The sequence below is a fragment of the Phalangium opilio genome, unplaced genomic scaffold, assembly GCF_054372755.1.
Source record: "Phalangium opilio isolate 3A_F unplaced genomic scaffold, DU_Popi_V2 ptg000009l_1, whole genome shotgun sequence".
Lineage (NCBI taxonomy): Eukaryota > Metazoa > Arthropoda > Arachnida > Opiliones > Phalangiidae > Phalangium > Phalangium opilio.
The window spans coordinates 4380744-4482394 of NW_028324146.1; the positions used below are offsets into that span (position 1 = coordinate 4380744).

Consider the following 101651-nt stretch of genomic DNA (forward strand, 5'->3'; position numbering starts at 1 on the left):
TATTTGTGAGGTGATGCGTAACGAGATTATAAAGAAACCAGAATCCCACGATATTTCAAAAATACTGAAATTGAAAACATTATTCTTAACCGTGGATAATCCAAAGGTTCTTCGTTAAGCCTTGCATTTTAGTTCCTACAATTTCTTTTAAGGCACGCGCAAAGTTAGAATTCTTAAAAACAATAATGGTCCAACTAGGGCTTAATTTTTATCCAGTGAGGTCATTGACTTTGGTATAACTTGGAATCGATGGCCTAAAAAGGAGTCGATTACATGACAGGTGTTTACTGACATGTTTATCTCGGCAGAAGTAATTATTGGTTCGCATTTTAAATTTTAGAATAACGATTCTGCGTATTCAGCTTTATGGAAAAAAGAAGGGGGAACATTTCAATTCCTTAATGATCCGAATGTTATGAAAGGATTGGCGTATGGCAAAGGTGTTATTATTGATCAAACCCAAATGTTTTGGGACTCAGGTCAAGGACATTTGTTTCAACTAAAGAAACTACTGGATGATCAACAAAGACGGATTTATGTGGGAAAGAAAACCTACGAGCCTACTTTCGGCCATATGTTTTTCAACCAAAATATTCCTCGAGAAATATTGGAAAATATCGACTACACGTAAGTCTTCTGAAGAAATCTCTCCTTTTCGTAAAACGTCGCTTTTCGATGAAACTTTACTTCATAGTAGGGCATTTAAGTTCGCAGTTTTTTAATATGTATAAACTCTTTTTAGCGCTTTACATTACGGAACATTGTTCAAAACATACTTAATCTCTTATCAAGACCATTCGTTAAAGTCTCAATGTTTTAACTTGGTATTTAGTTTATCCGAGTTTCCGAAAAGTTCAGTAATATAATCGTGATAGCAAGAGGGTATCATCTTAGGTTAAAGTAGTTCAATTAACCTCTTATTTTTTCGATATTGGCTTGCGCATTCCAATCAAAATAACTTAATTATGGATCTTTTTTATATCACTTTTACGACTCAATAGTGAGCCTCAGTAGCCCAGAACTATAGTGCAACGATAATTTAAGATTTTACTTGTTAGAAGTTAATATTTTGAGGTGAATACGCTTAATTTTTTGAGAATCCTTAAATTACACGTTACACATTAAAGCAGCGATGGTTAGCTTAGGTAGTATTATTCTTAGAGTAATTTGTCCTAAACCACTCGATTAATTTTATTATTTAATTTTTTTTTTGCTCACAGTATCGAAAGAATATTTGAAACTAGTCTACTTTCCACACATTTATTTGATGCTAAATTCAAAGCTCAAAATTACCTGCTCGAGTCTGACAGTTTGATATTGGACGAACCCATGGACTTGTTCTTTCTCTGTTCCGTGTTTCTAGTCCTTGCTGTTGGAAACACTTTGGCTGCGTTGGTTTTCATCTTTGAAGTGGTACTGCAAGTAGTGAAAAATTGCAAGAACCGATCAAAAATAGGTGCCTAGCTAATTAAATCTTATTTAAATTTAGAGTTTTAAAGGGAATAAAGATAGCATTTTTATCTCTACTACAGGCTCATAAACTGCGGAAGAAATTTTGCGTGAAATCACCAATATCAAACTTTGAAACTTTTTCTGGATTCTCAAGATAGACTCTCGCTTAATGATATTCCGCTTTGATAGAATTAAAAAAATTGCGTTGAATTATCGAAAATTAGGCTCCTCTATTTATGGTAACATAAGCCTATTAGTTTTCGACAACATAATGCCTCGCCTAAATTCTGAGCTGCAATTAAATTAACCGTTAAATGTTAATTTACATATTTATTTTCTTTTAAAACCACTATAAAATATAAATTGACACATTATGTAATATTCTATCTCTCTTACGCTGTATAAAAATGTTTGGTGCATTCTTACACCATATGTGCTCTCTGTTTCGAATGGACTGTTTAGAACTATTATCACGCTTCGTTACTTGGTTGGCTTTGACATCCTACTTGTATCTTCATATTTTTAATGAGTATTTTCAATATTTAGTCGTAAACCCGGTCAATTTTAATCATAAATTTGCCAATACTGTTTAGTATAAGTACGCCACATACTATCAAGCAACTTCTACGATGATGCTATTAGTTTTTAACGGGGCCTTCGTCATACTAGTAGTGCCACATTAGCGACTTTGATTACAATACAAAAGCATAAATGGCTTCTATAAAATAGTTCGTATGATATCACGCAAATATTCATTGATAGCAATAACAAATTAACTGGGAAATTAGAATTAGTTCGAATTTCCGAAACTTTGGAAACAATACAGATTGGTTTGAAACCTACAAGCATTTGTTGTCCAATACCGTAGATTACCCTTTGTAATCGATAAGTTTCATTTATACTTATCGTCAGAACAGCAAAGCAAATAAAATGGGTCAAGAAGAGTTAATCAATGTTGCTTTTATGTGATTCACAACCACTGTTGTTCGCGTAATACTGTTGTAGGTATTTTAGATAATCAGATTCATTGAAAAGTTAAATTCAGGACGCAAGAATTTGAAACCCTCTGGAAGTTCAATAGCATTTGGAATTTTTGGAGGCAGCAGCTTGTGGTTGTTCAGAGATTCGTCTAGTCGACGGTGAAATTCTGTTCTATGATGGCATAGTTTAGCTCGCTCTCGGGCTAAAATTTCATTATGTCTGGGCCTATCGGTCCCATGAACTCGAAAACAAGTTTATCTTCGAGAAATTCCATTTCGTTTCGTGGCGTATTCAATTTTCCATCTTAGAAGTTAATTAGTAAAAGATTATTTCGGTTATGGCAAAGGCAACCGCTCCCGAAAACAGCATGAGAAGAAAGTAGAAAGAATATTCCCGACGCTACACAGGTCCAAATCAGCCGCGCTTTTCAACTGTTTCTTCCACTTGATAAATTCAATTGAGTAACGGACCTTAAGTTCCAAAAAATTTAAAACTTTTGTTTCGAATTAAATTTTACGATAAAATTCTTCCCGACCTCAGTTGGACGGACTCGTGAACTTGGAGACTGCTTCTCGCCCAAGAAGTGTTGAACATGGTATGAAAATAATCGAAGGCAACTTCTTGTTGCGAAAAATAAAATCCTCATTTTCTCTTGATGACCTTGTCAAAATTGTCTCTGCCCTGGCCCATCCTTATTAATGGCAACAAGGTACGTTGAATATGAAAATATTTAGTACGGAAGAGAACACTTTTCTTAGGTTAAAATTTACCCTTTCTAAGACTGAATTCTGCTAAAGAGAGGCTATACCATTTAGATACCTCTTCCGAATGATTTTAAAACTCAGTTTAGTTTGAAATCTCATGAATGATTAGAAATTAGCTCCTCTGACCAATCGCGTAACGCCCTGCCTTTGAAATTTAGAGCGATATTTGATAACAAGTTGGGAAACCAAAAATAAACCTCTCCGAGTCGAGACGCAATTAAGAGGTTTTGTTAAATAATTTATTGAATATAATAATTGATATTAATTATTTTATTTGTCATTAATTTACATTAATTCTGGTTAAAACGTTAAAAGAAACTTTATTCCTCAAATCATTTTAAACATAGCTATTAATGACGTTTGTAAGTAATAACCTCAAAAACGAATTTCATAGCTATACTATCTTTGAAAAATTTAGATTATATTTTATTTTAAGAACAGCATATCCATTGAAGGTTATATAGCAATATTTATGCTATCGATCGACCTTCAATTATAAGTTTATGCTTCTATGGTGGGAAAATTGGAGCTACATGATTTGCCAAGGCATCCCTCTCAAATGGCCAATATTGGAGTATACGGTGTCTACAATCTTAAGGAAATTATTAAAAACTGGCATTGTAGACAACGACGGGAAAATGTAAAAGATAAGTGTAGAAAATGAATTGCCTGAAGTAACAGATAATAAAACTTTCACTTTTGAAGACATGATCATAAAACATCGATTATTTGAAAAAATTCTTATCTTAGTTTTTTTCACCAAATTTACACTAGTATTTTGCTCTATATAGCAGTTCCAGAAAAAAATGGTATCTTCAAGTTTTTTTAAGGGATACTGGCTTGATACTAGGTTTTACTTTTGACTACCGTTCAAATACTCCAATTTTTATATTTAAAATTGAAAATATTGCCAAGCAGAAAATTACAAAGGCCGTTAGACTATGATGTAGTTATTAGTGTGCAAAAGATCTTTAGATTGATAGTGATATTTTGGGAGCTATAGATCAATAATTTTGATACTATTTTTCAACCATTTTCTATTTTATTCTCCTTATACGACCGAATACTCAAAACCAATTGTGAATTTTTGATATAAAATAAAATGTACACGCGTACTACCTTTAAAATGAAGCACATGTTTCATGACAAAATATTTTGACTAAAGTAATTTTGGTGAAAAATCTAAGATAAGAATTTTTTAAAATAATCTATGTTTTATGATCATGTCTTCAAAAGTGAAAATTTTAATATCTGTTACTTCAGGCAATTCATTTTCTACACTTATCTTTTACATTTTCCCGTCTTTGTCTACAATGCCAGTTTTTATTAATATCTTTTACTTCAGCGTCTTAATATTAATAGATATTGTTCAGAAACCGTAGGAGAGTAAAAGTATTAGGGCATTGTGCAGACATTAGTTAACGCGTTTAAACTATCCATCTATTATAAAACTGTCATTCCTGTCAATAAATCTTTGCTCGTAAATATACTTAATTTAGTAAAAATGGTATATATTTGGCTTTAAAAACATTTTCAAAAATCAACACTATTATCTGTGCCTATTGCACTCATAATTTGAAAACTTTTAATAAAATTTTAAAGATATTTAAAAGAATCTTATTTGCCAACCCTTTAATAACTCTGGTGAGAATGTGTTTAATTTTTTTAATTTTTTGTAACATATTCGAAGCAGTCAAATTAAAAAGGGGGTTTAGTTAACTGTTAAAAACAAGTGCTTTTCGATCTGAAACGGTTGACCAATACGCACTTTATATTGAGTGTTCTTCAAACTGTATCACGTGTGAATTTTATAAATCCTGCAAACGAGACTAGTGCGGTAAATAAAAGTTTAATCGTGATAGCTTAAATAGAAGAAATATTGATGTGAAATAAATTGGTAATTGAAGTTACAATACAAGAATCTCAACAATATTGGGGAAAATATACAGGTTAATTAAACGTAATAAATGCAACGCCTAATTTTCAAGCAAAGTGGTTAATTTTTACCTCATCTGAAAATGCAAAAGTCAAGTTGTAGCGATTGCTGGAGTTAAATATTTCTTCCATTCGGTTTTTTAGGGAAAATTGAATTGTTTTTCTCTAGAAGGTTTTAATGGAAGGACCAAAAGGCAACGAAAATTGGAAAATTTTCCTAGCGTTCACTCTCTGTGGGATAAAGTCAAGCATTCTGCCGCTTTAGAACTAAAATCTTCTTATAGGCTATTCTTTGCATGTCATTTATTACCACAAGGCAGAACCTTTCTAATTTAAGTGTGGAAAGTTATTTCTTTGTTTATATTTGATGTAATGAAAACGAGAAACGAAATATGATGTACTAAACTCCTCTGCTTTGTCAAACAAGAGGCGATTCAATGGAGTCCTCAGCATTCCAGCCAATCCTCAACACATATATTTGACCCTGCCAAAAGCAGGAAACAATTACATTGTACGAAGAGGGTGGAGCTAAAACCGTTTCCAAAAAGGGATAAGCGGAAGAAAAGCAATCATCAAGGAACGCCACTGATATCACCCTTGCCTTTAAATAAAATTGTTATATTTCTCCTTTCGTAGCATATACGATCATTACTATCTGTTGGGTGGACAAGGGTCCGGCTTAAGACGGTGCAGGCTGCCCTGCGCAAGCTTCAAAGGCTTGCCTGCATTGGTGTTACGGGGGCCATGAGATCGACCCCAACTGCTTCCCTGGAGGTGCTCCTTGACATGCTTCCTCTTCATCTCTTCATTGAGGAGGAGGCTGTCATGGGAGCCTACATGCTCAACATTAGTGGCTGTTGGGTTCCAAGACTATGGGATTACAGCCATACGAAGCTCTTTCGGGAGTACGCCGCACTTTAGCCGTCGCTTACGATGTGCTCTGACAAAACCGTTACCAGTTTTGATTTCACTAAGCCATTCAGCATCCACTTCCCCAGTCGGGCAGAGTGGACTAACCTGCTGCCTCTTGGCACTGGGGGTGAAACCATTTGGTTCACCGATGGCTCCAAGACTGATTCCGGCGCTGGCGCCGGCTATTACTGTCAAACCACAAGGGTCGGCTTTTCTGCTTGCCTGGGCACCTTCGCTAGTGTGTTCCAGGCTGAAATTGCCGCGATCTGTTATTGCGCAGATTACTGTATTAACAAAGGGTATACCGGACGGACTGTGAGAATTTATTCTGACAGTCAGGCTGCCCTGAACGCTCTGAACCAGTGTCAGATTACTTCTCAACTGGTGCGTAGCTGCCTCGACCTGCTAGCGCGACTGGCATCCTGCAACAGGGTTCTGCTGTACTGGGTGCCAGGGCATAGCGGATATTATGGCCATGAGCAAGCCGATAGATTTGCGAAAAGGGGTGCGGAGGCCAAGCTCTTGGGGCCGGAGCCGGCCGTCCCCATCCCCTACAGGCACGTCAAACGGTGTCTGCATGACAGGTTGACTGTCATACAAAACCAGCTCTGGCACAGCATGGAGGGCCAGAGACAGACAAAGCTGTTTGTCGATGGTCCCTGCAGGTCTCGTGCTAGGGACCTAATTTCGCTCGGCAGATGGGATATTAGGCTGGCCACCGGTCTTTTGACCGGGCATTGTCGGCTTAATAGGCACCTCCATCTGATGGGTTTTGCCGACGACCCTCTCTGTAGGTCGTGTCAGGAGAAGGAAGAAACATCCGCTCACGTACTTTGCGAGTGCGACTACTTCGCCTCGCTTAGATTAGAATATTTTGATTCACACACCCTGGAACCCTCGAGGGTGTCCTCTCTCACGGTGGAGCGAATTCTCCGCTACGCTGCAGCTACAGGCCTATTCAAGGCCTGATTACGAGGATGCACAATATGCCTTTGGCATCGGTGCTAGGGCGCGTACCCTCCTCAACAACAATAATAATAATCTGTTGGGTGCATTGCATTCAAGGTAGGTCGACATGATATACATCTCACAAGATACATATAACCGCATACTGGAAGTAGGCAGATTTCACAAACTCTTTACTTGGTAAAGACATACTTAGTCGTTAAGAACTGCTAGAAATAAATAATTGGGCTATAAGAACGTTTTTCGTTATTTTCTTCTGAATTATCAAATATTTATAATTATAATTATAATTATTTTTCTTAACTGGAGCGATAGGTATTATATCCATGTTCTGGTTATCGGAGTCAAGCATGTTTAACCATATTCATGCGTGTAGATATCACTTTATCCAATCCTGAAATGTATATCGAAACATATATAGCCTGGCTTAGAGAAAGGAAATATTAAAAACAACCATCAAGGAAAAGATAATGGACTTTTGGAAACTAATAGCACTCATCATTACTTGGTTTGTTTTGACATCCTACAAAGTATTTCCATATTTTAAATGAATATTTTCAATATTTATTCGTATCATTATAAGAAACAATTAAAAGCTGTATAAATATTTTCACAAACTGTTTCGAAAGGACTGTTTAGAACTATTACCACGCTTCATTACTCGGTTTGTTTTGACATCCTATTTGTATCTTCATATTTTAAATGAGTATTTTCTATATTTAGTCGTAAACACTTTTAATTATTAGTTTTCCAATATCTGTATTGAAAATACTCATTTAAAATATGGAAATAAGAGTAGGATGTCAAAACGAAAACAAACCAAGTAATGAAGTGTGGTAATAGTTTCCAAAAGTCCATTATCTTTTCCTCGATGGTTATTTTAAATATTTCCTTTCTCTGAGCCAGGCTATATTTGTTTCGAAAGAAATTTTAGGATCGGATAAAGTGATATCTGCATGCATGAATTTGGTTAAACATGCTTGACTCCGATAACCTTAACATGGATATAATCCTTCTCCTTCCAGTTAAGAAAAATATTTATAATTATAATTATAATGAGTTTTTCAATTTGATATTTCAGAAGAAATTAACGAAAAACGTTCTCATAGCCCAATTATTTATTTCTTGCGAGTTCATAACAACTAAATATGTCTTTACCATGTAAAGAGTGTGAATTCTGTCTACTTCCAATATGCGGTTATATGTATCTTGCGAGATGTATATCATGTCGACCTACCTTGAATGCACCCTACAGGTAGTTTACTACCACGTTTCATTTTATCGTAATAGTCGTATATGCTACGAAAGGATAGATGAAGGCAAGGGCGATATCAGTGGCGTCCCTTGATTTTTGCTTATGTCTGTAAAGTCACCGGTTTTAGCTCCACCCTCCTCGTAGAATGTAATTGGATCCTGCTTTTGGCAGGGTCAAATATGTGTGTTGGAGATTGGCCGGAATGCTGAGGACTGTATTGAACCGCCTCTTGTTTGACAAAGCAGAGGAGTTTAATACATATTTTGTTGTTTGTCGTTTACATAACATCAAATATAAACAACGAAATATTTTTCCACACTTATATTAGAAATGTTCTGCCTTGTAGTAATAAATGATATGCGAAGATTAGCCTATGAGTCGATTTTTCTTCTAAAGCGGCACAATACTTGACTTTATCCCACAGAGAGTGGACGCTAGGAAAATTTTCCAATTTTCGTTGCCTTTTGGTCCTTTCATAAAAAACTTCCAGAGAAATAAATTCAATTATCCCTAAAAAACCGAATGGAAGAAATATTTAACTCCAGCAATCGCTACAACTTGACTTTCGCATTTTCAGATGAGGTAAAAATTAACCACTTTGCTTGAAAATTAGGCCTAGCATTTATTACGTTTTATTATTCCCCAATATTGTTGAGATTCTTGTATTTTAACTTTATTTACCAATTTATTTCATCTTATTATTTCTTACATTTAAGCTATCACTATTAAACTTTTATTCACCGCCCTAGTCTCGTTTGCAGGATTTATAAAATTCACACGTGACGTGATTCAGTTTAAAGATCACTCAATATAAAGTGCATATTCGTCAATCGTTTCATATCGAAAAGTACTTGTTTGAAACAGTAAACTATATCGCCTTAATAATTTGACTGCTTCGAATATGTTACATCAAATTATAAAAATTAAACGCATTCTCACCAGAGTTATTAAAGGGTTAACAAATAAGTTTGTTTTAAATGTCTTTAAAACTTTATTTAAAGTTTTCGAAAAACTAGTCAAAGAAATTTCGGCAATTCTCTATTCAATAACAATTTTATAAAAGTTTCGTAAATGAGGAAAAATTCCAAAACTATAAAGTTGTGAGCGTAATAGTCACAGATAGTATTGATTTTTGAAAATGTTTTCAAAGCCAAATATATACCATTTTTACCAAATTAAGTATATTTACGAGCAAAGATACATTGAAAACAATGCTCTAAATTGAGTCATCAAAAATCTTATTAAGACCGAGAATTTAAAGTGATTAAATACATAATTTAGTGGCTGGAGAAATGGGAGAAGGACTTCTTGACGGCGCCTTATTCTCCGTACAACGAGATGGCATATGCATTTAGTCGCTATGTGATTTTGAGTCTCAAAAATGTGAAGTATGCTTGCATTTATGATGGTTTTCCCGAAACAAAAAACATCAATTGACAAAATTTGGAAATAATATTTCAGACTTACATTTATGAGTAATAAATGGGTCGAAGGAAGTTTGAGGGAGATCAATGTTACTAAATGGACATCAAGTCATGTGAAACATGGTTTAGCTATTGAAAAGGGTGTAAGTACAAGATTGGAGCGTGTTTTAAGAGAAAAGGCGTGTTACTACAAATGTGGGAATTTAATGTTAATAGTCCTACAAATAGGCCTATTATTCTTTAATAGTTTTAAAAAAATGAATTAAAATCATGAACATGAGAGTAATAGTACCCGATACAAAACATCGTGCTGCATATTTTTACCAAAAAAATTCCCCTCTTGTGCGTAATAACCGCTTTGAAAAACACATGGCCTCCTATTTTCTGAATTAAATCCATTATATTTTCCTTAAGATTCTAGACACCGTTGTACTACAATATTGCCCATTTGAGAGGGATGCGTTGGCACTTCATCTAGCTCCAATTAGTTACTTCGATTCCTACTCAATATTTTCAAGCGAGCCCATTAGAAACGAACGTTCACAAAAGATTCTCTCCATCAAAGGACTCGAGAACACAGTTTGGATCTTCAATCTTTTGTCACTGATAATAGTTTCGCTCGTATCTCTTGTGGCTGCCAGGAAAAGTATGAAATTCAGGGAGTCCAATTCGGGAATCTTTACGAAATTCATCTGGATTTACATTTCGGATTTTCTGGGGAATCGTACGTGCCAAAGACAGATTTAATTTAAGCACGAGTCTAAGTAAAAAGGGAAGTAAAAAGTTTTATGTACAAATCATTTCGGTGTTTCAACGAAAACATGGTGTAAATGGCTAATCTTTTAAAATATACTTTTAAATGAAGTGGGAGGAGGCAAATGCAAACTTCCACAATGTAAAAATACACTAGAAAACCTGCTAAATGTATTGTCTAATCAAAGCGAGGTTCTCTGAGTGCATGGGGAGTATATTCGAAGCAACTTTAATTTCAAACAAGGTTTCGATTTATTTTTTGTAAATCACGGATATTATAGTTTCTTTCTTATGAAATCAATTAATGAAATTCACAATCAAAGGTGCAAACTTGCTTAAATTGACTAGGTTTATTTCTGTCCTTACTATTGGACATTTTTCTTAACGAACAGTTTAGCGGGCGATCATTATTTGAGGTACAGAATTGAAAAAAAAGACGTCACCATGGATATGTGTAATTAGCTTTTGTGACAAACTCCGCCACCCAGACAAAGCCAACTGGGTGCTGAGATGATGGGACAATATCCCTAAGATAGTAGGCCAAATCTCCCGATATCAGTTTAGCGTAAAAAAAATTCACAGAACCAAATAAATCTGACTAAATGATTGAACATTAAGTGTCAGTTATCTAAAGTTTCAAACTTAGATCACAATTTCTTTCGATACATTTGGCCAAGACATTTTGATCAAGATATCAATTTCTTCCTCATTTGGAAGCCCTCCCTTGATATATATTCAATGTAATTTAGCGGTAACATCTTTGGAAAAACGTGGAGTGAAGAGATTTCTGCCTTCAGTTTGGATTTTTGGGACGTTGGTACTGACCTGGGCGTGGTCGGGCAATTTGACTGGCACACTTTTGACCGGTCACGCATCCAAAATTGATACCATTGACGATTTGATTTCAAATTCTAACCTTTTCGTTTCGATGAAATCGACATCTAAAATTTTCCTTCTAATGAGGGTAAGTTAACTCTATTAGTTGAATAGCTATGTCTTTCACAAAACAAAGACAAGACCCAGGTATGAAGCTGATAATTTGTATGGACTCTTTTTCTCTAATTCACATCAGAGATTAAAAAAATGTTTCAAAACCATTTAAAAGTTAGAAAAATAGTGTGATCTCAATCATACACTTTAAAAAGGAACGATTAGAGTCAGGCTAATCATTTTTCAAAAGCGAAAGATAATGAAATGTTTATTTGTGAGGTGATGCGTAACGAGATTCTAAAGAAACCAGAATCCCACGATATTTCAAAAATACTGAAATTGAAAACACTATTCTTAATTATGGATAATCCAAAGGTTCTTCGTTAAGCCTTGCAATTTAGTCCCTACAATTTCTTTTAAGGCACGCGCAAAGTTAGAATTCTTAAAAACATTAATGGTCCAACTCGGGCTTAATTTTTATCCAGTGAGGTCATTGACTTTGGTATAACTAGGGATCGATGGCCTAAAAAGGAGTCGATTACATGACAGGTGTTTACTGACATGTTTATCTCGGCAGAAGTAATTATTGGTTCGCATTTTAAATTTTAGAATAACGATTCTGCGTATTCAGCTTTATGGAAAAAAGAAGGGGGAACATTTCAATTCCTTAATGATCCGAATGTTATGAAAGGATTGGCGTATGGCAAAGGTGTTATTATTTATCAAACACAAATGTTTTGGGACTCAGGTCCAGGACATTTGTTTCAACTAAAGAAACTACTGGATGATCAACAAAGACGGATTTATGTGGGAAAGGAAACCTACGAGCCTACTTTCGGCCATATGTTTTTCAACAAAAATATTCCTCGAGAAATCTTGGAAAATATCGACTACACGTAAGTCTTCTGAAGCAACCTCTATCCCAATCGTAAAACGTCGCTTTTCGATGAAACTTTACTTCATAGTAGGGCATTTAAGTTCGCAGTTTTTTTATATGTATAAACTCTTTTTAGCGCTTTACATTACGGAACATTGTTCAAAACATACTTAATCTCTTATCAAGACCATTCGTTAAAGTCTCAATGTTTTAACTTGGTATTTAGTTTATCCGAGTTTCCGAAAAGTTCAGTAATATAATCGTGATAGCAAGAGGGTATCATCTTAGGTTAAAGTAGTTCAATTAACCTCTTATTTTTTCGATACTGGCTTGCGCATTCCATTCAAAATCACTTAATTATGGATCTGTATTATTTCACTTTTACGACTCAATAGTGAGCCTCAGTAGCTCATAACTATACTGCAACGATAATTTAAGATTTTATTTGTTAGAAGTCAATATTTTGAGGTGAATAGGCTTAAATTTTGGAGAATCCTAAAATTACACGTTACACATTAAAGCAGCGATGGTTAGCTTAGATAGTATTATTCTTAGAGTAATTTGTCCTAAACCACTCGATTAATTTTATTATTTAATTTCTTTTTGTTCACAGTATCGAAAGAATATTTGAAACTAGTCTACTTTCCACACATTTATTTAATGCTAAATTCAAAGCTCAAAATTACCTGCTCGAGTCTGACAGTTTGATATTGGACGAACCCATGGACTTGTTCTTTCTCTGCTCCGTGTTTCTAGTCCTTGCTGTTGGAAACACTTTGGCTGCGTTGGTTTTCATCTTTGAAGTGGTACTGCAAGTAGTGAAAAATTGCAAGAACCGATCAAAAATAGGTGCCTATCTAATTAAGTCTTATTTAAATTTAGAGTTTTAAAGGGAATAAATAGAGCATTTTTTTTCTCTACAACAGGCTCATAAATTGCGAAAGAAATTTTGCGTGAAATCACCAATATCAAACATTGAAACTTTTTCTGGATTCTCTAGATAGACTGCCGTTTATTTAAATGATATTCAGCTTTGATATAATTAAACAAATTAAATTGAATTATCGAAAATTAGGCCACTGCAGACATGGTAACGTAAGCCTATTAATTTTCAACAACATAATGCCTCGCCTAATTTTCGACTGCTATTAAATAAACCGTTAAAGGTTAATTTACATATTTATGCTTTTTAAACCACTATATAATATAAATTGACCCAGTATATAATATTCTATCTCTCTTTAACACTGTAAAAAAAAATGGTGCATTCTAACACCTTATATGCTCTCTGTTTCGAATATACTGTTTAGAATTATTATCACGCTTCGTTACTTATTATTACTATCATCTTAATGGTATATACGGTATTGCCATTACCATAGTGTTTTTTACAGCACTTTTATTCTGTGTGTACAACAATACTTTTGGCTCTACCATTTAACATGAGACAATTGTTTGTGGAACAATAATAAATTTTGGGTTGAATTATATGCTGCTTTAAAGGGAGGGTGAATAGAAAATCAAGAGACTTTTATCGATTCTTCTTAATCTGTATAGTGAAATATCCAGAAAATACCTCTTTCGAATGATTTTAAGATTCAAATTAGTTTGAAATCTCATGGACAATATGAAAGTAGGACCTCTGACCAATCGCGCATCGCCCTGCCTTCTCGTTAACAAAATTCACTTGACACTCTAAATGTTGAATGAAATTTAGAGCGATATTTGATAACAAGTTGGGAAACCAAAATTAACCTCTCCGAGTCGAGAAGTAATTAAGAGGTTTTTCTTAAAAACTTGAATAAATATAATTGATATTAATTATTTTAATCGTCATTAAGTTTCCTTAATTCCAGTTAAATCGTTTTAAGAAACTTTATTCCTAAAATAATTTTAAACATAGCTGTTTTTGATGTTTGTAAATAATAACCTCAAAAACTAATTTCACTAGCTACACTATCTTTGAAAAATTTAGGTTATAATTTATTTTAAGAACAGCATATCCATTGAAGGTTATCTAACAATATTTATGCTCTCGATCGACCTTCAATTATTAGTATATGCTTCTTTGGTGGGAAACTTACCACCTTTCAATATTTTTCAAAAATTTTATCTCTCCGAGTGACGACTACGTGACGGAGAGATATTACACAGGTCTTTTATGGTTTGTGTGTCTGGTCGTAAATGTGTGTGACCGTGTTCGTAGTTTCCAAATCGGAGCAAAGGTATATCCCAATCTCTGGACCGAGTTTACGGTTCACAGAAATTAGTAAACCAATATCGCATTAATAATAATAATCTAGGCTTGTCTAAGAAGGGATTTCCACACTAAGCCTGTGGTTTATTTACAGATGGGTCCCTTTTTCAATGCATAGGGGGGTGGTGGCTAGCCCCTATGCCACAGCTAACCTACAGCGCCCTATACTAACTATTACCGTTAACCACTTCAAATTTTGATGGAAAGGAGAAACCGAGTTAGAAGGACCGCGGAGGAAAACTTCTTTTAACAAGCGGGGAGAGAACTTAGAAACTCTACGTAGAAGGACTTGTTCCCAGATTTTCACCCGGTGACATAGTCCGGGATCGAACCCGGGATCCTCTTGCTGCGAGGCGAAAGTGCTAACCGCTACGCCACCCCACTTATTACGTCAGCTATCCCACTTAGGTCCTATTCACATTTCTACTGACCATTATTCCGTAATCAGATAAGTCAGTCGTCCATTCCATAGAGCCATCAATCTGTGCACAATGTCCTCTATTACCACCTTCTTCTGATCTTTCCACATAGGCAATAATCTGTACATATTGATTCAAACATCATGACCTTTTAGTCCTCCTAGTCTATCCTACATACCTGTCTGTACTTATTGGATTCATCCATAGCCAATTTCCAGAAAATTGCGGACGACGAGTCGAGTATTGAAGATTGCGTATGATGCTTATACAGTACATACATACTTAATATAGAGGGATATATTAAGGCGTTACTCTATTGTATTACAAATCATGAGATGAGATGAATTAAAAATTTTATTTGTTTATAGCGCGACCTCTTTAAAGAAACCTTAACAGTTCACAGTGAAATGATTCGAATGTTAAATTCATGTTATAACGAACAGTTTTAGGTTCTTCAAAAGAACCGTGTCACGAAGGCAACTTGATCGTGGTAGTTAAATATTGACCGCTATTTAGTTATGGCTTCGGAGGGTCCATTCTTTTAGTGCGGATAGATCAGCTAAAGTATGGACAAACATTAACAGTCGTGCTGTCGAACTTAGAATATCGTTGAGTATAACGAGAGGATAGTGTTTACACACCAACCTATATGCAAATATAGCTATGAATAATTTATTAATTTTAACTTCTGAAGTTGCTTAACAATAAAAGCCAATATTTAAATGAAGAGAGAAATTAGATTGTAGGTAGTCAACCCGCCTCGGAGAGGTAATATTTTTGTTTCCCAACTTGTTATGATAACGCTTTTCTATAAATAAGGGAAGCCCGCAACATGTTTTTGGAAAATCCATAAAAGATAATGTTTGAATATCTCCTAATTACGAGTTTGATAGTAGGTGCATTTGCGGCTGAAACTAACTTTAGCCGAAGCGTTTTTGAAGGAGGTAACTAAATAACGTGCCTTTTTTTTATTTTTTTACCATATGTAACATTATGGCGTTTAATGTGACACTTTTCATGGCTGAAATGCTAAATTTCTTAAGGAAGATTTGTTTCCTCGTTATATGTGTATACACAGTTTTTCGACTAGTAGGATTACTACTATTTACTCAAGGAGGACAGAAAAGCCAGGCTTCCTTGTTTAAATGCTATAAAGCGTCCTAGTCTGAAACTATGTACTTTAAGCTTGGAAAAGGAAAGTTTGATTCTGAAGTAGCACAGTTGTGGGCCATCTGTAGAGATTTAGAAAGCCCAGAATGCATTTCAAGGCTGGACATCAGTGAGTGCCGCCCCTTAAGTTTGGAAATGTTTTTAAAAGTTTAAAAGTCACCTGTTGGGATTAGCAGGTGACAACTAAAGTTTATGCGCAACCTAAAACTAGGGTAATATTTACGACCATTCATGAGAAGGGCTCTCGTTTTAGAGCTATAGTCTAAGTTGATACGAAATCAAGCACTATTTCTCCTATCTCTAAAACCATATTATGCCATTATGGTTATACCTACTGGATTTTGCTTCACAGTCTCCCCCCATTAAAAACCATAAAATAAAAAGTATTTCATTATTATGTACCTGTTTTTGTTATGTTACGTATATGGTTTTACAAGAAATTTAAAATCCTGTAAATGTATTATTTGAGTATAAATGTTCATATAGACTCTAAAATTGCTGTTAAGTAGTATACAACAATTATAATAAGAAAATGGATTTTTCAGTCCGTTTGTGATTGAAGCTTCATGTCTTAAGCCGCGTTTGAAAACAATTCCAACCACATATGAAGGGTCGAAAAGTAACATTATACGGTTAATCTTTCAGATATTTTTTGAGAAAATCCAATAATAGTTTTTAAACATGATTTAGATTGTAATTTCCAAAACAGTTATAAACGTTTTCAAAGTGTCTGGTGTAATCACGGCTTTAGATATATTATAAATGGCACGCTGGCCCTTTTTATTACCGTCCTTCATAAAAAAAATCGCAATCACTAAGGTAAAGCTATAGCCAAAAGAAAATAGGATTTATGTCCCCATAATTAACAATATTTTTCCATGGTTTCTAATGCCCCTTATGAATCTTTGCGCGATTAAAAATTACACTTTTTGTCGAGTTTTATAATGAAATTATGTCTTTAAAGGTCTTTTTGCAGTTGAAATGATAACTAAAAGCAGAAGGGAGATGAAACTAGAAGTACTGAGCTAACCAAATTCTTCACTTGGCGAAAGTGAATATTCTTGATAACACAAGAACGGTTGGCCCTCTGGTGGCGGTTGCTGAATTTCCCCTCCAAAACGTGAGACGCTCGCGCTGGTAGACGGCCGAACTAGATTCAAGCACCCACCTCCGTGTTCCGCCGCTTTAGGTTGAGGGGAAGGGGGTAAGAAATTTTTTTGGACCTCAACCAATTTTTTGTCTCAAGCGTAGGCGCGATGGAAGCGGCATAAAATCCTCAACTTTGTTCACTAGTGCCAGGATCTATTACCATTGCTAGAGCCCTTCACTTCTAGTCTCATCTCACTTCTACTAAAAGTAATTAAATGCTTGGCAAATTATGTAAAGTTCATTAACAAATGACGCTTGAATGTTTTTGAAAGTAGAATTTTTGGGGGGAAATTATGAAAAGTAATTTTCAAAGAATTAGGGCTTAAAGTCATATTTTTACTACTAAAATATTAATATCTGAACTTTGGCCAATACATTTTGTACACGTATTTTGTTTCTTTTTCAAATCTATTTGTACAGAGACAATTTTACTAATAAATTGTTGTAAACGCTTGTAGATCTTTTCGAAGGAGATATACTTCTATCGAAAGAAGATTTAAATGTATGTACTATTTTCGCGATTTCTTTTACATAATTTTCGAATATTAGAAATTACTAAAAATAGAAGCTGTTGCGTTTTTACTTTCAAATTTGTGTATCCATTTGTTGCAGGGAGAAAGAAACGCGATTAGAAATATGAATTTAAGGTGGCCAGGCAAAACTGTCTACTACGTCATCGACAATAATTTCAGTACGTTAACTTAAACTTTTCAATCTGTCAAACAACACCTAAAGAATAGACCTTTCTGAAAATGTTTCTGGAATCCCGTCACCAACATATCAAAGGGATAAACGCGTGAAAGCGTGAGTTTTTTTTGGTAAAGTCAGTAGATCGAGAAGTGAAGTGACTAGAGAAAAGCTACCATCAGCCTTTACCCCAGTATACCATGAAGTGATATCTAGTTTATTAGGAAGAAGGTATAAATTCGCCGCATTTCCAGCTTTATCCCCAGTCCAAACGTAGGTCCGGAGTTAATCCCCGCCTCTAAATTACAACCAGCATCTCATTGGTTCTTGAAAACTAACGTCAGCGCGACGCGAATGACAAAAATTACTGACGACTGAGGAGAGGTGAAATAGCTGGGCCTCCTTTTACGTCCCCCCTTGTATTTTGAAAGGGAGACTGGGACTATGGCGCGCGAATACTTAGGAATCTTATACCTTCTCCCTAATAAACTATAGATATCACTTCTTGAGTACACCTTATATTGTTCGGAAAGGCCTATTCTCGCATTTGGTGGAAATTAAAATAAAACCAAAACTAATTATTATAATTAACTGAAAGGATGGTAGCGTATAAATTAATCATTAAATTTAGGATTCAAGCTTTTATTTACTACATACCATTTAAAAATGACAGCCTTTGATAGATGCGTGTGACGTGTCATATGTTTTTAGTTTATATAAATTTTAGCGACAACTAGATGAAAAAATCTGAATTTGATCGAAATACAACGCTATCCCTGTAAGCGATATTCAAACTGTTTTGTAATTAATCTTCTTCAAATTGTGGCAGACCAAGCTCAGGTGAATTTAATCAAGAATGCTATGAATGAATACCATACAAAAACCTGCATACGTTTCGTACAAGGACGTGGTTCAGGGAATTATATTCGAATATCTTCGCTAAACGGGTTCATATAAATATTAATTCTAAAAATATTTATGAAATTCATTATTTTAGAAAAACGGTCTATCAATTATTCCGTTTTTGTTCCAGGTGTTATTCTATGATTGGTAGACAAGGTGGAGTTCAAACATTATCTCTTCAAATTCCTGGCTGCATGCATAAAGGGGTAATTATGCACGAACTAATGCACGCTCTTGGATTTTGGCATGAACAAACTCGGGCTGATAGAGACAATTACGTAAATATCAACTGGAATAATATTCTCGAACGTGAGTTTAAATTTTTACAGTAAGCTTATTTGAAGTGACATAGTTGATTCGAACTGAATTTATGGGATTCAAACTTTGGATGTTTCATTTCGTTGCTTTGAGCTTGATTTATGTAATTTAGTTGATTTGAGCTTGAATCACAAAATTTAGCTGCTTTGAGCTTGATTTATGCCATGCATTTTCTGTTAGATTGATTTTCTTTGAACTGATTTATGTGATGCACTTGCTCTGAGCTTGATTTACGTGATACATTTTCTTTGAGCTTGATTTATGTGATGCATTTTCTTTGAGCTTGTAATATGTGATGCATTATCTTTGGGCTTGATTTATGAGGTGCATTTGCTTTGGGCTGATTTATGAGGTGCATTTTCTTTGAGCTTGATTTAAATGATGCATTTGCTTTGAGCTCAATTTATGTGATGCAGTTGCTTTGAGCTTGATTTAAGTGCCGCAGTTGCTTTGAGCTTGATTTATGTGATGCAGTTGCTTTGAGCTTGGTTCATGTGATGCAGTTGCTGTGAGCTTGATTTATGTAATGCAGTTGCTTTAAGCTTCATATATTTTTGTTTTGATGCTTTGGGCTTGATGATTAATTGAATCTACTTGGTTTATGTGACTGATGAATAAGTGATATGTTAAAAAGATAGTTTCCCTACTATTTATACAGTAATCTTACATAGACTAGAAAACAGAATACACATCATGCAGAGTAGGCCACTTGGTTTCTTAGCATGGCGTACACAGAAGTTGCAAGTTTTAATTAAACAATTTGAAAAACAAATTAATTTAGTTTTTAAAATCATCCGGAGATGATTCCAGGATGCTAAATTATGCAGATATGTTTTATAATTAGTAGAAGAATCGATTATAAATCATTCGAGTTTCCTCTTTACCCTCAATTTAATCCTATCTGTCAATAAGCCCTTTGGAATTGGTTTAATTTAAACTTCACAATTAAAATAGGCTATTTAGATTTTTTTATTGCGGAAACAAGTAGCGTTGTTATTAATTGGCAACATCTGGCTGGTTATTGCATAAAGAAACGCGGACGAGTTAGAAAGTTTTGAGCAGAAAATTATTTGATTGCTTTATGATAGCTTGAGCCACTATTACAGATCAAAAACACAACTTTAACAAGAACAGTTTGTCGTACATGGATCATATGGGCTTTAACTATGACTACATTTCAATCATGCATTACGAAGCATATTTATGGGCCAGAGATAATAGGTATCCCACAATGACGCCTAAAAACACCAATTTCAAGCTCAGTGATCTCGGAAGTTCACAAAGGAACCATCGTTTTTCGCCAACAGATATTGCCAAGTTAAAGAAACTTTATCAGTGTTAATATACTGTAACATTTGTATTGTTTCTAAGTGTTAAGCAAGCAATAAAGAGAGTTACTAATAATATGATACCTTTTACTTTAATCAAACGAATTAAAAATATAACTAGGATCATGACCAAAAAATAAATTACACGAAATAAATTAATCATTGGCATTCACGTTCTTAAATGTAAAACCAATGTTGACTTTAATATTATATGTACATACAGTAGGTATAGTAAATAGAAAACGATAAATTAATTTTTCTTTTTATTTAAACTGAATGTGTACATTTGAAGAAGCTGACTTGATTTCGTGACTTGTTAACCCTACACTTGCTGTTCTTATGGTTAATCAGAAGACTTAGCCCTTCGGACTTTTTGTTATAGTGGCAACACACTGGCAACTATTTGTCAAAGAATGGCAAACTGGCGTACAAGTTGTTCTGCTACATTGATCGACACCATTCGAAGGGTTATCACTACAAACTGAGTTTTGAAAAAAAGATTTTAAGTTTGTTAACATATAACCACACTTTCCAAAGAATTTAAGTTTTTTTAGTAGACCCTTTTCAGAAGTCGGGGTAAAACAGAGTCGGTGTTTGACTACCTCGTTTCCTTATTTATCATCCAAAGACGTTAGATATCCCTTCATGTAAATGACTTTGGTGGATGGGTAAGTCCTTACCACCAAAGAGTGTATACCAAGAGGGGCGGAAAGTCTAGCCTCTCACAAGGCTTTGGAAAAGCCCGGCCACGGTTTTGGGTTAACTAGATCCGGTTTTTGTTGATTGGCTAAGCAGCGACGCCTTCTATTGGTTAAATTATGTCGGCTGCTTACTTTTGGTGGTGGTAAAGGGTTGATCTCTGGGTTGACCGTTGACGTACAAAAGGAAATTTTTAATTAGACGACAAGGTCACGTGAACAACCGGAACTAGTTCCTCCAAATTCAGAGCCGGTCCCTATTTACAAAGTTTCTGCTCCTCTTGGTATATTCTCTTTGTTACCACATACCGGACGTTCCTTCTTAACCCTATATCAAGTAGACTATACTGGGTGGCCCCCTTTTGAAAAGGGCATATTTTGTTTCAAATTTAATTAATAATAGATTTAGTGAATCAATTATTTGGATATGCAAATCAAATTTAATATTTATCAATTTTTATCTAGTATTTTGGTAATCGTCTCGATAACAAAAAATGGTAATCGTATTAATACTCGTTCGAGCTACACGCTACAAACGAGTACTAAAATGAGTTACTAAAACTTCTTTTTTTTTTTCGACATTCCTCGTAAATTTGAAATAAAATATAGGTGTCTTACGTTCCAGGCCGTCTTGGGAAACGTTGTAGTGGATGAACGTAAAGATTGAAAGCAATAATATAAGTTTGACTTCCATTGTTCAGTTTGGAATGAAATTCTAGAAAGAGCTTTGAACATTAACAACTACGACTATTGATTGAAAATGAAACACTGACCTCGTATTTTAGTAGAAGCTCCAGATTGCAATATTTAACGTCCAGGTGTTTCACATTTTACCACTGCGGCGTGTATTTTTGTTATTTAGAGTAAAGGCTTTTCTTTTATAATACTCCGTATTGGATATATTGTATTTTAAAGGTTCTAGCAAAAGTGGATGAGAGGAAAAGTATGAAAATGGCCAAAAGTCGCGAGTCATCAGAGTTTTGCCGTAGTTGACCGTTTTATTGGCGTAGCTATACTGGGCCTGTTCACTCCCTTAAAATAGGTCTTGTGTTATTTCGCGGTTACGCGGTTACCGTCGTCTGCTATTGTGTATGCTAGAACTTCCTCGATTTGTGTTTGTAGTCAGGACAGAGTAGCTGGTAATGTTTTAAAAGGTATTTGAAGGTATAATATGGATTTAAGTAAGGTTATCGAAGCAATAGAAGAACACATAAAACTAGATACGTTTAAAAAAAATCTCGGTAATTTAGCTATAGCGTGAGAAGCTTGCGTCGTCATGTACGTGATCGAGTGGGCTATGGTTAAACCAAGGAGCATAAATGTCTGAACTACTTTCAGTCGCGAGTTTGCAAGTCCATCAGTCACTAGTAAACTAAATAGTTATTGGCGAAACTTTGATGTCCGCGTTTTTTAACACAGGCTCTATGGCCATTGTCATACTTTCCCTCTCATCCACATTTGGTTCTAGTTAAATAGTTTTAAGAAAATTTATTCCTAAAATCATCATCATAGCTATTGTTGAAGTTTGAATTCACGAATATGCCTCTTTAACAATTTTTGGAAATTTATGGTATACTAGCTGTTACCCACGGCGTCGCTCGCGTGTAATAAGAACTTCCATCAAAATGATATAAAGAATGGGTAGATTCGATTTACAGATGACTGATATTTTTGTAGCACCCTAGGAACGAGGGCACGCGGCGTTGCCCGTCAGCCCGTCGGGACATTTTTTATTATTTTTCACGCGGACATTATTCTATAAAGAAGGGTTTTTAAATTTCTGACCGCTATTTAAAAAGATGGCAACAAATCGAACCCGAACGACCATTCAACCCGCCTATAGGTTAAAGGAAACCAGTGTACTAAATATTTGCGAAATCGTTTGAAACGCGCGGACTCTGTTGCATAGAGAAGATTTTTTACATTTCTGGTCGCCATTTTTTAAGATGGCGGCGGATTGGAAACATCTTTCTTAGTACGCGCCTACTACTTATGAGTAACGTTCCTGCAAATTTTCAGCATTCTAGGGCCAGATGTTTGGGCTGGTAGTTGATTATCAGTCAGTCAGTCTGTCAGTCAGTCAGGACTTTGATTTATACAGATATAGATAACGCGATTGATTTACTATAAATGATAAGAAAACTCGCAATTGCGTGAACCTTTGGTGAAAGCCCTGCCTTTGGGAGGCTAGAGAGTTTCTCGTAACCCTAGCCGATCGCCCCTAACGATGATAATGGAGTAGATCCGCGAACGCGGTCCGGATATTGCATATACGTTTGCTCCTATTTGCCAACTGCGAACGCCGTGACAGACAGATTGACACACAGACAAGTCCAGTGTAGTAGCTCTCCGTGACGTCATCGTCACTCGGGGAGGTAAAAAACTGTCTAGCAATAGTGGAAAGGGGGACAACTGCTTTTTCCTAGCTGTGAGAAACGGATGGGAGGAAGGGGAGAACTGAAAAACCGTTAGAGGAAGAATTGAATCGCAAGCTTTCACACCTAGGTGGCAGCACATTTTCTCTCTCTTTTTGGGCGCAGTAAAGTTAATCTCAAGGGGCTCGAACCCAGCAGTGTATTCCTTTAAACTTGAACAACGCTCCGTCTTATTCAGAGGCTCAGAGCTTCTGGGAAAAAAATGATGATCTTGAAAACTTCCGCATTACAGTGATATATAACGATGTCATGTATGATAAAAAGTACGTCCCGAGTAGACAATAGCATGAATCTATATAACTAAAACGCGTCAAAGCTAGGAGGGTAACACCCAAACCAAATCGACATGATAGAAGGGACATATGATAGAGCTGTATATTCATAGTTATATAGATTCATGACAATAGGTAATGATATATTATTTTTCAATGACGTGAACGAAACCACACGTACAACGCCTTAAATCCAGGTGTGTTAACCGTGTTGTTTTTCTTCGCACAATAGTAATTGAATCACTTATAGTGAAGGCTTGTTTTTCCGGAGATATCGTAGAAATTATTTTTTAAAATCAATATTGTTATGGCTAGTAGATGGTTCACTCCATTTCTATATTTTATATTTCTTGATTCGGGTGAAAAAATCCTTCCGCAATCTAACGATGTATCTTCGGAGCTACTTCCGGATCATTTCAAGGCCATATGGAGCGTACCATTTGAGCCCTGTTTCAAAAGAATTACGGAAAATATCACGGATATATTAGTTAAAGCTGGTATTACTGTTAATGAAGGAGGAGCTTTCGGTGGAAGCAATATAAAGACTTTCTACAAATTGGGATTTTATCCAGAAATAACTGAAAAAGGAGACATATACGGCGGAATCCCTCAGGTATCGAAAAATTTTATAACACAGATAAGGGCAATCTGAGTTTTTTGAGCGAGTTGTTGAGACTTGATTAAGTGATTATTATATTCAATAAAACGGGCAGTTAATAATAGAACGAAGTCGTACGGCAAGGATGGATATAATTTTAGAAGTAGGAATGGAGAACAGAATAATCTGGGCGCGCTTTAAGGTCCCGGACCCCCTTCCCCAGGACGGAGGGGTATGAAAGAAGGGGCATTTTGCGCCGTCCCCGTCAGCAACATCATCAAAACGTTGTTTAAGTGAGCCATAAGATAATTTAAACTTTTCGTTATTTGTTGGAGGGAGGGGCTCTATACTAGGCTATGAGTCGGACTGAAGTAAATACAAACCGTTCTAAACCAAAATAAACGTAATGGAATACAATTTTCCAAATTTCTGTCAACTGGGAACGCTATCTGGAAATTTCGAACACGTTTGGACCGGCTTGACAATTGGGAACGCGGGTTACAGATGCCTAAAAATTAACACCTCTCCGTGACGTTACAGTCTCTATATAGGAGAGTTAAAAACCTCTCTGAAAGCCTCAAATTTTTTCCATATCTTGAGTATGATATCTTCCTCACAGTCTAGCTGAACCTTACCTCCCTTGTTTACCGAAGACGTGCCGAAACGCTAGCTTTGGTCTATGGCAGGGTGGCCAACATTTCCGGCTGCAGGGCCAAATTCGAAAATTCGAAGTATGTCGCGGGGCTGGGCCGCAAGTTTAAATTACAAAAATTAAAAGCCCAGAAATTAGGGAATTTACATCTGCGGAAAAAACAACCACGGAAAAAATAGCTTCCCAAATTATTGAGTCATAAAGAGAAAAAATCAGGGATATATAAAAGGGGGATAAATTAATCTAATCCAAAGAATATAGACCTACTATGTACTTGTAGCGTCTGTAGCACGTCCGTGTGTTTCTGGAAACACTTATTTAAAGAGCTGGAAAGTAAAATCGTTTGAATTTGAAACGGCCAAAATCTAAGTTCTAGCCTTACATGTCTATGAACGTTTTATGGGAAGTGTTACTAAGCTTTTTGATATCGTTTCCATCTAATTCAGATGGCGTTATGGAAATGCCATCATAAAATAAGCCTTTATTTATACAGCTGGTAAATATTGACGCCCATTTGAGTCAAGTTGTTCGGGACATTGAAGATTCCATACCAAACGTGGATTTTTCGGGTTTGGCCCTAATTGATTGGGAATCATGGAGACCCGTCTACGATTTCAATTTTGGTACCTTAAGGAAATACCAGGATCGTTCCATAGCTATCGTTAAACACCAACACCCGGACTGGCCATACGCCAACGTCACCAAAGAAGCCCAGATACAGTGGAATTCTGCTTCGAGGTAATTTTACGTAATTTTTAAACTAACTGGTTTTAATTTTGAAAATAAACATTTTTCCTACAGGAGTTTCATGGAGAGAACTCTCCAGTTAGTGAAGAAATTAAGACCCAAGGCAATGTGGTATAACAAAACGGATTAAAAATTGCAATGTACGAATGGTATGGGATGAATTAAATCCCATTTCAGGTGTTTCTATGGATTTCCTGATTGCTATAACTATAACGGAAAGACCGAACCTGAAGAATACTTTTGCCAAGGAAGTGTCGTCGATGGAAATAACCAGTAATTTATATCTATTTATGTTGCCCAGGTTTTTTAAGAAAATATTGTATTGTTCACTTAGACACTGCACGATAAATTGTCTTTCACCTTCCCCTCAGCATAATTGCTTCATTGGAATAGGTGAAGGCCTTTATAACTATCCCAAAATTTGTGTCAATGTGAAATTATTCGTATTTTAAAGATATACAAACTTTTATTGATAAAGAGTACGGAACCGAATTCTTGACTATGAGACAATTGTGGATGAAGGAATTTCACTCGTCTTAAGTTTAGTTTCGGTTTTGGTTTGCTTTAAGACGCCACTACTGAGACGACACCACTACTGAGACACCCTTCGAAAGAACGGGAAACATTTTACATGTCTCTATCTGTTGAATGGCCTCTATTTATTTGTTTTTCGTTCATTTATTTTACTTTTTTTTATTCTTCAAAATTGTTCTGTTTGATATTGAAATTCATCTCTACAAAAATGAAACTTAACGAATCTATCAATATAGATTTTATATATTGCTACAGAATTTTAGGGGGCTACGAGAAATTTTTTTGTAGGGTTTACGGATTATTTTGAGGGGGCTAAGTTGGTATTTTTACGCATATAACTGATTAGTGTCAAGTTTTATCAAATCGTAGAGTATCCCTCAATGTGTGTTTTAATCTCACCTACGGGCTTCATATAGATAAGGCTTTTGCCAAAACTAAATTGAAAAAACATTGCTTATTCGATGATGGAAAGGTAAAGGTTCTACGTAAGCTGGTTTTCTGACGGGTGTAAAGCCGATATTATATAAAAAAATGTAAGTCACTTTTGAAACGTTTACAATTTGTTATCTTTACTGTTTCAAAAAGGCTACAGTGGATGTGGGAGCAAAGCACTAGCCTTTGTCCATCGATGTATTTAAGGAATGAGGCTCTGACCCAATACAACATCACTCAACGTGGTTGGTATACCAATGGTCGACTTCAGGAGGCAATCAGAGTTGCTGGAATCAACCTACCAATTTTTCCGTACATAAACTATTACGCGTTTGATGCGGAAAGAACATTGCCTAGAGTAAGATTTTCAATTGTTTTATAAAATAAAATAAGTACTGCTACTTCATGGGGTTATGGTGAATTTAAAAACGAATTTCCTAAATTTCTGGAGCTTTCGGACCGTAGTCCATCTTCGGCCGTGCTAAGTTAAGATTAAACCGTTTGCCTGTTTTCTTTAAATTTGAAATTTCTATTAGATAAATGACGGTAGGCCTAAACATTTGAATTCGAATAAATGACACCAGGGGTAGTTTTTTTCTTCTTTTCTTTTTTCACTGAGGTGAAGAAAGGCAATTTGTTTAACAAGCAATATTGTAAAATGTTTTCATTTTAACGTAGCGCGGATTAGTGAAGACCACGTTCTCAAATATTCCGAAATTTCAGTAACTTAGTTTTTAAATAAACTAAAGCTCCATGAAATGAAATAGCAGTACTTCTTCATTTTAATAAAATTTTAGTGAGGTTGAATCAGGGAGGAGTTAAAAAGAAGATGATTTGTACGAGCTTTTAAGCCTGATCACAACAACTTGTGGGGAACAAAGGCTCACTCGTCAGAATCTTGATAATCAGAGAAGCTTCCGTTGGCCTTAGTGCGCAATCAGTACGAGACGTTTTCGAAAATAGAATATTATGTGTTGTAGAGGTGGTGCAATATAGTAACCCCTTAATCCTACTGTGTGAGTTTAGGCTCGCGGTGTTGAATACTAGTTCACATCCACAATACTTCTCCTTTTCTACTCCTCCCTGGTTAAACGAAAGCATTTCGTATGGTTTTCACCATGTAAAGTGTCGCTTTCTCTGTAGAGAATTTCAACTTTAAGATGCATTAACTTATCCAATATGTTCTATTAATCACGGCAGGCCGACTTTGCGAGACTGCTAGCTCAACCAGCTACAGCAGGCATGAATGGCGTTGTCATTTGGGGCTCATCGAGCAACGTTAAGACTAAAGATGAGTGTAAAATCCTATACAATTATATCAAAGAGGTTATAACGCCAGCTTTCAAGACAATGAAGAAGAATTTAAAATCGTGCAGTGAAGAAATATGCGGTGGATTCGGAAAATGTGTCTGGAATAAAAGAGCTTACGATGCCTGGAAAGTTCTATACACCAAGAAACCAAATTTTAAGAATCAAGATATAGCGTGTGTATTTAATCCTTAAACGTTTTTAATAAATCCTTAACTATTTCGGATCTGTTACTTATATATACTCATCCCAGGGGCTATTCACAAATTAAGAAAGGCAAAATAGGTAAATTTTCTACACGCCTTTTCTTTAAGTGCAATAAAAAGAAACAATTTTACAGACACCCATAACCACCCAACCACTCAGTTACGTGGGACCACATTGATGACCCCGATCCATGCTTGCATTTTGAGACTGTAAAGTCCGAGGGGTCGGTCATTCATGAAATCCCGTAAGCTACCCGCGAAATCCAACTTAAGAAATCCGAAATCAATGCTGATTTCGAAATCCCATAAAAAATCCTAAATCAGCAACGAAATCACAAAATCAGTAAAGAAATCGCGAAATCCATTACAAAATTCTCGAAATACAAAATCAAAGAAATCACCAAATTCGACGAAATTCGACGAAATCACGGGAAAAACCTCAAAATCCAACGAAATAAAGAGAAATATCCCAAAATCCGTCGAAATCACGGGAAAAAATCGCAAAATCCGAAGAAATCAAATTGGATTTCGATATCCCGTACACTTTTTCAAAAACGTCCGAACCCTCGGTAAAGTCATATTTTCCATTAAAACGTGGGAAAATAGGCCAAACTATATCAAAGCATAATTAATCTTTCTCTAAGACTATATTGGCAATCTTTTTTTTTGGCCATGACAAAGTAGAAAATGACTATCTTAAACCAAGATTGAGTGTCAGACCTGAACTTTTAACAAAGTTTATTATCTTTTCAAAAATTTGTGAATACATTTAATTCAAGATTACTTGGATGCAAATAATTATTGAATGTTCAAAGCAGGTTTTATCCTTCCATTGCACGAACCAAAACCAACACGGAATCCGTTTCCTTTGCAAAAGCCTTTAAAATATAATACGTGAATCAGTTTACCGCTCCATTGTCACTGAAGTTGCATGCATCAACGTTACTAAAGACCCTTCTACCTCTTATAATAACTTCGTCGCCATCTCGCAAAAATTTCCTTGTTTCTCCGTTAGCTAATTTAATATCTCTAGTGCCTTTCCACGATAATTCAAGCATTGATCCGTACGAGTTTTCCGTCTAGAAAATTAAAATATCAGCCCCTAGATTCTTAAAAATTAAATAACACAGAGTGAAGCAATGCGTACAGGGCCGCTGATAGTTCCAGATGCCAAAAGGTCTCCGGGTTTCAGATTACAGCCAGTGATCGTATGATGAGCTAACTGTTGTTTCATGGTCCAGTACATGTACTGATATAAAATCTGCATGTCAATATCAACTCTATAGAAACAAGATGATAATAAAAAAATCAACCTTAAAATTTGACGAGCAGATTGGAGATTCAATTTCAGAGCCTGGAACTGAATAAAAATTATAAGTTAATCAAAAGATACTTCAACAAAGATAGAATATTTGGATTAAAATATTCGCACATCAAACTAATTGCCTTTTAATACTTAATTCATGTCCCTATTTTTTAAAACTTTTTAAAATGTGATAGGCAATTATGATCATTATTTTTACTATTAGATTTTACGAAAAAGTGATATCTAGTTTATTAGGGAGAAGGTATAAGATGCCTAAGTATTCGCGCGCCATAGTCCCAGTCCCCCTTTTAAATTACAAGGGAGGACGTAAAAGGAGGCCGGGCTATTTCGCCTCTTCTCAGTCGGAAAATACGTAATTTTCGTCATTCGCGTCGCGCTGACGTGAGTTTTCAAGAACCAATGAGATACTTGTTGAAATTTAGAGGCGGGGATTAATTCCGAACCTACGTTTGGGCTGGAGATAAAGCTGGAAATGTGGCGAATTAAACCTACTCCCTATTAAACTAGGTATCACTTCTTGATTTTACTAAAGAATTGTGGACAGTTTCAAAGTACAGTCTTAAATATCATCGTTTTAGGCATTTCAAGAAAAAATAGCCCATAAATTTTGAGTGGCCATATTTCATTTCTTAATACGCGTTTATCATCGATACCAAGGAGAGATAAATCTGGGAGTGGGAATTAAACGATATAAATTTTACTTCTTACCTTTTAGTGAAACTTCTAGTTGAATATCGAAATTATACGGGTCCTTGTGTTGTAGATACGGGAAAGGTGTTGGATCTTGATTAACATTTTTCACAATAAATGGCTTCAAAGCTTCCATCGTAACAATCCATGGACTTATAGTGGTTCCCAAATTTTTGCTCAAAAAAGGGCCGAGAGGTACGTACTCAAATTTTTGTATATCCCTTGCTTAAAAAAGAAATATTCTATAAGATTGGCACTTAAGCTATGGCAATGTTCGAAAAACGGTCAGTTTATATCATAATTACCACTCCAGTCGTTTACTAGAACCATCCCGAAAATGTGATCCTGCGCCTCATTTATCGAAATGGGTTGTCCTAACGAATTTCCTGGCCCAACGAAAAAACCCATCTCCAACTCAAAGTCCAAAAGACGACAGGGTCCAAAAGAAACTGGGGAGTCTGAAAAATAATAATAATAATAATAGGACAGAATAAAGCTGAATCAATCTTGGAGAATTTTAAGAACTAGTGGCTTTTGATTTGATACAACAAAAGGAAAGAATTATTTCAACATAATATAGAAAGAAACCCATTCAAACAGGGGCAGTGGGGCGAAGGCCCCTCCCAAATTTTTTACTCTATAGCACTTTAACATGCTCCAGTAGAACATGTTGGCTCGACCCTGTTTTCAAAAGTCGGGAGTATAATAGAGTCTGGTGTTTGACAATATGTTTGCAATAAGGTGAAATATCTGGTATGTTCACCCAAAGACGTCAGCCATAGCTTCAAACAAAAGCACTTTCGCAGGCTGGTAACGTTTAAGCTCAATCTAACTTCTTTCGATGCACATACTGGGTGTTCTGTATTAAAATTTTAATGCGGACTCTCGCAAGCCTTAAAACGTTCAGAGCTACTAAAGCAGCAATAGCGAATGGCTTAGTTTGTGTGACTGGGAATCAAATCTAATTCCAGCACACATTTGATTTTATTCCATGCTTTGGGCGGTGTTCTCACCTTCATCCTGTTTAGTTTGACCGTTAGGACGGTGTATGTCCGTACCAGAAACAACTATGGATGAAGCTCTGCCATGATATCCCACTGGCAAATATTTCCTTCAAATGATAAATTCTCATTTACTGATGAATGATGATGACTTGTGTCTATGAATAATTCACAACCGTTTTTCAGCTTACCAATTTGGCATCAAAGCGTTCTCCTTACTACGAAACATTGTACCAACGTTAGTGGCGTGCTCAAGGGAAGAGTAAAAATCGGTGTAGTCCCCTTCAAATGAAGTTTAAGTTTGATCAAGAAAATTAATCAATTAGGTTCAAACTTGTAACTAATTAATTATTGATCATATCTGATATCGCTTATTTCGATCACATTTTAATACAATTACAAATTAATATCTCTAACAAAGGGTATATTTTCTAACGCTTTAGATTTTTAAACTATAATATAACATGGAATCATTAACAAAACTCGGCAAAATTACGCCAAAAAGTTCGAGGGGCTCCGATTTTGAGGCTTATTTTTTAACTTTTAAATCACCCGATCAATTAATACCGTCGTTGTATGCTTCGATTTCTCAAGTTAAGATAACTTACCTATTGTAGCAGGTACATGCATCTTTGCCGAACTTTGCAGAACCAACGCCCTTTATTGTTCAATTCATTATTATTTATCTTATTAATTCGAAATATGATGTAGAATTGCTTTTACCTTGATAATAAATCTCTATCATCTCTTAATGTTAGATCTTCTCCAGATAGCAAACTTTTAATGCGTTTTCTAGCGGCTGACCAAGCTTTCGGACCCAATGCCATAAAATCGTTCAGAGTGGACTGAAAAAATTGAGTTCTTTTAATGCTTTCAGGTTAACCGACGAAAAATAAGCAATTACGCTGTTACATTTTCAAATACAGATGCATTTTCGGTAGAAATGGGTTCATCGAACAAATGTTTGATGACAGACAAGTCTAATATGTAGTCGCCGATTGCCACACCTGGACGAGGTTTTTCCTAAAAATAACATAAGTGATAATATTGAGAGTTTGGTTTATAATTTTAAGTTTCTATTGCCGGTGGATCTAATTCACCCTATATTGTTATCGTCAATATCATTTAATTTTATGACATCATATTTCTAATCCATACTTAAATAACCACCTGAAGAACTTCACTGCGCGTGACTAATACCAGTTTAAGAAGGTCTCACTTTTTGAGGTTAAGAATTAATTCCTACATTTGAACACTTTCGGTTTGAAAACACATTTATTACACCGTCCAAGTGTATTTCCTCAACCAAATAGGCAAGATTTCTTAATCGCCAAATGCTCTATGAAGATCTTATTTAATTCTTAAAATATTTGAATTTTGGGAGCTCCTCTCACAACTAGCATTGCTTAATAGAGATGGGCCGATACCAGTTTTAACCGATACCGATATCATTCGAACTTGGGAAACCGATACGTACTGATACCGATATTTTACCCGATCCTTCGAATAAACCGATATTAAACCGATACCGATACATTAACCGATATCAATAAGAAAATAGATGCTATAATATAGGTTGTAGAGATGGGCCGATACCGATCCCATATCGGTATCGGTACCGAAATTTAACTTTAACCGATATATCGGTATTTTTCTTTAAAAAATATCGGGTAGAAATATCGGTTCATTTTTAACCGATACCGATATATCGGTTAAAGTCAAATATCGGTACCGATACCGATATGGGATCGGTATCGGCCCATCTCTATTGCTTAATTAAGACCTGTTTACATGCATGATTTACAAGCCTAGCTTATAATATTTTCTTAAACTATTAGAAATTTGCTTGTTCCTTGGTTTGGTTATGTTCAAGTTAAATAACCCTTTTTAAACAGTCCCTTAAAATTGCTTCTGACGTGCTCTTTTGAAAATATTGCAAATTTTCAAAAAATGTAATTTTTGTGAAAAAACGAAGATAAACTATTTTTTATTAAAATAATTGATGTTTTATAATCATGTCTCTAAACTGGAAAATTTCAATATCTGGCTCTTCAGTCATTGCATTTTGTTCACTTATCCTTTATACCATCTAGTCTTTGTTCCAAGACAGTTTTTAATAATAATTATTGACTATCTCTGCATCACCAGAGGTCGCTTCAATGAAAGTTTCGACAAATAGCAAATTGGTTAACACTTATTGTTGTTATGCCGTTTACGTTAAAACTATGAATGTCATTGATAATACCAGAAGTGAGATGAGACTAGAAGTACTGAGCTAACCAAATTCTTCACTCGGCGAAAGTGAATATTCTTGATAACACACCAACGGTTGGCCCTCTAGTGGCGGTTTCAGAATTTCCCCTCCAAAACGTGAGACGCTCGCGGTGGTAGACGGCCGAACTAGATTCAAGCACCCGCGTCCGTGTTCCGCAGCTTTGGGATGAGGGGAAGGGGATAGGAAATGTTTTTGGAACTCGACCAATTTTTTTCTCTCTAGTGTAGGCGCGATGGAAGCGGCATAAAATCCTCAAATTTGTTCACTAATGCCAGGATCTATTACCAATGCTAGAGCCCTTCACTTCTAGTCTCATCTCACTTCTGATAATACAGATGGAATCTCACAACGCCAGTAATATTCCGCATTATTAGTGACGTAGCTGACGTTTTCACCTTAATATTAAATATATAAATTAAAACTTACATTTTTCGCGGTTGAAAATATTCCGTAAGGAAGATTTTCGATTGAAAAATCGGAATCGGGTCTTATTTCTAGAAAAGACATTGCGAGACTATTTGAGATTAGACTCTGTTTTTTCCAATTTCGGTTTCGAGATAAGGAGGTATCTCGGTGCCTCTTAAGAGAGAAAATATCTTAACGTCAGCGATTAAAAATTTATCACAAGAAGTTTGTTCGTACCCGACTCTGCCGTTGCTAATGAACGAAAAATTCTGTATTAGAGAATCAAAACGTGAAACCTTTATGTAAAAATCAACTCCAGGACTAAAATTCAGAAAACTAGACCGGAAATACGTCTATAACCATCATCTGACACGTTTTCGTCGTCTCCATTTAACGTTGCGGACCTGCTTAACCCGTTATATTGTTTTGTTTGATTTGTTGTTAATAATTCAAGGACTGCTTAGGTTGCTGATCCAGGCTGAGCGAATTCTACCATTAATTTTAAATCCGCCAGTCTGCTAGTTTTTTAAACACTTGCATTTCGATTGACCCGGATATTTGTTTATTGGGAAGGAAGTCGGTTCAGTGGGAGAATGCCATTTGTCTTGCTTGTGTATTTGAATTTCCGAATTTGCCGTTAAAACCTCCTATACAGGGTGTTTGTGAAAGGTCCATCAATAATGAAAGGGCGTATTTATTGGGCCATTTTGAGTCGAAAATGTTCTATGACATTTTTCCGTCCGGGCCACTGTTTTCAAGTTATGATTGGAGTAATTTACGGATGACCCCTTAAATTTAATTTAGAAATTGAAAGACAGCGCTAATTTAATGAAGGGGTCATCCCTAAAATATTCAAATCATAACTCGAAAACCGTGGCTCGGACGGCTAAATGTCATAGAACATTTTCGACTCAAAATGGCCCAATAAATACGCCCTTTCATTATTGATGGACTTTTCACAAACACCCTGTATTTAATTATCTCTTGAAGTAAACCCATAAAGAATTAATTGGTTCTTATTTTTGGTCTTTATTTTATCTTCGTAGAATGGTTCCTATTTGGCAAACGAAATAGGATATTTTATATTTTATATTCGAAGGAGAAACGTGCTGATGTAGAGCTTTTATATTAATTGTTCGGAATATTAAAAAAACTTATATATTTAAAGTATTGAATTTCGGACTTAAATTTGCCTATATTAAGGTTAAACCCGTTTCCATTCCCCAGTTATATCGCTTAAGATGGAATTATGAATATCATTATGATTCGCTTAACGAAACTCTTGGCGTTCATCATTATTTTCAAGCTAGGTAAATATTCATTATGTTAAAAAATATTTATGTAACCACAGTAAATTTTCAAAGACAAAAACTAAAAGAAAGCGGCATTGAAAATAATCAATTGTAGGTCTTTGCTATCATTCAACGCCATTTCCCTTCGAGATTAGTAACCTTTCGTAATATTTTATGTCGGGATTATGGTGTCGAGATCTTTGCTGTCGAGATTCTTTGTGTCGGGATTCTGTTTAGACACCCTGGAAACAAATCTCAGATTCTCAGATAAAGCAGTTTATTCAATGTCAATCCGTGAATCTATCGGTCACTTTGAACCCTTTCTGATAATGGGGGCAATTCTTTAACTTTTTAAGCGAGTTATCGCAAGTGATAACTATCGTCTAAAGGGTTGATGCCAACCTCGTGTGTTCTATGAGAGCCTGATATATGAATAGGTGATTGGGCATAGGTGTCATCAAACCTTGAACGAAAAGTGGCGGATATCTCGTGAATTCCCCTCGTGCTTATAAAAACAAGGTGGGCAAATTTTTTTTAGCTATAATTTTTGTTCAACACGGGCCAGTCTCTATTAAGCATGTATAGGGTGTTTGTAAGAAATTAGGGGCGTGTTCTATGGACGATTTCGAGTCGTAAATCATATTCTATGACATTTTGCCGTCCGAGCCACAGACACACATCCAGTTTAATACCTCTCCATGATATTCGCCACTCAGAGGGGGAAAAAACTAGAACGCAAAGTTTTATTCTCAAAAATGTTGAAGTAATTTTAAATTTTCAATTAGGCTTATCTAAGAAGAACATAGAAGATCGTACTGCCGTGTTAGAAGGATTGTGTTTGGATGATGTTTCGGCACAAGCAAAGTCGGCCAGATGCGAACGGGCCTGCCAAGACCAACGAGGTTTCTTGCACGGTCATTGTTTCTCAAGCGACGATTGCTACTGCGTTCGAGGAACCTTCGACCACAATCACACGAAATTAGAATGTATTGCCAAACAAGACTGTTACTACGTCTATCAAGTGGGACGAAATCTCTGCACCAAATCCGATCAGGACGCATGCGCCTTCGTCTGCCGTAAATGGTACCAGACCAGGAAACACGAGTGCGCCACAGACGGTTGGTGTTCTTGCTGGCAGTTCGATTATGGAAAGGTATCAAACGCTGCTGGTAAGTTTAATTCTTTCAGCACGTATACTAATGAACCCATTAAAACCTTTATCACTAAGACTACTGCCCATTTATTTTACTTACATTATAAGTATAAAAACCAAATTCAATCGATTTAGAAAACAGATCAAAAAAATTTAAGTTAATTTTACGAACATTTTTGAAGTTTAGAGGCTAGTAAAATCTTATGTAGAAATCGACAAAAATAAATTGACTTTCCATTCAAAGAACCCCATGAAGGTTTTCTTTCAAAAAAAAAAAAAAAATAAGTGAATTTTGGGGACGTTTTGTTCTTGATTTTGATGATATTTCATTCGTCTAACTCTATTAAAAAATGGTTGTTATGCTCTTTCATTCTCGTGATAAAACCATTTAAATGATTTGAAGTGTTAAAATTTTTTACCTCTCCGAGTGACGATGACGTCACGGAGAGGTATTACACCGGCCGTCTCTGTCTGTCTGTCTGTCTGTCTGTGTGTCTGTCTGTCTGTCAGACCCCACGTGACCGCGTTCGCAGTTTACAAATCGGAGCAAACAAATACCCGATTTCCGGAACGCGTTCGCGGTTCACGGAAATTTGGCCATTCATCTACCAACACCAGTCTTTACTAACTGGCTTCTAAGCACCACAATCTGCTAGTCTTTGTCCATCCCACATGGACACTAGCCTGTACTTGCTGGCTCGGAAGCACCACCATCTTCTGTTCTTCGTCAATCCCACATTGACACCAGCCTGTACTTGCTGGCTCGTAAGCACCACCATATTCTGTTCTTCGTCAATCCCACATTGACACCAGCTTCTATGCACCACCATCTTCAGGTTTTTGTCCATTCCGGCTTCTTCTCCATCGTTATCGTTCGGTTTTAATATATACGCGGCGATCGGCTAGGGTTACGAGAAACGTCTAGCCTCCCAATGGTAGGGCTTCCACCAAAGGTTCACGCGAATGCGTTTTTATCTATTATTATAATGGAAACGAATTGTATATATACCCCAAAATTTGAAGAAAGCGGGCAAGAGGGGTACCCTTCACTTTAAACGTCAATATTAGCAAAGTTTCGAAAGATAATAGGAACAACTTTATTTTAAACGATTTAACTATTTTTAAAGTTATTTACTGGCGATTAAAATAATTAATATCATTTATATTTAATTAATTATTTAAGATAAACTTATTTCTATGTAATGACACAAGTGAGAGTTTATATAGAACGAGTAATGAAAATTGCATCCGAATCGAAACACTACACGCATATCAAAGTTAATATAAAGCGAGTAGGATGATAAGATCTCTTACAAAACGATAACATTTCCTTTTTGCAGAATATTAAATGGAAATATTTTAAATATTTTTCGGCATTACTATTCTTTAAGTAGTTGTGTAGCTATAAAGCTCTGTTTCATCTTAATATTCCAAGAACATCTTTTGATATTAACATTTCAAATTTGGTGTTTACTTTTTAATTCAGCTTTACTACATTTATATATAGTGTAAACGCATTTTTTATATTCATTAGATAATATGGATGTTAATTCTTCATCTATCCACAAACGATTCGGTCTGTGAAATAAGATATCCTAGATTTAAACTAGAAATGACCTTGTTTCGCCTCCTCTTATAGGAGGTGTTAACGGTTCAGAGTGAGCCGAAAGTTAAATACACCCTTCAGTGATACATTTTAGGTCCTCATTAGAATTATTGAGGATACAAAGGAGATTGTTAAACGCTTAAGCCTTTGCTAAAGAGCTTGGCAATATTTCGCCAATTTGAACTATGTATTTTCGGTTTTTCTCATTGGCTGGTGGACCTGTGTTTAGAAAGTAAATTCGTCTCGGCTCGGAGAGGTTCATTTTGGTTTCCCAACTTGTATTTTATTTCTTTAGGTACTTTTAAAATTAAGGCTGGATTTTTTTTCAGTTGCGAGTGCGAAAGACCACAGTTTAATGGTGGCTAATTCCGTGTGTACCAAGAGCCAAGATTGTCAAAATGTATGCCCTCCAGTCTACGAGCTTCAGATGTGTCTTTACGATCGCTGTTACTGCTTGAAAATAAGCCATGATTATGAGCCTTCCGTTTTGTGCCAAACTCTTAACGGCGTTAAACGATGCGACATTGTCTACCATTTGGGCAATCAACTTTGTAGCATCGCGAGGAAAGGTCCCTGCAAGACCGTCTGTACCAATATTATGGGCGCCCAACACTACGAATGCCACCGACAGGACAACGCCTGTCGTTGCTTTTTGCCTCATCCCAGTAACGGCACAGGTCAGCATTGTTATTTAAAACTCTATTTTAAAATGGACTCTACCATATGGGGTAGGAAACCAGTAATAGTTGGTACACTGTTAAAAAACCATGTTCTATACTGAACAAAGTGCATGGCGTTCATTGGAGTGTCCCCGTACGAGCACAGCGTTTTGTTCAATATAGAACACTAAACGAGAATTTAAAACAGAACACTAATCGAGTATTCAAAACAGTACACTAAACGACTATTCAAAACAGTACACTAAACGAGTATTCGAAACAGAATACTAAACGAGTATTCAAAACAGTACACTAAACGAGTATTCAAAACTGAACGCAAAACAAGTGTTCAAACTGAACGCTAAAAACGTCATTTATTGTTTTGGTTCTAAATTGAACGAACAATTAGCACGATTATAGCCCTTGTCGTCATCTTCTGGTTTTGGTTATAAATTGATCAAACTCATAGTCATTGAACGAACAAATTTTGAGTTTCGTTCAATCTAGAACGGGACTATCTATTTCGAACGGGTTGTGAACGCCTGTTTGCAACAGTGTAGAGACTAAGTAATTTGGACAAGCAATTCTTCTCACAACCCATTTTATAGTTTTTACGGCTGCAAGTCGCTAATAGTTCTCGATGGTGAGAAGGATCTGCATTTAGATAGTCATTAATAACGGAAGGTTTATGGTGTAGTTTTTTAAAGTTTTGGAAGTTATCTTACTAAACTAAATCGATTAAAAACTGGTTGCATGCCTTTACTAAAATAGTTAGAAATTTCCATTTAAATTGGTATAAATTAATCTTAGCTTTATAACTATTTCTTTGTTACTGACAGAGGTACTTAGAAAAGATAGAGGTTCAGTTTTCCCGCAAATGTGTTACTTGTCGAACGAAAACTGCTACAAATTATGCCAAGTCCTACACGGCACCAACTATAAGTCGAATCTTTGTGTTGGTGACTCTTGTTTTTGCTTGACGAAAAAGGGCAGAATAGAACCTAAACAGAAAGACTGTAAAACCAAAAATTGCTACGATGATGTCAGCTTGGGAAGATTTCTATGCGGTCCGAATGACGATGGAGCATGCCCACATATGTGCTACACTGAGTACAAGACTAAAAAGAGCAAATGCGAAACTTCAGCCAGGGAATGCGTATGCACGGTACCAACGCAGAATGCAACTCTGAAGTTTAAAAACAAAATTGCCGGCAAGTATTTTAAGTAACAGAAACTTCCTGTTCAGGACGTTTCTGAAGGGTCCGGAAGTATTTAAATGGGGGTGTTCTTGGACGATTTTGAGTGGAAAAATTTCTATGGCATTTTGCCGTCCAGGCCACCGCTTTCAAGTTATGATTGGAGTGATTTATGGATGACCCCTAATATTTACTTAAGAAACTGAAACAGAATGGTTATTTAAGGGGTGAACCGTTTAATACTCGAATTATAACTTGAAATCAGTCGCCCGGACTTCAAAATATCATAGAGCATTTTCGACTCAAAATATCCTAAAAACACCCCTTTCATTTCTCACAGACCTATCAGAAACACAATGTATATTCTGCATTTAATAGTCTGGTCCGCGTTGAATTAAAGTGTCGGTATAAACAGACTCCTTGGATAAAAATCCAACGACTTATGAACGGTACTAGTGTCATTTATTCATGACGTCAACAAACGCATCAATAAAATCAGCACCTTACTGACTTTAGAAAAAATAACGGCAAATGTGATAGCCCGCTTGTTTTGGTGAAAATTCAAGGCTTAATCTTAAAATAGTGTTGTTGACGTTATTTGGAACCTACTGGCTGTTAACTGACAATACGGTTAGCCTCAAAATTGAGTAAATAATTGAATCATAAAAACCATTAGTATGAAATTTAAAGAAAGACCTTTATTAAGATGTAATTTCGAGTATACACGATTTTCGCCAACCCAGCTTCTTATTCGTCAATCAAAAGTAACTTTAGTTGAAGCAATCAGCTCCTAATAAGACGATTGGTAAAAACCCCAAAGAATAATATGGAACTTCACACAAAACCCTATATATAAACAGAATTCCAAAAAAGAAGTGTACTCATATTTATTGGTATTAACTTACTTGTGTACTTTTCTTTTCTTAACATCTCCATATTTTTAGAACACGAGGAGAATAAAACGAACAGTTCTAAACTACGGACCGGCAAAAAGGAAAACGTTACAATTCCTAAACTGGAAGTTGCCAAAATTCAGAAATCCAACGTATCTTCCGGAGTTGGGTCCAAGGAAAGTAAAAAGACCATATCTGATAAAAATTCGAAAGAAGTTCCCACAATATATAATGCTAAATCTGGGAGATATAGTAAAGCACAGGCTGCCACTACTGAAACAAAAGCTTTAAAAAATCGGAAATTAAATACTACTTTCGTAGTTCCGTCAAAGCAAAGTAAAGCACCATCTGACGATACTAAAAAGGAAGCTGAGAAATATCAGACACTCAATGTAACTTCAGAAGTTCCATCCAAACAAAGTAAAGCACCGGCTGACAATACTAAAACGGAAGTTGTGAAACACGAGAAACTGAATGCAACTTCCGGAAATCCATCGAAGGCCCCAACTGTTAAAAATCGCACCTCGGGATGTGCGGCGAAGAGAATAACTTTGACAGATGCAAGTATCGAAAGAATTCAAAGAGGTCAGTCCAAATCCCTAAGAGGGGGTTTATAAGTGAGAGGGGGAAGAGAGAAGAGGGGGTATATAAGTGAGAGGGGAAGAGAGAAGAGGGGGTATATAAGTGAGAGGGGGAAGAGAGAAGAGGGGGTATATAAGTGAGAGGGGAAGAGAGAAGAGGGGGTATATAAGTGAGAGGGGAAGAGAGAAGAGGGGGCATATAAGTGAGAGGGGGAAGAGAGAAGAGGGGGTATATAAGTGAGAGGGGGAAGAAAGAGAAGGGGCATCCCGTTCGGATAGGACTTATAGGACACCGGCTCCGACACCGGCTCCTATAGGAGCCGGTGCATAGGAGAGCGATTCGCAGGCTTTTTGGGCGAAAGAAAGAACATCAAAATTTCCGTGCACTTCGTGAGAGTGATACATCAGATTTGATTATGCTGAGTTTTACGGTCAGGCCAGGTTAGGTTAGGTTTCGTTAAATAGGGGGAATGCTTTGCGGTCATTGTCTTCGTGTTTAGATTTTGTTTTATAAAATGACTTGACTCGTATTGTTTTTAAAAACATACTTTTGTGTCGTGCACAATTTCATTTCAAAAATATTATTTGAGATGCGACGTTATTATAAATAGTACTTTAGGGGATAGGCTTTGTACGATTTTTTTAATAATATCGATAACTAGAAACTCCATAAGCTATATTCCAACTGATGAATAAAAACATTCTTAACTGAAACGTAGTTAAAACGAGGAGCGTTTGTTAATATGGAATATTAATTATATTTTAACAGACGTAGGTGGCCATGAAAGCGGAAAAATCAATTTTTCTGGTAACAGCCATGGTTTTTAAAAGCAACTACGATTAAAAATAGTTCATTGTCTTAAAACATGACTGACCTATCGTAAACAACCTAATAGGGGGCTACCAGGGATGGATGTAATTTTAAAAGCAGGACGGCATTCCTCGGGACGGGGGGGGGGGTATGAAAGAAGAGGCTTGTCATAGCGACAGAGGTAAAAAGGAATTACGTATTTTTCTCCGTCCCCGTCAGCAACGTCATCGAAACGTAGTTTAAGTGAGCCAATAAAATAATTTAAACTTTTCGTTGCGTGTTGGAGGGAGGGGCTCTAAACTGGACTATGAGTCGGACTGAAGTAAATACTAACCGTTCTCCATTCCTGCTTCTAAAATTACATCTATCCCTGGAGCTACGTATTAATTAATATTGGAGGATGAAGCTATTAGCTGTAATTTGACCTTTATTGGAACAATTTTAAATGGAATTTCGAAAGTTCGTCTCTCTCATTTATTGAATTATATTTTCATTGCCCGATTAGGAACGATATATCTTTTTATACATTTTGACTCTTCTATAATAAAAAGTATAACATTTTACATTTCCGTAATGCTAATCTTTCCAAAAAGGGTTTGTTCCCATTTTAAAAACCCGGATTTCGCCTGAAAATGACCAGTCTATAGGATATAGCGATTCATTGTAATAAATAATAAAGAAATCGGTTGAAACGAAAGGAAGGTTTTCCATATTTCTGACCGCCATTTTTCAAGGCTTGGGATTGTAAAAGTATTCCTTAGTGTTTCAGCTTAATAGGTAAAGCAATCAGGCGTTTGGGTTTGGCATTGATTATCAGTCAGTAAGGACTTCTACTTCCATATATTGAAGGCTGTTTGCTACTGGTCTAACATGTGTTAAGCCCATGAACGATTACAACTTTAATCAAGGTTTTACCGTAATATCCCTGTAACTGCCCACAGACTTGCCAACGCTGTATAATACAGTGGAGGTCGGTGGTCCGTGCCAGGAAGGCGAGAACTCCGAGTGTTACCACACTTGCAAAGTGCGTTTGGCAGGAAGCTTTCGTCAACATATTTGCCTGAACGCGGACGTCTGTTACTGTTTGAGTCGCTTTGGTCAACGAGCACCCTTGTATCATCAATGTACCGATGCCAAGTGCATTGAGGCCATATCAATCGGATGCTCGCTCTGTAGTATCAGCGCGAGGGACATCTGCCAACGCATGTGCTACCTCGAATTCGGAACTCGCATGTCCGGTCAGTAGCATCGTTTCAAATCGCCTTTTTCAACAACCCAAACTAAAAGTCGTGTCTTTTACGTTGCACATTATATAACCATTTAAATATACTGGGTGGAAATATTAACCGTCAACTAGTCTACCTTATAATGTGGCTTGGTTCTTTTAGCTTGTTCGGGAGACAATCATTGTCTGTGCGGTATGATGATCGAGCCCAAACTGAAGATAGAATCCCCCATCACTAGTCCTCTCAGTGATGACATCCCGAGGATTAGCAGAGCCGCCTTAAGCCCAGAAGATCTGAAAATGTTAATGGTTCCACCAACAGGTAAAAATTACAAAATTCAACGTACCCTTCACTCGGCCATGGACGAACAATACTCAAGGACGGATTATAGTGGGAGAAAGTTGAAAAATACTTGTCATTTCTTCTTCCAGTGGCAGAGCCGCGGATAGTAGCTAAAGGGATAGTGGGGGCATATTTGGGAATCAATACTCTAAAGAGGAACTTAAAAACTGGGGGAACGACATTGGTCACGTGACAAAAATTCCAATATTGATTGGTTCAAGGGATTCACACTGGTTCCAAACTTTTTTCCTACTCATTTTATTTAAGCCTTCGTCGTTTTTAAAACTTTAAAAGAGAAGACTTGATATTAACTAAAAATACATTGAATAGCCTTTTAATTGTTATGATTAAATATACTGTACAGTATAATAACAACATTCACGTAATAGAAAAATTGCATCAAAACGTTTTGGATACAACTGAGCTAACAACGCCTTGTTTTGTCTAGCTGGCGCTAACATTTTCCGATATTTGGCTCAGTATATTTCATAACCTCCAGTACACCCCTCCATTTTGGGGTTGAAAAGTAGGAAATAGTACGGGTCTCTATGGTCTGCAATTTGTTCTTTAGTATCGTTTGTCCATGACTCAGCAAAGGCCCTTTATTGCAACGTCAAAGGATATAAAAGAAAGATAATCAAGCCCCTATAATAATTTGGTTTCTACAGAAACTACGACTACAAGTACGACTGATCGACCCACCACTATCACTTCGAAACCAGATACAACTACGACTCGAAAACCTACTACAACTGCCACTTCGAAACCTACTACAACTACGACTCAAAAACCTCTTACAACAACCACAACAGCTACACCGAGACCTGAAACGAGTGCTCCATCTACTTCAAGCCCGACTGTCACAACAGGTAAATGAAATATGACGATTGTGATAGGAGATGACGATATTGCTGTTGTAGCATGCGATATTGGTGTTAAGATAACTGAGCGATTTTTCGATTGAAAACACACGGTGAACTTCAGAAATCTAAATTTCACAGTACTGTTCAAAGCAAAGAGCATGGGGGGTAGGATCTGCATTTTTCTGGTATGAAGGCCGCTAGAAATTAATTTCTGAGTGAATCAGGTGTATTCCCATAAGTCTCAGTGCTCGGGTTGCCAAAAATTCTTCTTTGCTGGTCCACTTTAGGACTACTTTTTATAAACTATTCAGACCTAGCGCAATAATATATTTAACCATTGATTGGCCTTTATAGTTCATTTGTGACGTCGCGCTAACAATCAGCTTTCAAAGCTTATAGATGGTGAAACAAATGCTATTTATCATTGGCTGCTTCCAATCGGTCCAATGATATAATAATATAGCAGATTTCCTAGCTACTGCATGAAGTACATTTAATGAATAATTATTTCTCACTCCGATAAAAGTATATTATTGTAAACAACATTAGGCGGTGAAGGAAGTGCCTCCATTTAAAAATGTTATCATTTCATTTTATTTGTAGAATTCTTTCGGGACAAGCGGGAACCCGGTGAAAGGGCATACGTGTTTACTTCGGCTTGCGTCTACAGTGGTGGTGCTTGTCTTAAGCTGTGTCTTGACAAATTCGCAGCCGATTTCAAAAGATCAGTTTGCGTCAACAACAAAGATTGCTTTTGCTTAAAGCGAACGGGACACATTGAACCGCCATTGGATGAATGTGATGCAAGGTAGGTCTATAAACATTATTCAACTTATTAATAATTCGTGCAAAATCCTTATCTTAGGTTGGGATGTGCATATAGTACTTATTGTTATAATGGCACTCATGTTTTTCTTAGATTTTGTTGGGAAGCGATATCTTTGGGTTCTACTCTATGCCAATATGAAGGAGCCTGCGAGAAAATGTGCAGTCGGGAATACGAGACTAAGGTGTCCGTTTGTTGGCAAGACAAATGTTACTGCGCCACCACTTTGGATACAGCCTCGAACATACGAAAGGGACTTCAGTCCAAGAGCGAAATGGTCGGGGATCTACAATGGATCATCGATGGAAAGCCTACCGACGATATGATACCCGGACTTAGCACCTTCAGAAACCTATGTTGGTATTTAGTTTGACATTTAAAGAATACTAAAACACCCCAATATATTGTACATTTTAATCCTGAGGAGTTCAAATCACCACGAGAAACTGCAGTATTTTCCAAACCAAGTATTGAACGAGGGAAGAAAAACTTCCGCCTGATAATTAGAATTCCTTAAAACGGTTTATAAATCAATAATGAGTTGTTTGGAGTTTCATTAACGATTTTGATGTTGTGAAACGCATTTCTTATGTCTTTAAAGTTGAGTGGATGAAAATGTGCAATGAATTTGCATCCAAAATGTTCAAGTTTAAGCATAATTTAAAAAATACTCGTTGCAATACACCATTGAAAATTTAGGTGTACTCAGTGTATCCAAGAATTACATTTAAACGATTCTATTCCACTATTATCTTACTTAGTTGATCGCACCATAAGGTATCCTGGTTCATGCGAAGATGACGCCTGTAAAGATGTCTGCCAAAAACGATTGGCTGATCAATACGAGAATTATCTCTGCCTTTTCCAAGATGTAAGTTTCCAATATTAAAAACACAAAAAAGGTTGTGAAAGACTCTAAATTCATACAGATAAAACCAGAGTTTCATAAAACGCTGCGTTGTGCGTTTTTAGATCAACTTTTATATTTGAAATACATAAGTTCTTGTTTTGTCTGACAGGCTTGTTATTGCTTGAAGAAAGAGAAGGCTGACGCTGCTGAATCGACTTTGAACTGTTCTATAGACGGTGTTTGCGTCCAAATGACCTCATTAGGTGTTGGCTTGTGCGTCACTTCGGATCGCGCTTGTTCGCTGATGTGTTACCAGAAATACGCCGCAATGAAAGCCACTTGCAAAATGGATGGAAAATGTTTTTGCACCATCCCTTATAATCAAACCAGCAACCAAGGTCAGAACGATGGTCTCAATTCAAACAGGAGTTCCAATATGCAAAGTCAAGCTCAAAATCAACAGCCTTCACTAATGGAATCTAAACCAACACTAAGTAAAAATCCAGGAAATCAAATTGAACCTCCCAGAACTGAATCTCGGCCGTCTAGAATTAAACCACAACTTCTAGGATTTAAAACTGATTCACTACAATTTCAAAATGTAGCGCCTCAAATAGGACCTCAATCTTTTAATGATAAAAGCTCTGATTTACAAACACAACCGACAAAAGCTCGAGCGGAATCGGCAAAGGATGATTTGGAGTCTGACATTATTTATGTGCCAGCCCCTAACTACGGACCTGGTATCAAAGTCACCTACAACGAACCGATCCCGCCTACTTCCAACTTGAATCATTCTCATTATAAAGTTATCGCTGAACAATTTAACAGTGAAATACCCAAAATTGATTTTGTCAAAGCTGTTAACGAGGAACGCTCTGAACAGTTAAAAAAGTTAATAGCGCAACAAGGAGCCGACGCTAAAATTGTCGCTGTAGAAACAGGTCCGGAGAATTTGCCTGTGACGCTTTCAAACCATCAAGCGCTTGTTCCTAGCGAATTGCACGACCCTGGTACCGCTAATCTTCATACTGCAAGACGGCGAAAGCATAAACGGAAACACGGCGAACGTCAACCTGTCGGTGCAGTCAATAACAAAGCGAGACCAGTTTTGCCTCGGACCGAAGTACTTGAAGGTGGCAAGAAGATTCAACATTTCGAGTACAATCTTAAACCCATGGAAATTATGATCAAAAATCGCGATGGGCAGTTCATGCCCTACAAGGAAATACCAGGTATTTTGTCAAATACCAACTTTGAACCTTGAATGATAGCGAGAGATAATCCAATTTTACTATACTCTCGGGCACTCGCATTTGAAAAGCCCTTTAATTTTTCATTGTGTAACAAGAAGCTTAAACTCTCTCTATTATTTCAAGTGCTGGTGAATGGGAGTATATCATGAGAAGGGTTGCCACAGGAAAGAGAACCTGAAAGATTACGGCCAAAAAGGTCATGGAATAGAAGTCCAGATATTACATTTCGTTGGGGAAAATTTGTTGTGTTTAGGAAATTTTAAACATTGAAAGTTCCAACGTTGCTTTCTTACAATAAATATGTTTTAAACATAATGATGGATTTACAACAAAAATATACTGTTAACATTGACCACTTTTGGCCTTAATCTTGAAAATATCCGCGAATTTGAACCAAACAACCTTCATTTGTGTTTTTAAAATATTATAGCTCCTCTTGTCTTGTTTGTATTCTATTAGATCTCGATGAAAGTCGACAGCCTAGTTACGATATTAACATGGCAGGAAAGACAATGACCGTAGATAATGGACCAACTGCGGTCGACATTAGTTCGGCCGAATCGCTTAGCAAGCCTAGTTTCAACGTCGATGGTCCCATGCCTGTCCCCGGCTTGCCACCACACCGACTAGTTAAGAAAACCACCAACGACCAGTATCAGACGGCTCCATATTCTACTAATAACGTTACTTCTACTAAAATTGTTCAACAGCCTTTCTTAATCTTGTCTAAACGAAACGTAAAGGAATCTGACTTAGCTGTTTTGCCCCAGCAGAAATCTACTCTAAGTGATAAATGGTGAGTCTACCTAGATCTAGAATTGTTTCACTTTTATTCGAAAGAGCTTAAATATATTTTCTTTAAACCATTTATGAATTTAAATATTAGAGAAGATACGACCATTTAAGTTTTTCACTTTATCCTCCGCGTTAGGACTGTCTGTGAACATGACGACAGAGGGCTACGTTGCTCTATTGGACGAATAAATCGGATGGTACTTACTAGTTGAACTTTATAGTCCTCTGTTGTCGTCATCGCAGAGAGACCTAGCACGTAAAGTTCAGTAAGAAAACAATTGTTCGTATCTCCTTGTGTTCCAGTTCTATATATTTAATTTCAACCGACGTTTCCCGAATGTTTTAACTAGGGAGTGGACGTGTTTCCTGTATATGTAAACACAAAACACCCTTCGTGATAAGGTTTTTTGAGAAACTAAACTTTTTTTCAACTTTCAAAAATTTAAATAAAACCATCCTTAACTAGGAGTTAATAAAGCTAAATTGTTACGGATCATGAATAGAACGTTCAAAACAGGCTTAATGACTTGGGGGTTCGCGGACTCCACTTCTAAAACCTTCCCCTTTCGTTATTCTATATATTTAATTTCAACCGACGTTTCCCGAATGTTTTAACTAGGGAGTGGAAGTGTTTCCTGTATATGTAGACACAAAACACCCTTCGTGATAAGGTTTTTTGAGAAACTAAACTTTTTTTCAACTTTCAAAAATTTAAATAAAACCATCCTTAACTAGGAGTTAAATAAAGCTAAATTGTTACGGATCATGAATAGAACGTTCAAAACAGGCTTAATGACTTGGGGGTTCGCGGACTCCACTTCTAAAACCTTCCCCTTTCGTTATTGATATCAACCATGCAATATGGTCAAATTTGGTAACGAATTGTGATTGTGCATAAAGAAAAAATATATATAAACAAACCATAAAACCAACAATTATCTAAAGTTAAAATATTTATAATTTTATTTTCGCTTTGAAATAAGATAAGAAAATTAGTCGGGAGTGTGGTGCACGTCTGGGCCGGAGGTGACTTAGCCCTAAAACCCCTTCCTCACCTCCCATGTGAACCTCATTTACTTTTCCTGAATAATCGCATCCGCCTAGTAACCGCTGTAGGGGGTACCCAAAGAGAAGAGATTATTTCGACTGATACAGAAATTTGCGCTTCCACAGGTCCACTACATTCCGCGTCGAGAACCAGAGAACGAGTAGGACTGATTTTACTGGAAGACATGGCGCGAACCCATCGCCATATACGCGAACATTTTACGTAAAACCAAGTATTAAAACGAGTAGTATCGTTTATGACAAAATACCGGACAGGAATTACGCATTGGACAAACGCCGAAGAATTATAAAAACCAGTAAAGGGAATGTGACGATCGAGTTCGCACCGAGCTACATCGTGGAAGCCAAAACTATCCCACTCGGAGAAGGTTCGCGTGACGCCAGAGTGGAGGCACCAAAACTTGTACAGTCTTCGGTTACACGCAGCTCAATCAAAGCTAGTGACCGCGTCTCGTTTCCAAAAGTCGCTAAAAAAATTAGGTCCAAACGAGATGCAACCCTGAAAGATATTCAAACACCAAATGGTGAGTAATATTACGTTTAACAAGCAACGTGCAACTATTTCTTCAAATCATTCTTTTTCAATTAACAATCATCTAGATGCAGCTTATGGCGGAATTACAAATAACGATGATCCACATGCTGCTTCAGGCGGATTTTCGAGTAGTGGTTATCTAGATGATACTACTAGCAGAATTACCAAGTCCCTTAATCTAGATGCTACTTCTGGCAGATTTCCAAATTTCGATAATATAGCTGCAACTTCTGGCGCATTTTCAAACTTGGATAATCTAGCTGCGACTTCTGGCGGATTTTCCAACCACGATCGTGAACTCCGAACAAATTCTGAACTTCTAGCTGCTAGTTCTGACGCAATTACAAATTTGGATCATGTACCTGCTTCTCCTGGCGATTTTTCAAATAACGTTTTTGAACTCCCTACAAATTACTATCAACTAGGTACAAATTCTGCAAAATCTACCAAATACGATTATCTTGGTGGTACTTCTAGTGGATTTATAAATTCGGATAATTTAGGTGCTATTTCTAGTGGATTTATAAATTCGGATAATTTAGGTGCTATTTTTGATGGAATTACAAATTTGGATCACCTTGGTGCTAGTTTTGGTGGATTGAAAACTTTGGATAATCTAGGTGCTACTTCTGGTGGATTTAGAAATTTGGATCACCTAGGTGCAACTTCTGGTGGAATTACAAATTTGGATCACCTAGGTGCTACATCTGGTGGAATTACAAATTTGAATCATCTAGGTGCTACTTCTGGTGGATTTACAAATTTGGATCACCTAGGTGCTACTTCTGGTGGATTTACAAATTTGGATCACCTAGGTGCTACTTCTGGTGGATTTACAAATATGCATAACCTAGGGGCTACTTCAGGTGGATTTACAAATTTGGATCACCTAGGTGCTACTTCAGGTGGATTTACAAATTTGGATCACCTAGGTGCTACTTCTGGTGGATTTAGAAATTTGGATCACCTAGGTGCTACTTCTGGTGGATTTACAAATTTGGATAACCTAGGTGCTACTTCTGGTGGATTTACAAATTTGGATCATCTAGGTGCAACTTCTGGCGGATTTCCAAATCAACACGAACTAGGTGTGACTTCTGGCGGATTTCCAAATCAACACGAACTAGGTGTGACTTCTGGCGGATTTCCAAATCAACACGAACTAGGTGTGACTTCTGGCGGATTTCTAAATCAACACGAACTAGGTGTGACTTCTGGCGGATTTCCAAATCAACACGAACTAGGTGTGAGTTCTGGCGGATTTCCAAATCAACACGAACTAGGTGTGACTTCTGGCGGATTTCCAAATCAACACGAACTAGGTGTGACTTCTGGCGGATTTCCAAATCAACACGAACTAGGTGTGACTTCTGGCGGATTTCCAAATCAACACGAACTAGGTGTGACTTCTGGCGGATTTCCAAATCAACACGAACTAGGTGTAACTGCTGGTGAATTTTCATATTTTAATCAACCTGTTATGACTTCTGGTGAATTTTCATATTTCGATCAACCTGGTGTGACTTCTGGCGAATTTACAAATCAACACGAACTAGGTGCAACTGCTGGCGAATTTTCATATTTTAATCAACCTGTTATGACTTCTGGTGAATTTTCATATTTCGATCAACCTGTTGTGACTTCTGGGGAATTTCCAAATCCCCATGACCTAGGTGTGACTCTTAACGAATTTTCATATGACTCTCATAAACTCCCGGATGAAAAAGGATTTATAGTTGACTATGGTAATGTTGGTAACAATACATTTCAAAGAGTGAATGAAGAGAAAAAAGATATTTTTTGAATTTGCTTTTAAGAAATAATTGAAAGAAAAGATGATATATTTTGTTCAAATCATTGTAATTGTGTAACTACATTTGTTTTTTAATCATAGAAACGATATTAGAAAAGCACTCTTCATACTCGCTTTGAAGCAAAATTTACATCTATACAAATAATTATGGCGAAATCTGTGCGTTATTCAATTATTTTTAATTAAAAGGTATACAAGGCGAACATTTCCAGTTCACACCTCCTGAAACAATTATATCAGTACCACCAATAATTATCACGAATCCAATTGTTTTTCGCTCTCCAAAAAGTATGGTTCATCACCTTTTCACTCACAGTTATGTCGTTTTTAAATTGGCTGCTAGCAATCTGCTAGCATTACTGCAATGAGAAGAACGATACTAATTGCAATTATTTAACTTATATTTATACTTATAGAACCATATTAAAAACAATATTGTAAATAAATTTAGATCTTAGATATGAATACGTCAAGTTGATATGGAATGGTTGCGGTGGAGACGGTAATCGCCGGGCATGCCGTTCAAAGTGTAAGGATGCTTTAAAATGGACCAAGTTCTATTCGTCGTTCTGCCGTCTAGGGAAAGACTGTATCTGCGTCAGCATTGACGTGAAGCGGCATGTATTCAGATATTTTAACAAACTCTATAACCCAATTGGAAAGACTCTGCAATGCCAATTAAACGAAATGACAAAGAATACTTGTAGCGCTTTATGCCAACTACTTTTCGATACCACTACTTACCATTGCCAAGCTAAAGGATTTTGTTATTGCGTTCGCAGTAACGACAGTAAGTGCCTCGTTGCGATTTCGCACATCAATTGCATGCATCTTCATATGGCGTCAGAATATTGAAAGTTTAGTTCCCGGTGCGCTTTCCCATTTACTACAAAGCAATTCAATGGTAGTGTCGAGCTTCTGAGAACGTAACTTTTAAATAGTTTTAAAGTCACGATGCAAAGAAAAGTTTATCGAGCGATGCACAGAGGTTTTTGAAACAAAATTCAACGAATGTTTCAAGTATTTTCTGTGAACACAAGCCCTTATAAAATATGCAGAATGGAAATCTTTGTGGTCCTAAAGAATAGGACACACAATTTAAAATAAATGCTTGGAAACCAATGTGTGAATTTTTGTGATGTCTAGTTTTAAAAATTACAATTCATGCACTTAGCAAAATTTTCACCAAGCTCACGTTCATAAAATATTTTAATATTTTTCCTTGATATTTTTAAACATTTGCAGTTGACATGCCGCCAGTTATTGTGTTCAAAGGGTCACCTGGCCAGTGGCTGATTGAATACTGCTCCAAATCTTGCGAGTATGCGGTCGGGGCTTGGAACATCTATAAGTGGTTTAGCTATTCGGGCTATTGCTTTTGCCTGACCAAAGCCTTTGTAAACAAAGTAACGACGCGTTGCAACGGCCCATGTCAACAATGCTCGAAGCGCTACCCTCTCGGTCCCGCTATAAAGTGCGGATTCGACAACAAGATGCTGAACGTATGCCGAGAGATTTGTTTCAATGGTATTTCTTCCTATAACGTATGCTGTGTCGGATATAATATGTGTTACTGCGTCAAATCGATTAACGGTAAGATTCAAATTCAAAACATCTCGTAATTAATATTTATCAAAACCTGAAATAGACTAAGGGCGTATTCCATTTACTGGAATACGCTCTCGGAGTGCTCTGAAACATTTCTAGATCATCTTGCATTAGGCTTTCAGTTTTTCGTTTGCGTTGGTGTTATGATAAAAACTGTGTGAGGGAGATGCAGTGATATAACGAAGTATAGAAAATAGACCTGTTCACATTAAGGGCCGCGCATGAGAAGTTGCAATGTTTGGGGGCATGAGTTATAGCGCTTCTATGGAGTTAAACGTGTAAACTAAACTACGATGGACGTATGGGAGACCTTTTGAAATTTAATATTAAAATAAAATGCCTAGTATTTAAAACCGAGATAGTACAATTAAAATCATGTTAAGAAGTAAAGTGTTTAAGTTCTAATGGAAACGGTGCATTGATATTAGTAGGCCGCTATAACTCACTAAGCCTTGGCGACGGTACGGGATCACCGCTTCATCGGCGAATAGACGGCGATGTCCGCCGATGCCGTGCCGAAAGCGCTGTGTTTAAATGCCCGTAAGCCCGGGCGCCCAATTTAGTGAGTAAAATTTCATTAAATGCCCTAATTTTACGTCTATCAATTGAATTTGATAAAATTTCACCTCGGAAGTTCAATTAATACTTTTACAACAAGTAATACAACACTGTTTTATAAAAATAAACTCGAATGCGTAGCAAATAAGGCAAAAAGAATGGTTAAAAGTACTGCACTGCCCCCAAACATTCTTTCTACGCATGCTCACCTCTCGAAATTTTTCCCCCCTTTTCACCCCCGCTCTACCGGTGAAAAGGTCTATAGTGCATTCGCCACACAACGTTTGCGAAACACCGCATCAACTGTTACTCAACTGTTCGAAATGCTGTCTGTCGACAATAAATAATTGTGCTGCTGGATTTAATGTTTAATTACAAAACTAGTAGACAAAACCATTTACATTGTTTAACGAGCTATCCCATTAAACATCTATGTTTCTATATTCGATAGAACAGAATTGTGTTGATATATGGTTAACTTTAGGAACCACACTTGGATTGAAAACACCTTCCAGTATCATTCCATATCCCAAACCTCCACCACAATTTACGACGATCATAAGCAGGGGTTGCTTTGAGGGAGAACACAGTTGCCGCGAACAATGCGTCAAACAACAGGGTTCCAGTTACGGGTTTCATGTTTGTCTTCCTGGAACCGAATTCGACTGCGTTTGCGTCAGAATTGGATATGAAATGGCTAAGAGCACAACCTGCTCGTATTCGAAACACGTTTGCGCTGAGTATTTGCCCATCGGCAATGGAATGAAATGCTTGTCGTCTGTTCAAAAAGGAAAAAGGTGTCAATATCTCTGCAACAAATTAGGAAATTTCACCGACTTTGTCTGCGATTTGAATGACTATTGTAAATGCTCCAAAGAAAAACGTGAGTGTATTTACGCATAATATTAAGCGGGAATTATTACTAGTGTATGTAAAATATGCACTTCCCATTGCCGTAATGATAAATTTTTGAAATACGGTTTGTTCTCGTGTTAATTATATTGGTTTTGCCTGACTTGCTTCTATCAAAGTTTGACAAATCAAAAGTTTGGTGGCAAAACCATTTTTCATTCGGAAACAGACCTTTAGTCTGACTATTTAGTCATGAAATAAATAGTTGAAATTTTAAATTTCTTAGCATATTCTCCAAGCTACCCGAACATGCCACCGGTAATTTTTCTGCCAGGAATGTGCAAAAATTGTCGCGAGAAATGCATCAGCTATACTCGTGAATATTTCGAGTCTGACACTTGCTCGGGAGAAGATTGCTACTGTGTCACCACCAAGTTTAAACGAGAGAGCAAAGTGCATTGTAAAAACGGCCAGAACAGTTGCGTCGCTAGACACCCTTTCGGACCGCAAGTTTCTTGCAGCGGAAATACATTGTCCGTTTGCAAGACGATATGCCAAACTAATTTCGAATCAAGCGTTGTCAGTTGCGTGAATTCATTAGATTGCTCTTGTGACGTCAGAACAGAGAAACGGGGTAAATAGATCACATCATGAGTTAATAATATGTTAGCTCCCTATAGGTTACTCAGGCAATTCATTTTTATACTCCAGCGTTTTCTCCCGCGCCGCCGGCTTCCCAATTATATGCGACGCTCTGCGGCCGCCACGTGAACGAAAATCTTATTTACTCTTCTTTCCGGGTTTTCCCCGGAAGCGCGTGTATTGGAAGCTAGCCGAATATTTCGCTCAGTAGCCTCGGTTAAGAAAATAGTTAAGAGATCAGTGGATTGGATTTAGCTCAGTTGTATATGTCACAATAAGAACTCTTATCTTTAGAATCGTTTATCAATACCGGCAAATTGCATTGAGTTCCTGCATTTTTTGTCTCAGTACTGACACAAACGCCATGATTTAATGTTAAATTGTTAAAACATAAACATTCACGACTAAAACACTCCTTTGGGAAAAAGCAGCCGACGACTCGAGGTCGAGGAGCCGTACGAGCGGGATTTTTCGACAAGAGAGAGCGCAACATTCGGATTATTTTTCCCGCGCGGGCGAAATGAGAAGAAATCGCTGGATACATTACGCCTATGGAGCCTGAGTAACTTATAGGGAGCTTACATATTATTAACTCATGACCACATTAACAATTAATTTTGAAATTTAAGCAATCTTGAATACTAGCGATAAAGGGGCTCGGCGTTGTATGTCAGTCCATCAGGAGATTTTCGTTTACTTTTCGAACCGCCATTTCAAAAGATGGGAGATGTTCCATCGCAAAAGCCATTAAGGCCTTCTATATTTTATAGGAAACTCTTAATATAATCGATTGAAACTCACGTTTTTCATTCCCTAAGAAAGGTTGTTTAAATTTGTGGCCGCTATTTTAAAAGTAACGTCCCTGAGAAACTAGTTTCAGCATCCTAAATAGAGCAATCAAGAGTTTGGGCTCTGCGTTAATTTTTAATCTGTCAGTCAGGACTTTCACTTGTAAATGTATATTTTAAAAATGCAAACAACTATCGTTTGACTCTAGGCATTTATGGTCCCGCGATTTCAAATCGGGGCGTTTATATCCTGGGTGGAGTTTGTTCGAGTAATTCCTCGTGTGAAAATGAATGTCGTAGGAGAATGAAGTGGTTCTTTGGCATTTCCGCTTGCAACAAGAACGACGCGTGTTTCTGCATTTCGAAGAACTTCGGAAGAAGGGCCACGACAACTTGTTCCATTGGCAGGTGCGCCATCAAAATTCCTCTTCCACCCAAGTTGAACTGCGCCTCGCTCACCCATGGTCGGCAACGATGCAAATTCCTATGCCAAGTAGCCGCCTTCTCCTCCGACGTTGGCTGCGAGGGACCCAACATATGCTTCTGCTACAAACAGTACACTGGTAAGAACGTCTTAGCACACTATATTAATGCATTTAATGATTTTTCCTTGGTTTACAGATATTAAGTTGGTTGTCTTGCCATTTTACTATAATTACTGTTTCTATGACGTTTTTCAATTTATTTTCCCTTTTAAAATGTGTTTGGCAATCTTTTGCAATGTGTATTTATATTTGCAGAGCTGCCGAAATCAGCATCTTTGAATTTGCAAAAACGCCAGGATCCTGTTCAAACCGTTCCTGGTTTCTTCACAGGCACGTGCGATGGAAAATGTTCGAGAGCGTGCGCCTCTCTCTTCACCTCGAACAGTCGTGTTTATGTCAGTTCCGACGGCGAATGTTTCTGCCAAAGCAAAAATCTCCTTAAAAACAAAGCTGCGTCTTCCACATTGGTACAAAAGCACGGAGAAGTATATTACGGCTTGGGAAAGAACGTTTGTGGAAATCGTGCTGGTTCCCGTTTCAAAGTTTGCCAGCGCATTTGTCACGAAGTATTCGGCTTTCCAGATGTATCTTGCAACAAGGAAAATTACTGCGCATGTAAGGTTGAAAACGGAGCCGTTAAATCGTCAACCATATCTCTCAGAAAGGAGCGTTGTTTGCCCAACAATTCAACATCCCTTTTGAAAAAGGATATTGTTGCCAGTATGACACCTGAGATAACTGTTCTCAAACTGAACCAAAGTGGATCAAATTAAAGATTTAAAGAATCAGACAACTATTTTAATCGTTTTGGACTAATAAAAGAAGATTAACAAACTTAATTTACCTTTAATTTTATATAAATTATAATGTTTCTAAGGTTAAATTGCTAATCAATATTCGAGAGTATGATTTGTAAATTTTGAGGTGGAAGGTTCACAATTAGTTTGGTAAACTATATTCATTTTATCAGAAGGGAATAAGAGAGAAGGGACACACTTTATATCTCCATAATGCTTTACACTCGTAACAACAGTCTTACTAACCTCAAATCAACTACCATTCACTGATTGGTTATCTAACTTCTGTCTTAGCTGTGACGTCAAATAAGAAGGTTGACGTATAAAAAGTAGTTTTGTTTACAACTTTACATTGAAGGAGATAAAAATGGCCGAATTTCATGTTGATAAACGAAATCAAGCTGTGCAATTAATTTAGATGCACGGGAATTGAGAACATACCAAAATCAGATAATTTGAAGGTAATAAATAGATGAAAACTAATTATTCTGAATTAATATTAAAAAATAAAAATTAGTTTCAATAAAATACAAACTTGAGGTTATAATTACACAAGAACGAAACATCGACAGCCCTAAGCCTTTGGAGAATGAAAATCTAGCAGACTGCCGCGTGCGGCGCGTAGAACTTAAAGAACTATATTTGCAGTAAATTGGTTAAAAGCTGTGTACTTGCGCAAAGTTTTCGCGGTTTTCTTGAGGTTGGTCGGACTCTCGTTACCATAGCAGGCTCTAATGTCTCCCTTCTCTCTTATTCCCTTCGGGTTTTATGGTCTTCGAACTTTTTTCTACTATAAAATATGCCATTAAAAAACCTCAACAAAAAGAGCTGTATCTCCAAGCTAAGGTAAAACGGCGAAACTCCAATAGAAAATAACGTAAGTGGAAGTATGGATTTAAAATTAGAAAACCAATACTTCAAATTAAATGTTGTTAATGAAACTATGAAAAGGCACTACCCTGAACTTTTACCTTTCATGGATTATCGTTCCCAAACGAAACAAACACATAGTTTTCTCTATAACTGTTCCCATTGGAGACCCTCACTTCCAAAAAAAATCCCGTGTTATATATTTACATAAAATAAAGTTGCTAAGAGTGGTTTTGTTTTTCATAAAGAAAATTTTCAAGGATATCTTTGAAATTTTAACCACAAATTAAGAGCACGGGTTTTAGTTCAATGGAATGTTTTCAAAACAGTAAGCCTAAACATAATACGAAAAAAGTTACATCCAATCAAAAAACCTTCCTAATACATTAAATCTCTGATTAAATCCACTACTCTCTTAGAATTTTCAAACTTCATCAAGCAATATTAAATCTTGTATCAGAAACTTCTTGGTTTTTGAGAAAATTGGTATGGTTGACATCAGTAACACGAGGAGGTTTTCTTCCGCAAGAAGCGATGTCTTCCATCTCAGCCTTTTTAGAAGAAAATATTTTTAGATAAAAACACTGTTCGTTTAAAGTGATCAACGTCATTGGTATTTACTGAAATATAAATATCTCTTAGGCTTTAATAGTACTGTTCGGTGATGGGGGTCTTTATAGTTTTTACTTTCTGCAGTTCTATGTATATTAATAATTAAACAGTCTCATTTTGGCGTCTTCATAGCATTGTTTCTGTACCTATTATTATACTTTCCAAAAGTAAATATAACGAACATGCGTTTTAGAAGTAAATACGATTAAATATGAATGCTGTCCGTCTAATATGGTAATGTTATTAGTATTTTGGGAAATTGAAACAAAATGCTCTGTTAGGGCTTAATAATGCAATGCAGTGCCGGTGAATGGGTGTATTGATTAACACAGTTGCGTGTATGCCACGTTTTATCTTTCCGTAGTTTTGTTTCCCATGCAAGATTGTTATTCATATGAAATGAGGCCAAACAATAACAGAAACCCTCGATGTGGTAACGTTACTTTGTCGATTTAAACGAATAATAGGGGCGGTTTCACTTCGGGCGTTTGAAACATAAAATACCCAAAGTAAATCATCAAAGAAATGTTACAAAACCGAAATGGTTGTAAATTTCACGTTAATTTCATACCCATATTTAATGTGAGTTGATAATTATGTGTATATAGTTCATATAGAACTAATAGACTTTCTGGAAATCGCACGCTTTTAATAAAAGGCGCTGTAAGTGATTAGGGAAAGGGCACGGTTTTGGGATTTTTGCTGCTTGAGGGCATTTGCCATCTGAACACAGAGTCCATTTGATGCTTTAGTTTATGCATAACCTTTCTTAAAGTAGTCATATAAAACTGAGCTTCGCCACTTGCACAAAATGGTTCGGTTTTTACTTTGCATTCACTTTGAATGTGCGCATGAAAGTGAGTTTATTTGATGTACGAATTTTGATGGTCGTACGCTTTATAATTTACTTAATACAATGAAATAAGGTACATTAACACGATGCACTTACGTAAATTATTATGAAAAACTAAAGTGTTTCAAGTATGTAATACTACTTATAATTTCGGACTAATAGAAAACTCATTGGTTGATTGATCGCCCATTGTGTTGCAAAGGTCGTATTTGTAGCACACAGTTTTTGGCAAAATCGTAACCTGTGTAATAAAAGAAAACTCTCATGTCGCTAAAATTTAAGTTCAAAATCAATACCAATATCAGAAGTGAGATGAGACTAGAAGTGAAGGGCTCTAGCATTGATAGTAGATCCTGGCACTAGTGAACAAATTTGAGGATTTTATCCCACTTCCATCGCGCCTACGCTAGAGAGAAAAAATTGGTCGAGTTCCAAAAACATTTCCTACCCCCTTCCCCTCAACCTAAAGCCGCGAAACACGGACGCGGGTGCTTGAATCTAGTTCGGTCGTCTACCACCGCGAGCGTCTCACGTTTTGGAGGGGAAATTCTGAAACCGCCACTAGAGGGCCAACCGTTGGTGTGTTATCAAGAATATTCACTTTCGCCGAGTGAAGAATTTGATTAGCTCGGTACTTCTGGTCTCATCTCACTTCTGCCAATATTAATGTATATTTTGTTCAGAACTATTAAATAATTATTTCTGACCCATTGCGGGTATAATAGATAGTTCTTGCTTTGCAAGGGATTGTTTATAAATGCACTTTTTATAAGAACTCAGAAGCAGAACTTGATGCAAAGTCACAATAGACCGATAGAAACATTCTCCTACTCGTTGCTTTTCCGCAATACAGCGTCTCGAGAGGCTCAAAAGTGTGGTCCTTCATGATTGGTCAGAATATATGGGAAACTAAGTAGAGCGTTTTAAACTAATAAAGATATGCCTAGTTGGCTATCAAAAAGAACGTGTTGACAGATGTTTTTCAACGTTTTTCGATCAGGCAGGGATACAAGGTTTTAAGTATTTTTCAGGATAAAGCAGAGGGGTCACGACTATTCTCGTAATGTTATAGTGTAACTCGTGAGTCATTTAGAGCTGTAGGCCGGCGTGTCCGAGGCCTAGTCTCTATTTTGAAACTGATAATAATAAAAGTAAAAAAAAAGGTGCTTAGCCTTAACTGCGCTGTTGACATGACAACAACAAGGACTCTAAGCAGACGATAACTAAAAATAATAAAAAAAATTTTGTAGTTCAAGGTTTTCAAGTAGAATGGAGAGTAATATGAACATAACCGAACTGACTTCAATTCCAAAATCCAGTACTACCAGAAGTGAGATGAGACTAGAAGTGAAGGGCTCTAGCATTGATAGTAGATCCTGGCACTAGTGAACAAATTTGAGGATTTTATGCCGCTTCCCACGCGCTAAAACTAGAGAGAAAAAAATTGGTCGAGTTCCAAAAACATTTCCTACCCCCTTCCCCTCAACCTAAAGCGGCGGAACACGGACGCGGGTGCTTGAATCTAGTTCGGCCGTCTACCGCCACGAGCGTCTCACGTTTTGGAGGGGAAATTCTGAAACCGCCTCCAGAGGGCCAACCGTTGGTGTGTTATCAAGAATATTCACTTTCGCCGAGTGAAGAATTTGGTTAGCTCAGTACTTCTGGTCTCATCTCACTTCTGGTACTACTGAAGTTAAAAACCACTTACAGGAGAATTTTTTTTTATCGGTCTATTCTGTATCCAATTTGAGTTATAATTCTATTAGGGAATGAAGTCAGTCCATAAGTAATTATAACAAAGCCACCTTAGGGTTTAAGAAGGGTTTCTATATAGAATATTAGGAAATATATTCTTTATACTTCTGTTTTATCCAGAATTTATGTTACATATTTTATACGCCAAGATATAATAAAACCATAGATTTTTCCCATAAATTTTGTTTTCTCTCATGATAATTATTTTTCGTCGTGTGGAGTCGACGACAGTTATTATTGCGGTTATTATTTAAAACCAGAAGCTTATAATCCCAACCTAAGTGCATAACACAAACCTGTACGAGCTTGGTGTTTGCGGTTAATTTTTCTATGGCTGCAACAGCAGCGTGCTTTGCGGATTTTTTGATTCCTGTTCTTCAAAAAAAAAAAAAATTGAAAAATTAATAAGGTTCCACTAGCTAAAAAGGGTGTAGTCATTTTTGCGAGATCTAAAAAAATATTTATAGGCAGAGACTAGTGGAACTGATTTATATTAAATTTTGATCCGATACAGTTTTGGTGACGTCATACCATTTAAAAAATACCTATCTCCTCTAATCGCATCACATCTTCACTTTAAAAATCCATAAATTACCCCCATGTGTGTTTAAAAATTGGGCCGTCACAGAATAAATCATTGTTCTTAGTAACTCCCTATATAATATATATAGACCGTTGTATTATTAATAAGAGTAGACAGGGTCGAAAACAATTAACTTACATTTTTAATGAACCTAGACGTTATATCACGATAAATTTCTCTTTTTCATTTTCAACCCTAGCAACAGTTTATTGAGCGGTGACGCGTTATTTTAAATAGAGTCTAGAAATAAATTATACCAAGACTGTACGCAAAATCTATTACAATCTCTTTTTATCACCAAAATTTGCTAGCTGTCATTGTGGTAGTGGTTAACACAAGTATTTAATTCGGTAATTAAAATCTGTACGTCACCGCGTTCGATGTTGGAAAATCGGAGCAAACGTATTTGCATTATCCGGACTACGTTCGCAGTAAGCAAATATTGACTTCTACTCCATTATCATCGTTAGGGTTAAGATGTATGCGGCGATCGGCTAGGGTTACGAGAAACGTCTAGCCTCCCAATGGCAGGGTTACCACCAGAGTTTCACGCAATTGCGGCTTTTCTTGTCAGTCACTGTGAATCAATCGCCTTATATTTCCTGAAACTCTTAAAGAGCCATGCGCATGAATTTAAGCGTTAACTATAGCTATGTTTAAAATTATATTAGGAATAGCGTTTCTTAAAATGACTTGAATAGAATTAAGGTAAATTACTGACGATTAAAATCATATCAATTACTTACGATTAAAATAATTAATATCAGTTACTGACGGTTAAAATAATTAATATCAGTTACTGACGATTAAAATAATTAATATCAGTTACTGACGATTAAAATAATTAATATCAGTTACTGACGATTAAAATAATTAATATCAATTACTGACGATTAAAATAATTAATATCTGTTACTGACGGTTAAAATAATTAATATCAGTTACTGACGGTTAAAATAATTAATATCAATTACTGACGATTAAAATAATTAATATCAATTACTGACGGTTAATATAATTAATATCAATTACTGACGATTAAAATAATTAATATCAATTACTGACGGTTAAAATAATTAATATCAATTACTGACGATTAAAATAATTAATATCAGTTACTGACGGTTAAAATAATTAATATCAGTTACTGACGGTTAAAATAATTAATATCAGTTACTGACGGTTAAAATAATTAATATCAGTTACTGACGGTTAAAATAATTAATATCAATTACTGACGATTAAAATAATATCAATTACTGACGGTTAAAATAATTAATATCAATTACTGACGGTTAAAATAATTAATATCAATTACTGACGGTTAAAATAATTAATATCAATTACTGACGGTTAAAATAATTAATATCAATTACTGACGGTTAAAATAATTAATATCAATTACTGACGGTTAAAATAATTAATATCAATTACTGACGGTTAAAATAATTAATATCAATTACTGACGGTTAAAATAATTAATATCAATTACTGACGGTTAAAATAATTAATATCAATTACTGACGGTTAAAATAATTAATATCAATTACTGACGGTTAAAATAATTAATATCAATTACTGACGGTTAAAATAATTAATATCAATTACTGACGATTAAAATAATTAATATCAATTACTGACGATTAAAATAATTAATATCAGTTACTGACGGTTAAAATAATTAATATCAGTTACTGAAGATTAAAACAATATATTTTTTTATTTAAGAAAAACCTCTCGACTAGGAGAGGTTAATTTTGCTTATCAACTTGTTTTATCAGTTATCAACGATTTTTTTCCTTTTTATTATACTTAAGACAGAATACATGTACCTAACTGTAATTTTTTTAAGAGAATATGAAATAGATACTTTATTAACCCTAAGCGTTGCGCGTACTATTTTTTAAAACGATGCACAAATGTAATAATGAGATATTTTCGCTAAAGGAGTTTTTGGTGAAAAAAACTTAGATAAGAATTTTGGTTTCTAAATAATATGTTTCATAATCATTTTTTTTTTAAAGTTTCAATATCTGTTACTTCAGGGAATTAATTTTCCACACTTTTCTTTTACTTTTTCCCTTCTTTGTCTACAAAGTCAATATTTATTAATATAATATGAGGCCAAACAAAAAGAGCCCTCGTTGTGATAAAGTTACTCTGTCAATTCCTGAGTTGATTTTAACCAATTGCAGCAATTTACCCAGTTCTATTTCAAACGTTATAAAACCAAACTGGTATCAATTTCACATTTAATTGAATACCAATATTTACGCACAGTATCTAATTTTGTTCTCTTCTGTAGGACTTTTGGATTAGGAAGTAATTACTAGACGTCGAAAATGTATTCCAAGTACCGGCAACTAGAGCATCGCGTTATTCGAACTGGCATTATTCAAGTATGCAAAATAATCTGTTCAAAACATTTTCATCCCAATGTCAAATTCACCTTGAATTGTCACAGGTTAGAAATTATGTAATTAGGGTTGCAACATAGGGATACTTAACTGTCTTCACATCAAACTGAATGTAAAATTACAAAGAAGTGAGACTAATTTGATTACTCCAAATTAGTTATCTTCCAATTGTTCAATGAGAAATTAAAGATGATAAAAAAAACCGATAATGGGGGGATAACATATGGCGTAAGTTCGTAGTCACCCAAACAGTGTGATTTTAAGCGTTGTTAACTTGTTAATGATAATGTGAAATCAAAGGCGTCTTGCTTATTTCAGGAATGGATTTAATCTTAGAATTAGGAATGGAGAACGGTTAGTATTTACTTCAGTCCGACTCATAGCCCAGTATAGAGCCCCTCCCTCCAACACGTAACGAAAAGTTTAAATTATCTTATTGGCTCACTGAATCTACGTTTTGATGACGTTACTGACGGGGACGGCGAAAAATACGTAATTCCTTTTTACCTCTGTCGCTATGACCCGCCTCTTCTTTCATGCCCCTCCGTCCCGTGGATGGGGGTCCGGGACTTTGACGCGCGCCCAGATTACTCTGTTCTTCTAAAATTAAATCTATCCCTGCTTATTTCAAATTCCATAGGAAGCTTTATAGGTCCATAGTTTAGTATACGGATTCCTGGGCTTTATTTAAATTCTGTACTGTTCCATACTTTACAAAAGTATAGTTGCTGACCATTCAAGGTGAAAAGTAAACACCATTTAAGACGCTAACGATAAATGTAATCTTAATTTTGACAGGAAAGTTTATTTATGGACATTGCCAAAGATATAATGAATAATATCAAAAGAGCGTTCCAAACGTTCGCCAACGTTAGGTATAAAGAACAGTGCCACTTTTCAATGACATAATCCGTCTCTTTCTAATTGATGATTTTCGTCCTTGCACTTAGTTTAGAAGACGTTCTCATATCAAAATATGACCTTCAAGACTTGGACATTTTTGATGAATATCCCGAGGTAAGTCTTAACTGTGTGTTAATGATACTAAATACAATAGGTGGTTACTTTAAAAATCGTTCGACGGAAAGATTTTTCCAATCAGACTTAAAAGATTATGGGAAGCCCTTATATGAGCGAACCCGTACTAGCGGCTTTGATAACCGTGGCTTCCTAAATAGCGGTTTCCCGAAAACGTGGTTTGCCCGTTACGACAGTTCGCTACGGCGGTCATCGTAAACGCGTGAACCATTACAGCAGTTCCTAAAAGAGCACTTAGAGCAGGAAAACTAGGATGTGAAAAACTATAGTCGTTTATGATGGTGTGCGTTTGGGTTATTTGAACTCAAATAGTACTTGGTCAAGTTAAATTTTGGTTGTTTTGAACCCGAATAGTATTAGGTCAGTTAAGGTTAGGTTATTTGAACCCGAATAATATTAGGTCTGGTAAGGTCAGGTAATTTGAACCCGAATTGTATTAGGTCACTTAAGACCAAGGTTTGCGATGGTGTTTTGCGTGTGTGTATGGCCCGGAACCCACGAAAAACAAGTGTGGATAGAAGCTGATTAAGTCAAGAACCACTATGTGAAAGAATTGTGATAGGAAATTCATTAGCGCTATGGTATGAGTTAACGGCAATTTTCTGACTTCGGATGGACGTAAATCCAGTTTGCCTCGAGCCTTGTTAAGAAAAGATCCTCTTCCGGCTCTTGGAAGTATTGGGAAAGAAATAAGATTGGCATCGTCAAAGAATTCATCAGGTTAGATTTCGGCAACCCTCAAGTTTAAGTTTCATTTGATGGACGGTTGTATCGAAGAGGATTTTTTGGAAAGCCTATATATTGAAATATTTTCTTTATATACCGGTTTGTTGGGTTCGCGCATAGGGATGGGGAATACGGTCACGGTAGCTAGAATGAGAGATTATTTTCATACGGAAAGGGCACTGTGTGAGTGTGTGTAAAGGCGGGTTGCTGTTAATTATTTAGAGTTGTCGTTGAAAACTTCTTCTGACCCTTCAATATACATATACAGGGTGTTTCTGAAAAGTCCATCACAAATTAAGGGGCGTGTTTATGGGACCAAACTGAGCGGAAAGTACCAAAGAACATGGGGTGTACAACATTTTGTTACGGAGATATGGCCTTCCAAACATTCGCCCCTAAAACAAGGAAATATCCAAAAATGAGGAGTAACACTTAAGACCGACTACCCAGCTTGTTTAAAATTACTAGACAATTTCAATAGCCTTTAATCGAACAATTGATTTCTACCTTTACTAATCAGAAGCGTATAAATGAGTAGAAGTATGCCTACGGTGGTAATGTAAAATTAAACCCAAGTAAAAAGCTACGCAAATCTTCATCATCACGGACAACACTCTTGTACGTTAGGTATGACCTTGAGAAAACCTAAAAGGACATCTCGAATGTATTTGAAAAACCCATCTCCAATTAAGGGGCGTGTTGTTTGTTTCCAACAGAGTAAACTCGCCCAGAGAACAATTACAATGCAGAGCCACGTTTCGGCGTTAATGGCCCACAAAGGTGGTCCCAAACAAAAGAACAAACTTTAATTTGTTTCGTTCAGTAAGTGTTTCATGTGTCATAGATAAAACGCCATGATTAATGCACAAAGAAAATGTTATTGACAAGTTTTCGGACCGCGATGCTGAAATGTGGTGGTGCACCATCGTGCATGAACCACATTCTGTTTATTAAACCTAAGGGTACGTCTTCGAGTAGTTCTGGTAAATCGTCCCGTAAGAACTACAAGTAAGCCACACCGTTTAACCTGGGCTCTAGGAAATATGGCCCAATTAAATTGTCACCCACAATACTACACCACACGTTTAAGCTGAATTGTACTTTGTGAATTCTAACGCAAGTTGCGTGTGGTTTTTTCTTAATCAGCAAACCAATTGGCGGCTGCTTGTTTTTGGATCGTCCTCGAAAATAGTGAGAACTTCGCCTATTCTTAAAAAACAGAGCACTAAAACAGAGCACTATGTTTTTAAGAAAGGAATAAAAGAGGTTTCACGTACATGTGTTTGTTTTATTAAACTCATAATTCAACGAAGTCTGTTACAATGCCTTTCTTCACAAATGCCGAATATGCGGATATGCACCTAATGTATGGACTAGCCGAGGGGAATGCCGCTGCAGCTGTACGCTTGTATCAGGAAAGATTTCCGCAGAGGCGACTACCAAATCGACTGACGTTCGAGGCTGTGGACAGACGTTTGAGGCAAGATGGACGAATCCAACCGGCTGGACCTCAACCTAGAGCGAGAGCCATCCCAGAGGCCGTAGAAGACGAAGTTCTCACCATTTTCGAGGACGAGCCTGAATCAAGTACCCGCCAAGTTGGTCGCCGATTAGGCGTAAACCACACGCTCGTGTGGAAAATCCACAGAAGCCACCGGTTTCATCCTTTCCATGTTCAAAAAGTTCAAGGTTTGAATCCAGCGGACTACCCACGACGCACGGCGTTTTGTCAGTGGTTTCTGGCTAAAGTAAACGATATCGATTTCCCACGGGATTTGTTGGTTACTGACGAAGCTAACTTTTCACGGGATGGTATTATTAACTTACATAATAAACATCAATGGTCCCAGCTAAACCCCCACGCAACTTGCGTTAGAAGTCACCAAGTACAATTCAGTTTAAACGTGTGGTGTGGTATTGTGGGTGACAATTTAATTGGGCCATATTTCCTAGAGCCCAGGTTAAACGGTGTGGCTTACTTGCAGTTCTTACGGGACGATTTACCGGAACTACTCGAAGACGTACCCTTAGGTTTGGTAAACAGAATGTGGTTCATGCACGATGGTGCACCACCACATTTCAGCATCGCGGTCCGAAATTATCTTAACGCGACCTTCCCTTTGCGGTGGTTAGGTCGAGGTGGACCTGTGGAGTGGCCTGCTCGATCACCCGATCTGAACCCTTGTGATTTCTTTCTTTGGGGCCACCTGAAAGACTTAGTTTATCAGACTGAAGTGCCCGATGTTGAAGAGCTACGTCGACGAATAATTCACGGCTGTCAAACAATTCGCGAAACTCCAGGCATTTTTCAACGTGTAAGGGAATCATTTGTAAGACGTGCTAATGTGTGCCTTAACGCGGGTGGTGAACACTTTGAACAATTTTTGTAACTAGTTGCAATTAAATGTTAAAACTTGTCAATAAATTCATTTTCTTCGTGCATTAATCATGGCGTTTTATCTATGACACATGAAACACTTACTGAACGAAACAAATTAAAGTTTGTTCTTGTTTTTGGGACCACCTTTGTGGGCCATTAACGCCGAAACGTGGCTCTGCATTGTAATTGTTCTCTGGGCGAGTTTACTCTGTTGGAAACAAACAACACGCCCCTTAATTGGAGATGGGTTTTTCAAATACATTCGAGATGTCCTTTTAGGTTTTCTCAAGGTCATACCTAACGTACAAGAGTGTTGTCCGTGATGATGAAGATTTGCGTAGCTTTTTACGGTTTGAGATAACAGGAACAAGCCAGGGATCTTCCAACATGTCCAAGTATCATTCGAAAGACTGCCTCGTTTTTGTAATGCCGCCCGTGGACATTTGGACTAATTCCTGAAAATAACGTTGTTTACGCTGTGCTAATAAAAGTCCCTTCAATCAGAACCATTTTACTTGGTGCTGGGAAGATCTTGAAACATCATGTCACTTGGGATTAATTTTACATTACCACCGTAGGCATACTTCTACTCATTTATACGCTTCTGATTAGTAAAGGTAGAAATCAATTGTTCGATTAAAGGCTATTGAAATTGTCTAGTAATTTTAAACAAGCTGGTTAGTCGGTCTTAAGTGTTACTCCTCATTTTTGGATATTTCCTTGTTTTAGGGGCGAATGTTTGGAAGGCCATATCTCCGTAACAAAATGTTGTACACCCCATGTTCTTTGGTACTTTCCGCTCAGTTTGGTCCCATAAACACGCCCCTTAATTTGTGATGGACTTTTCAGAAACACCCTGTATACATAGCTAGTTGTTATAAGTATGAAAGACATACTGGCTTTTAAGATTATGATCTGAGAGTATGTATGTTTGTGGTTTGTGTGTGTGTGGAGGCTGGAATGACGAAAAGTCCATTTTAGCTTGATGTGGTAAGACCTTAATGTACCCCAACCGTTGGGCCATCACGAATATTACCTTAGCGAGTTAGAAAACATGAATTCTGTACTAAATTTGCACATACGAAACTAACACGCCCTCCCCACCCCCAACCACACCTTGCTAATAAGGAAATTCCGCATTTTTACCCGTTTTTGCTCTGAAATGTTTAATCATAACAAATGTTTGAACTACGCAATTAAAACCAAATTTCTCATATCGATTGAACCATAAATTTATAAGATATGTTCCATAAGTATGACACTTCCTATACTTTGTAATGATAGAGAATTACTGAGAGCTAGTTCGAGAACGAAGCCAGAATTGACTACACACGGTTTTGCAATCCATCTTTCATATAAGCCTGTACAAGGGATATATTTAATTTTAGAAGTAGGAATAGAGAACGGTTAGTATTTACTTCAGTCCGACTCATAGCCCAGTATAGAGCCCCTCCCTCCAACACGTAAGGAAAAGTCTAAATTATCTTATTGGCTAGCTTAAAGTACGTTTTGATGACGTTACTGACGGGGACGGCGAAAAATACGTAATTCCTTTTTACCTCTGTCGCTATGACCCGCCTCTTCTTTCATACCCCTCCGTCCCGTGGAAGGGGGTCCGGGACTTTGACGTGCGCCCAGATTACTCTGTTCTCCATTCCGTACTTCTAAAATTAAATCTATCCCTGACTGAACTAAGCCTTTGACAGCGCCTCACCAGGTGTTGTTTTACGAGAATCTATGACGTTTCACCTACGTCACTTCATGACAAGCTGTCAGTAACCAGTGACAAACTAATGGAACATATCTTATGAACTTGTGATTGAACTTAATTTGAAATTGCAATACATATAATAATTTCTGGCCGTGTTCTTATTTCGCCAAGGATTGTGTATAAATGCAGTTTTTAAGGACTGCGAAGTTAAACTCTTTCTTTGTAGTATTTAATGATACGAGCAACTCTTTCGATATAATCAAGATTTCATAATATTAGTTTTCAGTTCCTCGGCTCTTATCAATTAAAGGAAAATTCATAACGTGATTTTCGTTGTTTTTTTAAATGAAAGACCGAAATAAGTAATAAATATTCATTAACAATATTAAAGAAGATACCAACAAGAGCATAAGCGCGTTAGGATTGAGTGTGATGAAGCTAGGTGAAACCGTCACGTAGTACAAGCTGACCACGAAGAATACACCTGGACTATACCCGTCTGATTGTATTATTTATTTCATCCCATATAATTTTACGTACCAACCACGAATTCATTTAATTGTTGGTATCGTCCTTAATATTCTATAGACTAGCTAAGCTACCCATTGATTTCTGGGATTTTTGAAGGAGTAAAAACCGGGAAGAGTATATGTAGACACTAAATACGCTTTGGACCAACCCCCTTTCAAATATCTACATGATGTTTATTTTTTGTAAGAAAATTTATTTTTATAACTTTCAATTTCAATAAAACAGTGCTTTGTTAAGAGTTATTCATAAAGGTCAAATGTTACACATCTGGAAAAGAACAATCTTTACAGGCTTAATGGCTAGGGGTTTCATTCGTCCCAACCTTGAGTAAGTGAACCAAAGAACTTGTAAAACCTTCACTCACTTGCGCGCACCTAGCCTATTACTCACCTAAGTTTAATAACAATCGGATGAATTGTATTGGAACGTACAAGGGAAAAACAAAGAAACGTACAAACATTCGTTTTTAACATTGTACACCATTTCGTAGCACCAATTTAAACTATTCATTGTTTTATACGCTCTTTCAAATGAAAGAAGGATAATTCTAGGACGCGTTTCCCTTTAAAATTACAATATGATTGCCACGTTGAACGTCTTAGTGTCGCTTTATCCGTTATCTTATATAAACATATATATTTAATCGCGAACAAATTTGGCATAAACACCGCTGAAATTGTAGAGACAACTCGTGTGTCAAGTAACTGGGAACCATTTCATAGTTTTGAGATTAAGGTAAGAATTAAAATATTCGACGAATTATTAAAAATAATACTCATCCCACGCGATCGTAGTCGCTGGTAACTTTTATCAAGTCGAAGGATTAACATTCGCTGTCTTTAAATCAGTTGCTGTATGAAGGTGCTTACGGTGGTTGCCCTCTATTCCCCCGCAAACGACGCGTCACTCACGGAAGGTCCTTTGTAATCACTGCCATCACAATAGATCTAAAGTTAACCGGTGATATCATGATACGTTAACAATTACATTAGTGCTTTGTCTTGGATTCGATTCGGAAAAAAGTAAAAAAATTCTCGAGTGAGGTTAGAAAATTAAAGGAAAGAACCAATTTAAACTTTAGCCCAAACATTTGGTCCAAAATTCTTTCTCTCTTACCAGATTATTGCATCGACAGCTGAAGTGTGCCACTTTGCAAAGAAAGGTTGCCTATAGAAACAATGAAGGCTTTGTTGATAATAGTATGGTTGTCAATTATAAACGACACTTTCTCAAATGGCTGCCAAGATTCGATAAATATTTTATTGTCGAATGGAGAAGACGTCAACAAGAGCGACCAAGATGGGCGCACTCCTTTACTCCTCAGTTCGCGGAAAGGGTATTTAGACATGGTCAAATTGTTGCTGAAAAAAGGAGCGAAAGTTGAAACCGCCGACAATTTTGGACAAACATCGTTATTAGCGGCTTCAGAAAGCGGACATTTAGACGTCGTCAAATTCCTAGTAGAAAAGGAAGCTAAAGTTGAAGCAGTGGACAAACGGGGGGAAACACCGTTATTAGCCGCTTCCAGAAGTGGACATTTAGATGTCGTTAAGTTCTTAGTAGAAAAGGGAGCTAAAGTTGAAATAGCGGGTTATGACGGAGCAACACCATTATGGGTTGCTTCCAGATGGGGGAAATTAGATGTCGTTAAATTCTTATTAGAAAAGGGAGCTAAAATTGAAACGGCGGCCAATGACGGAGAAACACCGTTATTTGGGGCGTCCAGAAATGGACATTTAGATGCCGTTAAATTCTTATTAGAAAGGGGAGCTAAAATTGAAACGGCGGACAAATTTCGACAAACACCGTTATTTGGGGCGTCCAGAAATGGACTTTTAGATGTCGTTAAATTCTTATTAGAAAAGGGAGCTAAAATTGAAACGGCGGATCAATGACGGAGAAACACCGTTATTTCGGGCGTCCAGAAATGGACATTTAGATGTCGTTAAATTCTTATTAGAAAAGGGAGCTAAAATTGAAACGGCGGACAAATTTCGACAAACACCGTTATTTTGGGCGTCCAGAAATGGACATTTAGATGTCGTTAAATTCTTATTAGAAAAGGGAGCTAAAATTGAAACGGCGGACAAATTTCGACAAACACCGTTATTTTGGGCGTCCAGAAATGGACATTTAGATGTCGTTAAATTCTTATTAGAAAAGGGAGCTAAAATTGAAACGGCGGACAAATTTCGACAAACACCGTTATTTTGGGCGTCCAGAAATGGACATTTAGATGTCGTTAAATTCTTATTAGAAAAGGGAGCTAAAATTGAAACGGCGGACAATGACGGAGAAACACCGTTATTTCGGGCGTCCAGAAATGGACATTTAGATGTCGTTAAATTCTTATTAGAAAAGGGAGCTAAAATTGAAACGGCGGACAATGACGGAGCAACACCATTATGGGTTGCTTCCAGATGGGGGAAATTAGATGTCGTTAAATTCTTATTAGAAAAGGGAGCTAAAATTGAAACGGCGGACAATGACGGAGAAACACCGTTATTTCGGGCGTCCAGAAATGGACATTTAGATGTCGTTAAATTCTTATTAGAAAAGGGAGCTAAAATTGAAACGGCGGACAATGACGGAGCAACACCATTATGGGTTGCTTCCAGATGGGGGAAATTAGATGTCGTTAAATTCTTATTAGAAAAGGGAGCTAAAATTGAAACGGCGGACAATGACGGAGAAACACCGTTATTTCGGGCGTCCAGAAATGGACATTTAGATGTCGTTAAATTCTTATTAGAAAGGGGAGCTAAAATTGAAACGGCGGACAAATTTCGACAAACACCGTTATTTGGGGCGTCCAGAAATGGACATTTGGATGTCGTGAAAGTCTTACTAGACAAGGGAGCTGAAATTGAAACGGCGCACAATGATGGAAGAACACCGTTGTGGGAGGCTTCTGCTTACGGACATTTAGATGTGGTGAAATTGTTAGTAGAAAGGGGAGGTGAAATTGAAACCGCGGACAATGACGGAGAAACACCGTTATTCTGGGCTTCCGGAAACGGACATTTAGATGTGGTAAAATTCTTATTAGAAAAGGGAGCTAAAATTGAAACAGCGGATAACGACGGAGAAACGTCGTTATTTGGGGCTTCCCGACGGGGGCGTTTGGATGTGGTAAAATTCTTATTGGAAAAGGGTGCTAAAATTGAAAGAGCGGACAATGACGGAGAAACTCCGTTATTTGAGGCTTCCAAATGCGGGCGTTTTGATTTGGTAAAATTCTTATTAGAAGTGGGAGCTGATCTTAAAACGGGGGACAGTGGTAGAGGAACATGGTCATTCAGGGCGTCTAGAAGTGGACGTTTAAATGTCTTGAAATTCTTAGTAGAAATCGGAGCTGAAATTAAAAGAGCGGGCAAAACACTGCTATTAGGGGCTTCTATTTTTGAACCTTCAAATGTAACGATGAACTTCGAAAGTAAAGGGGGAGCTGAGAGGGGACTGGTTTTCAGAAATGGTAATTTAGATGTCGTTAAATTCTTAGTAGAAAAGGGAGCCGAAATTGAAACGGAAGACAGTGATGGACAAACACCGTTATTAGTGGCTTCTGCTTACGGGAGTTTAGATGTGGTGAAATTCTTAGTAGAAACTGGAGCGCAAGTAAAAAATCCGGATAAATCAGGCCGGACACCCTTATCGGAGGCTATACGAAACGGATATTTGGAAGTTGTTCGATTCTTACTCGATAATGGTGCCGGTATTCACGCGATTGACCAACTTGATTTAAACGCAATAAGAAACAAAGAAATTAAAAATATGTTGTCGGAACACAATGCTAAAATAGCTCGTTTTAAGAATAAGGACATAGTGGAAGCAGAAGTCCACTTGCTTATTGCGCAGAAAAATTACCAGATAAAGCAAATGCGAGAAAATATAGATGAACTGAAGTTACAATTGAGTGGGCGAACTGACCAAGGAGAATGTAACACCACGGTATCAATTATTGAAAATGAATAGCATTTAGAAATAATATCTTGTATGATCCACAACAAACTATAATATCATTTAATACTTTTATTAATAGATGAATTATTGGTTTTCTATTATGGGTTTTTATTTTTGCAATTTACTTATGGTTTACCGTTATTGAATTCTTAGGTTTAGTATTGTTATTACACCTATGAGGCTATGAATCATGCTAAAAGAAGTAGTTTTAATGGTTCAAGCCTAGAAAACTGTATCAATAACATAGTACTATCAACTTATGCGTCCACGGTATCACGTATAGAAAATTATTAGCTTTTAGAAATAAAATATTTTATGATACTTAAATTAACATTTGAATTATTTATGGATTTTTATGATTGCAAATTTCTTGTGGATTTTTATGGTTGCAAATTTCCTATGGTTTACATATATTGAATACAAATGATCGGTATTGATATTACAACTATGAATCATGCTCAAATAAGATGTTTTAATGGTTCAAGGTCTTGAAGAACTGTAACATTAACAAGTACTTTAAACCTATGCGTCCACTGTCGTATACCATTGCTTTTGAATAAAACCTGTAGACTTTGAAGGCATTAGTAATAATTCTAGGGAATTTCGTGCTAAAAGGAGATTCTAACGTCTTTGTTAATCGCCTTACCGGATGTTCCGTCTTAAGTCAACAAGATGTTCGCAAACGCCGGACACTACTTTACCCCGACGTTTGAAAAGGGTCTATTGTTGTTCATACAATGCTTTTAAAGAAAAGTCCTTAAAAAAGTTTCAGGGTAAGTTTACGGGATTTTGGGAGCCCTAACCCAAAAGTTCTGCACACTCCAACAAAGTTTCAAAGCGAGTCCGTATATTAACAAGAAGGAATTTATTATAAGAAGACATAAGTAGCGAGATTTTACGCTTCTACTTTTACGCCAGTGTTAGTGGACAAGTAAGCCCCGCCCCTTTCATGTCCGTCATTGCTCTGCGCTTTCCCGTTGGATCCCGTGGGGATAGGTCATACAGACGCGAATGACGTATTACGACTACGCGAATGGTTTTTAATTGCCATTAACAAAATAGTTAAAGATTTTGAACCTAACTTGATAGATTTTGAATATATGTGTCTACATGAAAATTGTTCGTTCTATAATTATTTCTAAATCGAATCAAGTGTACTATACTTATGATTTCGTGAGTTCCAAAAACAAAAACCAAGGCTTAACGAAAAGGTAAAAGAGAGAGCGGCGTCGCTCGAGTGTAATAAGAACTTTCATCAAAATGATATAAAGAATTGGTAGATTTTACCGATGACTAATATTTTTGTAGCACCCAAGGAGCGAAGGCACTAGGCAGGACATTTTTTTATTACTTTTCATGCTTACATTATTCCATAAAGAAGGGTTTTTAAATTTCTGGCCGCCATTTAAAAAGATGGCAACAAATCGAACCCAAAAGAACATTCAGTCCGTCGGCCCCGTCTATAGGTTAAAGGAAACCAGTGTACTAAATATTTGTGAAATAGGTTGAAACGCGCGGACTTTGTTGCATAGAGAAGATTTTTTACATTTCTGGGCGTCATTTATTAAGATGGCGGCGGATTGGATAAATCTTTCTTGGTACGCGCCTACTACTTATGAGTAACGTCCCTGCAAATTTTCAGCCTTCTAGGGCAAGCGGTTTGGGCTGGGCGTTAATTATCAGTCAGCCTGACAGTCAGGACTTTGATTTATATAGATATAGATAACTGGCGTATTGCTGTACTTTTTAAAACGTTTTGACATATGTCAAATTAAGAGACACATTGTTTACCTCAGTGCCTACCACCACACAATACAACCACATTCTTAAAAATAACTACGAAATTGATACCCAACTTAAATCACTCATCCTAACAAACGTACTAACTCCACGCGAACGAGGTCACGTGTCACAGCTATAATTTCATAAACATTAAATTTCTATTATAAGCAGTAGGTGGGTTAAAGCCTTCCCAATAATATCATTACTATAATCAAAATGACTTTCAAAACTTGATAGGGTATGGACTTTGTGCTGATGCCGTGTGAATATTCAATGTTAACTGGCTACAAAAGTTTCAACGCCACCCGTCTGACCAATATTTTTCGTAACACGTTTATCTTTATTATGTCACCGGCACCGATTGCTATCACTAAATCGAGCCTGACTTTCTTGAACATCCAACAAGAAGTGAGTTGTTAAAATAATAAGAAAATAGAAATCAGGTACGGACTAACAAGCTTGAGGGTCAACGACTACTGGCCAAAACTGCCTCTGTACAGAGGGAGACGAATCTTCACATATTCAACTAGCGGATGCTGAAAGGTCTATATATTCTTTGATGAAGCGAAATCAAATTCAATAATCAAAATTGCAAAACATAAGTATTATCGCTTTTAACGAATGTCATTTAAAAACAGTTCACAGCATTTTATTTCGGTTCTCATTATTCCTCGTACGTCTTTGTTGGTCCGTATTTTAAATCTCCAGTCGATTTAGTTACATTGTAGATCTACGTTGTTAAAGGGAATGAAAAGCTTCGTTTGAAAAACCTCTGATTTATATAACAAAAGATAGAAGTAATTTCTGTGAATTCAAAAATATCAAGCTTTTAATTCTACGATTTCTGGTTATTTGGCAATATGCATTTGAGAATGCTTCGTATGAAATTATTTGAAATCCACTTTTTAAGAAAGGCTAAAACGTTTCCCGTTGGGTGACGTCACAGATATATTTTTCACGTGAGATGGTGTCACTCTCTCCGCTATCAGACCAAGAGTTTAGACTGGCGAGAAGCTCGAGACGCGTATGGGATTCCCGCGCTTCCTCAACGTCATAGTGATGTCATCAAACGTACAAACAAGCTCGACAAGACAAAATTGTATATATATTGAAACTGAGTTTTCGTGATTTTTCAATGGATTTTAAAAATAGAAACTTTGGTTCAATTATATTAAAAACTTGATATTTTGAAAGTAGAGACTTGAAAGTGTAACATAATACCACTTTCGTGGTAAAATATGATATAAAATTGTAAATTCGCATTCCCTTTAACCTTTAAAGCCTACTCTTTGAACATTTTAAGTATCAAAGTGCCATTTTGTTTTTTCACCAAATTTCCATTTGCCCAAAATGTCAACTGCAAATATTTTGATACCTATTTTTATGGAATATTGTGTAAAGTCGCATCAGGATCAATTTTGATTTTCATGTAAATAATGAAGCGTCTTTTCTTATTTAATCTGTATTTTTGACAGGTTTACCTTGGTTTTTTCTGCTGCTTAGCTCTGGTCTCTATGTGTATGTCATTGTTTAGCACAATTCGAATCGCCAAGAAAATTAAACAAAGATGGACTCGATCAGCTGAATCTTTTTTGAGTAAATTCAGCAAACACATGTGGGATAATTTATTTCTGTTCTTTTTTGAGCGTAAGTTTTGCCATTTAATCGATAATACTGGTTTTCTTTGAAATCATGTTATATGAAATTGTTTAAAATTGTGGAACTCATTTCAAATAAACTGAAAACCAATAATTATTTTCAAAGCAGCAAACACAATACGAAAAAAACAACTTGCATCCAATCAAAAAACCATGCTTTTATTAAGTGAAATTATGTTAAATTTTGAAATCTGCATTGTTGGGACAAAAATAGGGTTATAATGTACGAAGAATGAATTAGAGTTGCTTGAGTTGAGCTTTCACTTTGAAATATTTATTTATTAGAAATTTTTCCAGAGGTACTTCATTATTCCTCACTAACTGCGTGGTAGGTTATACTAAATCTGCCAATTTAAAACATGATTTTTCCATCTCTAAACGAAAGTTGCTAAACCACCATTCAACACAAATTTTGAAAAGCCAGAATAAATTAGCTTTACAAGTAACGAACATGTGTGTCGTTTACTTTGCAGCTTGCTCTCACGTGCCTTCGAGCGGCGTTTCTAGATTGATTTTCTTGTGTTGGCTTTTCTGCGTCATGATCGTAAACATAGAGATCTCGAGTCAACTGAAGTCGGAATTTTCGGAAACTAACTACGCAAAGATCGAAACAATACAAGATTTGCTTGATCTAGGACAGATACCAATAGGAGTTTTGGGCGGAGGCGTCGAAGACAAATTCATTCAGAAAAAGGTAAACAGAGGCATGCCAGCTCTCTTTAAAGACAGACCAAAAACATTTTATATATTAGGCTTAAATGAAAGAACGAGAAAAAAAAAACAACGAAGAAAATTTATTATTTTACACCTTTCATATTCCATTTAACGAATAATTTTGTCAAATCTGAAATGTGTGGTTTGAAAGACCTATGGACGACTAAACCCCTCTTTAACTCCATAATGCAGCGCCTCTGAGTGACGTATACGTCTAATGTTGCACGCTGATTAGTAGATAATAATCAATAGCTACTGGTGGCATTAAACTGTCTTCCTTATAACTGTTAAGCATAACAAGTTGGGAAACCAAAAGAAACCTCTCCGAGTCGATACGCAATTAAGAGGTTTTTCTTAAATAATTATATAAATACAATCAGGAATGTATGGAGGGGCTGGAATGGCTAAGGGAGCTCTCGGTGTACCCTTGATGGTGGAAACATAAGGCGAGTCCCTTTTTTTTAGAAGTGTAGCTCCTCCCCCTATGTTTAGCTGTCTACCGAAGGCGAAAAATGTCATGACTCGTTAAAAAAGGCATGGCAGAAGTGACCTTTGAGATTTTTTAAAGTTAAATGCGCTGATTCGCCGCCGTTGGCGTTCATATTCGATTCTCTCAGCCTAGGCAGAGGACCTAGGGTAGAGAGTGGAGAATTATAGCAAACAAGTTTTTCTGGCAGCCAATAAATGAATGAAAATAATTTAAGTGGTAAATACGATTTTTACGTCAGGCTATGACGTCACTAGCGTAAATTAAGCCACGCCAGTTGTTTCCAAGATCATTTCACGCCGATTAGGATTTGACCTTAGCCATTCCAATTTCCAACCCCTCCATACATTCCTGATATAATTGATATTATTTATTTCCATCATCATTAATTTGCCTTAATTCTAGTTGAATCGTTTTAAGAAACTTTATTCCTAAAATCATATTAAACATAGCTATTGTTGACGTTTAAATTCAAGCGGATGCCTCTTTAACAAGTTTTGGAAATTTAGCGTATATAAGGATTAAGGCGATTGATTCCCCCATCAATATTATAAATTTTAAAAATTAGGATCAATCTAGGATTATTTTGACTGCTACATCCTCCTTTAAATATTTAAATTTTACAGAACAAACTTCCATATCAGGTAATTAAATTTTGAAACTGGTGAATTTTGAATATTGGTTTTTCAGAGTAACACGGACACAGACTACAAGAAATTGAAAGAGAAACTAGATGGGGACGCGGGTCGTCAGATTTCGGTGGAAGAATTGGTTCTTGGCAGCTCGTTTGAAGATATACGCGAAAGGAAATTGGTCTTAATCTCTGGCTCCATAACCGTATTTACTTTAATGAATCATCGAATTTTCAAAAAGGAAAGTCTCTACGATTTGAAAAGCACTTACTTCATGTCTCCCGCTATTGACAATAGCTACGCTGTCTTTCTTCTATCAAAAAACTTTACAGGAACACCTCTGGCTCAGCTTTTCGATGTCATGTACGTATTAGGGTTAATGAACGCTAGGCAAGAGCTGGGTAGCTAGAGCTATAATAGTTATTTTACACAGTTCTCGTATTTAAACTTATAATCATTGACCCATTTCAAGATTATGGGGTAAAATAGGGTCTTGTTTTCACAAGACGGAACATTCGGAATGTTGATCGAAAAACGTTAAACATGGTCTCAAACAAATGGTCTTTGGTTGGCTGATATCATTGCAACCCTATATATAACGTTTTCAGATCCACTGGCCTTAGTTTGATTCTTTCTTGTCAAGTGGGTTACTGTTCTGCGCCCTCTATTTAACACAAAATATATACTATTTTGAAAAACATCTTGTGTTGTTTGAGCGGTTTGTTAATAGGTCAACGGTTCTTAAGACGGCATATTCTATTAAAGAGTGTCAAAACGGCGCTTTCTCATATCAGCGATTGTCAAAATAATACCACTCATATCAGTGACTTTTAAAATAATACCTCCCATTATTGCCAAAATAATACCTCTCATATTAGCTATTGCCAAAATAATACCTCTCATATTAGCTATTGCCAAAATAATAACTCTCATATTAGCTATTGCAAAAACGGATTTATGTGAGAAGAACGTTGAACGTAGCAAGTCGCATACTTTATTGGGAAACTTCGTCTGCTTATATTTTGACTCCACCCACAAATTCTGTATATAGCTACTCCTAGAGATCGAAAATGTCATTCTGATCTCTATTTTCGTGGTTAAATATTTTTTCCGAAATTGCGCCAGTGGTAAAAAAGAAAAGTGGACAACAATGCGATATAACTCCCGATTTGGTGGAATTAAGTTTGAAAGTTAAGAATATAAATTATTGATGTTGAAGAAAATCTAGATGCTTAAAAAATGAAATATCAATTATTTATATACTTAACTTTAAAACTTAATTCCACTAAATCGAGAGTTATATCGCATTGTTGTCCACTTTGCTTTTTTACCACTGGCGCAATTTCGGAAAAAAATATTTAACCACGAAAATAGAGATAAAAATGACATTTTCGATCTCTAGAAGATGCTGTATACAGAATTTGTGGGTGGAGTCAACATATAAGCAGACGACGTTTCTCAATAAAGGGTGCGAGGATGGTACTAGAGGCTAAAGCTACGATCCGACGTTCTTAGTTCATAAATCCGTTTTTGGCTATTGCCAAAATAATACCTCTCATATTAGCTATTGCCAAAATAATACCTCTCATATTAGCTATTGCCAAAATAATACCTCTCATATTAGCTATTGCCAAAATAATACCTCTCATATTAGCTATTGCCAAAATAATACCTCTCATATTAGCTATTGTCAAAATAATACCTCTCATAGCAGCCATGGCCAAAACAGGCGCTTTCATAACAACAATTATTATGCACTAAAAGCGATGACATCCAAACGTAATGATCAAAAAGCTTCTATTACAGGTTGAGGATTTCCTTTGAAACCGATTTACCAAAACGAACCGTCATGCCCATAGATTTTATGAGGAGCTTCTTATTTTGGACGGAGCCCGTCACAGAGAGCACCGAGTTGAGCTTCGAAGGAGCCAAAAGCATCTTACTTCTCTACTTCTTTGGAAACGCCATAGCCATTGCTGTGTTCCTGTTGGAATACACTATTCAAATTTACAATGTGTGTTTCAAGTAGAATAAGAATCATTTTTCAACCTCGATTCCAGTAAATGACTAAAATATAAAGAATACCTGTTGAAAAAAGATAACTCTGTAAAAATATGCCAAGTTGTTTGGCCGTAAAAAGAAGTGAGATCTAAAATACGGCCAAGTTATTATCTCCAGGTGAACCAACATTTTATTCGACTTAAAACTTCTCAAGAATGTTTTTCTGACTTGGCCATTAGCATTTCAAGGATTCGTTTAATTCCAGATATGGATCGAAATTAAAATATTAAATCAAATTGGTCAAATATTCTTGATAAGCCTTTGTGGTTAAACTTGTAACTTCCGTTCTTAACCTTCACGGGCGCAAAAAAGAAGGATGCAAGTTTGGAATGCTAATGGCCAAGTCAGAAAAACATTCTTGAGAAGTTTTAAGTCGAGTAAAATGTTGGTTCACCTGGAGATAATAACTTGGCCGTATTTTAGATCTCACTTCTTTTTACGGCCAAACAACTTGGCATATTTTTACAGAGATGTTTTTTTTGAGATTTCACTCCTTTTTGTACGTGCAAGTTCTTGTAGATTTATAGAAGTAGGATTATGAAGTGAAATAAACCTTTGTACTTTTAGATTTTTATTTGTTCTTTCCAAGAGTTTTACTTGGCTTTGCCTTTTTCAACTTTTTTGCATTCAACTTTCTTTTTTTTTCTCAGGATGTGATACTTTTGTTAACCATATTTCTATTCGAAGAACACTATATTGTGGCAAGTAACACTTTTAATCAACAGAATAGATTTAAGAAAAACTAAATGAATCAAAACACGCTTAGAACCATTTCAGACGAAATGAAAAGGAAATGAGTAAAAAATTTATTTACTAAAACATTAAGTAAAAAACATAAATTTTACAATACGAAAGAATCATATTAGTAAAAAATATTAATATTAAAAGACGAAAAAATTAAATTATAATGTCCTATTACGAGGGGATCTAAATTATAAAACCCCCATTTCAGGGGCTAACAGGGGAAAATTCCCGCTTTTGGGACTTTTTCCTTTCTTTGTATGCTAAGTCCTACTTGTATGCCAAATTTTATCATTCCCGCAACACCGGAAGTGCCCTAGAGGTTTAGATGATGACTCTAATTCTAAACCCCCATTTCAGGGGCTAAAAGGGGAAAACTCCCGCTTTTGGGACTTTTCCCTTTGCTAGTATGCTTAGTGGTACATGTATGCCAAATTTCATCATTCTAGCACCACCGGAAATGCCCTAGAGGTTTTGATGATGTGTCAGTCAGTCAGTCAGTCAGTCTCATAATGTGTCATTTTCACATAGGATTATCACAGAAACCAAATGAGTTAGAAAGCTGGAAGTTGGAGGACTTCCTAGGATTAACACTGTGCCCTTGAGGTGCAAATATGAGTGGTGTACTATTCCCCAGTACCGAGTTACGAGGGGGTCAAAATGAGGCTGAAATGTTTCGGGTAAAGGATTGCTGGCAGTGCACGACAACATGGCGGGTGCAGATAGTTATTTTTACGTACTTTAAAAGCATTGTGAAAAAACTAACTGTTCCTGTAAATTTCCCCTGTTAAAACAGCGGTTTTTTCTCTCAGTGTATAATGTTGGTCTCAGAAGTAATGTGAATTGCACGTCATATGGCCAGGGTTTCTGTTATCCCTATACGCCTTCGATAATACTATTTCCAAAAAGCACTTGTGTTTTGATTATGATTCATCATTAATCAGATGAATTTTTAGGTTTATTTTTAAAATATTTTATTTTTCGATTTAATTTAAAATATTGACCTTGTAAACGTATGTACTGCGTCTGATTGGGTTAAAACTAAGACCATTAAACACAGTTGGACTGGAATGATAAGCTAAAACCTCCGTTCTTTTAATGGCAAGGCCTGTCGTCGCCCTAGCGGCAGAGTCCCGAAACGTTTCGACTCATAAATCATGTTATGGCTATAGTTTGAGTCGAAAAAGTTCCAATATTGATCGCGGCGTGGCGCTCGAGGGGCGCTGTCCTAAAAGAACCACGCGCCATCCGTATCTCCTTTCCAGTCCATCTGTGTTTAATGGTCTTAGTTTAAAACATACGGCTGACAAAATTCGACCTTGCAAAATGAAAGAACGATACAAATGTAAACTAAACAAAACAGTAAAATGCTTCTACCGTACATAGTTAACAAATTGTTTTTCAGGTTTTATCAATAAGAGTTCTTGCCATCGCGTATAATGTTTCGTAACCGGCTCAGCTCCGCATCAATGTTATCACTGTGGTCGAAATTTTCGGTAATTTTACCAACTTGTCTTTGTTTAGGCGCGAATCTAAGTGCCGCCTTTGGTCAAGTCCTTCAGAAAAGGTTCTTGAAGACCGATAACGTCATGGTAATGAGCATGTATAGATGGATCATCGGTGTCCTGTTTTATCAACCCTTTCTGGTAGTGTCCTCCAATGATGGTCCGAAATGGAGCAAGTCGCAAATACCCTTCATGATATTATGGTTGCTAGGTTGGATGACCTACCTTTACTGTGAGCAATTTGCATTGGTTTACATACCGCAGTCCGATGTCTCAGCAATTACGGCTTTAAACGCGTTAATAGTCAATATAATATCTCCAATGGTATCAGAAGAAAAATTTAAATCCTCTTCGATATTCGGATCAATTTTGGCCATCTGCGGCGTGTTTCTCGTCAGTCAACCTTCTTTCATCTTTGGTGGTATGGCGTTGGACGTCCGCGGTATTGGTTGCGCCTTGTTATCAGCATTCGCCTACGCTACAACGTGTTTAGTTTCGAAGAAAATTTTAAACTTTAACCTTTACGCCTTGAATTTTGTTTTATATTTGTTACTGACTTTGATCAGCGTTGCCGAAATTTTCTTTAGTGATAAAGTGTTTCATCTTGATTGTGACGTTTGGATCTTGGCTGCTGTTGCTTCATCAGTGGCAATTGCGGGGTCTAATCTGTTATACAGTTTCGCGCATCGTTTGGGTGAATCTGGAGCCCAAGCCTTGATTGGTTTATCTTTCGTTCCGTTTTCCATTGTTTTTGAAATGACTCTTAATGGATATAGACCAACTTTGTATTCCTTACTCGGTAGCGCCGTTATATTGTCAGGAGTTGTCTGTCGTTTCTTATCGAAGCCAACATGTCATCTTAAAGGTTATGATCTTCAAAGTAGAAGTGTTGATTATAACCAATTTTCAAGTAGCAGCGTTAAATATAATAAATATGGAAGTATTTTATATTAAATTAATATAAATATGAAAATAATACCCGCCGAATAATTCTGAAACTTGTTAGTAACATCTTTTCCATTGACTTTTTCTGTGAAGTTATAGATAGCTTTTACAGGCTAGGCGGATTCATACCATTTACACCCAGTGAGTCAGGTCTCCTTGTGTAAAACCTGAAGCCTGGTCTCTCTGTGTAAATGGTAGTCTGTAAACCATGTATATTTAAAAGTGCCTGAATTACTCCATGATGGCAACGACCAATGAAGAACAGCAACATTATACGATTGATTTAGCAGTTAACAAAACATCGGAAAAAGGAAATATGGTTTTTGGAAAAAGCAAACTTGAATTTATTCTTAAATATGAACTAAACACAAACCGTAACTTACAATCTGAAATTTATACGTATATTATGGAATCCTTTCTGATTTTCAAACTTAGAAGAAGCCCATCACGTGGCTAAAAAAACCTTTAAATCAACCTTAGAATTTTATTTTTGTTTGTTTATGGTTAAGAAAAGAACTATCCGTTGTTAATGTGCAGCATAAGAACGTTTTCATAGTTTTTCTTAATTAAGAAATTTGTTGTTGATAATGGAAACGTTTTGTCTAAGCTAAATCTCTTATGCATATAAAAGCCTGTGAAAATGATTTTAACTCTCATTTGAAAATGTTAATGGCTACATGAAAAATTAAATTGAAAACAAATTTAACGGTAGAATGTTTCTAGCCTTTTTATTTGATGACAAAATTCACAGAGTTAAAGAGGATGTTCAGATAGCGTGGCAAATTATAGTTTTCTCATACAGTGGGTGGGATGGATATGAGCGGGGTTTGTGAACTTTCGTAACTCTACTTAAATTCTGTGTGTCGCCTTTTCACGGTTGAAGTGCTATCTGATATTTATATTCGATTGTTAGTATTCTATAATTGGGTTCGTTGTTTCATTTAACAGAACTTCTAGAACTAGCCTCGTAGATGTAGTAAGGCCAGTAGATGGCGTTGAAAATTAAAAATAAAACCGGATAAACCACCCTGCAGCACTTATCTAACAAAAGAGCGTAATCGAGTCCCGTGTACATCTTTTTGGGGACCCGGCTTCCAGAGATCGAATTGGTCCAAAGAACCTAAACACAAGGAAACATGAAATATTTGATCAATTTTGTGTCCTAAATAACAAATTCAAATAATATTTTATCAAAGTGTGCTTTAAAATGCTTGGTTCAATTGAAGTTTATAAAAGTTTGATCCGTAGTGGTTGGATTAACTTAACAAGTTAAATTATTGTTATTTTCTTTTAATCTTTATTAATTAAGATACCTTCAAAACAAGGATAGGTGTAATTTTAGAAGAAGGAATGGAGAACGGATAGTATTCACATCAGTCTGACTCATAGCCCAGTATAGAGCCCCTCCCTCCAACATGTAACGAAAATTTTAAATTATCTTATTGGCTCACTTAAACTACGTTTTCATGACGTTGCTGACGGGGACGGCGAAAAATACGTAATTTCTTTCTACCTCTGTTGCTATATGACCCGCCTGTTCTTTCATACCCCCCCCCCGTCCCAGGGAAACGGATCTGGGACTGAGACGCGCCCAGATTACTCTGTTCTCAATTCGTGCTTCTAAAATTACATCTATCCCAGTTCAAAAGTAATAGTTTCAAGTTATACTTTACGCTGTTAGATTCTACCTAGTCGTCTATAATAACTTGCTTTAATGTTGAGATATTCTCAGAGAAAATGTAATTAAACAATTAAGATTTAGTCAAATTGATATACCCCGAAAACTCGAAAAAAAAAATCCAAGTATTTGATTAACAAAATTATCACTATTTAAACTTTGAGCATTGGGATTATGCGCTGAGACAAACCAACCAAGTAAAGCCATTTCGGCGGTGTCCAGTGCCTTGGTATATATCTCCTGCCGATGTAATTGGACAGAGGAAATTCTAGTAGAGCTGTAAAGACGAAGAAGGAGCAGAATCCTAACCAAACATCGACCGCGGTAACGTAAGCCACAGGAGGTAGATGTGATCTAATACTGGCAGCTGTTGTTGTTAATGTTAGTAGAGTTGTTACTCCCAAACTAGTTCGGGCTGGTGCGGAACTGACGTCCAACCAGAAGGACATCCATGAGACAATGACTATAAATGTACTGTCGCATACAAATGTATAAAAGTATAATTACATTTGTATTACAAGCGCTACAACAAGACCATGAAAACATGTATTCCCAAAATTATACATCTTAGATCCATTTTTATTATAAAAGCTATGTTTTATTGCGCTTGTATGACAGAAATGTTCTTGAGCTCAACATGATTGATTAGGTATTTACACTTCTTATAAATAGGTGAATATCTTTTATCATTTATAATTTAGGGTTGCCTTCATGTTTCCATAAGAGTTGCATAGTTTGTTTCAAATTACTCTTACGTCAGCATGTAAGAATACACTAGGTGATAACTATTTTGCCGTTTAAATACGAAAGTGGCGTTGACGCAGCTGAAGTTTCCAGATATATCTATTAAAAGACATTTGAAATATGTTAACTTTGCATTTTATCTAGTACTGTACATTCAATCACAATAAAAATCCAGGTTTATTCATTATAGATACACATATCTCTCTTGAATCATATTCAAAATGTGGTAACTCATGGATACGAAAGTTCAAAAAGTGTCTTACAACGCTATTATTCAACAAGATGAACCCGACTCATATTCAACTTTTGTGCACTCTCTGGAGTAACTTAATTTTTAAATCAAAATAAATAATTTTATTATTTGAATGAAGCATATTTTTTCAAAAGAAATTATTTTATAGTATCGTTGAATATCTGTTTCACTTTAAAATATTACATTTAAATATCCTTTAAAACTAAAAGGCTCGACGGTGAAAACATTAAAGCTTTCTTTAGTAATTTGAACTAATTTATGCGCGAGTGAGTGGACCAAGGTCATCACAACCTTTTGGTCCAATGACAAATCAAGGCAAATTTAATCTTTTTAAGGATAAGTTAGGCAGTATTAATTAAAAGTATATATAGATTTAAAATTTGGCTGATGAAGGACTGCGGTCCGAAAGCCCCCAAAATAATTTATAGTTTGTAAATAAACTTATAATTTTAATGAATTCCATGGAGTAGCACTTTTATATTTATATTAAAAAAATTAGAATTAAAAAACACCATTTATCCCAAATTTAAAGTTTACGATAGGCATGCAGTATTGAGTTGTAACTTCTTACCCGTTCCATCATACATTAGTTTTCTTGTTCCAGTTTTGACAGGCGAAATGAGGTCGAATTCAGTTAATTCCAAATCTGGATCTAGCTGGACACTTTTTTCATTGTAATCGTCCCAAGCCAGTAATAGATCGTTTTCATTTAATGTATCTGTCAAAGGAAAATTGTATAATAAATTATTTCAGCTTCCACCATTAGGAGTCAGAAAATAAAATCAATATGTGATCCACCATTTAGATATTAAGACAGTGGACTACACTCTTATTTGAAGTTTACTAAGGTTTGTCTAAGATAACGAAGATGGATTTCAAACACAAATCAATGATTTTTCTTACTGGAGCAAATGATGAGAGGGCAGTACTGGGTGTCGAGAGGGAAGTTTCTCACATCCATCCTGCACTCCAAATCGAGTGTCAATCTGGTATAACGTGAAAGAAAAGAAGAAATTAAATCCTCATGAAACTCGTATGTTTCTTTTGAGATCGTTGGTAGTCCAGGAGTAGAAATATCTAATACCAATTTTCTTGGGTTTTTGAGAAATATATCACCAACTAGACTAGAATGCAATTTAATGCAATTTTAATGGGCATTAGTACGCCAACCAATAAATGCTTTTATGCTAAAATTAATGGTAAACTTCATCAGTGATAGTATACTGGCCTATTATTAAGTTCTACTTGTTGAACGCCTTAAAATATAAATTTTTATTAACCCTCATTAGTGGAATTTTTATACTCCTCGATTGGCACATATGTCAGATACTCGTGTCTTGTAACCGAAATCATGTCTTTCGGCTTGAAGAATGATTCGTTCAAACCACCCTTGTTACTCATAATAGAACCACGTATAGATTAGGACTTTTTTGGAAATGATCTATAAACTATATAGAAGACAGTTGGTCCACCACTCAAATTTCTACTCCAGAACTACCAACTCATCTTTGTCGTATTCACCTCTTTGTGTATACTAAGTTGCCTTCTGGTCTAAGAAGGAATCGTATATTAGGTAAGGGTTCATTATGAAAATATATATTCTTAGAGTTGACAAAGAATAAGTCCGGTTTCCAGATACGGCTCTTCACGACCCGCACGTCGTACTTGTCCTTGCAATTATTGGTACAATTTTCGGCGGATCCGACGTGCTCGCATGGGTCAGAGAAATTTTGGTTATCGCTTATTTCTTCCGTAATACATCCTGGTTCGACCGGTTTACTATTATGACAGCAGGATGGGAAGTTTAGTCGCGAATCATTCCATGAAAGAATAAATTGAACGTCGATGGTATACTCCTGTATATATACAGAAACTCTGTCTAAGTGACGTCATAAACTTATTAACTGTTTTTAGCAAGAAGGTTTCGCTTCAGATATCAGAAAGTGAAACATTCTTGCTATATTAACGATTCATTGTAGCATTGCTTAACCATTAGTAACTATTTTGTTTACTTTATATATAAGTTAATTAGTAATCACCATGTTGACGTCACTGACAGACACTAAACTGTTGACGTAGATACTGACTCGAACAATAGTTGGATTTCCTATTTCAAAAAAAGTACAAAGTTATTTCTCATTAGACGTTTCATAGAGCAGTTTCTATTGCAGTGTTATTCGTTTCCAGTAGATAAGCTTTGATGAGAAGCCCAAAAACGAGCGGTTATCGTACGAACGGATCCCATAATAGGGCCCGGTCCTCATCACCACAGTTTACCGGCTACGGCAGTTACATATTCAGCAATTCTCGCAAGTGTTATGAAGTTTCAAAACTTTGGTGTAACACTGCTATTTCAAAAAACAGCGGCCGCTATTTCTAAATGCTCATTAAAGGCAGACCCCCTTTGTTTGTCGTGAGAGAAGGAAAATATGGCTGATAGAAGGTATAAATGGTCGATTTTTAAATGTGTTTTTGTGGGAAGTATAAAACTGCGAATCTTGAGTACAATTAGTGTCATTTATACAAAAAAGTAATATACGCTTTCTTATCCAGTTATTCCAAAGGCTATATATTTGTGATTTAAATAGCGTAATTTATGTCTGCAATGTATTTTGACTTACCGACTTCATGATCGGGTCTTGTAGAAGAATCGTAAGTGGAAAGAATACGCTCTAAATCCACGTGTATATGTCTCGCCCTCAGCAAGCTATAAAATTAAGAATTCCATTGTAAAAATAACAGAAATGAAATAGTGTGAAGTCGGCACGAGACTCGCAGTATTTCTGGAGTCCTAAGCAATTCTAAACCGAATATCTATAGCGTATCAATCTGGAAAATTCGTCAAATCTGGCTTATAATAATTTTATTTCTCTCATTTGAACAAGTAACAATTGGTTATGCCACGTTTTTGTCAATACCTTAGTATTCGTTAAACCTTTGTTTTCCATTTTTAAATATCGCTTTAACGAGCTAACATCTAAATTGAATACGTACGGAAGGAAAAACTTTTATATATAGGGTGTTCCAACGAGGATGGTTGTACCAATGGCGATTTTTGGGTGGAAAATGAGCCCTTATACGTAAGTAATAATTGAAAGACTAAGCTAATTTAAATAAGGGGTCATTAATAAAATACTTTTTAGAGTAGCCCTTATGGTGGCATCGCCGTGTCTTTTTTCTCTATGACTAATCAATTGTCTCTTGACTTTATATTGAAATAAACTAAATTTCTGGAATTGAGCTATCAGCGGGCAATTTTAAGCAAATCAGTCGAATATTAAATTCAGTGCTGATCTAAAACTGGACTACAATTAAAGGGACGCACAATGTGTTACGTAGAAGCGGGGCCTATATCGAGCTTTTTTTCCAACAAATAAACTGGGCATGCGTTTTACTAGCGTTATCAGTGCATGTAGAATGATCATCGGCATTTCTGTTTAATCTATCAGCTTAGTCGTTCCACCGTTCCGCCGTTCCGCTAACGTGATATTTCCCAATCACTACTTTGGAAAATTGTAATATTACCAGAAGTAAGATGAGACTAGAAGTACTGAGCTAACCAAATTCTTCACTTGGCGAAAGTGAATATTCTTGATAACACACCAACGGTTGGCCCTCTGGTAGCGGTTTCTGAATTTTCCCTCAAAAACGTGAGAGGCTCGTGGCGGTAGACGGCCGAACTACATTCAAACACCCGCGTCCGTGTTCCACGGCATTAGGTTGAGGGAAAGGGGGTAGGAAAGTTTTTGGAACTCGACCAATTTTTTTCTCTCTAGTGTAGGTGCGATGGAAGCGGCATAAAATCCTCAAATATGTTCACTAGTGCCAGGATCTGCTGAAGCTCTTTACTTCTAGTCTCATCTTACTTCTGATATTACTACTTCAAAAAAATTGTTCTTGACACACCCTAACATAACGCATTGTACATTCTTAAAAATATTCTATGTGTGAACATTAACCCCTACCATATCTCCATGTTAGTCCCGTTTCTATGAAAACGTCTCTATCGGTTTTCGGGGTCTTAACTAACCCGCTTCTGAATATAATTAATAAAACATGGAAAACCTTCAGCTATAGCAATTTGATTATTTTTATCACGCAAGTTACGTAAGTAAACCATGTTTTTTTCTCTCACCAATTAATATCGACTAAGACCTTTTCTGTATAAAAGCAAGTTTATGCAACGCTCGCATTATTTATAGATGCAAATCGCTTTTCGTTACTTTTATTTTGACACTTACCAAGAAGTCAAGGCGCATTGTTAACTAAGCACGCACATGGCTAGGTTTACTTCTTTATCAACCAGCACGAAAATTGGACAAAATTGCTCTGAAGGTGCTGACTTAGTACAGTGAAAAACCTTTCTACCATATCTTACAAATTAATTAAAATAACATACTAAGACTTAATTGTTTTGATGAAACTTCAAAAGGCACACCCTGAATATTTATTTGTTAATTTAAGAGTATTCCGAAAAGTAACTTCGCTGTAGTTTTTAAGTAATTGGAAGGCAACCATCGCGAAACACCTCATGTTATTTCTTTAACATTTACCATTTCTTTATTTTAGTCCCGATAAATTTAAAATGTCTCTGTTGGTTGCCAGAGTCCTAAATAACCCTCTACTGAATATGAAAATAAAATAAGGAAATTGTTCAACCACAGCAGGTCGATTTATTTGATCACGCGATAAACTTATGTAAAAAATGTCGTGTATCTCTCAAATTAATATTATTGACCAAGTCAAGAACCACCTTAGTCCTTGTCCGCAGAAAGTCAAGTTTAGCCTAGGCTTGCAAAACCCATTTTTCAAGAAATAACCTTTCATTACAGCACCAGCAAAGGCTGAAAAGGTAATATATCTTATTTTTCATAATGTAAAGATAAGTTAACCAATTTGGATACGTTTCGAAATAATTTCTCTTTATAATACGCACTAGCTAACGCGCCAGAACGCACTGCATTTCATAAGAAGTTTCAATTCAAATCTCGCGCTCCATTGCACCATTTCGGCTCTCAAACTAATGGCGTTTTCCTTTGGGCAGATTTTTTACTGCCGGAGGCGCTCGAAAAACCTTTGCGTATTCCAATGGTTTAAGTTCAGTAGTGATGAGACGCTGTGCGTGCTCCATTGGTAAAATTAGCCTTGAACTCCCAGCGCCATGCCAGCACTACTGACTTGCCAACACGGCAGTAATAATTCGAAACATGGCGCTTAAAAAGTCCATTGGAATACGATTTCATGGGCTATCGTTTCATAATTATCGTCTGCTCGAACGTCGGCTAAGTAGTGATGTAACGAACGCGGAGCGATCGTGTAATTATCAGGCATATTCATGTCCCTAGAAAAAAATGTAGATGGCGTTGGTAAAGTCAAGGCCCAGTTGGATATCCGCAAAGATCCCAAAGGTCGAAAAGCAAAGTGGGTGTGGAAAGTTGCATCAAAAATGATCAAAGAATGGCACTGCGCAAGCTCTAAATTGAGTAGAACTGAACTGAAATACTTTTCGGAAGGGAAATTCGGCTTTCACGCTTTTGTTCCGGCAATTAGGGCGATGGGAATGTGACATTTTTCCAATGGAATATGCATACTACAACATTTATTGTGTCGTCACGATCACGTGATCGTAACACCAATGGATTTACATGGCAAACTTGCATTTATCGGTTCTTAAGGGGCATTTTCCACCCTACCATTGGAATACGCACTTTGTACTAGTATAGAACTGACTTCTTACGAACATAGCTATTTCGTACCAAAGTCGAACGAATAGTGTGTTCCATTGAAACAAGATTAAATATGTTACTGTCATGGGTATATTCCATTGACATTTGAACTTGTCGATAATTTGTTTGATCCTGTAACAGCATTACGCGAAATTGGGTTTTTTTGCCGCCAGCGCCGGCAACACAAAATTGGCCCAAAGGAAAACGGTATTAGTCTCACGCGGTTTCAAGGATTATCTAGCATATTGTGCTGTTATACAGTGCATTGTATTTTCCGACAATTCCAACTGTAAGTAACGATTTAGTTTCTCATAAAAATGGGGACGATCTAGCTGGACAATTCCAGAACTTATTTATTTTCGAAATAACGTTTCTCCCCAAAAAGGCCCAGCCGCCCAGATATTATATAAAAAAAGTTTAGTCCTTAAAAACCAGCATTTATACATAATCCTTGACGAAACAAGGACACTTTTTCAAAGCCCCTAGTGGCCGTAGTGGCTTTAAAAAAGTGTAGTATAAAAAAGCCTTTTTTATGGAAAAATGTTCATGCATTACAACCGATTTCCCTGCTATTTAGTACACATATTCCCTATTCTACGAGAGCGGTAGCTCTCTCAGACAAGACTTCATACTGCCTTTAATCTATAAGAAGTAATTGGAAGAATTCCCCCAAAAAATCGTTCTTCGTCATCTGATAAGCCATGAGTTGTGGGAATATATTTGGGTTCAATTTCACCAAACATAATAACAGCGAAGATCGGGTCTTCAAATACAAGTAATAAAAGTTACTTTATTCAATTATAAAATTAGACACTTCATTCTGGGTTTTTGTTGGTATACCAAAGTTCATTCCATACTTTTTCAGAGCGGTGAATTGCCCGAGTGTTCCAATTGTAGTATGCGAGGTAATTTTAAACGACTTACTACTGGCAGGGATAGATTTAATTTTAGAAGTAAGAATGGAGAACGGTTAGTATTTACTTCAGTTCGACTCATAGCCCAGTATAGAGCCCCTCCCTCTAACACATAATGAAAAGTTTAAATTATCTTATTGGCTCACTTAAACTACGTTTTGATGACGTTGGTGACGAGACGGCGAAAAGTACGTTATTCCTTACTACCTCTTTCGCTATGAGCCGCCTCTTCTTTCATACTCCCACCCCCGTCCCGGGGAAGGGGGTCCGGGACTTTGACGCGCGCCCAGATTACTCTGTTCTCCATTCCTATTTCTAAAATTAAATCTATCCCTGCTACTGGCTATCGAGATATTAAAATGTAAATCAAAACTATTAGGAACTTCTATCTCAAGATTCATTATTGCAATTGTTCAAGTTAATGGACGAGTTATTTCTCAAAATATTTAATATGAGGTCAGGGGTTTCATTCAAATAGTATAACGTGCTTCTGACAAAATAAATAGAATAAATAAATATCTTTCGAATACTCAGAGTTGAATACATTCCTATTCCTTATGAGGAGTTGATAATAAATGGAACCTCCATCCAACCAATTCAGGTAAAAAATCAAAGAAAATACACAATGAATTGATTGATTTTTTTTATTATCATCCAATACGTCTAAAACGATATCGTAGCATGAGCCAGTTGGGAAGGTGTGCTTGCAATCTCGAATTGGACGCCCTTAATCAAAGCTGGCTCGCGCTGCGATCACTATGTAGGAGACTTTTAACTGGTTACTTTAGAATGTATCGGGCGTACTATTTCCCGTGGAACTTTCGGGGGTTGAGAAGGACGATTTTTGGTACTATTCACCAGTATTCTTGACGTCAGAGTTAACCTTAATGACAGGGCCACCAACTGAAGTTGGAAAATATTCCATGGCTTTCCTGACCATGGACAATTCGGTAAGATATTATTTTGATAACAATTTTCCACAAAATCTATCTATATCTATATAAATCAATGTCCTGACTGACAGATAATCAACGCCCAGCCCAAGGCTAAAAATTTGCAGGAACGTTACTCATAAGTAGTAGGCGCGCACTAAAAAAGATTTTTCCAATCCAATGGCGCCTAGAAATGTAAAAAAATGTTCTCTATGCAACAAAGTCCGCGCGTTTCAACCGATTTCGCAAATATTATATAGTACACTGGTTTCCTTTAACCTATAGACGGGCTGAATGGTCTTTTGGGTTCGATTTGTTGCCATCTTTTTAAATGGTGGCCAAAAATTTAAAACCCTTCTGTATGGAATAATGTCCGAGTGAAAAGAAATAAAAAATGTTCCGACGGGCTGACGGGCATCGCCGAGTGCCTTCGCTCCTAGGGTGCTACAAAAATATCAGTCATCACTCATCAGTAAAAGCTACCCATTCTTTATATCATTTTGATGGAAGTTCTTATTATACGCGAGCGACGCCGCGGGTAACAGCTAGTATATCTATACGTGGTTTACCAGGCAAATTCCAGGGGGGCTGCCATTGCGTCTTAGTAGTTTTTGCAACCGCCATCTAGCGTCGAAGTAAAGCGTAAATTAGGTATTTTTGTCTCTTTAAACGTCGGTGTTTAAAGCCATCTAGCGTTCAAAAGCAGTAAGTTCAAAACCATCGTCTGAAATCCTTTGGCTCGGTGAATCCGATGATTTGAACATATTTTTTAATTCTCATTGCTAATTAGTAAGTTTTGAAAAATAAAAATGGCAAGTTGGGGTAGAACATGTTCCGTTCTTGGCTGTAAAAGTAGTGATAGGGATTTAAGGGAGTGGAGATCGCGGGTTTGCAAACTTCATTCGGGACCTGACAAAGGCTTAACTCTGTGTCATAAAGATTGTTGTTGTCCGCGGCCATTTTTAAAATACGGAATAAAATCAAACTACAGAATTCGCTCACTAGATGGCGCTTACCAAAAACTACTCACATTTTAAAAATGGGAGGTAACCTCGTACATCGCGTATATAAATCAAAGTCCTGACTGACTGATAATCAACGCCCATCCCAAACCGCTTGCCATGGAAGGCAGAAAATTTGCAGGAACGTTGCTCATAACTAGAAAGGCGCGTACTAAGAAAGAGTTTTCCAATCCGCCGCCATCTTAATAAATGGCGCCCAGAAATGTAAAAAATCTTCTCTATGCAACAAAGTCCGCGCTTTTCAACCGATTTTGTAAACATTTAGTTCACTGCTTTCCTTTAACCTATAGGCGGGTTGAATGGTCTTTTGAGTTCGATTTGTTGCCATCTTTTTAAATGGCGTCCAGAAATTAAAAACCCTTCTTTATGGAATAATGTCCGCATGAAAAGTAATAAAAAATGTTCTGACCGGCTGACGGGCAACACCGAGTGCCTTCGCTCCTACGGTGCTACAAAAATATTAGTCATCAGTAAAATCTACCCATTCTTTATAACATTTTGATGGAAGTTCTTACTACACGCGAGCGACGCCGCGGGTAACAGCTAGTAACTCATAAATGGAGTCCCGAACGGCAAAATGTAATAGGACCTTTTCAACTCAAAATCGACAAGTAGAACCCGTTGTGTTTTGGTCCTCCCAATCGTATAGAACCCACTACTTCGGTCCTACCCCCCTTTTTGGTGAACTCTGTATAAAGTATGCCCAACAAAGTTCACAAATACTCTAATCAAGGATAACTGCATTGTTTTTAGGTTACATGCCTGCTTCTTTTGTGTATCTTCGTTCTACCACTCCTGGCGAAGCTTTCCGAGTTTGTTACAGACACGGGTCAGGTAAGACGTCGGCAAAAAACATCAACTCTTCGGAAAGTTCGAAATTTTTGCAATATGTCATGGAATTTCTTCAGCATATTTTTCTTCGAACGTAAGAATTTACCTCTCTTTTGATATCTTGATTAATCTTATATCTCGCGCATTTTGCTAAAGCTTATTTCAAATTATGTTTCAGCCTTTGAACGGGTTCCGAAAATCATTTCATTAAGGATCATTATTGGTTCGTGGCTGATAGCTATTTCCATTCTGTCAACATTCATGGGATCCGAACTAAAAACGGAACTGTACTCAACGGAACACGTCTTAATCGAAAGCCTGGAAAGTTTTAGTAAATACACCAACGCAAAAATTCGATTTAGCCCAAATGGTAACGGAGCTGGCTTTTTTGAAGAATGGGTAAGATTTTCCTTGTTATTATCGCCTCTTCTGGTAATTGTTGTGTTACTATATAGGAAACGTCCACCATGGATAGTCAACCCAAATTTTCCTTGGCTAAGAGAGTTCAATACATGGAGGTAGTGGAACTCTTAGACGGTGATACTTATCAGGACGTATTTTTGGGAAAAGCAGGAATCCTTATACCAAAGTTGTACCTCGACAATATGCTCTCAATTCTTTTGGAAAATGACGCTGATTTTAGAAAGTTTAACTTTTACTTTAACGAGGAACGAATCAAATATCTGATTTTCGTCTTTCCTGTCAGCACCGAATTCAAAAGGTGCCCGGAGTTTATTGAGCAGATAAGCCTTGGGTAAGAAATATGCTGCTCTATTCGATGAGCATGGATGGTGGGGGTGGATTCGAATTCTGAGAGAAATACGCGCCGTAACTTCGGAAACGATTGGGTCTGGTGGGATGCTAAAATTGGGGGAGGAATACTCGGGACGAAAGGCAGGTGGGCTACTTCAGAACTAGACCCTATTTAGCGCCATCGTGTTGGCCTAATTTTGCTTACATATGCCAAAGTTATTTTAAACTTTTTTCTCATAAATAAAATTTGCAATTGATACACTAAATTTTATATAGAGTTAATATTTAATAATTATTGCTTCGAAATTGTTGCAAAAATAGTAGTGTACGAAGATGACGCTGCAATAGGGAAACGCCGGTAGGGATTTATTTGGACGCGCTGGGCGTCACCTAGAGTTATTACATCCTATTTCAAGGACGATTGAAAATATTAATCATATGGTTAAAAAAAATTTAATTTAACTTCTAAGGCATAGTAATGAAACCAAACATGATTTTACTATGTTTGATAAAACTTACATTGTTTACTAAATCTTTTCTTCTTTCGCGCATAAAAATGATCATTTTACGCCATAGTTAGAAGTTAAAAACATTATTTAATCAATTGTTTGATCTTATAATCCTTTCAATCCCCCTTGAAATCGGAAAAAGAACTCTAGCAGACGCCCAGAACGTTCAAATAAATCCCTACCGGCGTTTCCCTATTGCAGCATCATCTACGTGCACTATTATTTTAGCAACAATTTCGAAACAATAATTATTAAATATTAACTCTATATAAAAATGTTTCAATTGCAAATTTTATTTACGAGAAAAAAGTTTAAAATAACTTTGGCATATGTAAGCAAAATTAGGCCAACACGATGGCGCTAAATAGGGTCTAGTTCTGAGGTAGCCCACCTGCTTTCGTCCCGAGTATTCCTCCCCCATTTTTAGCATCCCACCAGACCCAATCGTTTCCGAAGTTACGGCGCGTATTTCTCTCAGAATTCGTATCCACCCCCTATCATTCTTGCGATGAGGTTCCAAAAAAATTAAAATTCTCTATTTTTAGGATGGGCTTGGTCACGGAAACGAAATTCATTGATTACTCGTTTTTCAAAACCAATTTCTACATTTCGAGAGTTGTTTGGAAAAAGCCGACGAAACGTCTTTCAGCATTGACCATCAATGAAACATACGGGGCATTCTTGTTATTTATCTACGGTTTGGGAATTGCGACAGCCACCTTCATTTCTGAAGTTATTTTCAAATTAACTTCGAACTTCAACAAAACAAGCTTTTAATATAGGCCTCGTTAATGTTGCTATATTTCTTTGGCAGTATTTAATACCGGGAATCACCGTGAAATGAAAATATTCTCCAACATATCCAACACACATCAAAAACAACTAAATTACTACTCATTCTTAATTTAGGAGTTTAAACTGAAATCGACGACTCAAAGCATAAGGGTAAACTGCTATTGTCATCATCAAAGGGTTATTACGTATTTAAATGAATGATATTATGCAAATGAATGATATTATTCGATTAATATTTTAAATAGTTTAATAAAGTCAATTAGTCTTACATCGCTAATATGATTATTATATTGAAATAGTAAATTTAATAATAGTTAAGAAAGCTGGTTCTTCTTATTAGAAATTAATGAGATCCAGCCCCAAGGACACAAAAAAGTTTAATAGCGTTTTCCTTTGGGTCCTCGCGGAGCGCTCCCAAGGAGCAATAAAAATGGTAGTAGTAGTTTCAAGCTTCGTTAAAGACTGTTTTTGAAGAATAGGATCTCCTAGTTTTATTCCTCCATGGGAGCGCTCCGCGAGGACCCAAAGGAAAACGCTATTAGGCGGAACCTTATTTTTTTGAAAAATGTTTTCAGATTTTACGGTTTATTTTAAATTTCACAAAATTGGGATTTCTTAATGTTAAATCCCTCAGAGAAGCAGCCAATTTTTTGACATAACGAAATAGTTTAAAAAAGTACGCTATTAAAGATTTAAAATTGTGACGTTTAAGAAGATGAAATCCTATTTACTGTTTATCTATGGATACCTATAAACGATTTTTTTTCTAAGACTGATCACTTAACATTAACTTCGTCGTGGGATCTTATCTAAGAAAAAATAAATGAAGCTCATAACTTTTGTGTTATCTCGCACTCTATGTAATAGAACAATCGACGTAATAATGTCTATTCGATAATTCTTTATTAACTACGCAGTTTGGTTAAATTTGGTAACGAATTGTGAATGTGCATATAGAACAGAAAAACAAATAATCCACTTTTAAAAAATCACGAAATGTATGTCCATTTAACTTCTTATATAGATGTAAAAAATTTTAACAGTAATTTCCTCAATATTACCAAAACAACGCATTGCAATGATTGATGTTATCGCTATTAACTTTATAAAGTTGAAACATTTACCTTATTCTTGTATCTTCGCCAGCCAAGCTATCGTCCGTTTGACCAATTGTCCTGGCAAGTATCGTTGATAGAACCAACAAGATTAAATTTGTGAAAGTAACGGACATGTAGATTTATTTTTTAACGGTTAATCCAACTGATAATTAAACTGCTTTACATTTAAGATTAATTGTAATAATATAATGTCGCGCACTAAAGTTTCATATGGTCAGCTCGACGTTCGGTTGTCGATTGCCACATTGAAGTTTTTCCTCGATTTTACATTCCTCCCTGTCTCTTGTCGCAGATTTCAAGTAGTTCAAAAAATCAATAAAGAAGTAAGCCAAGAAATTGTATATCGCGGCTCTATATTTTCTGGCGATTACCTTTCGAAGAAAATTATTCCGAAATTACAGTAAAAATGACTTTAAACACCAGGAGTGTAAAATCAAAGATACTAAAATGTATAGAATTGAGTTAATATATACTGAATGCAGTTGAAATGTGATTGTATTAGTCAAAGAATTGTATATTATTACCAGGGATAGATTTAATTTTAGAAGTAGGATTGGGCGCGCGTCAAAGTCTCAGACCCCCTTCCACGGAGGGGTGTAAAAGAGGAAGCGGGTGATAGCGAGAGAGATAAAAAGGGATTGCGTATTTTTCGCCGTCCCCGTCAGCAACGTCATCAAAACTTAGTTTAAGTTAGCCAATAAGATAATTTAAACTTTTCGTTACGTGTTGAAGGGAGGGGCTCTATACTGGGCTATGAGTCGGACTGAAGTGAATACTAACCGTTCTCCATTCCTACTTCTAAAATTAAATCTACCCCTGTTATTACAAAAGGCAGAAAGTCCACGATCTGACAGTCA

At 36.5% G+C, this 101651-nt stretch overlaps 12 protein-coding genes and 2 long non-coding RNA genes across 17 annotated transcripts; 12 read left to right on the forward strand and 2 right to left on the reverse strand.

Moving 5' to 3' along the window:
- Window positions 1–1112: 1112 nt before the first annotated feature.
- LOC149713443 (uncharacterized) lies at window positions 1113–1884 on the forward strand. Its single transcript, XR_016369045.1, has 2 exons — window positions 1113–1456; window positions 1533–1884. It is a non-coding gene; the product is annotated as an uncharacterized LOC149713443 (long non-coding RNA).
- A 15786-nt stretch (window positions 1885–17670) lies between these two features.
- Window positions 17671–20536, forward strand: LOC149713444 (zinc metalloproteinase nas-6-like). The gene is made up of 3 exons (XM_089843812.1): window positions 17671–17746; window positions 17857–17935; window positions 20259–20536. The coding sequence occupies exons 2-3, from the start codon at window positions 17881–17883 to the stop codon at window positions 20492–20494; spliced, it is 291 nt and encodes a 96-aa protein (XP_089699938.1). The 5' UTR covers window positions 17671–17746; window positions 17857–17880; the 3' UTR covers window positions 20495–20536.
- Window positions 20537–24192: 3656 nt separating this feature from the next.
- On the forward strand, window positions 24193–28432 carry LOC149713445 (hyaluronidase HYA1-like). The gene is made up of 6 exons (XM_089849538.1): window positions 24193–24498; window positions 25629–25873; window positions 25937–25993; window positions 26060–26155; window positions 27002–27206; window positions 28049–28432. Exons 1-6 carry the CDS (start codon window positions 24193–24195, stop codon window positions 28349–28351), a joined length of 1212 nt encoding a protein of 403 aa, XP_089705664.1. The 3' UTR covers window positions 28352–28432.
- Window positions 28433–29069: 637 nt separating this feature from the next.
- Window positions 29070–34177, reverse strand: Faa (fumarylacetoacetate hydrolase). Its single transcript, XM_089843823.1, has 12 exons — window positions 34082–34177; window positions 32293–32403; window positions 32104–32225; window positions 31989–32038; window positions 31572–31662; window positions 31393–31490; window positions 30685–30837; window positions 30398–30604; window positions 29676–29722; window positions 29510–29611; window positions 29324–29441; window positions 29070–29240 (listed from the first exon to the last, which is right to left on the reverse strand). The coding sequence occupies exons 1-12, from the start codon at window positions 34160–34162 to the stop codon at window positions 29161–29163; spliced, it is 1260 nt and encodes a 419-aa protein (XP_089699949.1). The 5' UTR covers window positions 34163–34177; the 3' UTR covers window positions 29070–29160.
- Window positions 34178–35415: 1238 nt separating this feature from the next.
- Window positions 35416–39194, forward strand: LOC149713447 (uncharacterized). The gene is made up of 2 exons (XM_089843832.1): window positions 35416–36521; window positions 38441–39194. The coding sequence occupies exons 1-2, from the start codon at window positions 35999–36001 to the stop codon at window positions 38890–38892; spliced, it is 975 nt and encodes a 324-aa protein (XP_089699958.1). The 5' UTR covers window positions 35416–35998; the 3' UTR covers window positions 38893–39194.
- A 453-nt stretch (window positions 39195–39647) lies between these two features.
- On the forward strand, window positions 39648–43497 carry LOC149713448 (uncharacterized). The gene is made up of 4 exons (XM_089849539.1): window positions 39648–39981; window positions 40911–41444; window positions 42210–42248; window positions 43193–43497. The coding sequence occupies exons 1-4, from the start codon at window positions 39648–39650 to the stop codon at window positions 43495–43497; spliced, it is 1212 nt and encodes a 403-aa protein (XP_089705665.1).
- Window positions 43498–43653: 156 nt separating this feature from the next.
- Window positions 43654–59164, forward strand: LOC149713449 (uncharacterized). Of its 4 annotated transcripts, none has more exons than XM_089848100.1 (17): window positions 43655–43798; window positions 44488–44688; window positions 45286–45490; window positions 45602–45864; window positions 46270–46379; window positions 46528–47593; window positions 48074–48410; window positions 49583–50001; window positions 50078–50983; window positions 51101–51757; window positions 52015–52113; window positions 52277–52615; window positions 53071–53418; window positions 54476–54874; window positions 55130–55477; window positions 56483–56836; window positions 57014–59164. In XM_089848100.1, the coding sequence occupies exons 1-17, from the start codon at window positions 43672–43674 to the stop codon at window positions 57529–57531; spliced, it is 6696 nt and encodes a 2231-aa protein (XP_089704226.1). In that variant the 5' UTR covers window positions 43655–43671; the 3' UTR covers window positions 57532–59164. The 4 variants fall into 4 exon arrangements, with proteins under 4 accessions (XP_089704234.1, XP_089704226.1, XP_089704221.1 ...); XM_089848095.1 differs by having other exon boundaries at window positions 50078–50515; window positions 50555–51757; XM_089848087.1 differs by having other exon boundaries at window positions 50078–51757.
- A 5326-nt stretch (window positions 59165–64490) lies between these two features.
- Window positions 64491–65881, forward strand: LOC149713450 (uncharacterized). The gene is made up of 3 exons (XM_089849540.1): window positions 64491–64627; window positions 65444–65520; window positions 65596–65881. Exons 1-3 carry the CDS (start codon window positions 64571–64573, stop codon window positions 65879–65881), a joined length of 420 nt encoding a protein of 139 aa, XP_089705666.1. The 5' UTR covers window positions 64491–64570.
- A 1280-nt stretch (window positions 65882–67161) lies between these two features.
- LOC149713451 (uncharacterized) lies at window positions 67162–68851 on the forward strand. The gene is made up of 2 exons (XR_016371156.1): window positions 67162–67231; window positions 68543–68851. It is a non-coding gene; the product is annotated as an uncharacterized LOC149713451 (long non-coding RNA).
- Window positions 68852–71759: 2908 nt separating this feature from the next.
- LOC149713452 (uncharacterized) lies at window positions 71760–73034 on the forward strand. The gene is made up of 2 exons (XM_089843839.1): window positions 71760–72053; window positions 72151–73034. Exon 2 carries the CDS (start codon window positions 72210–72212, stop codon window positions 72924–72926), a length of 717 nt encoding a protein of 238 aa, XP_089699965.1. The 5' UTR covers window positions 71760–72053; window positions 72151–72209; the 3' UTR covers window positions 72927–73034.
- A 5314-nt stretch (window positions 73035–78348) lies between these two features.
- Window positions 78349–82357, forward strand: LOC149713453 (uncharacterized). The gene is made up of 4 exons (XM_089843845.1): window positions 78349–78423; window positions 78908–79128; window positions 80326–80630; window positions 82074–82357. The coding sequence occupies exons 1-4, from the start codon at window positions 78390–78392 to the stop codon at window positions 82294–82296; spliced, it is 783 nt and encodes a 260-aa protein (XP_089699971.1). The 5' UTR covers window positions 78349–78389; the 3' UTR covers window positions 82297–82357.
- A 2151-nt stretch (window positions 82358–84508) lies between these two features.
- On the forward strand, window positions 84509–86884 carry LOC149713454 (uncharacterized). The gene is made up of 2 exons (XM_089849541.1): window positions 84509–85514; window positions 86829–86884. Exons 1-2 carry the CDS (start codon window positions 84509–84511, stop codon window positions 86882–86884), a joined length of 1062 nt encoding a protein of 353 aa, XP_089705667.1.
- Window positions 86885–87349: 465 nt separating this feature from the next.
- LOC149713455 (glutamate-gated chloride channel-like) lies at window positions 87350–90903 on the reverse strand. The gene is made up of 7 exons (XM_089849542.1): window positions 90816–90903; window positions 90234–90301; window positions 89716–90050; window positions 89098–89180; window positions 88766–88912; window positions 87953–88040; window positions 87350–87671 (listed from the first exon to the last, which is right to left on the reverse strand). The coding sequence occupies exons 2-7, from the start codon at window positions 90234–90236 to the stop codon at window positions 87350–87352; spliced, it is 978 nt and encodes a 325-aa protein (XP_089705668.1). The 5' UTR covers window positions 90237–90301; window positions 90816–90903.
- A 3245-nt stretch (window positions 90904–94148) lies between these two features.
- Window positions 94149–100336, forward strand: LOC149713456 (uncharacterized). The gene is made up of 11 exons (XM_089848126.1): window positions 94149–94209; window positions 94498–94695; window positions 94786–94825; window positions 95214–95290; window positions 95369–95435; window positions 95623–95784; window positions 97542–97713; window positions 97798–98018; window positions 98075–98373; window positions 99427–99826; window positions 100252–100336. The coding sequence occupies exons 2-10, from the start codon at window positions 94622–94624 to the stop codon at window positions 99656–99658; spliced, it is 1344 nt and encodes a 447-aa protein (XP_089704252.1). The 5' UTR covers window positions 94149–94209; window positions 94498–94621; the 3' UTR covers window positions 99659–99826; window positions 100252–100336.
- Window positions 100337–101651: the final 1315 nt, after the last annotated feature.

Excerpts from the sequence above, each read along its gene's own strand:
- LOC149713445 (XM_089849538.1), top strand. The coding sequence starts at position 24,193 with ATGGCTAGTAGATGGTTCACTCCATTTCTATATTTTATATTTCTTGAT. Across the intron at positions 24,499-25,628 it reads TATACGGCGGAATCCCTCAG|CTGGTAAATATTGACGCCCA; the intron begins GTATCGAAAAAT and ends TTATTTATACAG. Across the intron at positions 25,994-26,059 it reads TTAAGACCCAAGGCAATGTG|GTGTTTCTATGGATTTCCTG; the intron begins GTATAACAAAAC and ends ATCCCATTTCAG.
- Faa (XM_089843823.1), bottom strand. The coding sequence starts at position 34,162 with ATGTCTTTTCTAGAAATAAGACCCGATTCCGATTTTTCAATCGAAAAT. Across the intron at positions 32,039-32,103 it reads GATAGAGATTTATTATCAAG|GGCGTTGGTTCTGCAAAGTT; the intron begins GTAAAAGCAATT and ends TGAACAATAAAG. Across the intron at positions 29,723-30,397 it reads ACTAGAAGTTTCACTAAAAG|TTCCAGGCTCTGAAATTGAA; the intron begins GTAAGAAGTAAA and ends ATTTTTATTCAG.
- LOC149713453 (XM_089843845.1), top strand. The coding sequence starts at position 78,390 with ATGTGGGATAATTTATTTCTGTTCTTTTTTGAGC. Across the intron at positions 78,424-78,907 it reads ATTTCTGTTCTTTTTTGAGC|CTTGCTCTCACGTGCCTTCG; the intron begins GTAAGTTTTGCC and ends TTTACTTTGCAG. Across the intron at positions 79,129-80,325 it reads ACAAATTCATTCAGAAAAAG|AGTAACACGGACACAGACTA; the intron begins GTAAACAGAGGC and ends TTGGTTTTTCAG.
- LOC149713456 (XM_089848126.1), top strand. The coding sequence starts at position 94,622 with ATGAGTTGTGGGAATATATTTGGGTTCAATTTCACCAAACATAATAAC. Across the intron at positions 95,785-97,541 it reads TCCTGACCATGGACAATTCG|GTTACATGCCTGCTTCTTTT; the intron begins GTAAGATATTAT and ends CATTGTTTTTAG. Across the intron at positions 98,374-99,426 it reads ATTGAGCAGATAAGCCTTGG|GATGGGCTTGGTCACGGAAA; the intron begins GTAAGAAATATG and ends CTCTATTTTTAG.
- LOC149713449 (XM_089848087.1), top strand. The coding sequence starts at position 43,672 with ATGATGATCGAGCCCAAACTGAAGATAGAATCCCCCATCACTAGTCCT. Across the intron at positions 43,799-44,487 it reads GTTAATGGTTCCACCAACAG|AAACTACGACTACAAGTACG; the intron begins GTAAAAATTACA and ends TGGTTTCTACAG. Across the intron at positions 47,594-48,073 it reads GCCCTACAAGGAAATACCAG|ATCTCGATGAAAGTCGACAG; the intron begins GTATTTTGTCAA and ends GTATTCTATTAG.
- LOC149713450 (XM_089849540.1), top strand. The coding sequence starts at position 64,571 with ATGTATTCCAAGTACCGGCAACTAGAGCATCGCGTTATTCGAACTGGC. Across the intron at positions 64,628-65,443 it reads TTCGAACTGGCATTATTCAA|GAAAGTTTATTTATGGACAT; the intron begins GTATGCAAAATA and ends TAATTTTGACAG. Across the intron at positions 65,521-65,595 it reads CAAACGTTCGCCAACGTTAG|TTTAGAAGACGTTCTCATAT; the intron begins GTATAAAGAACA and ends CCTTGCACTTAG.
- LOC149713448 (XM_089849539.1), top strand. The coding sequence starts at position 39,648 with ATGTGTTACTTGTCGAACGAAAACTGCTACAAATTATGCCAAGTCCTA. Across the intron at positions 41,445-42,209 it reads TATCGAAAGAATTCAAAGAG|ACGTAGGTGGCCATGAAAGC; the intron begins GTCAGTCCAAAT and ends ATATTTTAACAG. Across the intron at positions 42,249-43,192 it reads CGGAAAAATCAATTTTTCTG|ACTTGCCAACGCTGTATAAT; the intron begins GTAACAGCCATG and ends AACTGCCCACAG.
- LOC149713455 (XM_089849542.1), bottom strand. Across the intron at positions 89,181-89,715 it reads AACTTAGTATACACAAAGAG|ATTGACACTCGATTTGGAGT; the intron begins GTGAATACGACA and ends ACGTTATACCAG. Across the intron at positions 88,041-88,765 it reads ACTAATGTATGATGGAACGG|ATATATCTGGAAACTTCAGC; the intron begins GTAAGAAGTTAC and ends GTCTTTTAATAG.
- LOC149713454 (XM_089849541.1), top strand. The coding sequence starts at position 84,509 with ATGTTTCGTAACCGGCTCAGCTCCGCATCAATGTTATCACTGTGGTCG. Across the intron at positions 85,515-86,828 it reads TAAATATAATAAATATGGAA|ATACCTTCAAAACAAGGATA; the intron begins GTATTTTATATT and ends TTATTAATTAAG.
- LOC149713447 (XM_089843832.1), top strand. The coding sequence starts at position 35,999 with ATGACATTTTGCCGTCCGAGCCACAGACACACATCCAGTTTAATACCT. Across the intron at positions 36,522-38,440 it reads AAAGGTATCAAACGCTGCTG|TTGCGAGTGCGAAAGACCAC; the intron begins GTAAGTTTAATT and ends ATTTTTTTTCAG.
- LOC149713452 (XM_089843839.1), top strand. The coding sequence starts at position 72,210 with ATGAAGGCTTTGTTGATAATAGTATGGTTGTCAATTATAAACGACACT.
- LOC149713444 (XM_089843812.1), top strand. The coding sequence starts at position 17,881 with ATGAATTTAAGGTGGCCAGGCAAAACTGTCTACTACGTCATCGACAAT. Across the intron at positions 17,936-20,258 it reads CGTCATCGACAATAATTTCA|ATCAAAAACACAACTTTAAC; the intron begins GTACGTTAACTT and ends CCACTATTACAG.